We start from the raw sequence: 144179 nt of genomic DNA, 5'->3' as shown, positions 1-144179 counted from the left end.
ACTTAATATTATGAAAATGTTGACTTCTTTTTATGTTGATCAAAATTTAGATATTATTGCTATCTCATGCTAGTTCTCAGAATGAACAAAATGAGTAAATTACTGACTTCAGGGGATATATTTTATCTGACAACAACGTATGCTGGCACAATGTAATAACCCTTCACTTTAGGTTTGCATTGTACAACTTGATTACTAAAATGGTCATTTTTTTTCCCCACAAATATTAAAGGAAGGGCTCATCAATTTTCCAAAGACCTCCCCCAAATTCTAAAAAATTCACATCATCCTTTTTGAGGCATCTCTCATGGTATTATCCTTAGTGATTCTTTTTTCTGTGAATCTCTTTCCTGTGATTTAGGCGGTTTTTGAACATCACTTTCAAGGACTCCGTGGGATCTTCCAACTTTTTGAAGATTTGCATTTTCACCCTGCTGTCAGTTCGGTTTGCGATGTCTCCTGTTCACCACACTGGAGAGACTGGCCAATGGCTGGCATAGGTTACGTGACGGAAGGTGAATGAGCCCTGATTTCCCAAGTCTGTGTCGTGTTATTCTGATTTTCTGTGGGGCCCCTGATCATGACAGCTTGGATGAAAAGGCTCCTTTCCAGAGCTTCCCCCCCATCAGGGCTTTCTCTGTCTGCCCCCTCACAAAGTGATCACAAACCCCAAACCCTGTGTTGACAAGCCTCCAACACAAACGGAGGGAGTTCATCAGAAGCTCTGTTTCGTCAGCCCTCAGAGAAGATAAGGGGGAACTTCCATACTTGCTCAGTTCATTCTGAAGTTTCATAATTGTCACGATTGGGAAAAAATAAATTGCTTCTCATGAAAATGATAGAGAACTTCTTGTGAAATTCACCATTCTGGGGGGGATCAAAGAATTCATTGAAACTTGTGTGTGCATCTACGTGTGTGTTGCTACTTTCTTAAAGCCAAAAGGATGAGTAATGCTAGTGAGGAAGAAAAGCATCTTTTCCCACCAGGCCCATTTTAACCACCTAGGCCTTGGAAAAAAGATAGTTTCTAGGATTAACTGCCTCAGCAGGAACACTGCAAAGATGTCAAGTGCTGTGCTTACTAAATTTTATTATTCCACTTATTTGCACTAATGCACACCCCCCCCATTTCCCCACACAGTTGTGACAGGAATACACTCTAAGCAAAAGCTAGGCAACACACTCAAATAATCTAAGTCCACTTTTGTAATTATTACAAAGAACATTAACCCAGAAAACAGAAGCATGTTTTAAATTTGATTTTCTAACATTGAACTCTAAATTTAATTTTCAAACATTTATAGAACTGGACAAAAACACTGAGGTGCACTTTATGATCAAGAAATGGAAAACTTTATTTTCTCGAATTAAACAGAAGTTACTGTAAGAAACAATTGTCATTGTGTTGCAGATGGACCAATTATTTTTCTTCTGATGATTACTGTTTTGTGAAAATTAATTACTGAAGGATTATACACACAGTATAAATAATACTGACCTCCTTTCATAGCCTATTAGGACTCAGTCCTTATTCCTAACTTCTTTCTCATGACACAATGCACTCTTCTTTTCCCCTTAATTTCCTAATAGGAAGGTTTAAAAAATTAAGTCATTTTTCAACACTTATATTATAATATGTAAATATTGCTCATTGTAGTGTACCACCATGACATTTCCCTTCCTGTACATCCTTGTTTCCTATAGTCAGTAATTATCTTTTCTGTTTTCATTTGCTTACGTTTCTGTGTGCTCACCACCACCGATCACCCTGCTCTCCAAGAGAGCTAGTTGTTAACCTCCTCCCACACCTCAGACTCCTTTTTGGCAGTACTGCTTCTAGACCCCTGTTCTCCTGCCGTAAGCCACACACAGATGCTTGACTAGCCTGTTGCGGGGTGGTAGTTGTGGGGTTTCTTTTTACCGCCATTTTGGAGATTCTCTGTCTTTCCTGCTTCCTGGATCCTGTCTTCCCTGTTCTCTTACTTTCGTGAAGTACTATCTTCTAGAAACCACCTGTGAAAGGATGCACAGGTGCACATTTTTTGAGACTGTGTTTCATGAAATGTCTTTCTACCACCTCCTCACCTGACAAAGTTGGAAATAATAATCTCCTGGGAAAGTTTCAGGCACTCCTCCCTTGTCTTGTAGTTTCCAACATCACTTTTAAGAAGTCTTAAGTTATTTTCTGTCTTCATCTTTTCATCTCCCCACCCCCACCCAGTCACACTGGAGGCTTTTATCTCCAGTTCTAAATTTCACTATGCTGTGTTTGGGTATGGAACGTTCAGAAATGTCAGCTTTTCACTGAAGAAGAATATACTTGCAGAAGACAGCACGAATCATAATTATCAACTTGATGAATTTTTTTACAAAATTCACACATGCTGCAGAACTAGTACCTAGAGGAAGAAACAGAGGACTCCCAAGAGCCTGCTTCCAGTCCCTGCCTGCCCCTAGTGGTAACCACTATTCTAATTTCTAACGCCATAGATCCAGAGTTTGCCTGTTTCGGAATTTTTGTAGAAATGAAGTCATACAATATGTATTCTTTTACTACGGGTCTCTTCCACTCACCACGAAGTCTGTGAGATTCAGCTGTGTCACCTGTATGTAGTGGTCATTCATTCGTTCTTGTTCCTTAGACGAACACACTGCAATGAATTTCACCCAACACTCATGCTGATGGGCTTTTCATTGTTTTCAGTTTCTGGCTAGGAGAGACGGTGGTGCCATAAACATTTCTGTACCGGCCTTTGCTGAAGAGATGTATGCATTTCTGTAGGCTGGCGTGACGCTTTCCTCCATTTTCTTGGCTGGGGACTCAGCCTTTTTAGTCTGAATACTTACTTTTTTCATTTTAGAGAAAATTTCTGGAACAGCTTCTTTGGTAAAATCTTCCTTTTCTTCCATATTTCTTTTCTAGCTCTTCTTTCTTTTTTTCATCTCCAAGAGATTTAAAATTCTTTTTCTGATTTTTAAATAGCATCCTGATCTTGTTTCATTGTTTCAACGTCTTCTCTTTTCTAAGAAATTAAAAAAATATTTTGTTCTTACACTCTCTGTAATATCTTGCTTTCAGCTCCTGTTTTTGGTTTATTTGTCTGTGACTGGGCCAGCTTTCCTCAAATGTGTGGTGATCCTTGGCTGCCTCAACATGTTTAAAGAGTGAGGACTTTAAAAATGGGCTTGGAGCTCTAAGGTGTGTGTGTGTGTGTGTTGCGGGGATGGGGGGTGCCTGCCACGCCATGGGGGATATAGACCTTTCCTCTCTGGCAGGTTAATTTCCTCAGGCAGGAATCCTCCAACTGGGGCCCCAACCAGTAGAAAGGGTTGAGAGATCTTACTAGTTAGTCACCATGAAGGATTTTACTTAATTTCCATTACTCAGCCCTCCGTGTTCTCAGCAGAGCCTGGTTGTCCCTGGATCTAGAGCGGCACGGCCCTGCACGGTAACTGCCAGCCACGTGCTGCCATTTGAATTTAAATTAATTAAAATTAAATTAAAAATTTAGTTCTTTAGTCACACTAGCCGTACTGACTGTTGAGCCACATGATGATGGGCAATGCTGGTATAAAACATTTCCTTCATCCCAGAACTTTCTGTTAGTGCTTGAGACTGAACCTCACATTTTATGCTTTGGGAGAAGTGGTTTCTTTAACTGTATTGCTGGATAAAGGGATCTGAAAGTTTGATGTCTTTTTTTTTTAAGATTTTATTTATATGAGAGATCGAGAGCGAGAGCAAGAGAAAGAGAGAGCACGAGCGCGGGGAGGGGCAGGGGAGAGGGAGAAACAGATTCTCAGCTGAGCAGGAAGCTCAACGATGCGGGGCTCGACCCCAGGACGCTGAGATCACGACCTGAGCTGAAGGCAGACGCTTAATTGACTGAGCCACTCAGGCATCCCTTGATGACTTTGTATACATATATATATTTTTAAAGATTTTATTTATTTGACAGACAGAGGTCACAAGTAGGCAGAGAGGCAGGCAGAGAGAGAGGAAGGGAAGCAGGCCGCTGCCAAGCAAAGAGCCAGATGTGGGGCTCGATCCCAGGACACTGAGATCATGACCTGTGCCGAAAGCAGAGGCTTTAACCCACTGAGCCACCCAGGCGCCCTGACTTTGTATATAATTTTTTAACATTAATTCTTTAGCTTTCAATCTTGCCCCAAACCTAACCTCACAGGTACTGAAAGGCCTCCATTTTTGAAATTGGACTTAACCTCTCCCCACTCGAATGAACACTCTTGAAGGCAGGTTTTGGCTTTCTGCTGTTCGTTACCACTTGTCCATCTGTCTTCCACCTTTTCAAAATGTGTTCATGCCTATTTTACTCATTTACTATCCTTTTACTGGGTTTTACGCAAGGAGCAGAGATACACATGTTCACTTGGCCACCTTAGACCTGAGATCCTCCAGAGAATATTTTGAACGTAACTAACAGCAAAGTGAATGGTACAAAGTGATTTGCTGCTTTGCTTTGTTGAGCAGAATTTCCCCAGGCTTTGCTCTTAAGTGTTGTAGTTGTCAGAAAAGTTTTTCACTTTTGAGTTTTTTAATACTCTATTCCTTTATCTTTTTTCAAATATTATTTATTTATTATAGAGTAAGGCATTGCTCTGGTTATAAGTTTTCTTACTTTATCCTTTCATTTCATAAAATACTGTTGCTAAACACTGTCAGTGAAAGTTTCATAATAATGTATGGCGATAAAACCTAATTATCATCATATAGGGGAAGGTTATTTTAGTGTCCTTTCCCACAGCCTGAAGGAGAGCAACTCAACTGAGCCCATCCTATATAAACTACCCTTGATCAGACCCCTGAGTATGAGAATAAATACATGTTGATGTAAACCACTGTGTTTGGGGTAACTTGCATTATTGTTGCAACAGCTGTCTAATAACTTGGGATAAGGGTCTTTACCAACAGGCCTTTAGCATTAAAAAAATAAAATAAAGGTCTGCGTTAGTCACCTATGTTTAGGAGAAAATAAAAATAAATGAAAATTCTCACTTTATAATGGAAAACCCTTTCTCATCTTTTTTTTTTTTTTTTTTGCATTTTCTCTAATGGTGTTTTCTTATGAGAACTTGCAATAAGAACACCACTGTACTTCAGGTTTTTAAACAGGGACATAAGCATTTGTTATGGGAAACTCTGAAATCACTAATATTTTTTTCCTTTTAACTAAGAAGGATATTTCATTAATAAGCAGTGACTAGTATACAAATTACATCAAGATCTGTGTGCTTCTTTCTCAAAAAATATATTATATGCATGTAACAAAATTAGAGAGTTAGAGAATACGTATTGTTTGCAAAAATTTTATGAGAGAAGTTCTTCTTTGCTCAGAATTATGCTTGCTTGCTTCTCAGTGTTTCCACTGAGTGATGATGTCACTCAGGACCTACAGTTGTTGCCCTAGGGGACATATAAAAGAGTCAGAACATGTCTCCTGTGGAAGCAGTTGCCCACAAAGCAGTGCTGTGAGTTGTGAACTAACTCCCCAGGGTCTGTCCCTAAGATCAATTGGGTATGCTGGCCTTGGACAGCATTGTGCAGAGAGCTGGAAACAGTCACTATTAACAGTGTCCCTGATGGTAAATAAAGGGACAGTGTGAGCTCCTTTGGCTGCTTTCTCACTTGGTGTCCTGAAATTTTATTTATTTTTTTGATATGAAAAGAATCAGAGAAAGGTCTGGCCCCACATCTGAAAGGTCTGGGGTAGCAGCCCTGTATTTGGCAGGTTCTAAAACAACACTTTAAGTAATAAATACTAATTTTTAAAGCACACGAGCTTAGATTTTTTTACAAGTTAATATTCACATTTACTAGAAGGACTCTGAATGGAATGTGTATGTGTGTGTACTGCTAAAAAAACCCTCATGTTTTCTTTAAAACACTAAATTGAAACCCATAACAAAGCAAAGGGTTAAACCTGTTTTGACTCCTGGGACCTTTGATCCTTTTAGAAAGTCATGTATGTGTCTTTGTCCATATGTTGATTCATACATGTAAAAACTCTGGGGCACTGACCTTGTGCTAGGCACCCTGTTAAATGCGAGAGACACAAAGGTGGATGGCTTCCACAGCACTTATGTAAAGTCAAAGGAGGAAAGCAGGCAATTATCAACTATTGTAACAAGCGTGAGAAGTCTGTGGCTGGGCAGGATGGGAGCACGTGGTCTCCTGAATGAGGGATGTCACGGGCAGAAAATCTAAATTGAGGCCTGACATCTTCAGTGTTTCCCTGACTTTGGGAGTCTCTCTCTGTAACAATCTACGATTTTTTTTTTTTTTTTGTAGGCAGAGAGGCAGGTAGAGAGAGAAAGAGGAGGAAGCAGGCTCCCTGCTGAGCAGACAGCCCGATGCGGGACTCGATCCCAGGACCCTGAGATCATGACCTGAGCTGAAGGCAGCAGCTTAACCCACTGAGCCACCCAGGCGCCCAACAATCTACGATTTACTTGCCTTCTGTGTTCGGCTCACCACCCACCAAAGGAATTGCTCCTATCCCTAGGGGTCATCTGATGACAACCCCACCTCTTTTGCCAGGGTATCTGCAATGTCTAGAAGAGTTTGGCTTCAGCACCGTATCTGTTCTGTCACTGCTACTCAAGCATAGGAATCACGACCAGTTGGGAATTATTCCATTTGAACACTGATGTTATATGAAATAGAAAGTTTCCTACTTTGCAAATTCTGTAAATGCACACATCACATACCAAGTTTACTAAGATATGGAAATATCTGTGCTTTCTAAACTGAGACAATCAACTAACTGATCGAAGACAAAGTTAATTCTAGACACATCTGATAGATTTAAAAAGTGCAGGTGCTTTAAGTGGCCCTATCCTGGCATGTGTTCATTGTAGACTGCATGTAAACCAGTCCAACAGGTGTCTGGAGACAGATGTTCACCAAATGCTTAACCCTCGGGGAGAAAACATTAACAAAATATAGAGCATATTTCCCCTGAGTATCAGCAACTGAAGGAAGCACGTTACTATCCAGTATCATGATTTATAAAAAGAATTAAAAAAATATATTGAATGCCTATGATATGCCAAGCAATACCAGATATGGAGATGAAAGAGAAGTAAACCTTTGATGTATAAACCAATCTCCTTAATTTATCAGTCATGGCTAGAGAAGCTTGACAATTTTATCCCTCCACATGTCTTCCTTTTCCTTTGGGTTTCAAAGAAGAGTCATCAACAGAACTGAACCAATTCAGCCTTCTTCTTCACCAAGTCAACTTGAAGGTCAAGTCCTGTTGATTCTTCCGCCGTATCTAGTTGCATATCTAGTTGTCTTCTCCACTTGATCTTTGGCACCATTTCCCTCTAGGCCTACAGAATTCGTCCCCGGAACTACTGTGATGTCCTATGAACCAACCCTTCTGCCACGATTCCGCCTCTTTCTAATTCGGTCTTGATAAACTCCTGCTGATGTGACCAACCTAAAACACAAAAGATGTGTGGAATCCTTAAATGTCACCTGAGGCCTTCAGGATGCAGCGCTGACACACATGCACACTCACCGCCTTCTCTCGCTTCACTTTTGCCACGCTCCCACCATCAGCTGTCTCTGGTCTGGTCATACTCAACCACTCGCCATTTCTGAAAAGCCCCAAGCTTCCTCCTGCTTTGGTGCCTGTCACCGTCCCATCCTAGACCGCTCCTCCTCACTTTTCTCCTCTCCTTTCTCACCTTTCTCCCCTGCCCATGTCCCCCAATTAATTTTTTCCTCTAGTTTTTTTTATCTTGGAAAATTTCCCGAGTTGTAAGATCAGTGCATAGACACTCATTAGCCTGTCACCTATATATATCAATTGTGAACCTTTTGCCACACTTGTGTTCATTTGCTCTCCCCTCACTGCCACACATGTATTTGCTTTTGCTGAATCATTTGAGTAAGATGCAGACATTATGACACTCTACTCTTAAATTCTTCAGCATGTATCTCCTAAAAATAGGACTTTCTCTTACATAACCACAACACAATGATCTCACTTGGGAAATGTAATATTAAAATGTTAAAATTTAATTGGAACATACAATCAACAGGTAAATTCCTCCCCAATTCCCCAACTGGCTACTACTATGTGCTTTAAGACCAAGCTTAAGGAAAATGACATGACATTCTACACACACACACACACACACACACACGCACACTATGTTAGGTGTCTGTCTCCTGTATTTTTATTCTTTTGTATTCTTCTCCTGAAGCACTTACCATGCTCTACCATATTGTCTCTTTCCTTTTTTGTTAGTATCTAAACTCAGCTAGACTCACTTCAATTTCTCTTACACTTCACATACTGAAGCTGATGCAGCTGATGACTGGACGGACGAAGGAATGGTGACATCTGAGACTCCCATTTCACATTCTCTTCTAACCGGTCAATATGTCTAGGGGCCTTCTGGGCATCACTCTTGTCTTCTCCCCTTCACCTCTCATTTCAAAAGCTGTCACTGGTGCCCAGTCCCGCATAGGCCTCGATCAGGCTTGTGTAGATGCAGCCTGACAGCACCTGGCTTTGAGCCTGCACTGGCAACTCTTGTTTCTGGACCCAGGGCTACGCTGGTGCATGGCAAAAAATTTCCATGGAACCAGCAGGCCCTCAGGCATGCAAAACCTGGAAACCAGGCAGTTAGGGACTCTAGGGCCACCCTTAACCACTGAGTGACAGAAGCTCATGAAAAATGCCTCCCCACTTTTGTGTCCCCAGAGTGGCCAATTCTGAGACACGTTTTGCAGGTTCCTCAGAAGCTGCTGCAGGATCAAGTAGTGGATGTTCATAATGGTTGCCAACTTAGAAATGATCCTTGAATTGGCTTTCCCCCTTCCTGGGGTCATCCCTCTGTTTCTCATAGCCTATTCTCTGTGGTCACATTCCCTAACTAGCTACCTGAAGGAAAGCCCAGACTAACACAGTGTAGTAGAGTGAACAGAACACAGGCTTGGGCATCAGGCAGACTTGAATTTGAATCTAAGTTCAGTTGTTCACCACCTGTGATCTTGGGCTGCTAATTTAACCTCTCAGCCTCACTCTCCCCAGCTCATAAGAAGATAAAACTTTGCAGTGTTGTGATAATTAGAATTAGAAATTTTCTACACACACACACACACACACACACACACACACTCCTAGAATAATACTTGACTATAATAAAACACACTGGATGTCTGCCCAGCTAAGGGTGATGTTCCCTCTCCTTATTTCTCTTAGAACTTACTAGGAAGTGGGCTCATGTATCCACATTTTTCCTAGGGGACTTTGTCATCCTCCCCCTTCATTAAACTATGAGTAGACTCTTTATCTGGGCAAACTGAATTTGAGATCAAGAAAGAGGCACCTCTCATATGGCTTTAGCTATAAAATTAAATCCAGGATCATGGAGAGGGCCGGTCAGACTGCATGAGAATGAAGCAGCACAAACATCTGATTTATAGAAAGAAGCAAAGATGAAGCCTCATACTTCATTATGATACTTCATGAGGAAGCAGAGACAACAGACAGGATGTGAGAAAGGACTTCTTGGAGTTCTGATAGCTTCTAGTTCCAGGGGCCCAGCTGTATTCTTGTACCTTCATCCCTTTTTTGCACTGGCTAATTTTAGTCAGCCACTTTTATTAGCAACCAAAGTTCTAATGAATGCATTGAATACACTAATACCCTAACAAACAATGTCCAGAATTATTTATTTATTTGAGAGAGAGAGAGAGAGAGACAGTGGGAGAGAACATGAGCGAGGAGAAGGTCAGAGAGAGAAGCGGACTCCCCGTGGAGCTGGGAGCCTGATGTGGGACTCGATCCCGGGACTCCAGGATCATGACCTGAGCTGAAGGCAGTCGTCCAACCAACTGAGCCACCCAGGCGTCCCCAGAATTATTTTTTTAAATAATCATCCTAGGGGTACCGGGGTGGCTCAGTTGGTAAGTGTCTGACTCTTGATTTCGGCTCAGGTCATGATCTCAGGGTCATGAGACGGAGCCCTGCATTAGGCCCCGTGCTGAGCGTGGAGCCCAGCTGGGATTCTCTCTCTCTCCATCTATCTCTGCCCCTCTTCACACCACCCTCCCCATCACTGGCTCGCATGCAATCTCTCTTAAAAAAAAAAAAAAAAACCTAAATTTAGGAAAAGACAAACCATATTTCACAATACAGTGTGATATAATAAATCTACATTTCAGGAAGAAAGTCTCAATCTTTAAGTGAGAAACTTAAGAAAACTGGTATGACCTCAATATCTAATAGGAACATGTTGTCTTATTTCCATCCACGGTTTTTGAAGCTTTGGAACCTCAAAAGTCGTCTTAATTCAAAACCTTCTACCCATTACCATCATCTCTGGTCAAACTAGGATGCATAAGGATTACTGTGCTTAAATTAAAAAATTAACCTGTATGGATCTCACAAAATACTTTAGGTTGTTTATACACTTAGTAGGAAATGGGAATTACTCAAAAGAAAGAATCTACTTTCTCAATGGGAGAAGTGTCAGAAAGTCACAAAGACCTCAGAAAAAAGCAGCTGTTGGAAGCTGCTGGCATAGCTGCCAATAAGCAGGACACACCAGCAAGTATTTAGAAAGAATTCATTAAAACAATTTATTAGATTCTTAAGACAGCAAAATTAATTTACTTACACAACAAATTAAAAACAGGTTATTTCTTATTCTCATGTTTTTTTTTTTAACATTATAGCTTTTTATGATTTTAGGTAAATATTTCAGATGTGTATGGGGGGAAGAATAATACTGTATAATATGTTTTTATAGGCTAATAAAATTTGCACTGAATTTCACATTTTTTTACAGTTACCTTTCTCCCTGTTTCTACCTTTACTTTTATACAAGCAGGGTTCTAATGGAAATAAATCCCCCAATTCTAGTAAAAAAAAAAAAATTCCTTGGTTGCTACACATCAGTCTAAATAATGTAGCCTCTAAGAATTGAAGTCCAAACATCCTCGTAGTGATCCTTAACACCAGTTCAAGGGTGAAAAACTAATGTATTATTTGGCACTGTTGCTCATTTCTTGTGTGTGTATATACGTGTACACCTCTTGAAGGTAAAGACTATGCTTTATGTCTCTTATGTATGCCCAGTGCTGGCACAATGCTCTGTCCACGGCTGTGCTCCAGTGAATGCTTAGCAAAGAATCCACTAGAGTTAGTGATTCATCTTGGAGTTAAAAGGCCTTCGGAGGTCATCTAACCTAATTTTCCAGCTACCACTCTATGCCATGAACAGCCAGTCTCTGCAAAAACACATCCAGGGAAAAGAATGCCTCTGTGCCCAACTGGATTAATTACAACAGAACTAGTTGTCACATAATCATCAAATGGAGTCAAATCTTGCCTCTTTTTAGTCGTTTGTCCATTCGTTCTAGATCTCACCTTGGGGATCATATTGAATACAGTTGTGGACAGAGCAGGGAACCTCAGGGAGAGAGGCAGGAAGGAGCGTTACTCCTCCATATTCAGAGATGGACTTGAACCACAGGTCCATCAATTGAAGTGGCTTTTGAGTTTGGAATATTGTTATACCAGTGCCCCAGAGGTTCCTGCGCTTGGCTCCCTCCCCTTTTCACATGTCTGGCATATCTTGTCTGTGCGGGGAAGGATCCATGCTAAAACTGTAATGACATATATACCGAAATTAGCATCACACAACTTCCAAAAATCGAGTCTATGCAAAAGCTATTAAAAAAAGGATAATGAAGGGAACAAGAATTTGAGTTGCTGCTTCTTGCCTTTCCCTTGGAGCAGATATGGAACGGGGAGCTTTTCCTGTCAATTCTGACTTGTGGCAATCTGGCAACTTAACCCTTGCTAGCTTGAGATTTGCTACTGTGATTGCCTGACTACATTCTTCAATGAAAAGGTAAAAATGATAAAATAAAATATTCTAGATACTGTGTTCTCTGTAATTTGATGCAATTCAGTTTATGTTCACTTGGCAAAACTGAGCACTGCTGAATTTTAAGAACCAGTGTCTATATCTTGCATTGCATTGTTAGCCAAAATTGTGGAGTTTAAAACCATTTGCTCACCAAGACCTCAGGAGAAATATATAAAAAGATAATTGAAATGAACATGTAACTCACATAAAAAAGAGATAAACATTTTAAGATGAAAAAATGTTCAACCTTGCTGGCTATGGACAACTATAAATTAAAACAGCTGGGCTTTTAGCAAGAATACTAGTTTTCAGTGAAACACCAAGTCTATCTTTAGCAGCCATGGGCTATGAAATCTCATTTCTTCCAAAAGACATTCTGACAGATACAATCAAATCTTTCAAGTGTCCACAACTACTGCAAATGTTAATCCTCAAAATCTGTTTTAGCTCAGCTGCCATAACGAATTGCCATAGACTGGGTGGCTTAAACAACAAACATTTATTTCTCACCGTCGTGGAGGGTGGATGCCAGCCTGATAAATTCCTGGCAAAAGCCCTCTTCCTGGTTTCCAGGTGGCCATCTTCTTACATATCCTCACCAGGCAAATAGCATAGACAGAGGAAAGAGGCTCTCTCCCAACTCTTCTTCTAAGGCATTAACTGTACCATCATGACCTACAAGTTAATCACCTCCCAAAGGCCTTCGCCTATAACTATTACACTGGGGGTTAAGATTCCAGCCTATGAATTTGAGGGCAGGAGGAGGACACAGACACGCAGTTCATAACAAAACCACAGGTGTTTGCACAACTTAGTGCAATGGTTCTCAAAGTGTTATTCTGGACCGGCTTCATTGGCACTCCTTGGGAACTTGTTAGAAAAAAATGCAAATCTTGGGTCCCCCCCCAGACCAACCTGGGAATCAGAAACTGGTGGTGAGGGGCAGCGATGGATTTTAACAAGCCTCTCGGAGATTCTGATACACTTTAAAGTTTAAAAACTACCACTGCAGACTGGATTATGCCCTCGAAGGCAGGGACCAAAGCTTGCTGAGTTGAAACCCTGGCACGTGGCTCCCAGTTGAATGACTGGCCTCCATATTTTCCCCAGAAAACTCTGAATCTACGTTCTTTAAAATTAAAAATACCTTTTGAGAATATTACATTTCTACATTATTACATTACTACATTATTACATTTAATCCTTCGAGTAAGATTTTTCAACCTTGATATACATATTTTTTCCTCCGCCTTGGTATTTTGGACCAGATCAATTCTTTGTTGTGGGAGTGTGTCTCCTGTCTGGTGTGTTTAGCAACATTCTTGGCCTCTACCCCTACACCAAGATGCCAATAGCGGTCAGGAGAATCAAAAATGTCCCCAGGCACTCCCAAATGTACCCAGTGGTGGGGAGCAAAATCCTCCCTGTTGGGAACCATTGCTTTAGATCATTCCTTACCAGCAGAGTTTAGACACCTGCCTCTCTCCAAGACTAGCTACTTTCTTTGCTTTCTCGGAACAGATAGCCAGGGATAGCGAAGCCCACCAGGGGAAAACTGCCTTCTAGCCACAACAATGATCATTTACAAAACAATGGACTATCTTACATGTTAACCCCCCAATCTCAGTCAGGATGCCAGAGTCTTAATGCTGATTTTCAGTGCTTCCTTGAGCCACAAATTCAAGTAATTTGTCAAAATTATGAAATAATGGACATCAGACTCAAACCAACTGTGTACTCTGTCCAAACCTATTCAACAATATGGCACACTAAAAAGGAGTGTTCTAGATGTGAGTGTAGTAGGCTGCCCACTCTCATGCATGAGATCTAAATTTAGAAAGCTACATGTGGAAAATCCACTTTTTAAGACAGAGGATGGAGTTCCCATTTCAAATAGATGGGCACCTAGAATGCTGTGGAGTTGTTGCTGCTCAGGCATGGCATAAGCGAGTTGAAGAGAATTTACAAAAATGTATTTAAGCTCAAGTCTCTACATAACTACTAATAGGCTGAGGAGACTGTACATAAAAAGGCTAAAAATATCTCCATTTGGAAACAGCAGATTGTGAGAGAGTATGTGACTGACAGTTATTAAATAATTAAGGGTATGACTAAGATGAATATGCATTCATTCACCAAAATCTCATATTGAAAAAGTAAGAAAAGTAGTACAGTATGATGGGTGGTGTCTATAATGCTTCAACTTTCAGGTGTACTAAGACTAGATCAGGCCCTGATTTGCATTTTTCACATGCTCTCACAGCACTTACAAAAATTCATAATGATTTCTAGTTATCTGTCTGATTATTCAATTGTCCCTCACTCCTTGTATCCTATAAACACCATGAAGGTAGGATTATTTCCTACTTGTCATTGGAGCTCCAAGGGCTAGTTCAATAAATATCTGCTAAAGCAATAAATGAATAAAGAGGAGCCCCAAAGAGGCTGCAAAGGAAAAAGCAAGAAAGATGGGAGAAGTACCAGAGAAAAGCAGGATCATGTAAATCAAAGGAGAAACAACTTCCAAGGAGGGGTGGTCAGCAGTGTCTAATATTATAAAGGCACAATGTAAGGTAAAGCTAAAAAGCTGCCCATCAGTTTTGGCAAACATGAAGCTTATTGGCAAGTTAGCAAGAACCATTTCATCAGCGTTTTGGGAACAGAACCTAATGGCAGTGGGCTGGGGAATCAAACAGGCATAAGGAAATGGGGATAACCAATTATAGGCCATTCTTGTAAGAAACTCGATTCTGAAACTCTGATTCAGTCGCTAGAAGGAAATATGGAGTCAAGGGACTTTTCTTTTCCAAGGAGTATTAGAATATAATATTGGACCAAACTACTTGAGACAAAAGCTGATATGAACAGAGAAGTTAGAACATATTCTTGAAAAGTTGGGAAGGGACTGGATTAGGTTTCAAGAAGTAGGGGGCGTCTGGGTGGCTCAGTGGGTTAAAACCTCTGCCTTCAGCTCAGGTCATGATCCCAGGGTCCTAGGATCGAGCCCTGTATTGGGCTCTCTACTCAGCAAGGAGCCTGCTTCCTCCTCTCGCTCTCTGCCTACTTGTGATCTCTATCAAATAAATAAATAAAATCTTAAAAAAAAAAAAAAAGTAGAGGCACATTTTTTCTCCTGTGACCAAAAGTAAGGAAGAATGGGTAGATTCCCATGGAGGTAAATTTCTAAGTATCAAGGAGGAGGAGGAAGATGAACAAATTCTGGTATGATGGCTGGAGAATTCTGAAAATCACTGAATTTATCATTTATACTGAATTCATATCAGTGAAATGTTCTAAGTAGGAAAGTGACTGATTTAAGAAGACTGAAGAATATTTGCCACCCTCTCCCCCCATTGGAAGCAAACCAGGGCAAACTGAATAATCAGACAAATATTCTGGAATCAGGAAAGCCCACAGGAAGACAGTATTTCACAAAGGTGGGGATGTCAATGACTTCCTTGTCTGGAGCTCCCAACAAGGAGGCAACTCTATCTGACGGTATTAAAGTCATAGCTGAGATTGCCCATCCTGGGTCTGCTGAAGGATAAGAAAAAAGGAACGGAGATGCTCCCGAGAAACACACACATTAAATATGTCAGTTGTGGGAATATGGGAGAGGCTCACAAAGGACACTGAGCAACTGTCAACAGGGAGCAACTGTGGACTCAGGGAAGCCGAGGGGAGATGTTTCCAAAAACTAGGATGAATGAATAGCAGTGAGACTGCTGTCAAATATCAACCCACTGGTCACGAGGAAATCTCTGGAGACCCTGCAGAGAGCTAAGTCAGTGAAGTGGTGGGAGAGCAGGCAGATGACACTGGATTGAGGAGTGGGGAGAAAGTGAGAAGTGTGTGAGTGGAAACACAGCACAGACCACTCTCCTAAGGCATTTAAGAAGTGCAGTTATGCAAGAAAGAGGAGTAGCAGACAGGAACATGTGGCTGAGAAAGATGATTATTTTTTTTAGTAAGATAGAAGAGACTTAAGCATGTTTAAATGTTGGTGGGAAGAATTCATAGATCCTGCAGATAGACCTCATTCTTGGAGACACTGGGGTCAGGACTGGCCAACACATCTGAAGACGGAGGCCGTGCCCCCAGGTTGGCTGGAGGAGGTACTACTACCCAATGGCAGGGGCTTGGCCTCTACCATAGGGAACGAATCAAGAGGAAAGATTTGGTTTTAAACTAGAGGATTCCAAAAACGTAATGGTTAAGATGGTTTATAGAAGGCTAAGATCAGCAAACCGTAAGATTTGCTCAAGAAGAGAAAAGGGAGTAGATTAAGTATCAATGACTATATCAATGACATGTTCAAGGTGGAACTGGGATGATGTTCTACACAACTCGGGCTATATATAAGGTGACAGCCTCCAGGGCACAGTACTTAAGATCCCACGAAGCAGTCATAGCATGAAGCCTGCTGGCCTTGCATTCTAAGGGCAATTCTTAGGCAAATTTTACTAAGAAAGATTTGTTTCAATGTCGAAATAGATTCCTGCATTGACAGAAGCATCTAGAAGTTTTCTTGTTAAAGAATAGGGGGAAAATCCCCACAAATTTAATTTCTAACATGGTGTCCCCCTACCACTACCTGGCCAATATTAGTAATATTGCCTGGGTATTAATAACAAAATATTTCCTTTCATTTAGTACATTATAGCCATGTGCTTCAAAGTCTAGTAGAGTTATTTTTCTGCAAATCTACATTGAGATTCTAGCCAAAAGGAATGTAGGGCCTTCATGTTAGAGGTGTCTCTGACACAAATGTTGCATGGGAGAAATGTATTAATCAACTGAGAATAAAGATACCTCTCTGCTAATGAGACATGGTTTGAGGATTTTATGTATCCAGTTCATTTATAAAAACCTTCTTTAAGCTTTATTAGCTGGTTTTCTAGTCTACAAATGCGTTCCTCTTTAATTTACAAGGCAATAAAGATTAAAATAGTAACTGGAAAACCTACCTTGCTTTTCAATAAAGAGTTTATTTTAATAACTTCAGGGGCACTGTGCCCAAAACATTGTAGCTATGGAAATAAATTTGATTCACATTTTTAAAGGACTGATTTTATTGAGGTGATAGATTCTCAAAGGAAATAGAGACAAGTGATCAGGACAGTACACACCTAACATAAGAACCACTGTCCTATGCTTGCAAAGATCTGTTCTTTAGTTCTAAAGATCACTGGAAATAAATTTTCATAGGTTTATGATAACAAAGAGTAATCATCTCTGTCCTGCAGAAAGGTTCTGCTGAGATTTTTCTATTGTAGTCAGTAGTGGCAATATTCCAGAAGTCATATTTAAAGAATACACTTAGTACACTCAGCAGTTTTTCAAACAGGTACTTTTAGCCCTCTAATATTCATGATTGCAATTTATCAAATTGACCTGATGGTAAAAACAGCTGTACTCTCTGTGCTTCGTGGTGACAGAAACTGGAGGCAAAAGTAGAAACTGTCTAAGTATCTGTAATCCCAAAACTCAGCATGAGTTACTCGGCATTAGGAGTTGTAACAATTCTACCATAAAATGAGTCAGCAAGCACTAACACTTTGGTTAAATAAATCATAAAGTACCATTGTCTCCTAATGCTGCAAATTAAAACAAATAATGATCGCCATAATTGCTGGCTGGTGGTATCTTCTTCACAGAGATTCCCTCTCATATTATTAACCCCATTTTACAGCTGAGAAAATTTTGGCTCAAGAAGGTTATATACATTATAGAAAAATCACAAAATAGGCGGCAGATCCGGAACTTTAATCCAGCTTTGACTGGGGTCATATTAAACTTGTATTTCTTAATTTCTAATAGGTCGGTCATTCACCTTTGGCCCTTACAAATAAGCCCTCCCACCCACTTTCACTGTCGGAACTCCTGGTGGTGCACTGCTGTGGGAAATGCTACAATTCTGGAGCTTTCAGATCTAAGGGTTTAAGAAAGAAAAATACCAAAAAGCATGCCTAGTTTAGGTAAGGACATTCCCAGATAGAGCTGGCATTTTTATGTCACCTCCCAGGGCCAAAAATGCATGCCCCCAAATTGTCTATTTGCTTTCACTTCACAGTATCGCCTGAAATCCTGCCGAATTATAACTTTATTTGGATCCCATCTCAATTTTTAATGCACATACACTAATCACCTGGAGAGCTTGTTAAAATGTGAATCTGATTCAGTAGGTCTGGAGATGGGCCTGTGGGGTGGCCTTTCTACCACACTCCCAGGTGAGGCCCAATGATGCCTGGTCTGTGCTTACAGTAGCAAAGGTGTAGAAGGCATCAGATTTATATCCTCTAGCTGCCTAGCATGGCCTCCCATTTGGGGGAAATTTTCTCTTTTTGCATCATCCTGGGAGGGACAGGTTGAAAATTAGCGAATTGAACGAGTACCCGACTCTCCCATATCCTGACAATGAGGTCTGGGGACGTGGTCTAGGTCTGGCCAACCAGAAACCTCCTTTCCAGGGCCACACTCCTTAAGCTACATAGTGGAGATCCAAGGACAATTTAGAAATCATTCCCAGTGCCAGTGGCATTCAGAGTTCAATGTCAATGGTTCCAGAGGCAGTGATCTGTTCAGATCATTTCTTAGCTTGCCTGCCTATCAATATTTGACCAGTTTTTGAACACTGTGAAATGTCTGCCCAGCTTACAAGTGCCTGTACACTCTTCTTTCAGCCCGCAGGAGGGAAGCTTGGCAGCCCTGTGATACAATGACCTGAAGTCAAGCTATGAAGTGAGGAACAAACTCAAGTTCTTAATATTCTGAAGTTCAAAAATCAGCATTTTGATAGACACAGCACTACAGCAGATATTGACAGAAGGCAAGATTCCTTCTGTAAAAGGTCAGAGTCAATGTTTTGGGCTTTCTGGGCCACATATGGTCTCTACTGCAACAACTCAGGTAGCCATAGACAATATAGAAATAAATGAGCTATGTTCCAACAGAACTTTATCTGTGGACCCTGGAATTTCTGAATTTCAGACTTTCCATGTGTCATGAAATCTTCTGATCTTTGTCCAACTGTTTAAAAAGGTAACAACCATTTTTAGCCTGCAAGCTACACAAAATCAGGCAGTGAGCTGGGTTTGGCCCACAGGCCATCTACTTTGCCAACACTTGTTCTGAAGTAATACCTTGATCTGATTTATAACAACCAACACATTTTCTCCTTGAAACCATGCATTTTTTTTTCTTCTAACCAAGTCAACAGGAAGTTATTGTGAAAAATGAAGAGTCTGTACTTACTCAATCCAGTGTTTAGATCATGTCATTTACTTTCTCAATATTTTAATCTTTGTGGAAATCAATCGTAGCAACTTAAAAGGTGAGCAGCAATGGAATATACTAAATTATTGGCTGGTTAAACATGTCCTAAACAGGCACTGCAGTAGGAACCACAGATGCAGAAAGGAACAAGGTACTAACTAACTTTGAAGATGCCTTGGTCAAGAGATCTGACAAATGAGTTTTGATTTTAAACATTTGTGCAAGGCTCACTCTTTTTATGGGCAGTTTGCTTTACATACTGGTAGGAAATTTTATAAGAGAGTTACAACTCTCTGTAGTCTGGGTTATCTTGAACTACTGCTCCAAACCATTTTAGGTAGAGGTACAAGGACTCAAAGTATTCAAATTCTAAGTCTCAGGCAAAGGGTCCTCATATGGGCCTCAAAGTGTCTCTCATATGGGCACTGCCAAAAGTCATACTACTGTGGTGAAAAAAATTTGGTGATTTCCTATCTTTCCTTATCCAGCACTGGGAACCAATTCCAGTGCTCCATTCAGAGCAAAACCCCAAATGTCAAAAATACTCATCTCCACTCACTCTGTTGCTAACCAAATTTCCAAATATGCATGCCTGAGGCAAGGTAAGTTCCTGTTGAAAAGGGGAGATTGAGGTCAAGTGACTAAGGGGCTAACAAGTAAAGAAAGCTGTATCAATAGCTTTGATAATCAATCAGCTGGTGTTTCTTAGAACATTCCATCATGGCTTTCAAGCCCAAACCACATGCAAGTGTTTCTAGCTCCATGCTTATTCTTTTCCCAAATATGGTTAATAGAGTCCAGAAACTACAGCACTGACATACTTGAAAAAGAAAACTGGAAACTGGACAAATCCCTTCATCTTCAATGATCCCACAATTGAAGATGAAGACCAGCCCATTGGGCATTTAATTGTAACTAGAAAATTGACCTTTAGGGGTTCCATGACAATGCTGACGATGAAGCTCCAGTATGTCCACTGGGTGGAATCTCAGGAAGTACAGTTTTCCTTTACCAGTTCATTCTATTTTGCACTTGAGATTCTGGTTCTTTTCCTTACATAGTGGTCTCTCATACAGTGGTTGAATGGTGGCCTTCCCAAAAAATATGTCCACATCCTAACACTGGAACTCGTGACTTTATTTGGAAAAACGGTCTTTGCAGATATAATTAAATTGAGGATTTTGAATGAGATCATCCTGGATTTAGAGTGGGCACTAAATTCAAAGGGAGGACTGAAATGGCCCCCAAGGGGAAGGCCGTGTGAAAAGAGAAACAGATTGGAGGAATACAGCTATCAGCCAAGGAATGGCGGCAAAGCCAAGGAATAGCAGCAACATTACAGGCTGTTGTCTAGGAGCTAGGAGAGATGCATGAGACAGTCTCTCCCTCAGAGTCTCTGGAAGGATCCAACCCTGCTGACACCTCGATTGTGGACTTCTGGACTCTAGAACTCTGAAGAATAAATTTGTGTTGTAGGCCACCAAGTTAGTGGGCAATTTGTTATGGCAGCATTAGAAAACGAATTCACAGTATAAAAAAGTAAAAATGGTTCATTCTAGGATCTAGCCAGGTTCTAAGCAGCAAAAAGGGGTTAATCAAGGGCTCCAGTTTTGTATGAGCAAAATAGGCATGAGCGTACAACTACAGGGTTTCTGGGATAAGTTCTTTTAAAACAAAGCCTTTTCCACCAATTGTGTGGGATTCCTAATTTCATATTTGGAGATTATATCATTATACCCTGTTCAAAAGGTGCATTTTTTTGGAGGCAACATATTACAAGTTAAATGTATGAGTCTTCCTATAAACAAGTCTAGTTATGTTTTCATGTTTAGTTATTTAGGCTGCATTTCTATAACTCTTGGCAGTGTACGGAGCACTTGAAGTGCACTACCTTGTTTAATCTCTACAGGATTCTGTGAAGTAGGCATTCTACCTATTTTAAGGATGAGAATACTGAGAAAGTAATGTCATTAAATGCCTCACTTGTTTGATAGGATATACTTACTACGCGGCAGAACCAGGCCATAAGCTACTCTGATCTGATTCCCAAAGCCTCCATTCTTTTTTATCTTTCAAAAAAAGATTATTTATTTTGAGAGACAGAAAGAGGGTGTGAGACAGAGAGAGAGAGAGAGAGAGCATGAGAAGGGTAGGGGTAGAGAGAGAAGCAGACTCCCCACTGAGCAGGAAGCCTGATGAAGGACAAATCCCAGGGCCCAGGATCACAACTTGAGCTGAAGGCCTAACTGACTGAGCCACCCAGGTGCCCTGAAAAACCTCCATTCCTAATGAACATAATGCCTTTTCTATACTGCCTTCAGAGAGTGGGCTTTGATGGAGGAAGAATATAAGCATGAGTCATGAGATGGGGGCCAGGGGAGGAAAAGAAAATTAAAAAATGAAAAAGGCATGAAGACAACAAAACCAAATGTATATACAACTTGAATCAGTTCTTGTGCTAATGAGGCCAAGGGCCATGCATTTCATCTCTGTATGTTGTTCATCCTTACTTAAGTCTGGAGAAAACTAAGATGGGTCTAGGCAGAGCCCAGCCATCCACAGTTCTCTAACCTGCCAAGAAGTTTATAAATGCATGGGCTTAATTAGAAGGAAGTGTGGGTAAATAAAGCAGAACATATGATTGCAAATTCAGTACATTCCCTGATCCTGATGATGAGTGTTTGTGTGTTCCCCCACTCCCCAACCCAATTCATAGGTTGAAGCCCAGTTCTCCAATGTGATGATTTCTGGAGGTGGGACCTTTGGGAGCTAATTATATCATGAGGGTGGAGCCCTCCTGAATGGGATTAGTGCCCTTCTAAGAAAAGACAGGAGACAGATGACACAGATACAGAGATGTGAGGATAGAGAACTGAGAAGACAACAGCCTGTAAGCCAGGAAGAGAGCTTTCACCAGAACTGGATCATGCTGCCACTCATCTCAAACTTCCAGCCTTCAGAACTGTGAGAAATAAATGTGTGTTATTTAAGCCACCCCTATGGTAATTTGTTACAGCCAACTGGGCTGACTAAGACAATGGGTCAACAGCATTTTCTTTGTATGCGAAGGACAGGACATTGGTCTTGATGACTCACAAGCAGAGAGTGGGAGTGAAAAAGAAGTCTGAGGCATTGTACAGAAGCAACTCTTCTGCTTAAACAAGTACACTAATAAAGTATCAAATGATTCAAATTCTCATTCTTCAAAAAACTCACTCGCACATTTCTAGATGTCAGTGAAAACTTTTACATGTTGCAAAATTGCCTTAGTGCCTTTCTGGGTTCTCATTTTACTCTTTAGGTTAAGTTATAACTTTTTCACTCTGAACTTCGGTATTTTATTTTATGATCACTTAGCTTTCAGAAAGTAATTTCAGTAAGTGCCTAACTCAATCAGTTTGTGTGCATACACTGATGCATGGGACTCTACTTAAACATCCTTCATGTGACTGGGCCCCCATAAATCTTGATCTTTCCATATGGTATACTTCTGAATTTGTGTGCAGCCTTCTTGTTCAAGCACTGTATTAAATGCTCTGCTTCCTACACTTTTAAGGACAATGGAATAAAAGTAGTTTCTTTATATCAAAAGAAGTTCATCTCCTGATTACTATAAGTTTTTATTAAATTATGTCCATTTTTTCCTGTTACTGTGCTATGTACTCTATCAAGATGCATCAAATAGTGAAGGCCCATGCTCCATAGAGATGATTATATATTCCATATTTTCTGGGGGAGTTCTGATTTCATGTTTTTCTCTCTTCCTAAATAAAGGCAATTTTCATTTTCATATCCTTGCATGATTTTTAATATCAATTAATTCTCAAAATTTAGTATCATAGGCATTTTACAAATGGCTGTGTTCAAAAGTCATTCTCACGGCACAAAGCGTGTATGTGCTATAAATTATATTTTCATAAATTTAACCTTAAAGGAGTAAGAATAGTAGGAAGGTGGTAGAAAAATCATATTGTGACTAGAAATGCACAACCATAAAGAAATTTTTGACATAGACAGACACTTTATTCTGTATTGTTTTATTTTTGATTGGCAGGCAAAAAATGATGTAGGAAGTCTGACAACTTATAGAAGTAGTAGAAGTGTAGAAAAGCATCCCTCTAGGATTAGCAAAAAATGAGTATGTTCTGTTTTGGACAATTAAGCTCAAGAATAAAACCCCACTTATAATAGATGGCATAGTATTTTGTGGTTTTGAAGCCACAGACAGGGTAATGAAAAGCATTTAAATCTATTCAAGTCTAGAGAAAACTAGAATTGTCTAAACAGAAAGAAAACAGTTTAAGATTAGTAAGAAATATTAATACATTCAAGTATATTCTGCAGTTATAAATATTTTATATTGTTTTAAATATGATAATGATACTAGCTAATATTTATATTCGAACACTTCTTGTGAGTTATATGTATATTTTTAAATAATTTAATGGAAAACTGCTTATACTTGCTCTCAGTATATTTAACGTGCCATCGTCTAGCTACAGGGACCGTGAGACTACACCTGTGTCTGTATTGATATGAACTGAATAGCAGGTGTCACTTGGGAGGAAATAAAGTAGCTTCAGGCAAAGTTTTGCAAGCTTATGACTTGGGAGTCAGCATGACTTCAAAGAGCTGACTCTGAGTTAAAACTTAAAAGGACGAAAGTGATGTCACCGTGTATGGAACAATTCCTGCACTACTCATAAGTACTGGGGGTGAGTGGGGCAGATAAATACTCCAACGAGAAGGTAACTTTCTCTTCTCTCTCTCTCTTTTTAAAAGATTTTATTTATTTATTTAACACAGAGAGAGAGCACGTATGAATGCACAAGCAGGGGGACTGGTTGAGGGAGAAGTGCTGAGCAGGGAGCCCCACATGGGGCTCAATCCCAGGACCCTGGGATCATGACCTAAGCCAAAGGCAGACACTTAACTGACTGAGCCACCCAGGTGTCCAGTAACTTTCTTTTCTCATATGCATTAGCAACAGACGCAAAGACACACTAAAGATAAAGTGTTCATCTTGGCCTTTAGACACTGTTCAGTTACATTTTGTAAAGGCATACGAATTTATTTAATTTTGAAGGCCACTCTAAATGCAAACTCTCCATTTTATTGATAGAAACTGGGATGTGCATTTATTATAAAATTTCTTAAAATTAAGTAAAGTATATTCACATTTACACTAGCAAAAGCAAAATTAGAATTCAAGACTTCACAATCATGGTGAGATGATTTTAATGCATCTCTGTTCGTTAACTGAAATTTCCTCTAACTCACATCTGCCTTTGATTTCTTTAAAACATTTTCCTAGTATTTCACCAGAACAAGGCATCTGCTGGGTAAAATATCATACTGATGAAATTTGGTAATTCTTCATAACTCTGGCATAAGGTTTAAGGAGAAAGTGAATGAAATTCTCATATACTTCTGCTTTCTCTAACTCCTAAAACTACTGTAGAGAATAAGTATTTAAAAATTTGGAGTAAGAGACCATGATTATGTTTCATGGATTTTAACAGAACTTAAATGGTTTCATTAGAAAAGCACAGAGACCTCCCACTCTGTTGGTTTAATCTCACAATTACCTAGATTATCTATCAACAGAACTCTTAAGTAGTTTGTTAACTCTGGATGCCAAGGGCTGACAGTTTCACTTTCAGCTTTCAGAATATCTATTGTTTCAGTGGTGTAAGAACGTCATCAGAGCCTCTACAAAGTAATTTGTTATAATTGTAACTTGTATTAGATTTAGTGCCAGAGAAATGTGGAAGACACAATTCATTAATTATGGGAATTTCACTAACAATTCTTCTGGGGGGGGAGGGTGTCTGAATTTTAAATGGAGGCATCTTTGCCAGTCAGACTCAACTCCTCATTACTCTGTGATACAGGCTCCTCCAAATGGCAGCAGAAATGTACTACTCTCTAGAAATTCTACAGTAGTGCTAAAATTTTATGGTTTCGGAGATAGGCACAAATTTTAAAAAATATATATTCTTAGAAGAATAGCATTATATAAAATAAAAACACTTCTGTGACTGTAAACCAGGATAGCTTTTCTATAATAGTAAGCTCTTTACAATTTTCTGTACATTTTTTTTTTAGATAAAACTATTTTTTTTCAACGTGGAAAAAAGAGTAAATTGTTTGAAAATATGACTTTTTGTGTATGATTTAATAAAATTTAAAATGTGTAATTATACATGATACCCTCACATATTTTTGCTAAGCTTCTGATTATACACAAAGTATGTCTATTGTAAAAAACCATCAATTAGTCAAAACTTCATGTAACCATAGTGACCAAATTAATACTGGAGGGGAAAAACACAGAGTCCAATGACTTTAGCATTTCCCCAAAGGAAGACTCCAGGCCAGGGGTGTATCAGTAACCACATTCAAGACGATCAGACAAGTAGATCTAAGACAGATGGGTGGAAGGGAAAAATAATGAAGATACCAAACGACACAGTGGATCTGAGACACCCAAGATCAAAAGTCACTTTCCCTGTGAAATCTTGTCAAATACTTCTACCTCCAGCTGGAATTAACTTCTCTTCTGAGCTTACACAGGACTTTCTTGGTATTTTGATGATCACATAACTGTATTTTGTTTATAGATATTTCTTATTGTTGCATTGCTAGTTTATAGTTGTTTTCGTATTTCTCCTGTAGCACCAATCATCTTTATCATATCTGCCCACGAGTGGTTTTTTCCCCCCTCTTTCAACTACTCTTCCCCAATCCCAGTGCTTGAAGGCCAGTCATACTCATTTTTGTATTCCTAGTGCCAACACAGTCAGCATCCACACATAGATGATGTCCAATAAACGGTTGCTAAATAAATCTTCTTATGATAAGAGCAGTATGTTGATATATAATCCCCAGCCAAAATTTCTTAATGTTTTATTTAATAAACAGAACATATTCATTTAATAAACATTTACTAAAAACCTACTAATTTCCACATACTGCTCTAGGATGGGAATATTAAGATAATTATGGTAAGCTCCTCTTTCTATTCAAAGGCTCAATGGTGCAGCATTATGGGTCAAACTTCCCATCAAATGCCTCCAGATTTCATAGTTGGAATACTACATATTACCAGTTAGGCGAAGATTCTGCTATGCTCTGAAGCTATGCTTTACCTATTTCATAATTTTGTCAAGGGCCCTCCCTGATGCAGAAACTTATACTATACCACACATGAACATTCTTTTGATGATGTTAACTATGTGCTATCTAAGTTCTTCCATATGAATAGCTTATGCATACCGAATTTGCTTTATTTTCCATATAATGTATTCCTTGTAATAGGCATGCACCACATAAAAATCCTGTTAATGGCCTAGTACCAAAGTTGTGTCTGTTATGAGCTGGTTATTACTCTAGATAATTCTACCTCCATCAATATATTAAAATCTACCAAAAATATAAGTACAGAGCAAGAGTATCTTTATGGTATACATATACTAATTATTTTAAGTGTTTTCTTATACATATGAAACTATAGTTATAAAATGGAAAAAAATATTGCTATTAAGTCAAATTCATATTAGTAAGTCAAATTCATGTTTGCTTACTTGGTAACAAACAAGAAAGCAAATCATACACAAGGCAAGTTGGTCACTAAACCTGCTTTCATTTTTGTTTTTTAAAATTTGGGAGTGATAAATATAAACCAGAGTAAGCTCACATATTTCCCATCATCAGTACCAAAGAGTACATCCTAGCACTCTTGACTACACTGATTCCATTAAAATATTTGTGAATCTAAAGGTTCACATGACATTGTTCCTACGCTACAGGTTCTACTGGTTTTACAGAGAGATGCTATTCAATTCATTAATACAACCTGAAGTGCTTAACTCAGTGCTTTAGTTACAGTAGATACTCAAAAATACTTCACTAACTGAATTATAAGACAAACTATTAATGGACAGAAGTCTTCACTGAGAGGGGTCTATATGGCTGAAGGCAACTTTGAAATCCTATAGAGAAGAGAACTCTTCCATAAGTAACGAAGTCTGTCAGTTTCAAGGCCCTACGAAAATACTGACTTAAAATTAATTTTCAAATAACACAATATCACTCTGTATCTAATATGGGATTAGTAATAGGAAAAAACATAAGGAGTCACATTTGAAAACACGTGCCCCCCAAAACCAAATACAACACTACAACAAAAGAAAGTGGGTGCCCAGAGCATTTGAGGTGCCCCCGGCAATGTGCCATTTTCACTCACAATGTAGCCGGGACAGTCCGTCCCCAAGCCCTCTTCCACCACAAGTCAATTCTCTTATCACTATCCAAGGCCAACATCATCAATCTCTCCTCTTAAATGAAGTTTTCTACATTTTATATACTACTTCTTCCCCTCCCCAAATGCATATATAATAGCAATGCTGTGATGCTTCTTTCTCCACTTTATTCAGTGGCTTTTTTTTTTTTTTTAACAACTTAGACCTAATTTTCAAACCCCACAGTGATGAATTCCACTTCATATATTGTGAAAAACACTGGACTGACGTCAGAGGCTTGGGAGCGAAATTCTAGTTCTGCCTATGCCACCAAAGAGACAAATCACTACGCTTTGCCAGGCTTCAGCTTCCTTGTTTGTAGAGTGAGAAGATTATAAAATCTTCTCTCTGGTCCTATTAGGCAATGAAATGCTATGATTCTACAACTGTTTCCTTTTCTCACCTGAGAATACAAATCTGACACACAAGAGGCTACAGAACCCGAGTGTCAGAGTCTCTATTGTTTAAAATTCTCTCTTGCTTTGGATTCAGCCATGAAGGGTTCGTATTCCTTAAGTCTCTCTTTGCTGTTCTCTTGTGTACCTGGCACATCTTCTTCCCTCCTTGGCAACACCCCCTCCTTTTTACCCTACATATTTTCTCTACATGATGTGCCCACCTGTGGCCTCCCCTGCCATTCGTATGCCAGTGCCTCCCCTCACATGAGCACTGCCAGCTAGCTCCTGGACACTTCCAGGCCCTCCTGATTTCCTATAATCACAACTGAACTATCTTCCCCAACCGCCCCTACCTGCTCTGATTTGCTCCTTTTTCTGTGTCCACCCCCCACTTTTTTCTTTTTTAAAGTTTTATTTATTTGAGAGACAGAGACAGAGAGACAACAGGCTCGATCTCACAACCCAGAGATCATGACCTGAAGCTGAAATTAAGAACCAGCTGCTTAACCTACTAAGCCACCAAGGCGCCCCTTTCTGTGTCCTTTGTGAGACATCTGAGTCATCCTAAACTCTTCCTTCTCTCTCACTTTCCACATCAAACCAATCACCAGCTTGTGCTGATTTTATCTTCTAAATGGTTTCTGGAATGCAGCTGTTATGGACTGGATGTTTGTGTCCCCGTCCCTCATTCATATTGGAGCCCTGACTCCCCATGTGACTATATTTGGAGATGCAAAGCCTCTAAGGAAGCAATTAAGGTGAAATGAGGTCCTAAGGGTGGGGCCCTGATTTGACAGGATTAGTGTCCTAAGGAGAGACACTGGAGAGCCTGTCCCAAGCACACACGGATGAAAGGCTATGTGAGGGCACAGCAAAAAGGCGACCTGTCTACAAGCCAGAAAAAGAGCCCTGCCAGAACCCATTCCAAGACAGCACCCTCATCTTGAACTTCTAGTCCCCAGAGCTGTGAGGAAATAAACCTCCGTTGTGAGGCCACCCAGTGGATGGTAATTTGTGATGGCAGCTCAGGCCGACTTCTCTCCTTCAGCTACCGCCTCTCTGGGGCAGCCCTCCTCATCTCTCCCCCGTAGTCTGGTCACACTGTCTTCTCACTTCTCTAGTGACTGCATACCACTCTGGGTTAGTTGGATCACTGGCGACCGAGTCCCTGCTCCGCCACTGACTCTGTACTCTGGGCCAGCTACTGAATCTGGGGGCCAGTGACCTCCCTGAAAAATGAGGCTGTGGATAGGAGGGCCGTTTCAACAAGGTGGCTCAGTAAATGCTGAGAATACTGCTTGGTACATTACAAGCATCCAGGGAAAGTCAGCTGTCATCACCATCTATGTTACCAGAACAAGCCATCTGAACCACAGAGCTGCCCATGCCATTCTCAGGTTTTAAAATTCTTCACTGGGCTCCCTGCCACCAACAGCATGAAGTCCAGGCTGGTTAGCATGACTCCGGGCTCTACAGGAAACTGCAAGTTCCACAGCAGGAACTCCTATTCCCCTTCTTCTCCTCCTCTGGCCTCATTTGTACCACTCTTCACCCACACTCTGCTCCAGCAATACTAACTCCACGGAGGACCCAGCTGTTACATAATGCTCACGCTGCTTCCCTGCGCCCTCTGCCTGCTACGCTCTTTGTTCTTTGTTTCACCTGGCCAATTCCTACTCATCATTCTAGATTCCACTTGGATGTTTCCTTCTGAGGAAACCTCAGTGGCCCTCTCTCAGTCTCGGTTATGAACCCCTCACCTTTCCTCTTTTCATACTTTATGCAAGCCTTTATTATAACACTTAACCGTTATAATAATGAAGTGATCTATTTTCCTGCCTTCAATTCTCTCCAGACAGAAAACTTCTCTAGATCAGAGACCATTTCTTTTTTCTTTTCTTTAATTTTTTTATATCACAGCATTTAACAACCTGACATATAGTCAGGACTCAGTAAGTATTTGACAAACTGGAACTGAGCTCTGGGATCTGGACAGTCCTTTCCATGCCCACCACTGCTGTTTCAGTTCAAGTCTTTACTTCTCATGGGAGGCCACACAAAGGGTCTCCTGCCTCTAACCTTTCTCTTCTCCATACTATCCTTTAAGCAGCTGTCAGAACTGTTTTTCTAAAGGCACAAATATCTTATCTTACATAGCCTGGATTGAAAACCTCTCTGGGTTTCTCCCTGCATAAGAAGAATCTAAACTCTTTAATAAGGCACACAGGTCCTTCAACATACCCCTGTCTCACTCCTCTTTGTGCTGCTTCTTGCTACACTAAATTTCTTACTGTTGCTGGAACATGTCCAGCCTTTCAAACCTCCCTGCCTATGTATACACAGGTCCTTTTGACCCGAATGCCCTGCTCTCTTACACATGGAAAATCCTCATTCATTCTACATGACCTATTTTGATTAAGTCGCCTCCCTCATCAAGCCTTTCTTGAATTTCGGCTGGGAAAGTTAGTTGCTTGCTCCTCTGTTCCCATAACACATAGTTCATATTGATATTATAATACAGGGGACCTTTGAACAACACAGGTTTGAATTGTGCAGGTCCCCTTGTACATGGATTTTTTTTTTTTATAAACACTGTACAGTGCTCTAAATGTATTTTCTCTTTCTTATGATTTTCTTAGTATTTTCTTTTCTCTAGCTTACTTGATTGTAAGAATACAGTATATAATATATGTAACATACAAAATAGGTGTTAACCCCTGTTTATGTTATTGGTAAGGCATCCAGTCAACAGAAGAATACTAGTAATTGAGTTATATGTCAGAATTATATGAAAAATCAGAGGTTATACAAAGATTTTCTTTCTTTCTTCCTTCCTTCCTTTCTTTTTTTTTTTAAAGATTTTATTTTTTATTTGAGAAAGAGAAAGAGAAAGAAAGAACCAGCAGGGAGAAGAGGGAGAAGCAGGCTCCCCGCTGAACAGGGAGCCCAAAGCAGGGCTCGATTCCAGGATCCCGGGATCCCAGGATCCCAGGATCATGACCTGAGCTGAAGGCAGACTCTTAACCAAATGAGCCATCCAGGTGCCCTTATATGAAGATTTTCAATTGCACATGGGGTTACTGCCACTAGCCTCCGCCCTGTTCAAGAGCCATCTGGAATTACTAAAAGTCATTGTAATTGTTGTGTGTCTTATCCATTTGAGTTCAAGGCAAGGACTGAATCATAAGCACCTTTGTAGATCCTGGGACCTAGAACTGCATCTGACATGTAGTAAGTGCTCAAATATGTATAAACATATTTTGAGATCAATTTATGAACAGAATAGCTAAAAAAAGAAAAGAGGAAACTCAGGCTTATTATCCTACTGTTATACTAGGAATACATCCTCAGTAGATGCACATTAAATCACTACTTTTCAAACCCTAGGTCCTAATCCATTATAAAAAATAATTGGAATAATAGAAAAACTTGGCATCACATACAGCAAAGTTGGGCATTAGTTTGCACAATTTTTGTTTCAGCTCCGTGTGTGTATGTGCACTGGGTTGAAATGTAAAATTCTTTTCCTACAACAGGGTGTGATTTTTTAAAAAGGCTTGGGAAACATGGCCTATGGTCATTTCTTAGTTTATTAGTTTTTCTAATGACCTGAACTATAATATAATGTCCACCATGTTGAGTTTTGGGAACACTCAATGAGATGTGAAAACTGGTGGGAAAGACTGCATCCACTGCATAGCTCATTAAGACAGCTTCTGAAACTTACTTCTTTCTTTCACCTTACCCATAGTTTTCAGTTTCCTCATCAAAATCACCCAGAGAGTGCTGCCTGGGTGGCTCAGTTGGTTGAGCATCTGCCTTGGGCTCAGGTAATGATCCCATGGTCCTGAGGTCAAACCCTGTATCAGGTTCCCTGCTCAGTGGACAGCCTGCTTCTCCCTCTGCCTGCTGCTCCCCATCCTTATGCACTCTCTCTCACTCTCATTCCATCTCAAATAAATAAATAAAATCTTAAAAAAAAAAAAAAGAAAGAAAGAAAGAAAATCACCCAAGGACAATAAGAGATAATGGAGTGAAGATAATGGGATACTGTATGTAAATGTATGTAAAGGCCCCAAGTACCAAGCATCACGCTTTTTATTCAGTAAATCTTAGCAATGGTGATGATGATGATGATGATGGCATAGTGGTACCTAAGACATTTAAAAAAATGTTAGTTCCTTCCTTTAATCAAATAAACTTAAATTGACTGTGGGTACTAAATTAGGCAGGAGGTCATTGCTGGCATCTAGGAAAGGTAGATTAAAATTAAAAATGACTACTCTAGGGGTGCCTGGGTGCTTCAGTTGCTTAAGTGTCTGACTCTTGATTTTGGTTCAGGTCATGATCTCAGGTGAGACTGAGCTCCTCATTAGGCTCCGAGCTGGGCATGGAACTTGCTTGAGATTCTTCTCTCTCTCTCTCTCTCTTCCACTACTTCTCCTTCCCCCGCCCTTAAAAAAAAAATGACTACTGTATAAAAGTAGTGAATACTTATTAACAAAGCCGGTGCACCTGGAACGATAGTGGAGTGACTCAATTAGAAGGAAGAGAAAAATAATGCAAGTGAATACATAACCTTACATATGACAAAAAGAAAGAAAACATCAGACTATCAGTCTCCTAAACCAAGCTTTAGCTCCAACACAAAGAGACAGCAAGAAAAGAAGGTTTCTCTCAAATAAATGACTTTATCTCTCCTGGATTCAGTTTTTCATTAGTAAGAACACAGAACTACAATTACACAGAATTTTTCATTAAAAACAAACAAAAAAGTCCTAGTACAACACCAGAAACCAGAACTTAGTAGGTGCTCAAAAAGAACTATTAGCTCTGCCTTATTAGTTAGCAGATACCCACCTGGTTCTAACTCCCAAATTAGCTCTTACTTCTTTTCCTAAACAAGTCCACTGTATTTATTTAATTCAATCACTTCCCTTTACGTATTTCAGTGCAGTATAAGAGATATTTCAGTAATCTTGTTAAAATAGACATCTCAGGCTATTTGGAATCACCCTGGGTTCATGGCTGGACATTAGCTGTGGCTTGTTTTACTTATCAATTCATCCACTGATTCATGTTAATTGAATCCATTAGAGAGTAATTTACAAATAATACCAATCTACTGATTTATAATAGGAGATATTAATTCAGCCACAAATATTTTTTGAGCATCTCCTACATACCAAGGAATGAGCTCTATATGCTGGAAAGCAGATGCTAATAGGTATTTCTTCCTAATAAAAAAATATTCTCAGGAGACATTGCCGAACATTATGCCTTGCACGTAACAGACATTTAACAACTATTAGTTGAATAAAATTAGAGACTAAAATGACACCCAATAGTCAAGAAAGAGTCAAGCTGGCTTGTTGAGAATTTCTATCATGTTTTGCTCTGGATATTGTCTACCTAGAGACAACCAAAGTTTGCCTTTATCTATTCTCCATGGTTTTCCATGTAGCTAATCACCACTGGTTATTATAATTAAGACACTCTCTCCCTAGGAACTACTGGCTCAATAAGGACATTTGTCCTCTTCAGCATTTCTGTCATAGATGATGCAGACCTACAGCTGTACGTCTACCTGCCTAACACCAAAAGGAAAAAAAAATTTAATGAACAAAAGAAATAATCAAATCCCAGAACTGAATCTTAGAATTTGGATGACTTATAGGAGTGGATCTATGATGGCACCTTCTAATCTTATTCCATAAACAGCACAGCCCAAGTTTTGATGACAGCTGAAGAGTGTACCAGTTTGTCTAACAAAGGCATAGAAAGAAGGGTTCAGCAAACAGTGGTTTGTGGGCCAAATCCTGCCTGCTGCTTGTTTTTTTAAATAAAGTTTTGGTAGACCACAGCTATGCCCACTCATTTCTGTATTGTCAGTGGCTGTTTCCAAGCTTTAACAGCAGAACTGGGTAGTTGTACCAGAGGCCATATTTATCACGTTTAAGCCTGTATTAGACAGCTTGGGCTGCTGTAACAAAATACCATAAACTGGGTGGCTTATAAACAACAGAAATTTATTTCTCATAGTTTTGGAGTCTGTAAGTCTAAGACTGAGATGCCAGCAGGAGTCAGGTTCTGGTGAGAGCCCTCTTCCAGGTAGCAGACTGCCAGCTCCTTTCTGTCTCCTCAGGTAGAGTAGACAGAGGAAGCAAGCTTTTGACTAAGTAATTAGGATTAAGCAGGTGTTAAGACACTAATCCCATTCATGAGGGCTCCGCCCTCAAAACCTCATCTAATTCTCATTATTTTCCAAAGGCTCTGCCTCCTAATACCATCACATTGCAAGGCAGGGCTTCAACACATGAATTTGGGGACACACAAACATTCAGTCCGTAACAGACCCTTTACAGAACGTCTGCTGACCCTTGGAGAGGACAAGTATTCCTTGTTCCTGATTAAGAACCAAACTACATGTATCAGAGGCCGGACAAGCAGGTGGTAAGGCTAATACTCTATAACGGAAACTAAGGTTCCTAATCAGGGCCTCTTGCTTTGATAGAAGTTTATCTTAATGAGGAGGGAGATACATACAGGCAAAGTCAGAATTTTCTGCCCAAAGAAGCTCTGAGTCCATTTTAATATGTGAACAAGTGCTCAGCTGTATTTAATCTGTTGACTGTGCTTCTATGGATGGTTCACCTTAGCAGAGATTGCTTTCTTAGTAGGCTCCAAGACTTCCTGGGATGTGGGGCACCTGGGTGGCTCAGTGATTAAGCATCTGCTTTTGGCTCAGGTCATGATCCCAGGGTCCTGAGATTGAGCCCCACACTGGGCTCCCTGCTGAGGGAGAGGCCTGCTTTTCCCTCTCCCACTCCCCCTGCTTGTGTTCCCTCTCTTGCTGTGTTTCTCTCTTTGTCAAATAAATTAATAAAATCTTAAAAAAAAAAAAAAAACCTCCTGGGATATGGGGAAGATGGGTTAAAAAGTGTCTCAGGACTTAACTAAAGGGAGTGTTTCATGATTTTCAACAAAATCACCATCTCATGCCAGAATAAATGGGCACCAAAACTGGAGCCAACAGCAAGGAGAGAAAGCAAAACAAGACAGGAGGAGTAAGAGAGATGGCGTGGTTTAGAACTATCTGTGGAAGCTTTTATGTGGCGGTGTATTTCAGTGTGCTAGGAACTGGACACTTGAACAAGAAGACATACATCGGAATGTTGATAAAACAATGGCCTCTATTAGAATTGGCACAATTTCTCTTTGTTTCTTTGTTTTTGCAATCAAAACCTTTAAAAATTGTTTGAAATAACATTTTTTTTCAAGTAGGAAGAAAACTAATATTATGCAGTCATTTAGGTGGTTTAAAAAAAAAAAACAAAAAAACCCACCAAAACACCAAAATGGGAAAAAGCATGAGGAATTACTATCCAAGAAGGAAGGGATACAGCTGCTCAAATCAATTTGTATATTCGTTATCTAACATGACAACACATCAGGACAGGTACTTAAGTCTCTGTTGAGCATGACAATTCTCTTTCCCTTGTGGTTCCCCATCCAGTCCACCTGTGCATACTAAATTTAACCATTCTCTGCCATCTCCAGGCTTACAGCTCAGGAGGAACTCATAATCTCACTGGACTGGCATAGATGCCACATAGTGAGTCTGTTCCACAGGGCACTCAGACTGATCTTTCCAAGCATAAATCTAAATTTGTCCCTTCCCTGATTAAAATCTTTTCAGGTCATTGGTTCAGTGTCCCACTCTTGATTTCAGCTTAAGTCATGATCTTAGGGTCATGAGACTGAGCCCATGCTAAGCTCAGTTGTGAAACTTATGAAATCTGCCTAAGATTTTTTCTCTCCTCCCTCTACTCTTCTCCCCAGCCCGTATGTGTGCAAGTGCTCTCTTTCTCTCCAAAAAAACAAACAAAGAAAAACACATTTCAATGGGTTCCTATTAAGGAAAAAACCCAAATCCAAGTTCCTTGTCCTAAACAACAAAACTCAAATAATCCCAATGAACTCTCTGAAGATCTACCATTCTATCCTTAGATGATTCCATATCCCAGGCACATCAGCCTTCTCATCTCCGTTACCAGCCCAATACAATCCTGCTTCAAGACATTTGTACTTGAACCTCCTTCACCCATTATTCAATCTTAACTCAAAGGTCACCTCCGAGAGGCTTTTCTTGACTACTTAGCAAAAGTTGTCATCCCAGTCACTCATTACCACATTATTCCATTTTATTTTATTCATAGTTTATAGCACTTGCTAATATTAAGTACTGAGTAGTTTTAGATTAAGTATCAAGTACTTTGTATTATACTAAGTAGTATGTGCTTTTTGTCTTCCTTCCACCTCCTAAACTAAGCATTTCTGGGAAGCAGAGACCTTTTCACTCCTGTATTAACAGCAGCTAAAACAGTGCCTGGAATATAGCAGTGACTGATATGAATTTATTTTTTGACTAACTATGAAACATTCTACTTAATTTCATTTTCTCAGCAAAACATATGCATTGAAAGGTAATTAATTAAATATTGGTATTTTTGCAGGTATGTTCCAATTATTTAAATAAAATATTACTATTTTGGTCAACTAGACACATTACATAGTAAAGTCTTTTAGCAGATGGATAGCTTCTAAAAATGCTTACATTAACACAAGTTTTTCTAGAAACATGTATTCGTGACTGGACAAAATACATTGGATTTTTTGGGTAAGTTTAAACAGAACACAATGAACTTTTTTTCATTTATAAAAAGCAATGCAGGGGTGCCTGGGTGGCTCAGTGGTTTAAAGCCTCTGCCTTCGGTTCAGGTCATGATCCCAGGGTCCTAGGATTGAGCCCTGCATCGGGCTATCTGCTCAGCAGGAGCCTGCTTCCTCCTCTCTCTCTCTCTGTCTACTTGTGATTTTTATGTCAAATAAATAAATAAAATCTTAAAAAAAAAAGCAATGCAGTAAGTCCAGTGTGTGTGTGCATGTATGTTTTATATATATATATATATGCCTATATATATGCCTATATATATATATGCCTATATATATAGGCATATATATAGGCATATATATATATATATATAACATACATGCACACACACACTGGACTTACTGCATTGCTTTTTTTTGTGTACATATTATATATATATATACATGTATATGTATACATATATATGTACATATATATATAAAATATGTACACAGTTGATTCTGCAAGGACCTTTTTTGTTTTAAATTTTAAATTCTTATTTATTTTTAAGTAATCTCTACACCCAACATGGGGCTCGAACTCACAACCCCAAGATCAAGAGCTTGCACTCTCCACTGACTAAACCAGTCAGGTGCCCCATTCTGCAGGGACTTTTAAAGTATAAATACTTCTTTTAATACCAACCACAAAGCTACAGTATCTATAGATTTAAAACTGACTGCTAGCTCATTCCCATCAAAATACTATCCTGTGACTTCTTACCTCTGTCTACTCATTTCTTTTTCACAGCGAAACTTAGGATAATTGTTTCCTCCTAATCTACTCACTTTCCTTTAGCCCACTTCAATATGGCATCAGTTCTTAGTACTCCTACACTAAAGTTGCTTTTATGAAGGCCACCAACAATAATGTCTATGTTGCCAAATCCAGTGGACATTTCCTGTCCTCATTTTACCCAATCTCACAGAAGCATTTGACATAGCTGATAATTCCCTCCTTAGAACACTCTCTTCCTGACTTCTAAAAATATCCAACTCTACCTTTTCCCCCACCACGCCCTACTCTTCTATTGACTTTTCTTTCTCTGACCTCTAAATATTAAGAACAACTCAAGGACTAGACCTATTTCCTTTTCCCTCTGTGTGTTTCTCCTGGATGATCTCATTCATTCCATGCCTTAAATACTACCTATAGGCTGAAAAAATACAGTTACATCCTGATTTTTTCCCCTAGGCTCTCTTAAAATAATTGATCTACCTGACATACCCACTTGGACTTTTTTTTTTTTTTTTTTTTTTTAGATTTATTTATTTTAGAGGTGGGGGTGTAGGCAGAGGGAGAGAGAATATAAAGCAGACTCCATGCTGAGCCCAGAGCCCGATGCGGGGCTTGATCTAATGACCCTGAGATCACGACCCAAGCCAAAACAGAAAGTCGGACATGTCACTCAGCTGTGCCCCCCAGATGCCCCCCTCTTGGATATTTAATAGGCCACTGAAACTTAATGTGTTCAACAAACAAACTTGACTTTCTCTCCTAAATCTATCCCTACTTCCTTTAATAAATAACATTACCATTCCATATTCATATACTGAACAAGTGCTTGTTCCGTAAGTATATGTTGTTGTAAATTTACTAAAAATTCTTTTCTCTGAGGGTACCTAGGTGGCTCAGTCAGCTAAGCATCTGCTTTCGGTTCAGGTCATGATCACAGGGTCCTGGGATCGACCCCTACATTGGGCTCCCTGCTCAGCAGGAAGCCTGCTGCTTTCCCCTCTCCCACTCCCCCTGCTTGTGCTCTCTCTGTCAAATAAATAAAAATTTTTTAAAAAGATTAAAAAATTCTTTTCTCTGTAGTTGTTGTGATTAATAAATATATTATTTTATATAAATATATAAATAAATATTATTATTTTATCTAAAAACTTTACATATAGGATGATGATGACGATAATGATGATTTTGGAAGGCGCCACATCCAGTGTGGAACCCAACTCAGGGCTTGAACTCATAACTCTGAGATCAAGTCCTAAACTGAGATCATGAGTCAGACACTTAACTGACTGAGTCGCATGGGCACCCCCTAGGATTATTTTTTTATTTTTTACTTTTATTGTTTTTTTTAAGATTTTATTTATTTATTTGACAGAGAGTGGGCACAAGTAGGGGGAGCAGCAGGCAGAGGGAGAAGGAGAAGCAGGCTCTCCACTGAGCGGGAAGCCTCACGTGGGGCTTAATCCTGAACCAGAGGCAGACATTTAATGACTGAGCCACCGAGGTGTCCCTAGGATTATTTTTTTGAACAGAGATCAACATTAAGTAATATAACTTCTCTACTTCATTAAAACTCGGTTTTCTCTTTGTGTTTCACTTAGTATTTCTTTGCAAAAACAATGAACCAAACCAACAGTGGTGTCAAAAAACTCACAATCTTACAAGCATCGTGTGTAGCAAGGGATTTTGCCAACTTATATTACAATAACATTTTTTCTTAAACACCGGAAATCAAAATATGGACTGCTGAGGATAAGACTGCATTTTCCAGCTTCCCTTGCAGCTAAGGGTACTGCTGTGTGAACAAGTTCTAGCAAATGACATGTAAAGAGAAATGTCAGATGATATCTTCAGGATGCCTACCCAAAGGAGAGAGAGCACATGCATGATTTTTTCTTTATTTTCATAACTTTACTCTGATACCTAGAATGCAAATGCCAACATCTTCAACTATGAGTTTGAGGCCAAATACAGCATGGCAACAAGCCATAAGTTTAGTTCCTTGATATCTTAGGATGTTATACCAATCTTAGATCTCCTATGCAATCTTACATGGTCAAAGAAATAAACTTCCAACTTGCTAAGCCATTGAAATTTAGGGTTTTCTGCCATTCTGAACTGAATCTATTTCTAAATAATTAGCCACAGTATCTACGTTCATAGATACATTGTGTAAGTCTAACAACCACCTAAGAGCAGTTATCCTTTTCCCCATTTTACAAATAAAGGAAACTAATGCTCGGACTGAGGAACTTGCCCAAAGTCAGCCAGCTCTTCATGAGAGAAGAGTTACTAGAAATTAGTCTTAGACCAAAGCCCATGCCCTTTATCCATACGGCATCAGACACAATTCTTGTTACTTCCTACTTCAAAATGATCATATAGGTAATACTAAATGAATACAGTTAATGCCAAATTTCCGTATTTCTATTATATATGCTATATTGTTTTATACGACACACAATGTAAGTAAAAACTAGGAGATAGGACTGAGCATGGCATATTAATGGGACAGTAAAAAAGATCTGCCTTTGTAGTAAAAAAAGAATAATAGGAAGTTAGATGGTTAAAAGATTTGACAGTTAAGGCAGAGTGAGGATACTAAAGGTCTTGATGTTGACGCAAAAGGTACAATGATAACACAGGAAATAGGTTAAAAAAATAAGACAAGGTGGGGCACTTGGGGGGGTGCTCAGTCAATTAAGTGTCCAACTCTTAGTTTTAGCTCAGGTCGTGGTCTCAGCGTCCTGAGATTGAGCCCCACTCTGCTCAGAGCAGAGTCTGCTTGTCCCTCTCTCCCTCTGCTCCTCTCCCCACCCCTGTTCCTCCCCCTCCTTTCTCTCTCTCAAATAAAATCTTTTTAAAAAAAATAGAGAGAAAAGGGAGTAACAAAGATTTGTAAATGTGGCATAAAGGATGGATTAAAACAGGGAGGGCCTGGAGTTGGGGAAGTTAGCTAGAAGGTTACATAGTTAGGAGGGCTTGGACAAGAAGGTAGCAGTAGACATTCAAGAGGAAATGTTGGATACATGGTTGGTGATATCAGCTGTGAAGTACATGTTTGGTAGAAGTACATTCTGAAATCTTCACAGTGCAAATGGGTACCTGTCTAGGCCCAAAAGTTCTTCATTAGAGAGTCTATCTATAAAACCCAAAGAACTGAGGAGGCTGGAAATGTAATTGTTTAGAAACAATTAATTTAATAAAAGTTCATTATGTAAAAATAAATGAGAAAGCAGGAAAAAAAATAGGTCATCTACTTAAAATTATGTGCTTTCCCCTCCTATGCTGCGTTTTTCTTTTAAAAAACGGCACTTACTGTTCTTTTCTAATTATATATATTTATGACCTCTGTCTTAGTTTGTGTGCTATGACAGAATACCACAGACTGGCTGGGGGACCTTATAAACAAGAGAAATTCATTTCTCAGAGTTCTAGAGGCTGGAAGTTCAGCATCAAGATGCATGGTTGGGTTCTGGTGAGAGCCCTCTTTCAGTTGGACTGCTATTTTCTTGTTGTATCCTCCCATGGTGGAAAGAGCTCTCTGAGGTCTCTTTTATTAGGAAGCTAATTCCATTCCTGAGGGCTACACCCTCCTGACCTAATTACTTTCCAAAGGCCCCACCTCCTAATAAGACCACATTGGGTGTTAGGATTTCAACAAGGGAATTTTGGAATTTTGGAGGGACACAAACACTCAGTCCATAACAACCTTCAATCATAAAGTTGAAGTTTACCATTTCTATTTATACATGAGTAAACTAAGGCTGGACAAGATTAAAGCTAAGATCACAAAGGTAGTTAAGGGGAGGGCCCAGGATTTAAAATGAGATCTGTTTGATTCCTAAGACTATGCTGTTTCCGCTACATTTAGTGTGAAACACATGGACTCAAGAAATGTTTAAAAGGTGGAATTTGAAAAGTGTCCGGTCTAGAAGGGAAGACATACATGATATAAACTTAAATTTTAAACAGTAAAGTGCCTTAATAATGCAGGCAAAATGTTAAAATAAAGGAGAAATCTAATCCAGACATTGGGAATGAACAGGACTGGCTAGAAATGTTTCTTGCATTAATGATACACAATATAAATCTTGAAGGAAAAGTAGGTTTTAAATGGACAAGGAAAAAAAATAAACAGACAAGGAAGAAGAGAAAGCTGTAGTGGGCAGAATATGGAACAAAAGACTCTAAGGACACTGGCCAGTAGGACTTTCTGTGGCGATGGAAATATCTGCTATCTGTACTGTCCAGTAAGGTTGCTACTAGTCACATGTGGCTTTGAGTTTCTCATACATGGCTCGTGCAACAGGAACTGGGGTTTTAACTTAATTTTGGTGCATCTAAACTTAAATTTAAATAGCTGCATGCAGGTAGTGGCTATCAGAGTGGACAGTGCAACTCTAAACTGGAAGTTAGATGCGAGCACGGAAATGACAAGCTGTTTCATGTTGCTAGGAGATGAAGTTCAAGGTGGGCTGAGGCAGAAGAGGAGGCTAGAGAGGGAGGCAGAAGCCATGTTACAAAGAAACCCATTTTAAGATTGAATCACATAAAATTTCCAATATTCAACCAGCTTTCATTTTAAAAAGGATCACCTGGCAATCTTATAACACACTATCTGTGCTTAGCAATTTAAAACACTTTGCATTCTGCTCTCTAAGCTCTGTGCAACACAGCAGAGATTTTTAAATTTAAGGTAACCCAGTCAGTTCTTAATCAATATTAACAATATAAATAAGAAATAACTTCTATGTAATCTACATTCCATATAATCAGATTGAGAGCTTACCTTATGCTTCACAATACAGTCCTACTGTGGGAAGCCCAATAACTAAGGTATTGAAAAATCAATTATTTATAAACTACAGTTAACTGCATTTAAACTACATGGGTTAAAAATATCTGTGCCCCTTTCCTCTCAACGTTAATAAAAGGAAGACTGTCAAAATTAGCTTATTTGAGAGTCTTTCCAGAGAATTATTTTGACTAAAATATATATTTATCAATCAAATATTTCTCTTTGTCAGTATTTACCAACATAGGGTATATACAGCCACTTAAAAAAAAATCTTTTCCAATCTTATATTAGATTTACAAATTCCTGAATTCTTGAACTCCTTTCTGTTCTCTAGGTGCCTGTTAAAATCATATTTCTGACAGTATAAAACCACAGATCCTCTGCTTCAGCCTGGTATTTAGTTACTGTATTAACAAAATATAACATAGAATCTTAAATAAATCACATTTTCTTTATTCTTATATTGAGAAATCCATGAAAACATCACTCTTTCCAGGTAATTGCCTAAGACACTGTCACACGAAGAGTTAAAAACAAAGCGGTAACTATGATCACAGCATCAGAAGATAAAAAACGGTTTTATCTTCAGACTTAAAAAAAAAACATTTTTCACCTCAAAATAACGTTGAACCATTCACCTGTGATACTGTTGAAATGATGCATAAATAAATAGAAATACAATTAAAAATTTAGTGCTATTATTTTTTACAAGTGAATTCCTGGATATTCATATATACAAACAACTGACAATTCAGGAATTCGAGCATTAAAAGAAATAATCTATCTTATCCTGCTGTCTTTTAAGGGGACTGCCTGCACTAAACTACTCAATGTGACTTAGTCATTTTCAAAGCACTGGAATAGGTTAAAAATGCCATGCAGCAGCAAGCTTGGGTTTTTCTTGAAATGGATGTGACCGTTGTAAGAGCAACAGGGATTCCTCCTGGGCAGAAAGGAGCACCCAGCACAGTTAAAGGCTATCCCCAGGAGCAGGCTCCTGTCCTCTCTGGCATACTAGCCTCTCTGGTGGTCTTTTAACATACAGTGTGGCATAGGAAATCTGTGTCACATTCTTCTTTGTATCCCCACAATCCACTCCAGTCACTGAGAGATGGTAGGAACTTCGCAGGTCCATTGAAAATACAGCTACAGCTCAAAGAAAATCCTTTGTTTCCATAGAAAGATATCATGGGCTTTTGGGGGTAGCTAAGTTCATCATGAAGCTAAGTAAAACTACTTAAGGTCATCCCAATGGCAAGACATTTCTTGACTTTTAAAAATCCAGTTTTGGGGCCAATAAATACTGCTTATAGTAACATGAAAGACTGAAAATGCTCTTATTCTAAACATTTTCTAAGAAGTTGATTCTACAACAGGTTTGGGGTTTCCATTTCAATTTCCAAAAATTCTTTCAAACTAAGCGTGACCTAAATTTTTCTTTAAATTGATCCCTGGAATGGAATACTGTTTTCTCATTTTAGAATATTTAAGAAGATACTGAATCCTTCCAAATAAGCCCCAAATGAGGAACACTCAACCAAAAAAGTGTGTGTGGTGGGAACAAGTGTTCTTCCAAAATGCCAGTGCCATAAAAGATGAAGCCTATGGAAAGATTACAGTTTAAAGGAGACCAAAGATACACTAAATGCATAACCCCATACTTGGTCCTGTACTGGGAAGGGGGAAAATGGCAAAAAGGACATTAATGGATCAACTGATAATTGGATTACAAACAGTAAAGTATCACTGTTCAATTTAATCCAAGTTTGTTAACTGTAATTCTTAGGAACTAAACACTAAGAATTTAGGGACATAGGGCTATGATATATGTGAGCTACTCTGAAATGATTTAGAAAAAATATTGTGTATGTAGATATATATACATACATATACACACACACATACCTATATATGTACATACACATACACATCTACAAACACATCATTGAGAGCAAGAGGACACAGGAACATAAATGATAAAGCTAATGAGGCAAGATCTTAATAGGTGAACCTAGGTAGAAGGTATACAGGTGTTCTTCATGTTTTTTTCAACTTATCCATATTTGAACTGAAAAAAGGACCTTCTTTTTCTCAGGAAATGTTTTAAGCAGGACCAACTTTAACAGCTCTTCCTGGTTCTGAGTTTTTTCCCTCTGTTTGTTTAGATAATTGTTAAAATATTAAGTCCCATATAAATAACTATTTTGGTTTCACTTGCATCTTTTAAATGCTCCAACTTCTTTTTAAGGAAACCTATTTAAAATACCACATTTACTTCCAAATAAAATAGTAAAGATTATTTACATCTTTCTAGCAAAAGCCATTGGTACAACCCAGTGTTCTAGCCTTTATATAAGTCAATCACATTTAATTAAATACTTTCAGAGCCCTCTAATAACCTCAGTTAGGGCATACAAAAGTGAGTTAAGACATGAACTCTGCCCTTCAGTAGATAAAGATATAAACAGTGATCTGAATATAGGAGAAAAATTAAGGTAGTATTGTTACCTATTTTTGCATAACTTATTTGCCCCAAACTTAGTAGCTTACAACAACAAACTTTTATTATTAATGTTTCTGCAGCCAAGGATCCAGTAGGGCTTAGCTCTAAATATGGCTCAGTAGCATACAAGATGTGGCTGGGCTGCGGTCCTTTGAGTGTTTGACAAGGGCTGCACGAGCCACTTCCCAGGTGGCTCCTTCATATGCCAGGCAAAGATAGTGCTGCTGGTTAGGAGGAGGGCTTAGTTCCTCATCACTTGGACCTCTCCACAGGGCTGCTTGTGTCCTTATGACATGGCAGCTGAATTCCATACAGTGAGTGAATTCTTGAACTGGAAGCTAAAATATCTTTTATGACCTAGCCTCAGAAGTTACACACTGTTATTTCTACAGTATCCCACTAGTATAAGTAAGTCCTATTTGGTACGGGAGGGGACCTCTCAAGGAAAGGAATAACCAGGGGCCATCTTGGAGGGTGACTCCCAAAAAAGGTTGTAGGAGAGGTAAGTAATACCAAGAGAGCAAAGGAGGTGCAATCAAACTCTGTTCCTTGGGATGCCAATGTTAAGACATACTAGGTTATCTCTGGGCTATAACCTTTTATTTTTTTTTAAGGATTTATATATTTATTTTAGAGACAGAGTCGGGGGGGGGGGATGCATATACACACACACACACACACACAGAGTGGGTAGGAGCAGAGGGAAGAACCTTCAAACAGACTCTCCACTGAGCACAGAGCACCATGAGGGGCTTGATCTCACAACGCATGAGATCACGACCTGAGCTGAAACTAAGAGTCAGACACTTAATGGACTGAGACACCCAGGCAACCGTGGGGTATAACCTTCAAAGTTAGTTCTTCACTCAGGAATCTGGCCCATAATTGTAACGGAAAATACGACAGTCCAGCAATATTCCTCCCACTTGTAATCTAGCATACACTAGAATGTATCCAAAGAGAACTTCACGAAGTTTTTATAATCAAATACTGGGGCCCCACAATTAATGCTCATACATACTACTCCAGATTGGCTAGATAAGTCTTAATCTATATAGAGATTTACCATGTACTCTTTAGTACAAAATTAACTGTATTTTCCCTAACTAACTGATACCCCAAATGCAAGAGAGTCTTATCACATTCACAGAATTAGAATCTTGGAATCCTAGACATACAAGGCACTTTTGAAGATCCCAACCCTTCTTTTAAAGAAACGGGAATTAAGGCTTAATGTAATTTGTCACAGGCAAAAGATGAGTCTTGAATCTCAGAACCTGTAGCAGAGTTGTGACTAGAACCTCTGAATGAACCACCTGGCCATAAATGCTATTGAAACAGGCAAAGCACAGCTCTAAACCAATGCACACTCTCTACAAGTTTTCAACAACTACTACTATACTGTATGTCTATGCTTATTCTCTAGTAACAAAAGACCTTCAGTAAGTTCTTTCTGAACTAAATATACAAAGATTTAAAAAAAATTTTAATTCCAGTATAGTTAACATACAGTTTTACTTCAGTTTCAGGTATACAATGTATAACTTCAGTAATTCCATACATTACTCAGCCCTCACCATAGTAAGAAAATTCTTAATCCCCTCCACTTATCTCAGCCATCCCCTCATCTACCCTCCTCTCTGGCAACCATCTGTTTGCTCTCTATAGTTAAGAGTCTGTTTTCTGGTTTGCCTCTTTTTTCCTTGCTCATTTGTTTTCTTTCTTAAATTCCACATGAATGCAATCATATGGCATTTGTCTTTCTTTGACTGTCTTATTTCACTAAGCATTATACAAAGTTGGTTTTAACCTAAAATTAGTACATGATGTGTTTATTTCTGTAATGGAAATGATGGATTAATTCTAATCCATCTATAATTTATTATTCTTCTGTGACTATTGGAAGGCACATCAAAGATGACTGGAATAATGCAACTAGTACAAGCAAGTACTATACTCAATTTGAACTTCATTATCAATTATGTATTATGGTTTAAAGCATGTAGGTGAACAAGTAGTGGACCAGTCAGAGGATCTACATTTTAATACTAGTTCTGCTCCTAGATAGCTATAGGATCTGAATGACTTCTTTGCACTTTCTCGGTTTTGGTGTTCTTATCTGCACAACAAAGGGCTTACAAAATGTTGTGGGTTGATTTGTGTTCTCCAAAAAAGATACTGAGGTCCTAAGCCCCAGTACCTGTGAATGTGACCCTATATGGAAATGGGGTTTCAGCAGATCATAAAGTTAAGATGAGATCACTAAGGTGGGCCCTATGCCAATATGATTGTATCAATGCAAAAGCAGGGAAATTTGGACACAGAGACAGAAATAGAAGGAGAATACCATGTGAACATGAAGACAGAGATCAGGGTGATATGTCTACAAGCCAAGGAACACCAAAGTCTGCTAGCAAGCCACCAGAAGCTAGGAAGAGACGTAGAACCTCATGGCCCTCACAATGATCCATCCATACTGACACACTGATTTTGGACATGAGCCTCCAGAACCGTGGGATGATGTATTTCTTTATTTTTGTTTAAGATTTTTATTTATTTATTTCACAGAAAGAGACAGAGCGAGAGAGGAAATACAAGCACGGGGAATGGGAGAGGGAGAAGCAGGCTTCCTACTGAACAGGGAGTCAATGTGGGGCTCGATACCAGGACCATGGGATCATGACCTGAACTGAATGCAGATGCTTAATAACTGGCCACCAAGGCACTCTATATTTATGTTCTTTAAGCCACTCAGTTTTGTGGAACTTTGTTACAGCAGTCCTGTAAATTAATACATGAAAGGTGATTTCTTAACTTTCTATAGGGTCTAAAATTGAATAATTCTATGAAATACTGCAAGTGTTCAGAAAAAAATTCTCATATTCAACTCTTTACAGTATACCACCAGTCTTTCAACAGAAAACACAAAACAGAACCTCTATAATGAAATGCAAGGGATGACAAGCTTTCTGCAGAGACAGATAGTAAATATTTTTGGCTTTGTGGGCCATATAAAGTCTTCATCATATTCTTATTTTTAAAAGACTCATTCATTGTTAGGCCAAGGGACATAAAAAACAGGCCTCAGTCCAAACTGAACCCAAAGGTCATAGTTTGCTGAACCCTGATATGTATAGGGCTACTAAGCTTCTTTACCCTTAGGCTCCTTTTCTTCAGAATCCCAAGCCCAAGGAAACCATTTCAAATTTTTTTAACAACTAGGTGGAAGACATTTTACACAAAACCAAGCATGCTTCCAATGTCCTTAGAGCTAACTGCCCCTTCTTGACTATTATAACTATTATAGCATTTTTCCTCCTGTTACTCTCCATTAAGAAAGGGGCATGCACATGAAAATTACTTATGACTGTCAGCAACATACTCTCAGAAGCACTAGGACCCCCATGCTATTTACAGGGCCATTCCCTAAAGGTACCACAAGGATATGCAGCTTTCATATCTCACAAAAGGATTTACATTTAGAGATTTCAATAGTTAAGGTACTTTTCAGAACCATCAGTTATTGTGGATCTGATAATGGCAGAGCTAAGTATATAGAAACTAGGGCAATGGACAGAGACTCAAAGTTCCAAAGTGATGTCACAAGTCTATTACTGTTGCTTTTCCTTCTCCTTTTCTAAACTGGGCCATTGCTGTTCTCTCACCGAAGTGGATGGTTTATGTAAAGTGAGTAACACTGTACCTAGCATAAAGCAGGTGCTCCATAAATGTTAAGTCTCTCTCCTTCTTTAACTGGGCTACTCCAGTGTTTATTCTAGAGAGTAAAGGCAGGGAAACAACATGAATAATTTTCTTGTTATTTAGAAAATAACCAAAGCTTGTTAAGAGAATATATCTGGAAATATAAGGACTGAAGGCAAAAGAGTCAGCTACCTGGTATGCAAGTGTGTTGGATAGGATGGTGTAGGGTAGGGTGAAAGGGTAAAGAAATAGAAGGAAAAAGTTATAGCCATGGTGGTAGGATAAAGGGTAAGAAGACCCTTCTAATCTGTTCTATTTCAAATGCTTGATCATAATTTGGCTACTTTGTAAGAAAAGGTTCCTATAATCCATTCCTGGTTTCTGTTCCTATAACAAGAAGTTTTGGTTTTGAAAGAATTCCAACTTTTAAATACCATGTGTAAGGGTGGAAAATAGCCTGGCCCCTGTATTAATTTGCATGGGCTGCTGTTACAAAATAGCACAGACTGAGTGGCTTTTATAACTGAAATTTATTATTTTTAAAGATTTTAAGTACTCTACACCCAACATGGGGCTCAAACTCATGACCCCAAGATGAATTGCATTCCCCACTAAGCCAGCCAGTCAACCCCAGAAATTTATTTCTGAAGGGTAAAGTCCAAAGATCAAGGTGTCAGCAGGTTTGGTTTCTTCTGAGGTCTTTCTCCTTGGTTTGTAGATGGGCACTTTCTTACAGTATTCTCATGAGGCCTTCCCTCTGCATGTGTGCAGGTCTGTGTCCTAATTCGTTTCCTCATAAAAACACCAGTCATAATGGATTAGGGCTCAACCTAAAGATTTAATTTTAACTTAATCACCCTTTTAAAAACCTTATCTCTAAATATAGTCACATTCTGAGGTATGGGGAATTAAAGCTTCAATGTATGAAATTTGGAAGAGGACACAATTCACCCCATAACAGGCCCAAACCTTAATCTGTCAGCACTGTAGTTGGCATTTATAGTGTAGTGATTGCATCTGTATTTACCTAAATGTCACATTGGCAAGTGAAGTAATATTGCATGGCAATCTGAATTCATTTAAAGGAATCTCTCCCTTTTCTCTATACAAACCCAAATCTATGAATTGCATATGTGACTGACTTGATCAATTGCCAGAGCTGGCCCATGGAGGTAGGCAGACCACAAAGAGCATCACTGAGAGATCTCTCTTTCCTCCTCTTAAGTCTCCTCACTGGCTTGTCAGAAAACCTAAAATTGTTTTATTCTATTCATTCATTGGGATTGTAGTACTTCTGAAAATATAAATAATGTCTGGAAGAGTGATATATTAAGTGATCATCAGCCATTAACACCAGGGTAGAACAGCTAAGACTGCAGTCTTAAAACTAATTCCATCAGAGGGAATTTATTATTGACCTACTATTAGAATGTTAATGATGGTCTCCTTTAATAATAACAATTCTAGTCTGGTCATTGAAATTTTTTTTAAAGATAACAAATAAGATATATAAAAACATTTCCTAATAAGGAAATCTGAAAAGAGTATGAGAAAGGTGGTGAAATTAACATTTTTGAGTATCTGCTCTGAATCATGCACTCTACTAAGTGCTTATTTTCATTGTTTTTTAAATTGAGGTATAATTGGCAATACAACACTTATTAGTTTCAGGTGTACAAAATAATGATTTGGTATTTGCATACACTGGGAAATGATGACCACAGTAAGTTTAGTTACCATCTGTTACCATACAACGTAAGAAAATATTTTTCTTGTGAAACTTTTGAGATTTCTTTTAGCAATTTTCAAACATGCAATACATTATTATTGATAATAGTCACCATGCTGTACATTACCTCCCATGAACAACCTTACTTGCAACTGAAGTTTACACTTCTTTTAACTGGAAATGACCCGCCTTCATACCCATTTTGCCCATTTCCCAAAACCCATCCTCTCTGGCAACCTACAATCTGTTCTCTGTATCTATGGTTTTTGTTTTATGATGTTTTAGATCCCACATTTAAGTGAAGTCATATAATATTTGTCTTTCTCTGATTTTGCTAAATTTCCTCAAGGTCCATCCATATTGTCACAAATGGCAAGATGTCCTTCTTTTTATGACCAAGCAGTATTCCATTATGTGTGCGTGTCTGACACTTGTTTCTGTATCTTGGCTACTGTAAAAAATGCTGCAATAAGCATAGGGATGCATCTATCTTTTCAAATTACTGTTTTCATTTTCTTCAGATAAATACCCAGAAGTGTAATTTCTGGATCATATGGTAGTTCTATTTATAATTTTTTGAGGAACCTCCATACTGTTTTCCATAGTGGCTGCACCAATTTACATGCCCACCAGCAGCGCACATGGGTTCCTATTTCTCCACATCCTCAACAACACTCGTTATTTCATCTTTTTGATAACAGTCATTAGTCACAGGTGTGACATGATATCGCACTGTGGTTCTTATTTGCATTTCTGTAATGACTGTGATGTTGAGCACCTTTTCAGGTGCCTGTTGGTCACCTGTATGTCTTCTTTGGAAAAATCTCTCTTCAGATTCTCTGCCCACTTTTTAATTGGATTGCTTATTTTCTGCTATTGAATCGGATGAGTTCTTTATGTATTTTGGCTATTAACCCCTTATTGGATATGTGATTTGCAAATATCTTTTTCCCATTCAGTAGGTTGCCTTTTCATTTTATTGATGGTTTCCTTTGCTGTGCAGAAGCTTTTTAGTTTGATGTCCCATTATCTATTTTTGCTTTTGTTGCCTTTGCCTTTGGGAATCAAATCCAAAATAAAATCATTGTCAAGACTGATGTCAAGGAGCTTACCACCTAATGTTTTCTTCTAGGAGTTTTATAGTCTTAACACCTAAGTCTTATATTTCACATCTTACATTTAAGTCTGTCATCCATTTTGAGTTAATTATTATTTATGGTGTAAGACAGCACACTACTTTCATTCTTTTGCACATGATTGTTCAGTTTTCCCAGCATCATTTATTGAAGTGACTCTCCCTTCCCCACTGTATATCCTTGGCTCCTTTGTCATAAACTAATTGATCATATAATCTTTATTACTTTGAGGTATGTCACCTCTATGCCCAGTTTGTTGGGAGTTTTTATCCTAAATGGGTGTTAAATTTTATCAAGTGCTTTTCTGCATCTATCGAGGTGATGAGATGATTTTTACTCTTCATTTTGTTAATGTGGTGTAGCATGTTGACTGATTTGCAGATGTTCAACCATCCTTGGATCACTGGAATAAATTCCACTTGATTATGCTATATGCTAGATGATCCTTTCAGTGCATGTTGAGTTTGGTTTGCCAATATCTGGTTGAGGATTTTTGCATTTATGTTCATCAGGATTACTGGCCTTTTTTTTTTTTTTTTTTTGGTGTCTTTTCTGGTTTCGGTATTAAGGTAATGCTAACCCTGTAAAATGAGTTTTTAAGTGTCCCCTCTTTTTCAATTTTTTAAAAAGCATTTGAGGGGGATAGATATTAAATCTTCTTTGAATGTTTGGTTGAATTCACCAGTGACGCTGTCTGTCCTGGACTTTGGCTTGTTGGGAGGTTTTTGATTACTGTTTCAATCTTCTTGCTAGTAACTGGTCTATTCAGATTTCCCGTTTCTTCGTTATTCAGTCTTGGAAGATTTTATGCCTCTAGGAATTTGTCCATTTCTTCTAGGTCATCCAATGTGTTGGCATATAATCATTCATAGTAGTCCCTTATGGTCCTTTTCATTTCTTTGGTATTAGCTGTTAACTTTTCCCTTTTCACTTCTGATTTTATTTGAGCCCTCTCTCTTTTTTCTTAGTCTGAAAGTCTGTCAGTGTTATTTTTTGAAAATATATCAAAAGATAGCTTTTCTTTGTCTAAAAGAAATATAACTAGCCCAGCTTTCTTCTGATTTCCATTTTCATCAAACATCTTTTCCATCCTTTTCTTTTTAGTCTATGTGTGCAACCTTACACCTCAAGTCTCTTGTAGTAGCATGTAGGTGGGTCTTTTTCTTATCCATTCGGCTACTCTGTGTCTTTTGACTGGAGAATTTAGTCCATTTACATATAATTATTGATAGATATGTATTTATTGCCATTTTGTTAATTCTTTTCTGGCTGTTTTTTAGCTCCTCTCTGTTGCTTTATTCTTCTCTTGCTATCTTCCCTTATGGTTTGGTGAATTTGTAGCCTTATATGCAGACTCTTTTCTCATTATCTTTTGTGTAACTTACATGTTTCTGTTCTATGGTTACCATGAGGCTTACCTTTAACATATACATATTATATCTAACAGTCTGAGCGGATAGCAAGTTAAGTCTGAACACACCCTAAAACTACATTTTTATTCCCCTGCCCATGTTTTATTTGATACATTTTGTATCTTCTAATTTTGTGTATTCCTAAACTATTATAGTTTTAGTTACTTTTACTACTTTTTTCTTTTAACCTTCATACTAGGTTTTAAGTAATTAATCCACTACTTTTACCGTATGTTTTTACCTTTACCAGGGAGATTTTTGCTTTTGTAAGATTTTCTTAGTGTCCTTTCTTTTCGGCTTAAATAAGTTCCTTTAACATTTCTTTGTTTTTTAAATTTCATCCATTTTATTATACTGTTTTCAGGTGGTACAGGAAAATTTTAAATTACACATGTGGTTCAAATCATATTTCTCCAGGGTAGGGTCCACTGAAGGTCTAAGGTAGTCACGAGGTGGAGGGAGGGGAATGGTCAGAGCTTCTCTGAATTCCAGGAGTCCCTCTTGTCTGTAGTGGGTAGGTCAGACTGAGCACAGAATTAAGTGGGGGTCACTTTCTCCAGAACCCTCTCCAAACCACCCCGGCAGGCAGGAAGACTGGATTAGGGGCTACAAGAAGAATCTCCATGCAGGCATGAGGCTTGGTCCTTTTGGGCGATGACAGTCCTAGGAAACTGCCCTTTGGTTCACCTCACTCCACTGTCAACACAGAAGAATGTGCTAGGTGTTGCCAGGGAGCCATCCTGGCTGGGCAGGCAGCCAAAGGGTCAGCTTCTCCCAAACTCAGGGATGATGGTCCTTCCTTTCTCCCTCCTTCTTTCCTTCCTTTCTTTTTGTTCTTCTTCCTTTCTTTTCTTCTTTCCTTCCTTTCTCTTAGTGATGTTGCTTCCCATCTCATCGAAGGACTCATCTCGTCATCCAGGGGCTTGAGGTCCCAATCCAGCCATGAACAAAATGATCGTCCCAGCTTTGTGCATAGAAGCATCTTCACGAGGGCCCGGGCACATCCTCGTCGTCTGTGTTTGTCAAGGAGGAAGAAAAGGAGGTGTAAGAGGGCAACCTCAGGCTAGTGGCCATGTGAGATCTCTTCCAATTGTGACTTGCTACATTGGAGCTGGGGTTTTTAGTGAGACCACACCTCTGCCTCTTCCACCAGTCTTTTTACAGGTACTGTTGCAGAGGAACTGTTCAGTTAATTTTCAGGTCTTTTCCAAAGGCAACTGTTCCATATGTAGCTGTAGATTTGGTGTGTCTGTGGGAGGAAAAGACTTTTGGATTTTCCTATGGTACCATCTTGAACAGCTTCTGCTAGGCACTTCAGAAAAAAAATCATTCAATCCTGAAAATAACTCTGTATAGTAGTATTACTTTCATTTTACAGATGAGGAGTCAGGCTCAGATAAATCAACATCAAATAGTTTGCTGATTGGTAAGGAGAGACTGAAACAATGTTTGGTTCTATGGCTTGCCCATTTGGTGCCTGTGGTCAAACTACTAGTGCTGAGCTTTAGTTTCCTCACTTTAAAAATGAGGATAGTAACAGTACCTACTTTTTGTAGCACTGTTGTGAGGTTTAAATAACAATCTGCTTATATAATCATGGTAGGATGCAACAGAGCTGATCTTATGCAACTTCTGAGACTAGGTATTTTGAAGCCTTGTAGGCTTCTGGTTTTGCCCTTTTGGAATATTTCTGGTGCCATCTTACAAAACCCAAGGGCAGTTATTGAATGAGGAGACCCTGCTTGCAGACAGAGAGAGATGCCCAGCTGATAGGGAGCATTTTGGCCCCAGAGATGTCAGTGCAGCCATTCCTAGACCATTGAGTCCCAGGCCAACCTGCCAACTGACTGCATCTACATGAGTGGACCCAGGTGAGACCTGCAGAAGAACTTTATAGTGACCTACAGAATTATGAGAAATAATCATTTTTTAAAGCCACCAGATTTTGGAGTAGTTTGCTGTATAACAGATGGCTATCATTTAGACTAAAACATGCTTGTTTTCTATCCCAAGTTAAAAGTATAAGAATGAGATGAAGAGAACACTTCACTATCCACACTTTAAAGATTTTCCACCCCCAAATTTCCACGTTTGAAAAACTGATTTTTCTAAGGCATAAAAAGTAAGAGTCTTGGTACCTATGACTAGTCATAACCAGCAGGCTCTGTTTGTCTGATGTAATCAACACTTTGATGAACACTGAGGAAGAACAATTATTCAGTTTAAACCAGACTGAAGTAAAGGAAAAAGTTCTAAAATATGACCAACTGACCCTATCTCATTTGTTTCCCTTGTCATAGAGAAGTATCAGCAATCTCTTACTTTTTCTTCCCTACATTTTCCCCTGTGGCATATGATTAAGGAATTTCCGTAGGCTACCAGACTACATTTCAGCCTATCCCTCCAATTATGACATGTAAACATTCTCTCATTTCTGCCTATTTAATGATTATTCCCAAATCTGTATCTCCAGCCTAGATGTATCTCTTGAGATCAAGATTCATATCTCTTAACTACATGATGGAATAATCTCATGGAAGGACCCTGGAGTCAGTTCTAAACAGAACTAATCATTTGCTCCCCTCTTTCTCTTCTCCCTCTACTATTAAACACATTTCTCTCTTTCTATATTACCAGACTACATCCTATTTAGGCATCATTTTTCTGAAAGATCTTTTAAGAATCTCTGAGCTAGGTTAGGTGCTAAGACTTTCTTTAAATTTCAGCACGTATCTTAGCACATCATTACAATCGTACCTATTATTAAAACTCTAGACTTTGTATATGTTATTACACTTCTACTTCTACTTTTACTAATCATTTAATAAATATAAAAACTGATAAATGTTGCAGTAAAGAAAAATAAAGTAGGGTAAGTGGCTCCATCTACCTAGTAAAAGGGGTGTCCTTTCCAATTTGCATAAAGAGAAAAAGCTTTGAACAATAGGAATAGCCGGCTTTTCAACGGGTGTGTGTGTGTTTAGGGAAGGAATCTCATTGTGCCTAATGAGAGTGGAAGTCAATGGAATGTTTTGAGCAAAGGAATGACACGATCTTACTGATACGTGTATATGAGACACTGGTTGCTAGATGGGGAATAAACTGTGGGGAGGCAAGGAAGTAGAGAGAACAGGAAGTTATTGCTATCATCCAATGGTCCTCAACTGGAGGCAATGTGGCCCCCGAGGGGACATTTAGTGATGTCTGTTGACATTTTGGTTATCAAAACTATGGGAGAAGCAGTTGCTATTTGCATCCAGTGGGTAACTGCTAGGTACACTGCTAAGCATCCCACAATGCACCAGATAGCCTATCCCCTCAAGGAACTCCTGGCCCCAAATGCCAAAAGTGCTGGAGTTGAGAAACTCGGCTAGAAATGTGTTGTAGAATGGTGGCTTGGATTAAGATGATAGTGGTGAGTTGAAGAAGTATTTAGTTCTAGATATTTTTAAAAGCAGAGCTGAGTGTTACATGCTACAGGATTAAATATATAGTGTGAGGGGAAAAAAAGGAGGTCAGAGACAACACTAAGCTTTCTCACCTGACCAGTTAGGAGAATGAAGTGCCTAGTACTGAGATGAGGAAAGAATGTGGAGTGGTAGGTAGGGAACAGGTGCTCTGTTTTGTTTTGGAGTGAGCAGACGTGACTGATGAGACTCGGCCATGGTTCTAGACATATTAAATTTGAATTTGTCTATTTTAGTTGGCATCAAGTGGATATATTTGATAGGCAGACTGATATGTGAGCCTGAAGTTCTGGGAAGAAGTTGGGGTTGGAGAGATATAAACTCAGAAGTCTTGGCATCTATATAGTACTAGCAGCTACAGGACAAGATAAGATTAGTTAGGGGAGTGAATGAAAAACTGAGAAGAGAGATTTGAGTTCTGAGCCATTCCAACACTTAAAGAGGAGGGGAACCAGCACAAAATACTAAAAAGGCAAAGGAGAAGACCTGAAGAGTACCAAGAGTAAGAGAGAATCAACAACTGTGTCAAATGAAAATGAGGACTGAGAAATGACTACGAGATCTGGCAACATGGACGTCAATGCTGATGTGGAAATGAACAGCGCTGGGTGGGGAGGCAGGGACGAAACCTTGACTGGCCTGGATGCCAAAGAGGTAAACAGAACAGGTAGAGACAATAGTCTACAAAATGATACACTCCCTTGAGGGCCTTTGTAAAGCTGAGTAAGAAAACAGAATTAATATCCAGAGGAAGATTTTTTTTCTCCCAACTTCTATAATACATGTTCAAATGTCCAGAAAACCAAACTATGGCAACACCCTGCCCAGTATATCTACCAGAGATTCAACATTTAACACTACACACATTAACACATGTTGTTTATCCTATTTGTACATAAGTATACACACACACACCCCCTCTGAATACTTATACTCTTCAGATACAGCTCCTTATTAAAAAAAAAAAAGAGGAGGAAGAAGAAGGGCAATTCTCCTACACAACCATAACAACCATTAACACAAGTACAAAAGTAAAAAACACACTCACCAACATATTCTATAGCTAGGCATATTAAAATTCCCTCCATACATAGTTTGCAGCAGTTTTTCTCAAACCAGCATTTAATAAAAATCTATGCACTACATTTGGTTATCATGGTTCTTTGGTGTCTCTTAATGAGTTTTTGAAAAGACCCGTCTTACAGAATGGATCTTGGTGAAGCCACTTAACTTGTTCTTCTGTCTTGGAAGAGACTTTCTGAAAGTAGTAAATATATTCATTATTCCTGTTACAATATCCTAAATTAACACCTTCCCAACTCTCCTGTATCTCTCTGCCCTTTCATTTTCAGAAAATTGTCAATTTATTCTAGGTTCTTTTTTTTTTTTTTTTTTCTCATTTAACTGCCACTTCTAAGCTCTGAGGACTTAACTGAACAACATTCAGGGTTTATATATTCCATAGACAGAGAAAATATACTACCACTTCTCATTTACTGTAAGAATCATGGGAGATCTCATCCTAAAGCTAATCAGTACCCAAACCAAACATTTTATTGATTAAGCACCACAAACTACATTTGGAAAATAAAATGAATTCTCTGAAATTTCTTTCCTGCCAAGCAAAATAATAACTGAGGGTGAAAGCTGCTGTCAAATATGCATACATGACTGGAAATTACAAGAGCCAAATGAGTGCACTGGGTCTTGTGCTAGTATGCTCCATACACGCCTCTATGTAGTAAACAGCTTAAATATAGATGAAAGATTTGATTATACTTGTACTTGGGCTTCTATAACTGGTCGTTCACACATAAATTCTTTAAACAACTTAATGGATGTTCTTTAAGGAACTTAAAATGCAAACTTAGCCAACAATGTTTATGACTAGAATTCTAAAGAACATTTAGGCATTGTCAATTTATCTTAAAACATTTTCTGCCACAATCTTCAAATTATATTTTCCACAATGTTGGGAAACCTTAAAAACAGAATGTTTTTTTACATAAATGATTTTGTACAAATGAATTTTATACTGTTTAATTCAATAAATAATTCAAATTTCTCAACTTAAATTGTTTTGTTTTGCTATCTTACAAAACCTGCATTTAGCATATTATTTTACAAATTATGATAAAAGTTCATTTATGAGTTCATGATAAAAAAACGGTTCACCTCACATGGTGAAATAAATGACTAAAATAAAATGGTTGATCACTTTTTTCCCAAAGATTTTACTTTTAAGTAATCTCAACACCCAAAGTGGGGTTCAAACTCATAACCCCAAGATTAAGAATCCCACACTTTACTGACTGAGCCAGCCAGGAGTCCCAAAATGATGAATGATTTTAAACCATTTCATTTCACTAACTTGGACTTGTTTAGTGCTTTGGCATTAGAATTTTAATCAAACCAATGAGTGGTGTTTTTTAACTCCTTAGGGCCTATCACGCCACCTTCTTGCTAACTCCTCCCTAGAGCAGGAGGGAGTAACTGGTCTGGTAAGTTTGAAAGAAAAAATTCTGAGGCTCAGCCACTTTCTCTTCCTTTTCCATTTGGGATTTGTCTAACTGAAGACAGCCACTTGTTCTGGACTGTTCTCTACTGCACAGTAAACATAGTGGAACAAGCTCCATTCTTGTAGACAGAGAAACTTGAGGTTTAAATCAGCCTAATTCTGGAATGCAACACTAGGAAGTTCACTGTTGACGCAAACCTCAACCGCATTTCCCAAACAACTTTTTCGGTAATTAAACTTGTGATTCTTCATCTACGTGATTTCTGCATCTTATTTCTTAACCGGATCTATACTTCAGCAAGGAAAAATCGTAGGACATTACTATCAACATCTAAACTAAGTACATAGCACTATTATGGGTATTTTGTGCCCATATGAGGTGTAGAATATATTTGGTGTGTAAAATAAGACAACCTAAAGGTTAAATAGTAATATAATAATTACTTAGCAAATATAAACTATAAGAAGCATATAATTATTAACAAATAAATGAGAAATTATGATCACTGGTAAGCATCAGAAAATCTGAAGGAAAAAGGCAAAAAAAACAGAGACGCCCAGATCCCAAGCCAAACCCACAGAATCAGGAATAGGACCCAAGCAATGGCATTTTTTAAAAAAGATTATTTATTTATTTATTTGACAGAGAGAGAGAGAGATCATAAGTAGGCAGAGAGGCAGAAAGAGAGAGAAGTGGGGCAGAAGCAGGCTCCCCGCTGAGCAGAGAGCCCCATGCAGGACTTGATCCCAGGACCCCGAGATCATGACCTGAGCTGAAGGCAGAGGCTTAACCCACTGAGCCACCCAGGTGCCCCAAGCAATTGCATTTTTAATAAGTTCCCAATATAATGCTGATCCATACAAATTTAAGAACCAAGATATACATAGTGAGTGCAATGACTTTGGGAAAAAAAAAAAGAGACTGCTGTGAACTATCAAAGGAAAGATTATAGCAAACAGAACTTGAAGCAAATTTTCAAAGACATGCAGGGTTTGGATGAGATTGAAGATAATGGAAGGAAACCTACATTTGCTGAAGGCATATTACCTGTCAGGCACTGTTCTACCTATCACCTCATTTAAAATAATTTCATTTCATACATGGGAAAACTGAGGATCAGACAGATTAAGTAATTTACCTCAGGTCACAAAACTAGTTAAATGACACAGTGGGATTAGTGGATATTTTCATCATGGATAAAATTGAGCCGCAGGGAAGTTAAGTATTTTGTTGGAAGAAACAAAACAAAGTAGCAGAACTGTGATTAGTAAGTGGACAAGCTGAAATCAGGTCTGTGAATCTAAAGACTTTCTTTTTTTTTCCTTTTTAAGGAAAAGGGGAGGAGTCTATTGCTCAGGAAAACACACAAGAATAGGAAAGCAACAGTAAAGTAAAGTAGAAATCAAATTAGACCATCAAAAAAATAGTCTACATTTTAATTCATGGTGTGGTCAAAGAATCACACATTAAAGACCACAGTGGCTTAAAAATCACTTAAAAAAAAAAAGAGTTAAAAAAGATCATTCAGGGGTGCCTGGGGGGCTCAGTAGGTTAAAGCCTCTGCCTTTGCTCAGGTCATGATCCAGGGTCCTGGGAGCAAGCCCTGCATCTCATCGGGCTCTCTGCTCCACAGGGAGCCTGCTTCTCCCTCTCTCTCTGCCTGCCTCTCTGCCTACTTGTGATCTCTGTCAAATTAAAAAAAAAAAAAAAATCACTCAACAGTTTTGTCTGAATTGATCAGTTTATTAAACAATTACTAACTGCAATTAGCAATCAGAATCTAATTATTAGATTGAACTGATGACTTAGCACCTTGCTGGAAACCACCAACCTAGTCAAAATAGTCAAATTAATTTTAAAGTTAGTCTCAATTAGAACTATAATGCTTAAGGTGAGAGTAATTTTATTTATTACTGAAATTTTTAAAGATTGCCTTATGACAATGTTTTGTAAGAGTTCTTTGTGATAAACATTACTATTTTAAAGACTTTCTTAAAAGGGAAGCTGAATATTTATTCATCCCTATTCACCTCAACTATTTCTCTATCTTTAAGACCAAGTCAAAAATTCAACTCTGTAAGGCTCTTCCTGTAATTAAAATTAAGCAGTTTTCTTCATTGTTGCTACTGAGTATTTCTTGCACATCTCTATTTAGTATTTATTTCATTTTGCCTTTGTATAAAACTATTTGTTTACAAATGTTTCTACTTTTCTTTAGGGATAAGGATTATGCATTATTCACCTTTGTATTCAGCCAGCATTTATTTTTTTTTTATTATTATTTTTTTAAAAGATTTTATTTATCAGAGGGAGAGAGGGGGAGAGAGCGAGCACAGGCAGACAGAATGGCAGGCAGAGGCAGAGGGAGAAGCAGGCTCCCTGCTGAGCAAGGAGCCCGATGTGGGACTCGATCCCAGGATGCTGGGATCATGACCTGAGCCAAAGGCAGCTGCTTAACCAACTGAGCCACCCAGGCGTCCCTCAGCCAGCATTTAGTACAGTGCTTTGCATATTCAATAAAAGCTTGGTGACAATATTTTTCTCAGTAATATGAGCATATAAATTACATATACATCTTCCCCCAAAAACCCTGAACAAATATAAAAACACAGGGAAATATACTGTTGAAAACATTCCATCTTAAGAGTAGGTTTTGTCAGCCATATATGAATTGGGAACCATGAAGACTGTTTATTGATCAACAAATTTGTACTATGTATTAGGTAATGTATATGTAACAGGGAACAACACAGATGTAGTCCTTGCCCTCAGAGAGCTCACAACTTATTAAAACAGACAACACACACACACACACACACACAATGAAGAAAACAAACAGAAGGTGGTAATTAAGGAATTAAGAGTAGGGATGACAGATAGAGAGCTGCTCAGATAGGGTGGACAGCTTGACATGAGAAACTGAGGCTGACACTTGAAGTGTGAGTCAATTACGCAAGGAAAAAGGGAACAGCCCCAGAATTAAGGTCATAAAGTAAGGGAAGTGGTTATATGCTACAAGGCCAGCTTCAGGGGAATACAGTTTTGACAGTATATTCTCCATTCTTCTATTTATCCTTTTGCAGTTGTTTCTATCATTTCTCCTTTTCTGACTGCTCAGATTTTCTGGCTAAATTTAAAAATGGCATGAACTCTAGGGAATGTCGGACTGTTTCTAAATAATCCCAATTTCCTCCCAGTCCTTATGACTGATAAATTGATCTCCAAATGACACTGTGTTCCAATTAGGAAAGAAGAGTGTTTCTCCAGATCAGCTTTAATTTTTTGATTTGGAGTCTTCCTGATTGCTAATCAACATGTTGTGTAATTACTTCAATAATTGCTTATAGATGTTCTTTTGTCTTCAGAAAAACACCCTGCTGCTTTCTGAACTCTAGGCTGCTCTAGAGCCTAGGCAGAGAAGATGGACTGAAAGCAGTATTTAACCACTGGGTGTTCTCAGATCTACTGCTATGGCTACAGCGAAATTATGAGAGAATGTGCTATACTGGAAAAAGCCCTGCATTAGAAATTAGAAGACATTGGTTCTAGTCCCAGATCTGCCACTTTGTTACGCAAATTCGGGTCAATTGTTTACTTTTAGGTTTAGTTTTCTTAGTGGTAAAGTCGGAATACATAAAAGTTGCATCTCATATAAAGTAACTGTGTGTGCCTGGCAAGGAAGTTTAACAGAAAAATATCAATTTACACAGAAGTCAATGCATATATGCCCAGAAGCAAGAATGAGCTGAAAACCTAAGTACGTTGTTACGTCAATTAGTCTCCATTCCTATAAGCCTCGTGTTGAAAATCATGCTCTCCTGCAGGATTTTAGTGTTTAAACATTACATACTTATTTATATAAACTTACATATACACTTATTTGTTCATTTAGGACAAGATCTCTACACATAATCCACTTGCTTCATCTATGGCTCAAAGAAAGAAACAGCCCTTAAGATGAGTGATTTATTTTGTATGCTAACTTTAGAATCAAATAGGGTATTGAGTCCACTATACCGCTATACTATTCTGGCATAGACAGCACATAAGTCAAAGTTGATGGAAACCTGGGAATATAGTATTGAGACCCTGAGCCATCAATTTTTTGTTATTGTTAACTAAATAACATAAAAATATAAATGACATGGCTTTATCAATTATGTCACTAACCCAATAGAGCTATGCCACTGTTTACAGAAAAGACATTCACATACATGGAAAACGAGGAATGTACCAAGTTATTCATTGTATAATGCTTTTTTAATAAAGACCAGAAAAAAATCTAAATGTCCAAAAGGAGAGGACTAATGAAGTGATAGATCATATGATGGAATATTATGCTGCCATAAAAATGAATAAAGAACCACCTTATATGACACAGAACTTCCAAGATAAATGAAAAAAAAAAAAAAGGTACATAAACAGCATAGTACCAACTATGTGAAAAAAGGCAAAAAATAAAATATGTGTAGTATTTGCTTATATACATGTGAAAGTTTTTTTGAGAAATATACAAGGAAACTGTTAGCATTGGTTGCTTCCTAGGCAAGCTGGCTAAGGGGCAGGAAAAGAAGTAAAACTTTTCACTGCATATTCTTTTTTACCTTTTGAATTTTGAAGCATATGAATGTATTACCTAATCCAAAAGGAAAACATAAAATTTAGATGGGCAATAAAAAGGCTTGAGATTAAATAGGATCATGTTCTTAATAGAAAACACTTCAAAAAGTAGGCATAGTTCTGAGGATAAATATTTGCAGGTAGAATACTGGAACTGTGACTATCTATTCCAAACTTCTCACTTTATAGATCTATAAGCCAAGGCCTTGAAAATTATGTGACTCATGTAAGATCACACAGCAAAAGAGGACTAGAAATCAGACATTCCAATATCTACTCTATGCATACAATTTTCTCATTTTGTGGGAGGAAAACACAAACAAATTTAGGCACATAATGGGTTGTCGTGTTCAGTCTAAAGCTTTAGAGTCTAAAGCACGAAGTAACCTCATATCCTGAGGCCACTAATTTCTTGTGTGGCCTTGATGTGGCCACACTTACAAATATGTGACTGCACATATTACAATATGATAAATGTATTTTTTCTAACCTATTTCAACTGAATTCACTGAGGGCAAGAACTAAAGTGTCTTATTTTAATTTTCTAAATATGCAAATGCCTAGCACAAGTGTACTGCCAAAAATATTTATATAGGTTCACATTCCTTAACCAAAACCCAGAGTCTGGATGTGTTTTAAAAATAGTAATTTCTTGTGATGTGTGGGTGGCTCATTTGGTTAATCCTCTGCCTTCAGCTCAGGTCCTGATCCCAGAACCCTGGGGTGGAGTCCCTGCATCAGGCTCCTTGCTCACTGGAGAGCCTGCTTTTCCCCCTGTCTGCCACTCCCCCAGCTTGTAAGCTTTTGTGCTCTAACAAATAAATAAGTCTTAAGAAAAAAGAAAAGTAATAATTTCTTGAAATTTAAAAATGTTACAAGGTACACAAACCATTATGTAACACCTCCCATACCAGTGGCCAACGGCAGTACCCCATAATCAAACATAATATTTCTTCAGCAAAATATATGGGATAAAAATTATATACAATTTCTCATTTGCTCAGGTCATATTTTGTTATCAAATAAATGCATTTTATCTCCAAGCTTAAAAAGTTTTTGGTTTGCAAAGCCTCCTGAATGTTGGAATTAAACAAGAGATTATACAGACTGTACTCTCAAAGGTGCTGTTAAAAATACGGGTAGTCACTTTAGCTCTCATCTTTTTGATGAGATCAGAACAACCAATCACAGCAGGCAGCTTTTACATCCCAGGTTTGGGCTGAAGACTTGGCTTGTGATTACAGAATCCAGCCCAGCAGACAGGACAAAACCTGACACTGTAAGAAGAAAGAAGGGAAAGAAAGGAGAGAGGAAAGAAAGAAAGGGAGGAAAGGGAGGTAAGGATGGTAAGGAAGGAAAGAAGACGGGCAGACAGAAAATCCTAATTGTACATTATATTCCTATTGTAGCTGTTCTAATAAAAGCTCCCTTTGATTAGATTGTTAGTTTTTAATTCAAAACAGGTAAATAAAACTTCTGTCCCACACTGCTGACAAGACTGCTTTAATTCTCCTGTGAGGTAATTGCCCTATTTCTGGGACCAGTGTAAATAAAAAAAAAAAGGCATTCCAAATATATTGCTAAAGAAAAAACATAAATGCATTGAATTTTTTCAACTTGGGACTGTTACTTTAATATAAACGAAAGGAAACTTTCTAGTCAACCTCTTCTAATCGACTCTCCTATATAATCATCATTCTTTTTATCTTATAAAGTCTTGCAGAACTTTTTCTACTTTTTACAAGGAAGAATAGCGGGGAGTCAAAACACAGTATATACTAAAATCCTCTTTCCTTTCCACAACCCAAGTCCCACATCCATTTTGTTTGTTACTATTAAGATATTTCTTCCTGGCAAAAAAAATCAAATTTGCGCTAAAAGACTGTAAATCAACTTTACAAACAACGTTTCATTGATACAGTTCAGTTTGGCGATACTGATTTTTCAATCTTAAAATTTTAACTGAATCAATTATTTTGTTCCATTTATGCAGTTAACAATGCAGCAAACATTTATTACAAAAAAAAAAAATCTAGTGTATTCCATCCTAAAAAATGGAAATAGCAATGATGAACAAGAAAAACTCTGAGTTTGGCTATTATTTCAAGGTGGAAATACTAGGTTCTCGCATTTTCATAATTCATTTAAAAAGAAAAAACTTAACTAGTTAGATCTTACAACAAATAAACCAGTATATTAATAATCGAGTACAACAAAAAACGGCAAACAAACATTAACCAGCCTGGTTTTCAGTCTGGAGAAGAACAAAATAAACTCCCTATTGGAATTTCTCGGCCATACGTATCCTTTAAGTAAAACTAAAATCTTTTACTGAGGAATTTTTTTGGTATATGGGGACTTGTTTCCTCTATACCGCCCTATCAAAATCACCAGCACTATTCCAGAATATAGTTATAGACTTTGAGACGACTAAAAATACCCCACAGCCCAAATGCCAACGGTGGTTACTCTGCAAAAAGAAATGGTCCGAAACATACATATTATTACTCTAGGACATAGAACCAATCGACCAAAAGGACTTCGAGACTATGCTGCCCGCAAGATTCAGAATGCAACTCAGAAATAGCGCACGCGGTCACGGTGTCCCTTAAACCACAAGACCTCCTAAGCAAGCAGAGCCTTAAACTTATCAACTAAATGAGAACTCCCCCTTTTCTCTGAAGTTAAAGCAAGGCAGGGCAGCTGAAACGAGCGCAGCAGGGACAGATCGGCTGCTGACTGCTTAGAACGGCTCGTGGATAGCAAAGTCCCTGCGCTTTGGCTACTCCCCTTACCGTGAGAAGATCTGGGAGGGAGGGAAGGAAGGAGGAGAAACACCCCCCGAATCCCGGGCAGAAAAAGCCCCTGGCCTCGAAGATGGGGTTTAGGGAGACAGGGAGGGGGCAGCTCCGCGTGTGGTGACCCTTTGTGAACACACACTCTGTGACTGCTCGGCTCTCACCGAGGCTTTAAAAGAGCGGACTACGGGGCCTTGCGCGACCCACAATCGTCGTGGAAGCCGCAGCGCTGCAGAGACGCTTCGTCCGACAGGCTCCATTGCATCCTCCGCCTGTGCAGGCCACTGAGCCCTTCCCTCACCCACCCGCCCAGGTCACTCTCCGCCGCGTCGACTTCCGACCCGGGATCCCGCGGGCCAGGGCGCAGCGCTGCGCAAGCCAGTCTCTTCCCTCAGCCTAATCCCTCCGCTGCCGGACGCGCACTAGTTTTAATCACGCCCCACCCCCTGCCCGTCGGCGTCACCTCCGCCACTCGAGCGCTTTCCAGCAGCTTCCAGAAACGTCGCCTCCCCAAACCCAGCCACTCACAGATGCCGGGCTCGGCAGCCACCGGCCCCGCCCCTAGCCGTCGCCGCTGCTGAAACTGCGGCTGCGACTCCGGGCGGACAGCCACGCCTCTGCAGAGGCCGTCCGGAAGTGCTCTGGTTCTCGCCTTCCCCACCACGTTGACGTACTTTCAGGCTCCGCGCGGAGCAGGAAGGGGAACTCTTTTGCTGCGGACCCAAACCGGAAGCTGCTTTTCCAGCGGAGAGGCCGGTGGGGGAGGAGCAGGTCGAGGGGAACGTGGGTTGAACGTTGCGCGGTGGTGTGTGGACCCAATCTGGAACAGGAGTTCGGACCGACCCGGTGCGAGCAAAGGGGAGTTGCACGCGGCAGGTAAGGGGGAAGAGAGTGTCGTTTTCTCTGGCTCCTGAAATCGGGAAGGCGGACTGCGCTGGGGGAAAAGACACTGCTGTTGGGATAGTCGGTGCGCAGAAAGGTGGACTGTGCTGGGAGAGGAAAGGGGGCTGGGACTGGGCTCGGGTGGGAGGCTTGGTGATTGAGGCGTGGAGATAGGGTTACTGATCGTTTTGGTTCAGAGAGGTAAATACTGAAGAGAAACCAGAGTCGTTTGTTTTTCGCTCTTCTAAAGAGGTCGGAGGTGGAGAGGGTTAACGGAATCCTGCAGCACCTCGGGTTTTCAACCTGAGATGTCTTGGTCCTGTGCGTCTGTGATTCTGGAGGGCTGGGTTTGGAACCAGGCAGAGCTGGGCACCCAAAGCCGCCCCATTCCTCGGCTTTAAGTTCGCTCTGGTCGTACCTTTGATAATTCATGTGCTGAGCCCCCTTGGTCTTGGAGGGCAAACTCAAAATGGGTTTAAGGCTCTTCTCGGAGCTGCTGGTTCTGTGGGTTTCCCCACCGTGCATGCGGGACTGTGAAACAAGCCTAACTGCGTATTTTTCGTCATTCCCAGGGCAACCTTTACACATTCATTGTGCTGTAACTGCGTTCGTGTGGGGCTAAGTAAATCACATTCGGGGTCCGGGAGTATCAGTGACTCCCAGAAGTACTGAAAAGAGGGCGTCAGAAGAAAGGTGCTGAGGGTGAAGTGGAGTAGAGGAGGGTACGATTGGAAAGCCAGGTTGGTCTCAAGTATAGTGAGCTTTAGGTCATACACTACTTTCAGGTCCGTACTGAGGTGTTTGGACTTTCCTGTAATCCGGTTAGAGTAAACAGGTGATTTTAAGGCTGACCTGTCTCAGCTTAAAGTTCATTTTGTACAAACGTCACTTCGGCAGTGTTACAGAATTGAGATGGGATGGAGAGGTGGGGATTTGAGGCTTCCAAAGAACTGTCCACAGAATTTGGTGACTTTTACTGCATGAAGAAGTGGGAAGTGAAAATTTCGAGGACCACTCAAATTTTCTTGGGTGTGTGTTTGGAAAGATGAAGATGAAGACACCAAAATATAGGTCAGATACAATAAAAAGGAGCAGGTTATGTGGGTAGGGAGAACAATGAAGATGAGCGTTGAAGGCAAATTGTAAGAATCACCCCAGGGTTTGTATAGAAAACAAAGTTAATTGTTTTTTGAAAGACCTGGATAGCTCACCTCTGGTATTTTTTTTTTAATGAATTTTCTTTTGTGGGGTTTTGCATATTTGAATTTCCATCACCAACCTATTTGCTTTTCCCATTGAAATGTTGGCTGCTGGGATCAGGATTAGGGGCAGATTTGAAGGTTTATGTTTTACTTACATAATATAAATAGAAAAAAAAAAAAAACAGGCCAAGAAAGTTTTTTAGATCCCCCCCCCCCCCCCCCCCCCCCCCCCCGCGCGCGGATGGAAATTGTCATCAAAAACATCTTACTCAGGTTATATAGGGCACCAGTTTTTCTTTTGAGAATCCTGCAGAGTAATACAAGATGTGCGCGTATTGTGTACATAGAGTGAAGTATAAAATAGCACTGAATGAGTAGTAGTTAAAATTTAATGTCTGTTCAGGTTGCTAAAGCATTTTACGTGTATTGTTGTATTTAATTCTTAGTACAAAGCAGTGTTAAAAATTTCTGAACCCACATGTGCAGTTGTAAAGCCCATGGCTTTAGCTATTCTGAGAACCATAAGCAGTTTGACTCTTTCCTGTGTAGTTCTCTTTTGTAAGTATATTATAAATAGAGCCAGCCCAAAATAAGAAATTCGGTGTTGTCTTTGAGGAGCTGAAGAAGGAAAACTTATCATCAGGCTTATTTTTGTCAAAAAAAAAAGGCAAAAAGCAGTGGTTCTCAGTGAGGCTGTTTTGCTTCCCCTGGTCACTTGGCAATGTCTGGAAACTTTTGGTTCTCACGGCTGGGTTGTGCCCTTGGCACTCACTCACTGTCTAGTAGGTAGAAGTCAGCGATGCTGCTAAACATCCTACAGTGTGCAAGACAATCCTCAAAACGAATTGTCCGGTCAAAAATGTCTGTAGTGCTGTAGTTCAGAAATCCTGCCTTAGCAATATTTCTTCAGGACTTTGAGATTCACTTACACTTTTCTTAGAAGCATTTTTATTTTTGAAATTATTTCATGGGTTAAAAGATGTGTAAAGTTTATACATCTAGAATGGAATAGCATAACTGGTTTTTAAAGTGAACCTGTAAGCCACAGTTTCCCAGGAGGTGGTTGTCCTAGAGATTCATAGATTTGGGAAAGACTTTTGCTTGAATTTATTTTACAGCATCCCTACTAAGTGGTGATTTACTCTGCTTTAAGGTCTTTTGTATCTGGTTTCCCTGTATTTTAAATCCATATCTAAACTACTCTTAATAATTCATTTTTCCTTGTACTGAGCTCCAGAGTTATAATTTTGACTTTACTGAATATGATTCTGTTCTATGGACTTAAACTCAAAACAAGCTTGTTACATGTGTAATTTGTACTATGATAGTGTTTATATTTTTGTGTGATATAGAGTATTATAAAATAGCAGCATATTGTTGGGAATTTTAAAAAAATAGCATAATTCTCTTGATGGCCTTGGTGGTCAAGCAGTAAAAAATGTATTGGGTTCTTTTGTCACTGTCAAGCGATGGCATAATAGATCTGGCGTCTGTAAAATGTATTCTTAGAATGATGCTGACATGCTTGTTTCAGATTATGCATAGACCCTAAAAACCTAGGTTTTTAAACTCTGGTCAATAAAATTTGTTATTTAAATAATAGCTTATTTCTATTACAAGTTTTAATTAATTTGCTTATGAATGAGTCAAACTTGGTCCTGTTGCCAATTTGCCCTCTTCCAACAAATTTACTAGGATTATAAGTAAATATAGGTAATTTGTTTTTGCTTCAAGCTTAAAATTTTAGAATATGTTTATTTTGGGACATACAGTTTCAAAACATACTTAATATATATGCATCTTATAGCATAGCTCTTTTGCGAAGTAAATAGGACTTTTATTTAATTGTCTATTGACTTTTTTTTTTCCAGGGTTCATTGAAAAATCCTTAGTGATATTGACATGTTTCAAGTGACATAAATTAGCCAATGACTCGGAATGATGGATTCCCCGAAGATTGGAAATGGTTTGCCAGTGATTGGACCAGGGACTGATATAGGGATATCTTCATTCCACATGGTGGGGTATTTGGGAAAGTTAGTGAACTTATTTTTTGCCTCAGTGCAAAGTTGGTTTTTTTCCTCCTTTTTTGAGACTGAAATTTGGTTTTAATTTTACCAATTAACTTTTAAAAAACTATATCTTCCACGGAAATCTTACAGCAATGGCGAAAGATTATTTTAATGTATTTACCTCTCTGTGTTTTATTGATACGTGAAAGTAGAAATAAAACATAGACCTTGTGGTTTATTCTCTGAAAATATGAAACATATATTTTCCCTGGCAGCTGACATTACTTTTTTCCTTGCAAATAAAACTGATGCTACTTTTTAAACGTAAAAGTTAATATTTAAAACTGTAATATATTCTTTTTGGAATAATAGTTGTATTTAAAGCATATATGCATTTCTTTTATTTGCCATGTTTAAAATATCTAGCCAGGACACTTGCAGGTGAAAATTGTATTTTTTTTCTGGGTTACTTTTCCATATAACTTTTTGTAATTTGATACAATCTAGGAATGTCTATATTTTAATTTACTTTATTTCTTTTTTAGAATTATGATTCAGCTAAAGTCCCGTCAGATGGGTATTGCCCTGCTTGTAGAGAGAAGGGAAAGTTAAAAGCCTTAAAGACTTACCGAATTAGTTTCCAAGAATCTATCTTTTTGTGTGAGGATCTGCAGGTAAAGTATTCATCTTAGATAGTATTAAGGTTTTAGCTTTTTTGCTTTTTTCTTCAGTGTTTAAATTTGTACTCACTGTATTTTTTAGTCTGTACATTTTCAATACATAGATAACCAGAGTGTCTAGATCTGTCTAGTATACAGTTTTAAGTATTTTGTTATTTTCCCTGAATTACTGCATGAAGATACTTGTTTTTATTAGACTTGTGAGAAGAGAAAATACATTTCAAGATGGATTTTTTTTAACCTTGTTGGGGTCCTTGTTAGTTGTTGGTATTTAGTGGTTATCCTTTCATCACTTTGATTTATAAACTTTGGAACTTACTGGAAAAGTTATTAATCTCCAAATATTATATACTTAAGAATGTAAATATCCAGTGTATCCAGTGCTACAAATTATAAAAAAAATTTTGAGAGTGAGAGAGAGTATGCATGTGCAAGAGAGAGCACAAGTTGGGGGGGGGGAGTGGACTCCCTGCTGATCAGGGAGTCCCTACTCGGTGCTCAGATCCCAGGAACCCAGCATTATGACCTAACCTGAAGTCACTTAACTGATGGAGCCACCCAGGCATCCACAGTGGCACAACTTTTATATAGGAGCTCATTAAACTTCATAGTACTCCCCATTTTATTTTATTTGACAGTTTATGAAACTTTTATATGTATGTTTAGTTCTCAAAACTTTGCGAAGTAGATATTTCCATTATGAATAAGAAATCAGAGTTGAGGATCGTAAGATCTTCCTAAATTTTGCAGAACTGTAATTGGAATATAGTCTTGTAATTTCAGGTATGTTTCATTCCAAGTAAACTCGCAGTTCATCAGAATCATGTGGAGTACTTTTAAAAAATTTTTGGGTATCACCCCCAGATGCCAGTTCAGTAGACTTAACCCAGAATTATATAGTCTTGTAACTCTTAGGGATGAGTCTGATGATTGGCCCGGTTTGCAAAATACTAAACTAAATGAACACTGATAGTGATAAATACTTATCCTGAGTGTAACTTGAAGAAAATCCCAGGCTTCCTGCAAATAGAAATAAGTTTCTTTTTGAATTTGTTCAATAATTTTTTTTTTTTTTGAGTGTCACCATGTTGGCAATGTTCCAAAGGCTAGGATGTATAAAGCAAAAAATACCTTATCCCCAAGAAGGTGGTTATGGGAACACCTGGGTGGCTCAGTTAGTTAAGTATGTGCCTTAGGCTTAGGCATGGTCCTGAGATGGAGTTCCAGGTCCACCTTTCTGCTCAGCAGGGAGCCTGCTTCTCCCTTTCCCTCTGCCTGCCCCTCCCTCCTGCTTGTATGTGTGCTTTCTCTCTCTCTGCCAAATAAATAAATAAAATCTTTTTTTTTTTTAAAGATGGGTATGTTCTAGAGGGAGGAAAAATCAGTAAGTAAGTTACATTTTTTTGTGTATGAGGTAATGAAAAATAAAGCCCAGGGACTGGAGTGTTAGGAAGTGGGTAGTTAGCAATTTTAAATGGAGTGGTGAAGGGGATCTCTTCATTGAGAAAGTGGCATTTGAACAGAAACCTGAAAGGGATGAAAAACAAGCCATTTGAATTTCAGATAGACAAGCATTCCAGGCAGGGAGAGTAGCAGGTACAAGGCCCTGAGCCAGTAAAGGTTGCCTGTGTGTGTTTGTTCTACTGCAAGGAAACTAGCAGAGCTGGATCTGAGTTAAGTAAAGCAGAGTAATAGAAGATGGGTTAGAAAAATAATGGGGGAGGGGTCTGGACCAAGTAGAGTTTAAGAGGCTATTGTAAAGTCATTGGCTTTTACTGTGGCTGAAATGAAGAGCCATAACAGGGAGAGTCATAATCTGATTTAAATGTTAAAAGGTTCACTGTGGCTTCTCTCTTGAAAGTATTTATGATGGGCAGGACCTGAAGTAGGCTGACTAGTTGAAAGACACTTAGAATATTCCTTGGGGAGCAAATAGTGGCTAAGGTGATAAGATGTGGTTGAATTATCTATGTAATTTGGAAGTAGAGCCAAAGAGGATTTACTGAAAGATTGGGATGCAAAGTAGGAGAGCAGGGAATCAAGAATGATTTCCAGATTTTTGGCTTGCATAATTGGAAGAGTGGAGTTGCCTGTTACTAAGATGAGAAAGACTTTGGGAAGAGGAAGATTTGGGGGGAAGATAGGCCAGGACCAGTCAAGCTCGAGACAGCCGTCTGGTACTTGAGGGTATATGGAATAAGTGGTTGGATCTATGTGTCTGGTATTAGGTAGAGAGTGAGGTTAGAGAGAGGTAATTTGGGAGTCATCAGCATGTAGATAATTGAACCATGAAAGGGGATAAGTTTATCTAAAAGTATTGGTGGCAATCCAAGGACTAAGCCTGTTACACTCCTTCATTAAGAGATTGGGGAGATGAAGTGGAACCAGGAAAGGAGTAAGAGAAGAATTGGACAGTGAGGTAGGAATAAACCCAGAAAGGGAAGAGTATTTTGTTCTGTAAGTCAAATTATTTACTTTCAGCTCAAGGAGAATGACGACTCAATTCACCCCTGGGAAGAGTGTTGTGAGTGTCGTTGAGAACCTTGATGAGAATATTTTGGCTAAGGTGTTAGTGATAAAGGAAAGCTTGGTTGGAGTGAGTTACAGAAAATTAGAGAGGAAGAACTGACAAATACAGATGTGAGGTGGTACCTGGAGGAGGAAATTTTTACTTTGGAAAAAATAACAGCATGTTTGTATGCTGATTATATCCAGTGGAGAGGGAGAAAGTGTCACAGAATTGTTGAAGAGTTACCCTTGAAGCAGGCAGTGGGCTCTCTCCAACAGCGAGAGGGCTTGATGGTTAGGATGTTTAACAGCTTATCCTAACAGCGGACTGTATAGGGTGTTTACTCATTAGGTCAGAACAAAGTTGTAGAATGGTAACCATAGGAAAGAGAAATCTTTCTAGAAAAAAAAAAAAAGCCATTATATTTTCCCCTCTTCCAAGCAATGTATAGTATTTCAGTAGAGTTCTTTCACCATGGACTGCCATAATAAAGAAGTCTCTGTCCATAGGACATTAGCTTTTAGCAATTAAAGTTAGAGGTAAGGTGCCTCCTTAGCGCAGTAGGCAGCGCGCCAGTCTCATAATCTAAAGTTAGAGGTATTATTTGCATTTTTAGTTTTGGAAGCATTTTTTTTAAAGTGATGAGGAAAAAAATAAATAACCAAGAATTTTAAGTATATACTTGCAGATTAAAAAAAAGTACTGTAATTTTTTATCTAATTTTTAGGAAGTGTTCTATTCAGTAAGAGCCCCATGTATTTTATGAATTAGATTGGTTTACACCAGGAGTCAGCAAACTCTGACACTCACAGCCTGAGAACAATAGTTTACGTTTTTATTTGATTATTTATTTTTAAAGATTTTATTTATTTGACAGAGACAGCAAGAGAGGGAGCACAAGCTGGGGGAAGTGGGAGAGGAAGAAGCAGGCCTCCTGCTGAGCAGAGAGCCTGATGTGTGGCTGGATTTCAGCACCCTGGGATTATGACCTGAGCTGAAGACAGAAGCTTGATGACTGAGCCAGGCACCCTGTTAGTTAAAATTTTAAATTACTAGGCAAAAATGAAAAGAATGCTATTTTGTAATATATTAAAATTACATGAATTTCAAATTTCAGTGTCCAAAAAAAGTGTTATTGGAATGTAGCCATACACAATCATTTTTGCATTGTGAATGACTGCTTTTGTATTATAGTGGCCGACTTAAGTAGTTAGGACAGAGACCTGGACTAGCCCACTTATCTGGCCTTTTACAGGTAAAGTTTGCTGATCCCTGGTCTTTAAGACCTTTGAATCAGTTTGTTAATTTGTTAATATTTTTATTATAAAATTTTAAGTCTACTGAACATTCTGCTTTCATTTGCCAAATTGCAAAGAATCACATGGGAAAACCCTCTTAATCAGAAGTTTCTTGATTTGAAAAAAGCACTAAGATTCAAACTCTGCTTCCAAATTAATAAATTGAAATTCAAGTTTTTTCAAACTGTAGGGAGTTTTATCTCTCTCTCCTTCTTTTTTTTTTTCTTGAGTATTCCATTGACTTTTATTGGAACATTTACTTAGGTTTTTTTTTTTTTTTAAGCATGAAATTTATAAGGCTCTTAAGTCTTTAGTTAAGTCGTCAGAGAAAACATTCATTTTCCTCGTTTTCTTCATTTATAAAATGAATGTCAACTATTTATTTTTTGTAAGTATTTTTATAGTTTGTTTTTGGCATACCTTATAGATAATTTTCCAAATACAAGGTAATGTGCAGTGTTTTCCTTTTTCTGCTTTTTTAGGAAAACAGGAATGTATTTAAGCTGCTCAGAAAAATCAGTGAAAGAGGGAGCATTAAATTTTTTCAGCCTAAGATTTTAAATGCTCTTGCATGGTTGGGCTAGATGGAAAAATTAATACTCTATGTAGTATCATTTATGATTTTCCTTTTTTTAAAGATAAGCTAAACTTCTAGTAACAGAAATGGCATGTTCATTATGAATATATACTAGAAACTAAAGTGGAGGAATAAAGAGATAAAAATCTGAAAGCACTGAGTTATAAGAGGGATAAAATGGGACAAGGTCAAATTGTACTTTAAACTGGCCCTATGACTGGAGCACAAATTATAGATAGAAAGGTTAGTTCAGACATTTGCAAATAATGTAGGAGAAAACCATCTAGACCACTAAATTTTGCAGCTTCAGAGCCCATTATTGTTTATTGATTTTAATTAAGTAGGGGTGCTGGTAGGATATGCGCATCATGATCTTGACTCTGAGATCAGTAAAGCTTTTTTATGTTTCTGTTTTTTGAAAAGTTTCTAATTGTAAAAAAAAAAAAGGGGGGGGCATGACATTTACCATATTAATCATTTGTAAGTGTACAGTTCGGTGTGTTAGGTGTATTCACATTATTATGCAACAGACCTCTTGGACTTTTCATCGTGAAAAACTCCCAATTTTGTACCCACTGAATAACAGCTGTTTTCCCCCTTCGCCCATGCTTTGGAACCACCATTCTACTTTCAGTCTCTATGAATTTGACTACTCTAGATACCTCATATAAGTAGAGTCATACCATATTTCCTTTTTGTGACTAACCTACTTTATTTAGTATAATGTCCTCAATATTTATACGTGTTGTAGCCAGTGAACAGATTTCCTACTTTTTAAAGCTGAATAATATTTCATTGTATGTATATACCATATTTTCTTTATCCATTCGTCCATTCATGGATATTCAGGTTGCTTTCACCTCTAGGATGTTGTGAATTATGTTGCAGTGGATACGGGTGTGCAAATATCTCTTTGAGGTCATGCTTTCATATTTTTGGAGTATATACCTGTCTATGACTATGAATACAAAATTATTGCTGTTTTAAAGTGTCCTCTATTTTCTGACATTGGTAGGATTTAGGAAATAATCTCAGGGTATAAAGTTGAGGGTCAAGTTGTTAATTGGTGAGTGCATTCCTAGTTGGTAACAGTGAGAAGAATCCAGAACTTACCTATTAAACTAAAGAATATAATAAGTACAATATTACGAGCATAGTGTTCATTTGTAAGAAGAAGCTGTACTTGTAAAGAGGACTTAGTGCATTTCAGTATCTGTTGCTTACAACTTAGTGACTAAAAAAGCTTAATGGCTTGACTTAGTATTCCTCATGATTCTGTGGGTTGATTCTGTGGGTTGTGCAGGTAGTTCTTATACATTACCTGCTGTCTGCCAGGAAGCCTAAAATGTCCGCATAGCTGGCAGTTGGTGCTAGCTACAAACTGGGAACTCTGCTCAGGCAGTCGGCCAGGATCTCAGTTCTTTTCCATGAGGGTCTCTCCGTGAGGCTGATTGGGCTCCTCACAGTATAATGGATGGGACCTTCAAGGAGTGTTCCAGAAGGAAGGCTCCAAAAGACTAGCCTAATGCTCCTGTGCTTATCAGGATTCCACATGCATTGTGCTTGTGAGCATCCCATCATAGCTGGTCCCGTGGCTAAGCCAAGAGTGGTGCAGCACAGGACTGACACTACCAGGACATGAGTAGCAGGAGGGGTAGTACTTTAGTTCATAAGAGGCCATCAAAGTAGCAGTTACCATGTTTGTGTAGAAGTAGGCATTTATTTTAAATGAGGACACATAGTATATTAGATTTGTTTTTTAAAATATTTTCCTATGTTTCAGACTTGGGGAAAATTGATTATTTTGGTCATTTGTGTACACTTGTGATATTTGGCTGAAGTTGTTTTAATACATAATAAGATTTGATGAAGTTGTTAAAATTCAGCCAGTTTGACTCTTAGATCCAGTAAGGATGTAAAATTGGTAACACTTACGTGCTCTCAGGTTAATACTCTCAGTTTTAAAATTAAACACAGAAATTACTAATGCATATTTTTTTTTATTTGAAAATGCTTCACCCCGAAAATAAAAATACTTTTCTGGTTTTTAATGTTTTACATACCTGTCCCAAAACGAATAACACTTATAATAGAATGTTTCTTTAAATTGTTGAAATTTGTTAACTCACTCAACATTAGGTTTTTATTAAAACAGAAGAATGTATGTTTTCCTTGTCAGCTACCTCTAGTGTGGATCTGATTAAACCCTCGTTTGTTCAAATTAACTGGGGAAAATTATACTTTGGGGGGCCAAAATTTTGATTTAATAGTGGTTTATTTCTAGTTCCTTATATTTAGATTGGTACAGTTGTACTGATGCTAAAATTTTTTATGTATTTTTCATGACATAGAAATTGTAATATAAAGCTTGAGCTTTATTTGAATATTTTGTAGTTTTTATCATTTTCTTTTTTCTTCCTAGTGCATCTATCCTTTGGGCTCTAAATCACTTAGTAACTTAATTTCTCCTGATTTGGAAGATTGTCATACTACAAATAAGCCTCAAAAAAGGAAGTTCTTGGAAACCAACTGTCAAAATTCACCTCCTTTAGCAAATACCAAAAAGACTAAAAATCATGTCGTTGGTGAACAAGTTTTGAACAGCAAACATGATGGAGAAGCATACGATGAAACTCCGTCTCACTTACCTGATTTACCACACAGTGGTCTGCCGAACCCAGTTAGGACAGCTGATTCCTTGGAACAGAATGAGATTTTGGAGGCTGGTATTGACATGGCTGCTGAAGAATATCCTGCTACAGTTGATGTTTCTGAAACTGGAGGGATTTCTCCTCAGAATGAAGGATGCGCAGCTGAACTGGAAATGGCATTGGAGAGCAAATGTACATCACTTTGCCAGTCTTTATGTGTCCAGTGGAAAAATGCTAATGCTCTCTGTTGGTTAGATTGTATTCTGTCAGCATTGGTGCACTTGGAAGGGTTAAAAAATACTGTGACTGGCCTGTGCTCTAATGCGAACTCTGTGTTCTGGCAGTTGTTTATGAAGTATGATCAAGCCAATAAACTTCTGCACACCAATCAGTTGGGTGGAATTAAAGGTTGGTAATAATTTATTTCTCTTACTTATAAAGAAGTTAATGTTTAGGCATGCTGGGGTGGCTCAGTCGGTTAAGTGTCTGCTGGCTCAGTTCTTGATCCGTGGGTCCTGGAATTGAGGCCCGCATCATGCTCCTTGCTCAGCAGTGAGTCTGCTTCTCCCTTTGCCTGCCACTCCCCGTGCCTGTGTGTGCGTGCTCTCTCTGACAAGTAAGTAAAATCTTAAAAAAAGTTAAATGGAACAGTTTTGTCTCATAACATGTGGAAAATATACAGACACAAATCACTCATTATACTACAACTTCCCAAAAATCTTGATTCACAATGAGGGATATATATAATTTTTTTCTTAGAAAATGGGATACCTATGAATCCACCTCCCAACCCAAAATAATTAAAATATTTCCAATAACTTAATCTGCTTATGTGTTCCTCCCCATCCCATCTCCCATCTCTCCTGCCAAAGGTAATTATTAACCTGAAATGTGTTTTATCATTTCTTCTTTTTTGAAATTATTTGTTTTGCATATGTATTACTAAACAATATAATCCTACTTTAGTTTGTTTTGAACTTAGTAAAAAGGATATTGTACAGAATGTCTTCTGGGACCTTTTCTTCTTTCCTTTTTTTTTTTTTTTAAAGATTTATTTATTTATTAGAGAGACTGTAAGCAGGGGGAATAGCAGAGGGAAAGGGAGAAGCAAACTCCCTGAGCCTGACGTAGGGCTTAAGGACCCCGTGATCATGAACCTGAGCTGAAGGTCGTTGCTTAACTGACTGAGCCACCCAGGTGCCCCGTTCTATTTTCTTTTTATAAAGATTGATCTATGAAGCTGCTTGTATTGATGGTTCATTATTTTTCATTGCTAAAGATGTCCATTTTGTAAATGTATCAGTATTTTTATTTACCTATCATTGAGTTGGTTTTTGCCATTATAAATACTGTAGTGTGACTATTCCTGGGCTCAAATTAAGAGTTTCTCTTGGGTATACCATAGAAATGGAATCAAATCATAGATTCTGGGGCATCTGGGTGGCTCAGTCAGTTAAGCGTTGAACTTGATTTTGGCGCAGGTTGTCGTCTCACGTTCATAGAATGAAGCTTTGTGTCAGGGTCCACATTCAGCACAGAGTCTGCTTGAGATTTTTCTCTCCCACCCTCCCCCCCACTTACGTGCGTGTGCGCTCGCTCGCCCTCTCTCAGATAAATATATCATAAATCATAGGCTCTAAGTTCAGATTTACAAGGTACCATCACTACTCCAATTAACAATATGTGAGAGATCTTCCTGATATATTCTCCCTTGGTTATTTTCACACTTGGACAATTTTGCTTTTTGAATGGTGTAAAATGGTTTATGGTCTTGATTTGCCTTTCCCAAATTTTACTTTATTTTATTTTACTTTATTTTGTTTTTATATTAATTCAGTTAACACAGTGTTAACAATAGGTTCAGGTGTATACAGTATAGTGATTCAGCAGTTCATACAGCACCTGCTACTCCTCACAAGTGTACTCCCTAGTCTCCTCACCTATTTAACCTGTCCCCCACCCACCTCTCTGCCTTTCTCAAATTTTAAAGAGGTTGGACAGCTCTTCAAACATGAATTGATCATGTTTTCTCTTTTGTGAAATGTCTTTTGGTGTCTTACCTTATTTGAGTTTCTTTATCTTTGTTGCTATCTTTATGTCACGTGTGTTGCTGAATTGTATCTTGTGTATTTACTTTTTTAAAGATAACTTTTGATGTACAGAAATTGCTAATCTTTCCTTTTGTAGCTAGTAATACTTCTGACATTTAAAAGTAATCTTTCCTTTTCCAAGATCAGAATTCATATTTTCACTGAAAACTCAAAGAGATTTGTTGCTGATACGAATTTTAATTCAGCTCAAGTTAATTTTTGTGTGTGATAATCATCCCCCTTTTCCCCCATTACCTAGCCAGTTTTTCCTAGCTCCTAACTCCACATTTTCTTCAACTGATCTGTCAGGCCACCTTTGTTACATAGTCTTCCATATATGTGTGCAGCTGTTCTTTAACTCTGAGTTTTGTTTTTTTGGTCACTTTATCTGTCTCTGTGTCAGCACCACACTATTTTAATTACCAGGGTTATTGCTGTCTGGTAGTATAAGAATCCTCACCTTTATTCCACTTGTCTTTGGTCATGCTGTGTTTTATATAATTCTTACACATTTTTCCCCATTGTTGACCATTCAGGCTGCTTATTATTTTTACATTTATGAATAAACACCATGACAGATAGTCCATATATCCTTTGAATCCATCCATTGCCAATTATATCTTAGAAGGGATATTAAAATTTGAATATAATGAGTCTTTGTAAGTGGCTTTCCTGAAGAGTTAGATCATCATTTTCATATGTAGAAGAAAACATCCCAGAGCACTCAGATCATCTTTTGAGTATAAACATTTTAAAAGTTATAATTTTGTTAGATAAGAAATACTGTTTTAACTTGAATTTCTTTGAGATTGAATTTTTTGCAAATTTTAAATTCTTTTTTTTTTTAAGCATTTTTTTTTTGCCTTTTCTTCACTGTATTCTTGTACTCTGTAATTATAGGAACCCAATACTGAGTTAGGTGACAGTTCAGTTGATGATTACAGAAGAATATATTTCATGTTCAAATTTTGACTTGAATGTTGCATTAATTTTAATTATATTTTTTATAAAGCATAGCCATTTTATTTTATTTTTTAATAGAACCATAATTGAAATTGAAATGTTTCAGCAGTTCATATGTTACTCAGTAAGTGTACTCTTAATTCTCTTTATTTCACCCATATTACATATTCTATCATACTAATTTTTAAATAATTATATTTTTTATAATGTGGTTGTAATTGCATTTAGTAAGTTGACTTTTAATTTTAAGTTTTTTTTTTTTTTTTTTTTCTTGGCGTGGTTAAAGAAAAATTCTGGTTATTGCTTCATATTACAGGAGAATCCAGATATTTTCATAGTAAAACATATCAGCAGTATGATCAGGCTATATGAATTATTTGTAAGAGATTTTGGTGAAATCTTTTGTAGTTTAAGAATAACTAGAGTCATGGGGCGCCTGGGTGGCTCAGTGGGTTAAGCCGTTGCCTTTGGCTCAGGTCATGGTCTCGAGGTCCTGGTATGGAGCCCGGCAGTGGGCTCTGCTCAGCAGGGAGACTGCTTCCTCCTCTCTCTCTGCCTGTCTCTCTGCCTATTTGTGATCTCTATCAAACAAATAAGTAAAATCTTTAAAAAAAAAAAAAAAAAAGAATTACTAGAGTCAGATACATATGGGGGCTGGTTTTCTGACATCATAATTCTATTTTGAGGACTTTAATCCTAAAGAAATGAAGAAAAACATGGATGGGTATGTGTCCAAAAGATACTTGTCATGATAGTATTTATAAGAGTGAAAAAAGAAACAACTTAATTATCCAGCACTAGGAGAATTGTTAGTAAAACTCTGATTCAGGTGGAGTGTAATAACTAGCCTGCCAAGTTTTTAATGAAGCAAATTCATGTGAAGTAATAGAAGTAATAGAAATAAATGAGTAGATGTTGTCTCTAGTAAATCACATGTAAAGACATAGCTTCAGCTGTTTCAGAGAATGTCTGAAAGCATTGCTCTCTTGCTAGGCCTGTGATTATTTGGATGAGAAAGGCTTTTACTGAGCTTTAGTCAAGCACAGTGATACTGGCTCCTGCAGTTGGGACTGATGATACTGGGCTGAGGGACTATTAGGGCAATGTATGGTATAGCACAGAGAGAGGAGTAAGAATTAAGGAAATTTTGTGGTTTTCATTTTGTCTCTGCTAAATTTTTTGACTGATTAACTTTCATTCTTGGTAATGTCTTAATTTTCTGTGGAAAAGATTGATAAGAAATTGATAATCTATTTCATTTTTAGATGGAGATTGTAAAAAACTTACTTCAGAAATACTTGCAAAGATAGAGTCCTGTCTGAATGAAGTCAGAGATGAAATTTTCATTAGGCTTCAGCCTCAGCTTAGATGCACATTAGGTAAGTAATTTGTATAATTTAACTGTATTACTCATCTGCCATAAAGAAATACATACATCATAAGAAAATACAGTACTGTTTTATTAGTTTGGGTGATTAGATTCTTGGGAGAGAGAATCTGTGTAGTTTCATTTAGGAGCTTACCAATGGTTAAATCATTGGTGGACAGGGTTGTCGTTTCTATATAAACAGACAGTCTCATTTATATCCTTGAAAGTGGATGCATTTCTTGGAAGCAGGTGGATACGTGGGTGGACACCATGGGTTGTGTTTCCAGTGCTTTCCCCCTGTAGACTAATCAGTGTTGTCAACCTTGACTGGGCATTACAAAGCACCTAGGGAGTTGAAAAGTGCATGGGGTCCATTAAATAAGAATCTCAGGGATGGAGTTAGGTATTAGCAATTTTTAGAAGCCCTTGTGTGATTCTTAAGGATGGACAGGGTTGAGAATCTCTGATCAAGGCCAACCATAGTAATTAGACTTCCCTTGCTGGTGATTGGTTTAGGTATAGGCATACGGCACAATATTCATAGGTAAAAAACAAGGAGAAATATACTGATGACCTTTTGGGAAAGCTTGCTTACTTTTAAAAAGGGCAGAAGAATGAAACCTGTTTTTTCTCTGTGATTTGGCTTTTGGCCTCAGCAGAGTAGAGCTAGGGCACTAGAGTCCTGAGGCTTTTGAAATTTTTTCAGTGTTGCAAAAAGAGTCACTGATGTTTTTTTTTTTTTTTTTTAAATGAGTAGTGTGTTTCTGTTTTATTTCTCTTTACTGTTGTATTGACTCTTCTGTTGTTTTGTTTTTTTTTTTTTTTAAGATTTTATTTATTTATTTATTTATTTGACACAGAGAGCGCGATCACAAGTAGGCAGAGAGGCAGGCAGAGGGAGTGGGGGAAGCAGGCTTCCAGCGGAGTAGAGACCCCGATGTGGGGCTCAATCCCAGGACCCTGAGATCATGACCTGAGCTGAAGGCAGAGGCTTAACCCACTTAGCCACCCAGGTGCCCCTTGACGCTACTGTTAATACCGTGTCATAGTAGGGGCGCCTGGGTGACTCAGTGGGTTGAGCCTCTACCTTTGGCTCAGGTCATGTTCTCAGGGTCCTGGGATAGAGCCCTGCATGGGGCTTTCTGCTCAGCAGGGGGCCTGCTCCCCACCCCCCCACCCCGTCTGCCTCTCTGCCTACTTGTGATCTCTGTCTGTCAAATAAATAAATAAAATCTTAAAAAAAAAAAAAAAACGTGTCGTAGTAAAGAATATATAATACCTCTATTAAATATATTACCCATATTGAATTACATAAAATATCAGTGCCTTCTAATTTTTCTCTTAGAAGATTTATTTCATCAGACTCAGATGTGTATCTGGAAGCAGCGTCTTTTTTGTGTGGTAGTATCTTTGTCCCACCATGCTGTTCCCTGCTTTTATTTGTTTTCCATGAACTCCTACATACATGTTTATTCTGTTCTTAAAATAATAAACGAATTTTCCATATGCCAGATCTTTGGTATTATCTCCTTTAGGTCTAAAGGACTGTTCTCATTTATTATCATCAGGTAGGATCTCAGATGGGATGAATATTCTTTTTTTTCCTTTTTAACAAAGTGTAATTTCTGTAATAGTAAAACCCTTTTTAAGTGTATGCAGTATATAACCATAACTGCAGTCAAGATAGAGAACAGTTCTGTCACCCTGAAAGTTTTCTTCAGGCTCCTTCAGCCCCTATTCTTAATCCAGACCTCTGATCTGTTGGGTGGATACTCATTTCAGAGGAGCCTTTTCTGTAAGATAACCAGGGTATAGATTGAGGGGCTCCCATGGTGCATTTTGCAGGTGTCCTTTCCCTCCTAGAATGGCCTGAGATATTTTATTCAAGGTCCCTGCTCCAGTTTCCATTTGAATTAAAGAGTGGTTTCTCCCCAGTCTGAATCAGTACTCCTCTTAGCCCTGATAATTATTTTGAAACAAGGTTGTATCTTGTTCCACTGCTGTCTTAGGCCATGTTTTCTATGTAACAGACAAGGAATTTTTAAATTACTTTTTTGTGCAGTCATAGCAGTTGGGCAAGCATACAGCTCTTCTAATACAATGGAATTCCTCTCTCATTTGTATTTATACTACTCATTCAACAGTAATAGGTGCTGTGTTGGAGCTTAATATCTTACTAGTGAAATCTGATCTTTGCTTTGGAAAGCATTTTAAAATCCTACAACATACATGTCTTTATTCTGAATGTTAATGTGTACTTTCAGGTACTAAAGAAAGAAATAGAATCTGTACTGACCCTGAGTGTTGGTTAAATTTTTAAGATCAGTCATTGTATCATTTTGATTATTGTTTTTTAAAAAATTCATTATAAACTCTCCTTTCTGTTCACTCTCCCTGCAGTTTAAGAAATAGAATATTACAAATAAACGTGAAGCCCCCCTTTGTACTCTAATTCAGTTTTTCCTTACCTCCCCGCAAATGTAACTGCTCTCTTCAATTTAATTTTTTTCTTTTTCTCTAATTTTTTAAAAGAAAAATCTCATATTGTGGTATGTACTAATTTATGTAATTTTAAAGAGTGATTTAGTTTTTGAGATATGTGTATACAGACCAGTAGAACAGAATAGAGTCCAGATGAAAACCCTCACCTTTTGATTACGTCATACTGTGTGACAAGGGTGGTGATGCAGATAAGGGGGGGATAAGAAAGGCTGTCGAGTAAATGATGCTGGGACAGTTGTTTCCTGAGACAGGAGAAATTGGATCCCTATTTGACACTGTAATCAGAAGTAAGTAACTTCAGCCTATTTAAAGACCTAAACATGGAAAAGCAGAATTAAAGAACTTAGGGAAACAATATGGGTGAATATTTTAATACTCAGTGGGGAAGAATTTCTTAAATAAGGTCTATAAAATAGTGGTGGATACAATGACATTGAAGTTTGAAACTTCCGGGCAAAGGAAGAACAAAGAAATAATATCCTGGATATCTTGTAAAGAATTCTGTACATCAGTTTAGAAAAAGGACAGTCTCATAGAGAAGTGGCCAGAAAACATTAACGAACAATTATCAGAAGAGAAAACTTGACTAGACAGCAAAGAGCTGCTGAAGGATTTGTATTATGGCAAATTATGTCATTTTAGGGAAATATGCAAACTAGATAGTTGGATAGGTGTTGGGGTGAAGATAACTGGAGACAAAGAAATCAATTTCTATTGGTATTATATGTTCTCTAGTGGAAGGTTTATGCTTAATACCCATAAAATTTGTAAACAAAGGAAAAATGATTAAAATCAATTAGGAGCTATATAAATTCCCTAAAATGATCTGTATGCATATAACTTAACAGTGTACTCTTCTTTGATATTTTTTCTTTCATTCACTGAGAACTTTTTGTATTTTTAGACCTGAAGATTCTGTGTTGTCATTATGAAGTATAAATTACCTACTTTTCGATTAATATTCAGTCACAATAGAGTACGATTTAAGTGCTAGTAACTGTTACAAACTCCTGCTGTACTATGCGCTGTTTATGTGTGTGGTGATGCTATGTGTGTTCCTGTTTAGAAGACTGATTTGTTTTTATTTCTATTTATAAAATACGGATTATTTTGATTTTTATTTTTGTACAAAGGTAGTGGTGGGACTGTACCACAAAGGTGACTGTTAAAATAGCCTTTGTAACTACTGGTATTTATAGAGCATGCTTAGACAGAAACGCCTCCTGCTCTGCTGTTGGGTCTTGCCAGGGTGGCTCCTGCTGGCCTCGTTCCAGGCTGCTGTCGCTCCAGGCTAGGGGAGAACTGGACCATGGAAGTGAGACTCTCCCAGGTTAGGTAGGGGAGGGAAGGACTCTGATTCTTTCTAGGGCTGAATCTTAGCATCTCAGCTCCCCTAAGAACGGGAAGGTGAGAAACCAATTCAAGAATAAGTGTAAGAGGGGAATGTAAATCCTCCTGTTTAATTTGCCTGTTGATCTAAAAACTGGAAGACTGGATTCACTATTCCGTTTTTATTTTAACGACACTGGAATCAGATCTTCTCTAATCTTAAAGTCATGTGAAATTTAATTTTAATTGTTGTTTTGTTTTGTTTTAGAGATTGATTTATTTGTTGGGGGAGGAGGGAGAGCACGAGGATCTCAGGTAGACTCCCCGCTGAGCTCAGAGCCCAGTGAGGGGCTGTCTTACACCCTGAGATCACGACCTGAACCGAAATCAAGAGTGAAGGCCACCCAGGCATCCCTAATTTAATTGTTAAAAGATGAGACTGAAGATTTTACAAAGAGTGGTAGATGAGGAGTAGGGAGATTTGAGGCTGGCCCTTTAAACCCTGTGTGTCATGTCATCTCCACACATAGAACAAGAGAGTTGGACCAGAAACAGCTTTTCTTTTTTTTTTTTTTTTAAAGAGAGATCACAAGCAGGCAGAGAGAGAGAGGAGGAAGCAGGCTCCCCGCCGAGCAGAGAGCCTGATGTGGGGCTCGATCCCAGGACCCTGAGATCAAGAACCGAGCAGAAGGCAGCGGCTCAACCCAGTGAGCCACCCAGACGCTTTTTAATGGTTTTGGTTTTGTCCACCTCTGACATTATTCTACAGTGTTAAACTGGATATATTATTATTAGTATTTGTGGTGAACTATATATATATATTCTTACTTTGTTTTATAGTACTTTATTATAATTTTTATTAACCATATTATAATTTTGTTTTATATCCTAGGGCTATTATAGTTCTGAGGATTTTTTTTTTTTTTTTTCCTAGAGAAAAGCTAAAAAAGATCTGAGGAGATAGTATGGGTCTTTTGTCCTTAAAACATTTTCATAAGTGTCCACCAAGAAAAATGAGAGACAGGGACTGAAGTGATAATTAAATCTTTATGGTGGACATTTTTAGAAAAATGCTTTAAAAACTTCCCTAGCCTGGGTGGCTCAGTTCGTTAAGTGTGTGACTCTTGATTTCAGCTCAGGTCATGATCTCAGGGTTGTGAGATCAAGCCCAGCATCAGTCTCTGTGCTGAGCCCAGGAGTTGGCTTGCAGTCCTCTCTTTCTCCCTCTCCCTGTGCCCCTTGCCTCTGTGCTCAGGCACTCTCCCTCTCTCGAAAAAAAAAAAATTCTTAAAAACTTCCCCTTGTCCAACTGTAAATAACTTATTCTTCATATACTCATATTTTCACATATATTTGTACTGTGAACATAGGTGAGAAAAGAGAACAGTAATTTTGGTTCACTTTTTTCAGTTAATGATGAGTAATAATTTTCCTTTTTCTTTTTGAAGGTGATATGGAAAGCCCCGTGTTTGCACTTCCCCTGCTCTTAAAAATGGAACCCGTCATTGAAAAGCTCTTCATGTATTCTTTCTCTTGGAACTTTGAATGTTCACAGTGTGGACACAAGTATCAAAATAGGTTAGTTTTTCTCTTTTTTAAAAATGGACATACTTTATTGAAAATGGTTCCAAATAATAAAATTTGAATAAAACTTGGCTTCCATTTATAACACTGCTCTCTCCCCTAGAAGAATAAAAATCCATGGTTTGCTGGATTATTAATGAGTAGGAGTTTTCTTAAGAAGTTCTTCAGTGGAAGGGGGAGACAAATGGGAAGAGTAATCTATTCCCCTCACAGCTCCCCCTCTGGACTCCCTGCTGCATAAGAATACTTCTTAGAATTCCTTGAAATGATAGTGTTTCGTTTGTTCCTCTGTTAGCAACTAGGGTTTTTGTTAGTTACGTTTTTAAACATCATGGAAACTAATTTGAGGCTCTCGGAGCCTCACAGCAGTTTTGAGAAGTAACCTAGGCTCTCCCATTCGTCCATGAAACACCAGCCACCGCCAGAATCCTCTTGCATACGAGCTCTCTCAGCCTGCTTTCTTATTTCCTGATGCCCTTGGGTGAGGATTACAGGGATCATGAGTGATACACTCTTATCATTTTATGCCCTGAGATTGGGACTTGGGAACAACTACGGAGAAGAAACCAGCAGCGGATTTCTTTTGCTTCCTTATTCTGACCACATAACAGAGAGCGTAGATTTTAGAAGAGGAGTCAGGGAAAGTTTCCAACACTCAGAGAAAGTTGCTGGCTGGCAGTTAAAAAGATTACCAAACTGGTTCTGCTGGTCATTTATTCAAATTACTATAATAGAAATCAGTCCTTTCCTCTTTTCTTACCTACTAGCAAATTAGAAAATTTAAATAAAAATGTGAGAGAAAACTATTGCTTAGATATTCATTATTTAAATTGAGATTATTTTTGGTAGGTAGTGGTAAATCAAGGAGAGTCAAGTCTGAGAGGATGTTTCAGGGAATACACACGACAGAACCCAGAATTTTTTTTTTTTTTTTTTTTAACATCAGTTAACTCAAAAGTATTATAGCAGAGTAAGGATAACCATTTCAGTCTCATCGAGGACTTAAAAATAATTTTCTGTGAGTATAAGGATGAGTATTTCCTGGCCTTCTATCACTGATTTATATAAATTAATCTGATTTTTCCTCATTTGACACATGTGGAAAGTGAACCTTGAAAGGTGTTAAATAGGTAGGCAGGGCCCTAGGTGACACAATACTAAGTGACAAAATTCAGGCTTAGGTTTCCCGTCCTCAGACTTTCCTACTCACTGTGGTATACTCCTTAATCACCACCTGGATTTTAAATAATATAAACGAGCTTGATGATTAAAATCGGCTTAATTAAAGCTTTTCCAAAATCCACATCTGAGTTGTTGGGCTTTTCATTGAGTATATTTTATGTGCCAGGAACTCAATAGAAATCCTGGCCAAATTCAGACTAGTTAGTTAGGGAGATAACATATAAACACATAATTGAGGGCCAGTGACTTAGTAATTATTTTTGATCTGTTGGATGCATTAAGTTACTTTGAATGCAGAATGTTAAGTGCATTTTGGAGGAGTATATAAAAAACTGACGATTCATGGGAAAGAAGCCCTGGCATTTGGGGTTGCTTTTTTTTTTTTTTTTTTAATTGCTTTGTTCTAAAAATAAATAGAGGAAAAGCTAAAATGAAGTGACATTTCATTAAATATATCTTAGTATATATATCATAGTTGAAAACATTTACACTAAATCTGATGGGGGAATATCCAGCAAACTCATGGTTTTGTGCTGCTGTTTTTAGGGCCAGTTTAAGATCTTTTACTTGATTTACAGCGTACATTTTGGAGGCAGTTTAAAAATGTGGTATTTGGAGTCAGACTCCCAGTCTCAGGTCTGTCATTTATCATCTGATACGCTCTCTGTATTTCACTTTCCTCATCTGTAAAATGGGGAGAGGAATGGTACCTGCCACTTAAGGTTGTTTGGGAGACGAGTGCTTAGCACAGTGCCCCACTTTTGCACATGGTAAGTGCTCAGAAGTGTTCATTGTCAATGTGGAGCCTTAACGTTTATTTGCTGAGACAGACTCCTTTCTGTAGACTAAAATACAGGAGCCTTTACTCAGCAGTCATCTGTGAGAATCAAGAATTTAGTAGAGGGGCACCTGGGTGGCTCAGTAGGTTAAAGCCTCTGCCTTCTGCTGGGGTCATGATCCCAGGGTCCTGGGATCGAGCCCCGCATTGGGCTCTGAGCTCAGCGGGGAGCCTGCTTCCCTTCCTCTCTCTCTGCCTGCCTCTCTCCCTACTTGTGATCTCTATCTGTCAAATCAATCAATCAATAAATAAAATCTTTAAAAAAAAAATTTAGTAGAAATAAGTCATTCAATTTTAGTGATAACTTTATGTCATTTTGCTTTTAGAATGTTAGCTTCCCTGAGAATTGGTATATTTGTAACAGCCTATGCTTATTTCACTTATGATTGAACAGTATTTGTTATTGTTTATTAAAAAAGCCAGTGCCTTTTAGGTAATTAATTGCTCTCTTAAAGGTATTTTTATCGAGGTGAATCCAGTTGAGATACAGTGTACCACTTTAAATACCATCTTTTTAGGTGCCTGTTGCTGTCAGGTATTTTGGCTAAAGAGCAAATTTATAACTTTTGTAACCTGTAAAAACAAAATTATTTCACCACTGGTATTCTGATTTTTTAAGATCAAGAGAATTGAGGTGTATGGATTCCTGATTGTATATTTGGAAATGCCTTTTTTTTGGTTTTGGTTGTCAATATGGATAGCTGGATTGTGAATTTTGTAAGTAAGGGTGAACTCTTAATAAATTTGGAAACAGTGGTTCTCAGCTGGGGTAATTTTGCACCTCCTGGGACATTTAGCAGTGTTTGGAGCTAATGGTTGCTATACTTGGAGCATCTAGTGGGTAGAGGTCAGGGATGATGCTGGACATCTCAGAACACAGGAGAAATGCCTCACGGCCAAGAATTACCCAGTGCAAAATGTCAGTGGCATTGCTCTTGAGAAACCCTGCTTTGAACATTCTCTTCATCTCAGAACTGAAAGAATAGTATGTAATTATGGTGGAGAGTCCTCACAGAGAGCTTTACTGTGGTTTGGAAAGAACATTAGCATATTAATTTATTACATGGTGGGGATAGGAAAATATGAATAAACAAAGCAAGGTTTAGGCATTTGTTTAAAGTGAAGTAAATGAATTTAAATGAATTTAAGTTACGTCTTCTTTTTTTGCAGACATATGAAGAATCTGGTCACTTTTACAAATGTCATCCCTGAGTGGCACCCACTTAATGCTGCCCATTTTGGTCCATGTAACATTTGCAGCAATAAGTCACAGATCAGAAAAATGGTATTGGAAAAGTGAGTTAAAATTGCCTTACTCTTTTTAGAACAAAATGAAGGTGAATTTAATGTGTAGAATTGCAAGTGATGACTACACCTACTTTTCAGAAGTGTGAGTTAAATAACATAGTTACAGATTACAAAAATGCCTCGCTATCAAGAACTCTGGCCAGTAAGCAAACTGTCCCAGACAAAATACCCCTGAAGAGCTCTCTTACGGTGATTGTCTGACCCCACTCTCCTGGTGCCTTTCCTTCGTTTGCTTTTTTTCTCCCTTTAAGGATCCTCATCTTCAGTCTTGCTCTCCTCTGCCAACTGCCTGGAGTCTCTAGAATTCTTAGATTACCTTAAATCTAATTTCAAAAACTAAGATGACTCAACAGTGAACCACAGGCTCATCTGTCTGAATTCCCATCTTCTCCCAGAACTCGAGCTGCTAATTCTTTATTCTCTTGTAAGCTTTCTCTGCCTTTGAGCAGATGTGTTTTTACTATATTTTGCCAGCTCTTCTGTTTGTTTTCAATGGGACCACTGGTTGGAATTACCTTGTTCTAAAATTGCTACCAGAAGCCCCATACTTCAAACGCAGAGGTCGGTTCCTCCTACCTCCTCTCCGTTAATCTTCTACTTCACACCGTTAAGGGACGATGTACTTTGACATTTCAGAAAAGTGCTTATTCTACCTTTATATAGTCTTCTCCTTTTATAGTAATTGAGGACTAGGGTTCTGACACCAACACCTGGGCCCCGTTTCTGTGTAACCTCTCCCTGTCCTCCTTCCTTAGGATTACATTTTTTGTTAAATCAGTACTCACTGTTTATTTTTATGAACATACATATATTCCCTCTATAGCTAAGCAGTATATATGGTTATGTTTCATTTCTTCTATAACTTCATTTTTCATGGAATTACTAATTTCCTTTTGTTTTCATTTGCCTTGTTTATGTATTTTTTTTTCAAGATTTTATTTATTTATTTGACAGAGATCACAAGTAGGCAGAGGCAGGCAGAGAGGGATAAGGGGAAGCAGGGTCCCCACCGAGCAGAGAGCCTGACGAGGGGCTCCATCCCAGGACCCCGGGATCATGACCTGAGCCGAAGGCAGAGGCCTTAACTCACTCAGCCACCCAGGCGCCCCGTTTATGTATTTTTTTAAAATTTTTATTTATTTATTTGACAGAGAGCACAAGCAGGCAGAGTAGCAGGGAGAGGGAGAAGCAGGCTCCCTGCTGAGTAAGGAGCCTAACATGGGGCTCTATCCCGGGACCCTAGGATCATGACCTGAGCCAATGGCAGTTGCTTGACCTACTGAGCCACCCAGGTGCCCCTTTGTCTATTTTTTCCAAGTTCTTCAGACACTCATCAATAAATTTTTCAAGCACTTAAATGTTTCCCAATTTTTTAATCTTCGTCTTCCCCCCCATCACCCTTTTTTTTCTAGAAACCTTTCTTCTGCCACCTTCCATCCTTCTGCTCTAGTGTTCCAATTTATACTGGTTCCTCTCTGCATCTGGTGCATGGGGGTGCTCTTTATACACTCTTTCTGTTCCTATCCAGTTTTTAGCTCAGGGCCTTACCCCCACATTCTTCAACATCGGTCACCTATCAGTATTGCATCTTCTGGAGGTTCTGTGGGGTGGGTAAGTTGTTCTCATCAGTGTACCCACTCCATAGCTCTCATGTCATCACTTTCCCTAGTCTGCTAAGCTACCACTTTACCATTTCCTTTTTGCCTTCAAAATATTTGTTGCCATCCTGTACTAGACAGTTGGGCTGCTTGAGGCTTCCTGGTTTATGTAATTTAATCTAACAGTTACACCTGCTTTTTCTCAAGGGCCAGCATTCAGGATAAACTTAGACTGCTCTTTTGTTTGATGTGTTATTTGGTTGCATTGCAAAGTACAAGTTTTAATTACACAAATATGTTGTTTTACTTATATGAAACACTCGTGCTCTGATCTGGCAGTGTATCCATTAGATGTAAGTGTTTCACTGTGAAATGTGTTTAGAGTTCTAATGGGTCAGTTTGGAAACAGAATTGATAGTTTGGATATTTACTATATTGAAAAGAGGTTCTGTGGGGGGTTTGCATAGTATGTAAAATTTCCCTTACATTTTAAATGACAAGGTCTTTTTAAAGTTCTCTGTAGTTTTTTACTTTGAAATTCATAGTCTTGATTTGTTGATGTCTAATGGAATTTAGAAACAAATTTAATATAGTCTTTAAGGTTAACTTAAAAGTAATTAGGTCCATCATGATATCATGCATAATTCAACTTTCAGCATTCTAAAAACTAATAGTATTTATAAGTTCCCTGAACACCTTGTCTCAGGCAGTACTCATCTCTAATACGTTTCCATTAGAAAAAGTCCATTGGTAAATGAAGGAGATCTATCAGATTCGGGTCTGCAACTTTAAATTATTTAGGAATTATACTCAGAGCATGGTAACATGAGGCACCAACTTAGAATCTGATTTAATTTTACTTCACAGACTCTTAAGATGAACCTCATTACTGCCATGATCACCTCTAGGAGTCTGGTCACACACTATCCTGGATTGTCATTTGAGAAGTTTATTTATATAAACTTCTTTTTTTTTTTAAAAAAAAAAACCATTGTTAATAGTAATTTTTTTTTTTAAACAACTGTAAAGGTTAGGAGAGGGTAGGAGGAAAAATTAGATGTTTCTGATCTGTACTTACAGGCCTCTTAAAGTGTCATCATTAAGTATTAATGATTTTGACACTTTCTTCCAAGCAGATGAACTAAATCATCTCCTACAAAAGTTTGGATGGAATATTGATACATAAAATAGTTAAAATTGTATTTGTTAATTAAATCTTTATTGTGTGGCAGAAAATGATTTATTATTTTATGAGATCCTTGAACTTACCTCCAAAGAATACAGTTACAAATCTTTGTTGAACAGTTGAATTTTTCTGAAGTATTTTGTTTTTAATTAATATGAACAGTTCTAATTATTTTAATTACATCTGATTTTACTCATATATTTCATCTTTTGTCATAGAATCTGAAATAGGAAATCGTTCAGTGATGTAATTAGATCTAAAATATAATGAGGTTTAAAAATTATATTTGCAGATTCTTTTGCCTAAAGCCTACATTATTACAGTTCAGAAATACATATATGCACATTGTTAAATTTGCATTTTCTAAAATATGAGTTACTACTTTACATTAGTTGGGATAAAAATAAAACACACATCCTCCAGGCCATTTGCACAAGACTTGGGCTCCTTTTTGTGGGACAGGGATTTGGTGTTTCCCTGCTGTCTGTGGGTAGCAGGGCAGTTGGCACAGTTCCCCTGCTGCTTTCTCTAGTTCTGTTTTCTCTCTTTTCCTAAGGGTAGATCCATATCCATATAATAGGAGGGAGTTTAACCTAAAGTTGGGGAGGTAAATGCAAATGGAGCTTGGCTTGAAATCTCCTGTGACTCTCACTCCAGTTCTGTTAACTCATCCTACCCAGTTTTTTTATGGTTGAGTCAGTACCTAACTTGATCCTCTCATCTCTGAGCATCATCTTTGACATGCCAGGCATTGTATGTAGGAAGAAACCTGAAACAAAATCTATTACCAAACTAGGAATAAAGTTCTACCCTCAACTAAAGTGCTTCGGTATGAGCTAAGCTGGATTTTTGGTAGGAGAGACCTGTGACTTTTAGGGAACACTAGAGTCTAGGGGACCCAGAGAAGAAAATTAACTAGAAAAGGATGAGGGGCATATGCTTTTATTTGTTGAATCCAAAATACCATGATTTATAAGTTGCACCAGGTTTTAAATAAGCCATTAAGAAAGAAATGCTGCATATTTAACACTTCTGTGTTTAACTCACACAAAGAAGGCAGGAAGTTCATGAATTTGCATAGTCTAGTGATAAAAAAGAGAATGTTTTAGTAACTAGACTCAGAAGATATCTTGGGGGCACCTGGGTGGCTCAGTCAGTTGGGCATCTGCTTTTGGCTCAGGTCATGATCCCAAACTCTTGGGATCGAGTCCCGTGTCCGGCTCACTGCTCAGCAGGAAGTCTGCTTCTCTTTCTCCTCTCTTTCTGTGCGTGCTATCTAGCTCTCACTCTTTCTCAAATAAAATGAAGATATCTTGAAAAGGTATCTATCACATGAGACCAGGAGAATTAAATACTAGTACTTACAGAGTCATGCGGTTGCCTAAGCCCTGCATATCCAGCTGTGAGAACAGATCTCTAGTTTCATTGTAGATTATTGATTCAGAGACACACTCTTCACATATTAACATTTGAAATGGGAGTACATCTAAGAATTGATGGCATAGTAGAGTTTAGTTGGCAGTTTTTTTTCCTAGTGGTATATACTATAATCAGTGGTATCTTAGATCAGTTAAGTAGATATGATAAAAATAAAAAGGGGGGGTAGCATTATAGACAGTTTTGCAGGACTTTATTTATAGGTACTTAAATTTTGAAAAGTTGATTATTCCTCTAACATGATTGGCAAGAGATAACTTACTAATTATTCCTTATCAGTCGGAGTAGTCTGCATTTTGGACATTTACTCAGGTTCATCTCAGCTGAATAAATTTTGATAAGCTAAATAAGTTTGACAGCTATTTAAATATGGGGAAAAGAGATACTTGACATTTTTCTTAAATCCTGAGACCTTTGTTAAATTTGGTTATTTGAGGCCCATCATTAGATTCTGTGTTCTGGTTTGATATGTTACTGTAATGGTAAAGTGTATTTTTGAAATTGTGAATTCTTAAAGTTTTAGTAAATCAGCCACTATGTTGTATTTTCTTTATTTTAGGTACAAATTAAACTTTCTAAGTAAAAGTTTTACTTTGATGGACCCCTCTGCTTCTGGAGATAACAGTGAAATAGGCCAAATGATTAGCATATTGAGGTTTTTTAAAGTTTATTTCAATGTCTTGTGTTTGTTACTTTGTTTCCAATATTACTTATCTAACAGAAGTAATTCATTTAGGCACTAGATGCCCAAGGAAATTCTAAAAGGTCTGGATTTTTCCCTGTGATTTTTACAGAGTAGTTGTTATCAAGAGATCTTTAAGCCAAAACAGCATTGTGGCTTACAGAGCAATTTTTGTTTAATGGTTTTGTGTTAGAGCCTTATTGCATGATGGCTCCAACTGTCACTGATACCATTTTGAGAAGAGTTTACTGTTACATACTTAACAGAGTGCGTTCTCCATTTCTAATTAAGGCATACATCTGGAGGTTCTCAAGAAAAATTAGTGCAGTTAGCCTTGAAAGTGTTATATAGGACTTCCTTACTTCAGACCATCTTTTTTATAACCAGGCACAGGGCATTACATTTGCTTGACTTCACTTGCCTTTCTCTCCCACAGAGTGTCTCCCGTATTCATGTTGCACTTTGTGGAAGGCTTGCCACATAATGACTTGCAGCACTATTCATTTCATTTTGAAGGCTGTCTTTATCAAATAACTTCAGTAATTCAGTACCAGGCAAATAATCATTTTATAACATGGACCTTAGATGCGGATGGTAAGTATTTAAACCGTTTTCTTTTGTGATAATAGGCATGGGGGCCAAACCCCAGATAATTTTTTTTTTTTTTAAAGGCAAACTTTCCTTTGACTCTTTTTCTCCTCTGACTTATTGCCCTTGTCTTTAATTCTTTCTCCCCCTCCTCTCCTCTGTCACTGTGGTTTAGAATCACTCCTGTCTTTCCTTTGTATATGTATGGGTGTACATATGCATAGTTCTTTTCTAGACAGAAAAAGTGATCATACAATGCTGTTGGTTTACAGTTTGCTTTTTCCCACTTAGTACGTTTGCTTTTACTCCATGAGTAATACATGTTCAGTATAGAAGAATGAATGGTGGTGATTTTGATTTTTTTTTTAGGTAAATGACCATGTGATTCTAAAAAGAAAGTGCAACATACTGAAAGTTTTTAATTGAGAAAGAACAAAAACAAATTTGCTTAGTTTGCAGTTGTTAGTAATATAAATAAAAGTAAACATTCACTGGGTGCCTGGCTGGCTCACTCATTAGAGCATGTGACTGTTGATCTCAGGGTCATGAGTTCAAGTCCCACATTGGGCATGGAGCTTCCTTAAAAAGAAAAAAATACTGAAAAAAAGAAAACATCTGTTTCTAGGACTATGAAATAGAATATCTGAAATCCATAATTTATCCAAGATAAAGCCTTTATTTATAAACGTTTCAGTAGAAGGCTAAATAGTACAACTCATAATTTTTGCTAAGTTTTTCCTTCCACTTAGCTAATATGATTTAATACTGAGTTTGTTTTTCTTAAAATGTTCACTTTGTCTTAAACAAGATCACTCAGTCCCATAAAGAGTTATATCAGGCTGTTGATAAGAGGTCTCTTTGATATTTTTCTTTTTCTTTTTTCTGTTTTTTGGACACTTTTCATACTTGATATTTTCATCTTGGGGATAGTTGGGGTGGATGACAAAATAATGTGTTATAAAAGCACCTTGCAAACTGAAACTCCCGTTACAAATACTATCTCCTTAAAGTTTTACCCTACTTCAGAATTTGGGGGGAAGTGGTTCTCAATAACATAAGCAAAAACTAAAAAGGTAACTTAATTTAATTTTTTACTGCATTCCAGGGAATCTCAAATCCTTTTCAGGTAGGTTAAATGGTTATATGGTTCCCCTCCCTGACAACATATAAAAATCATGGTTACTTTATAAAAAATGTCTTGGCTCTCTCCTGTCATTGAATCAGTGTCTGGGGATTAGGCCCAGCTGTGACTCAAATAATTCTAATGTGCATGTGTGGTGGTGAACCACTAAAGTAAGCAAACAAAAGACTCAAAGTTTTAATGGGTTTAGAAGAGGAAATAGTAGGTTTGTGTGGTTTGTAAAGGTGTATCCATATAAACTTAGTGAATGGTTTTTTGAGGGGGGTTTTTGTGTGTAGGAGGTTAACCTCTTCCTTTATAATCCATCACTTCATATTCAATTGACAAATGAGAAAACAGAAGCTCAGAAATAAACACCTAAAAACCTCTAAGTTTTCTTTTAACCAAAAAAAAAAAAAAAAAGAATAATTGAATTAAAATAAGAATTGAAACATATGTGGGTACTTGAGGGTAACAAGCTTCATTTATCTTGAAATGCCTATATATGGAAAAATTTAATCCATTTTCTAATGTTGGATAAATTGGGTGATATACTGTATTCTAAGTAACAAAAGCTAAATAGACTTCTGTCCTGATTTTCGTGGTTATTTTAGGAAAAAGTAAAAACTATCTGTTTTTCAAATTTATGGATGTTAGTCTATAACTTTTATTAGCCACATAAGGACTTTAACCTTGGCAGAGAAAAATGGTGACATAAACATAAGGCCTTGTTCTCGAGTGTTCTCCTTTGGTGGATATTCAGGGATATAGCAGATAAAATGGCTAGAAGAAAGCGAACCTCGGCTGGTGGGTTTTGAAAGTCTAACCTCATTTACTGAACTTTCCTTATCCCCAGGAAGTTGGCTGGAGTGCAATGACCTAAAAGGCCTACGTTCTGAAAGGCGAGAGAAATTTGAAGTTAGTGCTTCAGAGGTACATATTGTTATTTGGGAAAGAAAAACATCCCCAGTGACAGATAAGGCGTCTGCCTGCCCTCCACTTAAAAAGACTAATGATGAGCCTCCTTGTGGTGATGAGAAGCCAGCCTCTTCAACTCGGTGTTCTGTGGGCGATGCTGCCTCTGCTGAACCATTCTCAAGGACTCTCCCCACTGGTGTGGCAGTTGGACCTAGCACACACTCACAGGGTGAAGCTGTAGCTCTAGCTCATGGGCATCATTTACTTTCAGGTCCAGAAAGTTTGGTTGACAGTAGTATTTTATCTTTGACGCTTGAAGAAATAAAGGTTAACTCTGATGAACATTTCCTCTCAGAAAATAAACCTGTGGCCGAAAATGCAGGAGTTGGCAAAACCGATATTTTGCAATCACAAGAGTTACTAATGGCTTCTTTAGTATCAGCTCCATGTGTTGAAAAGCTTACTCAAGACCGATTCGTGGATTTAAGCTTGCCATCTCCAGTTGTAGGTGCAAACATGTGGTTGGCACAGCCGAATACGGAAGACACTGTAATTATTAAGTCTGTGAATACTGTTCATGCTACTGACTCTATAGGTGGAGTAAAGCCGGTAGAAGTTGAGGGTACAGTTGCCCTAAAGAAGGATACTCCATTAAAACACTTTGTTTCACCCAAAACTGAGAAGTTAAAACCAGAACAAGCTGTTACAGCTCAGGTATCTGATTGGAAAAAAAAATGAAACTGTGGCATCTTCTCAAACCATAACAGCGAAATCAGGACAAAATCCATCACTGAAAGAAACTCAGAAGAAACCATTTGTAGGAAGTTGGGTTAAAGGCTTATTAAGTAGGGGTGCTTCTTTTATGCCACCTTGTGTTTCAGCTCATAATAGAAACACTGTAACTGATTTGCAGCCTTCAGTTAAGGGGGCAAGTAATTTTGGTGGCTTTAAAACGAAAGGCATAAACCAAAAGGCTAACCGGCCATCCAAGAAAGCCAATAGGTGTGCAGATAAGCCACCTACAGTTAGTAACCCTCCACCAGGCCATCCATTGTCTGGTAGCACGACTTCTCATGTATGTACTGATGTTATTGCTGATACAGATGCTTTGAACAAATGTGAAAATACCTCCTATGGAACTCACCGTAGTCATGATTCTTGTGTGAAAGAAAATGGTGTTTCTTCTGCAAAACATGGAGACTCAGTTGAGGGTCAGATTCATAAACTTCGTCTAAAACTTCTTAAAAAACTTAAAGCCAAAAAGAAGAAATTAGCTGCTCTTATGTCTTCCCCTCAAAAAGGAACACCTCCAAGTGAAAATTTAGAACATGTGTCCCACTGTGGGTCTCCAAACGATTGTGAATCAATAGAAGACTTGCTAAAAGAACTACAGTATCAAATTGATACTGCTGATAATAAATCTGGGTGCACAGTTCCATACAGTAGTCAAAATCATGAAGAAATTTTAGCAGAATTACTGTCTCCTACAACTGTTGTCTCAACAGAGCACTCGGTAAATGGGGAGGCTGACTTTAGGTATTTAGAAATGGGAGTTGACCACATCCCAGCACCAGTGTCTGCTGAATTAAATGAAAATCCCCAAAACACACATCTGAGACAGGACCATAATTACTGTAGCCCCACCAAGAAAAATCTGTGTGAAGTTCAGCCAGATTCACTGACAAATAATGTCTGCATTAGGACTTTGAATTTGGAAAGTTCCATGAAGACTGATATTTTTGATGAGTTTTTTTCCACTTCAACATTAAATTCCTTAGCAAATGACACATTAGACTTACCTCATTTTGATGAATATCTCTTTGAGAATTGTTGAGTGCATGTTCTTTTTAGTTTAGTATTTATTACTGTTCTTGGAAAAACTATGTTAGTATAGTGTTTACACACTGGCCTTGTCATGAATAAAATGTAAGCTACTGAAGGTTTTACCTTTGCTTCTACTCACAAAGCATGTAATCTGTTATACAAATTAAAATGATCAAGAATTGGTTTTCCTTTTTTACTTCATTATGTATTGTAGGAGAAGGAGGATTTCAGAATGTTAAACATGAAAACTAGTGTTTAGTTTCTGGCATTTTTTATAGCTGGGTACATTAAATTTCTACATTTTAATTTAGGTTACACTGGTTCAAGAAAAATAATCGTTTGTACAAACTTAAGTCATTGTATGTGGGATATAGAATGGGTGACTGTTTGGTAATGGTTGTGTGATCATTTTAGACTCTAAGCCTGTTTGCTACACCAGTTGAATGCTGTGGAATGTAAACCGCCCCCTGTAGAGAATACAACTTCTCTATTTAGAAAAGATGGTAGGAAACCTTGTTACTAGAACTCCAAGTAATGTTACATGATTAATAAGTGATCTCTAACAGGAAAATAATCCATGTTTGTGTTGATAAGCAAAGAGTTCACATTATCATAAATACCCTCTTTCTCCCAGCACATGTATTTCTGTAAGCAAAGTGGGACACTATCCAGAAGTTCTGTATTGGAAGAAAATAATAACCAGGTGCTTAACTAGGCTTGCTATATGTTGGGTTGTGTTTTGTATGAAACACTAATTCAAACCCCAACATGTCTATGAGTGAGACCCTTTTTATCACATTTAACAGATAAAGAGCACAGAGCTTAGTAAATTGTACAGCTGGGATTGAGGAGTGTGGTTACCACAGTGCTTAGAAGCATGTGTTCCACCTGTCAGTTTTCATTAAAAGTTTGGATGCTTAAACAGCACTTCTGCTGTAGCGATTTGAGTTAGTGGTAATGGTTGCTAAGGTTTAAAGGGTGGTAGTCAGGATAGCATACTTTGCCAGGGACTCAGCACTTCATGATTGATTTGTCCAATTTACTCCCAACACACCACCCCCCTGTTAACCCCTTGTTTTCTGATTCCCAAGTACTTCATGTTTCTTGTCAGGAGAAACTGGGCAAATACAGGAAAATAGGAAGATTTTGGATCATCCCTCTTAACATTTTAGTGGTAATAACTACTGTAGACCTTTTCATTTTTTTAATACATGTAGACTTCTAAAAAATTCTGTTGTACCTATTTGTACGATCTTTTTTAATGTTTCATGAGCATTTTTCCATCTTACAGTTTTGACAGCTTTTGGATAGCTATGTTATATTACGTTGTATGAATTATCATTGTTTCACCAGTCTTTAGATTTTGAGATGGTTTGTACCATTTTATTAATTGTGCCACAGCAATGATTAAGTTTTTGCACAGACCCAGGTCTTATTTTGGGGGAGTGGAATTGCTGTGTCCCAAGATAAGCATTTTAAAGTCTTTTAATGATTGCACGATTGGCTTTTATAAACCCTCACCACCAAATAGTAGCATCGGGGGTGGAAAAAAACCTTGGCTGTTTTTATTTACATTTTCATGATTACTAGTGATTTTGAATATAACTTTGATAATCAAAGTTATATGTTTGTATAACTATCTATATAACTTTATTGGCCAGTTGTGTTTCTCTGAAGACTTGCTTGTTCATCCTTGGTATTAATTAATCATTTAAGTATTTGTATGTTTCTGGTAAATACCAAGCAGTGTTGTAAACCTCAGAGATCAAGCAGTAAAAAAATATCTTTGCCGTTGGAGGAACTTGTCTTCTAAACCAGGAAATACAGGGGCACCTGGATGGCTCAGTGGGTTAAAGCCTCTGCCTTTGGCTCTGGTCATGATCCCAGTGTCCTGGGATCAAGCCCCACATCAGCCTCTCTGCTCAGCAGGGACACTGCTTCCTCCTCCCTCTCTCTGCCTGCCTCTGCCTACTTGTGATCTCTGTCAAATAAATAAAATCTTAAAAAAAAAAAAAACACAGGAAATACATGATGTTAAGTGGTCCTAGATACTGTTGATTCTTACTTGTGGCAGTTCTGTAGTTTCCAAGAGCATTCCATGAACATGAAATACTGAACCATTGCTCCTAGGGGAAATAGAAGGTTAGGTTCCTGGTAGAGCCTCTGTTCATAACACTGTTGTCAGCTGATCAACACATAACCTTGTTTGTGAGTTTCTGTTTAAAGATACCTTATGTAATACATACTGTTGGTTCATTCCCATTAGATATTAAGGCCAACAGCACTAGAACTCATGCCCAAATGAAACTTATCTAACACACGAGTTTTTTTCTGTAAGGCACGTGACAACTTTCTTGTGCTAAGAAACACCAGACGGCACGTAACACTATACTTGGGGCACTTTAAACCATGAAATCAACAAAAAGCACAAAAAAGCAAAAAAATGTGGCACTAGATATGCCGTAAAAAAAACACATTTACAGTATGAGAGCTGAATTATAGAGGTGTACTCTACAAGTTGGGTGACTGGGGGTGTCCATAATGACCACAAAAAGCAGTGTGTTAATTTTTTTTAAAAGATACTTTGAAGGAGGGTTGAGAAGCAGAGTCTCAAGGAGACTTCATGCTGAGGGTGGAGCCTGACATGGGGTTGATCACAATGTGGGGACCGGGACCTGAGCCAAGACCAAGAGTCTGAAGTCCAACTGTGCCACCCAGGTGCCCCCGTAAGTGTTGATTTTTAAGGTTCCAAATCTTAGCAAGTAGGCAAAATCACAGATACGGAATCTGAATAATGAGGATTGACTAGATGACGTCAGCACTAAATACTATGGAGGAAAACAGCAGAGGAGAGAACTTTTAGACTGAAGGCCCTTCAGAAATTTCTAGGAGGTGGGTGTCATGTGAGTAGGGGCTTAAGTGAAGATGGGGAGTTGGCCATGTGACTGGAGGAAGGGCATTCCAGGAAGAACAGAAGATCCTGAAGAGGGAGGATCCTTAGCAAGATTGAGGACAGGGAAAAGGCTTGTATGGTTGTACAGAATGAGAAAGGGAAAGAGAACATGAGATTAAGGAGGTTGGCAGAAGCTGGGCTTTGTATAGTTTTGTGGGCCAAAGTGAAGACCTTGTCTATGCTTGAGAGTAATGGAAGCTACTGAAAGTTTTCAGGTAAGGACATGACAAGATCTATTCTGAATTTCGAAAGGATCCCTGAAGTTTGGAGAATGACTATGACCAGTGGGAATGAAGCAATAGTCATCTTACAGCCTCCCAGAGTTGAGGGTGATACCTGTGGAGGTGTTAAAGTAGCTGGATTACTGTTGCATTTCAAAAGTAGAGCCGGCAGGATATGTTGGGTTGGATAGGAGGCAGAAAGGGGAATCTCGGGTTTTGTTGCTTGAGTAGATGGGTCATGCCATTTGCTGAGACGGGACAGACTTGGGAGGGAAAAAATGTAAAGGAAAGCATTCTATTCATTCAATTTTGGACATGTAAGATACCTATCCTATTAGACTTCCAAGAGGAGACAATTTAATAGGAAGATGGACCTGCAACTCTGGGGCTGAGGAGAGGTGCACACTAGAGGTTCTCATTTAGGAATTGTGAAGGCATGAATGGTATTTAATGTCACAGTAAAGGATGGGGTCATTTAGGGAGTTAAAATAGTTCTGGGGAACAAGAGGGACCATGGGAGGAAGACCAGATGAGTGTGGTGTCCTGGAAATCAAGGGAGAAAGCCTTTTTTAAGGAGGGAATGATCAGTTTGTCAGATGCTGCTGAGAATGGCGGGACTGAGAATTGACCATTGGCTTTGGTAATTGGAAAGTGCTTGGTAACTTGGTAAGGACAGTTCAGTGGAGCTGAGACAATAAGAGAGAAGGGATGGTGAGAAAGTGCAGACAGAGACCTACCCCTTTGAAACATTTACCTGGTTCCTGGTGAGGGAGTGTGGGAACAAGGTTTTTGTTATTGTGTTTAAGATGGGAAATGTCATAATACGTGTATGTGTGGACCTGAATCTCCTATGAATGTTGTAGATGAGAGGAAGGACAGTTGCAGGAGTAAATTTCTCCAAGGCTGAGTGCCAGTATGTAAGAGGAGGTGTGACCATAGGAGCTAGAAGAGTTAATAGATGTTAATACTGGGGAAGACAGTATATGGATACAGATATTAGGAGATGTGATTAGAAAGTGAGAAAGGTCACATTTTAATTTTCTCAGAGACATAAGATTACCAGCTGAGAAGTAGGGGAGGAGTTGAAAATTTGAGGAGAGGTTAGAATTTTCAGTCTTGAGAGCTAATTGACAGGGACATTGCATAGCTTGCTAGCCTGTGCTGAGAATCCACCAGAGGTCCGTGGCCATAAATTTAACTGAGATGAGTTAAAAAATTTTTTTTTCTCCGATCATATTTGCTGCTCAGGACAGAAAGAGTAGATGAGAAGTTGGATTCATCCAAGGTTAGAGGTATTGCCAAGCAAATGGGACAGAAGAGAAAAGGAATTAAGGTGGTATGAAAGGAAAATGATGATAGTGATGTATGAGGAAGGATGTAGGGACATAAGACAGGAGATGAGCTTTTAAAAAGTGGTGGCAGATCTCAGTGGATTATAAATGGATTCAAAGAATGCCAGAGTGGGATTAGTAGAGCAAGTAAGCTGGTTTGAAAGTAGGGAACAGTGATGACAAGGTCTAAAGTATAACAAGGGAAGTACATGGCCAAGGTTGCGTGAGAATTTCATGAAAAGAAATCAAGAGCCCAGGGGTGCCTGGGTGGCTCAGTCAGTTAAGTGTCTGCCTTCAGCTCCGTCCTGGAATTGGGTCCCATATCCAGGCTTTCTGCTAAGCAAAGAGCCTGCTTCTCCCTCTCCATCTTGCTCTCTGTCAAAGAAATACAAATAAAATCTTAAAAAACAAAAAACAAAACAAAACAAACGAAAAAACCACAAGAAATCAAGATGCCAGAAGGATGTATGGATTGTCTTTGTGGAAGGCAAAATCATTTAAATGGCAGCAGGAGTCCTGCTGGAAAGAAATCAACAGTAAGCCAGGAGCTAAAATCCTTATGGCAGAATACCATGAGAATGGGCGATGGCAGCGAAATGAGCCAAGTGGGTAGTTCAAATGGTTTGTGTTTCTAAGGCACTGGAGGGTTAGAACGAAGATGGGGAACAGTGGTTGAAAAGCAACTAGGACCCGGGAACACAGGACAGCCACCACTTGAGCTGTGGAGGGAGCTGTTTCTTCAGTTCAGTAGCACAGGGCAGGAAGGAGAGTGTTCAGAAGTTGAGGACAAGGGAAGGCCTGTTGGTAACAGACTGTGCATCCCAGAGGACTCGGGAGCCCAGAGAGTGGGGCGAGCAGTGGAGGGAGGAGGTGGGCTAAGGTGCTGGATAGGAGTAGAAGGTTGGGAGAAGTGAGATCTAGAGTTGAATGTCCCAGGAAGCCTGGAGTCACAGGGTGACCCAGACAGACTGCAGCTTCTGATAAGTTCTCTCTGGGAGAGGAGACTGGGAGGACCATGGGTTCTAACTGCAGCGTTCCTCTTGAGAGGGGGGCTTTTTTGAAGAGGGAGACTGTGAGGAAGGCGTATGAAGGAGCATGAGGAGCACTGTGGGCCTCCCTCCCTTCGTGTGGTGGTGGAATTGGAGTCTTAATCATATACGTCTGCTCTTTAAGCATAAAGGGATTAAACTTTACTCTGCTGTGTGGCAATTTTGGTTTCTAGTTGACCATCATTTTTAATGATTTAACAGAGAATTTACATTATTTTATAGTCCTTTTGGTATTATAATTTAGCAGGGTCATTTCCACCCCCCAAAATATGCTGATATGTGTGTATATCTTCTGATGAAACCATGTTTCTTTTCTTCTTCTTTTTTTTTGGTCATGAATCTTCAGTTCCTTTGGAATGTATTTTGATGTGTTGCACTGTTTCTTTTTCTCCACCGACAGATAAATCAGATAAATCCGTTTGAACACCATTCACTGAATCACCTTACTGTTCTTTAACCATCCACAACACACCGTTTACCTTTCCCATTAAATTTAACAAACGTTCGACTCCTGTAGTAAATGGAGCTTATGTGGGAAAACATTTTGGTGCTCAGTTACAGAATGCCAATTAAACAGTGTAAATCCCAGTTTTCCAGAAGAAAATAGGCTGGGAGGAAAGTATATTACATTTGAGCTTTTTGTTTGTTTTTTTTCTTCCAGTTAACGTTATCGCGATAATGCAGTGTGCAAATCAGGAACACTGTGAGAAGTGGGAGACATGATTTATTAGAGTTTGCTTCTGTTTTTGTTTGCTTCCATTTGTGTTGTGACATGCATCCCTGCCTGAGCTTAAGTGTGAGCATCGTGGTGGGACTTACATATACCATGAAATGATTGCCGCAACAGGTCCAGTTAACTTAGAGCTTTGTTGGCACCACCAATGCCAATAATACAAAATGGACTGGCTTCTCCAAACGCAGCACCCAGGGGCCAAAAAACCCATCAGTATGTATTATGACGGAGGAGGAGGAAGAGGAAGGGCAGGATGCACCTGGCGGATGAGAGAATGCATCCCAAAGAAGTCACGTTGGATTAGTGACTTCATTCTTAAAAGTTTTCCACTTTTCTTAAAGTGACAGCTCCTGTAGGTGCCCATAAAGAGCCACTCGTCATTGGCTGGCTCTGACACGGGTCTGTTCAGCAAGCTTCTCTGAGAATACCTTTCTGACTCTTTTGGCTTTTGAGCACCAGCAGCTCCACAGCCTTCTCCCCAACCAGTGTTCTCCCAGGAAGCCACTGAAGAGGCAAGGGGGGCTGAAGGGCACACCAGAATGCTGCTAATTGAAACAGATCTGTGAGAAGGGGCTTATTAACGTCCACAACACAGCAGAAGTGCTAACGTGACCGAAAGTCTGGTACTGGAGAAGTTTTAAATACAGTAATCAGGAGTTTCAATGCACCCACAGCAGGAAGAGGTCATCAAGAGAAAAGGAACTCCTACAAAATACTTCAGATCTCAGATTGAAACATCATTTTCTGTTTGGTTATTGCAGACACTTAATAGCGCGGGAAAGCACCCTCCTTACCAGTCTTCTATGACAGCTTTCCCACCAGGGCTAGAGGCAGAGTTGATCTAAATGTACAGAGGAGGTTCAAGTGTCTCTACAACACACCAGATATTTGATTCCCATCCCCCACCCCACCAGCCCTAAGGCAATGTAAACCAGGCCAATTCAGCAGGATGGCAGTTGTAAACTGCTGTCTCCACTGGCTATGTGAAGAATCTCCGTGCTTGGTAATTAGTGAAGAGATTCTGTATTTCAAACTTCAGTTCCATGTTGAGTCCTGTCCCTTGTAGATTTTCATCTCTGTTATATTTATTCGACTGAACTCCAGTGATCAGACTAGCCTATACTCTAGTACAAGTGAATATGCTCTACAATTAAGTATAAATAAATACCACTATGCTCACGCATACATATGATAATCTATAATAATCTACTCAGTTTAGTACTAAGGTAGTCGAGGATCTCCTTAAAGTGTATATTTGATTTACTTTGTCACTTTATCTTTGCTTGGGAATAACCAGTTTGAGTCCTCTTTGACAGACCATAATTTCTGTTGTTTTGTTTTTACTAAAAAAAAAAAAAAAAAAGGCAATGAAAAATGGCTCAATTCCTGGGGGGATAATAAAATATGACAGTTTGCTGGGTGTTATTAAAATGAGTCGCAAGGAAAGAAGCACAAATTAGAATCTGCTGTTGCTGCTGTAAATCCCTATAGATGCGACCCCAAACGGATCAATATAGTAAAGCCCTTCACACCCGGTCATTCCAGATTAATAAGGTATTAAGTGTTAAAACTCCAAAGCAGCTTTTGTTGTCTCAAGTCGTTTATTATTAATTTTGCTTATCTACGTAATTGCTCAGTAAAAAAAAAAAATTGGTTTCTTTGTGGCTTGTCCGTAGTGTTAGACTATTCTAGTTCTTCGTATTACCTTAAAATCTTCAGTTTAGTAATTTTCCATACTTAAACACTCTGGATTTGACACACTTTATAACTTTTACCCGGAATTAGAATACACATAGAATAAGTACAATACAAAGCCAGGCCTTCCAAATCGGGCCAGGGGGCAGGGGGCACAGCAGAAATCTGTTCCAGACTCTGTGACTCCCTCGGATACTGTAAATAAACTTTTTTCTGTAAATGTGTACATTGTGGGGAGAGGGTACTTAGCTTCCCATTCAGGTTTTTACAGGGCTTCATGGACCCCTAAAGTATTCTCTTGGGAACTTAACCTTAAATAAATGAAATTTAACTTAAAGTGAAATTAAACTTAAAAAAATGATGACTGATTCTGGGACTAGATTTTAGATGAATTCCATGGTGGAGAACCAGCCACAAGTAAGTAGGTAAGTTAAAAATATGGGGAATTTCTTATTTCTCTAATTTTAAGATTTCTTTAAGACCCAGTATCGAACAAAATCACTATCACCATTTCCTGGGGCATCGAGGCTCTAAATGTAAACATTACCCTCCCCACTTTCCTCCTGTTTCAGTCCCTAAGTCTCATCCAGTCTTTGCTGGAATTATATCCTTGTTTTCTAGACCCACCTCATTGCCTCTCCTCTGCAATGTAACTGCCTCGTAACTGTTCTCTGATCTCTTATTTCCCCTATTCTGCTGCCAGACCAGCCATCTAAAATAAATTTCTTATGTCCTGAAACAGAAACGTTTAACAGTTACTCCCTTGCTTTATAGGGTGAAGTCTAGCTTCCTGCCTTGTTCTTCAGGGCCCTTCCACAAGCTAAGAACATTTTCAATGCACTCTAAGTACATTTGTTCTATATTCTGGTTATGCTTATCTCCTACCCACCCCCTCTTGCCTCCAAATTTTGCCACCTTTAAATAGCCCTCCCTTGCCTTCTGGCCTGTCCAGATCTTCCAGGGTTGTTTCGGATCCTCCGTGAAGACACAATACAGCCTATGTTGACTTCCTCCTTTACTACCCAGGAACATTCTTCTGTGGCCCTCATGCTGACATTTCATCATATGCATTTTTATCTAAGTGTCCATCTCTGTTAATAACACTCAGAGAAGGCAGGGGATGCTTCGGTCCTGAGAATGTGCTGTGTGACAGACCTGAGCTAGATGAACGAACAACATAAATGAAGACCTAGTCCCCATAACTTAAGTACTAGGGAATTTCATGCGTTCCTCATCTTGAAATGTTAGACTAGATTTGTACGGTATATAAATGATCATATGACTTAATTTCCTCGTTTCCGTTGTAGGCTATCCTTTTTTTTTTTTTTTTAAAGATTTTATTTATTTATTTGACAGACAAGAGATCACAAGCAGGCAGAGAGGCAGGCAGAGAGAGGAGGAAGCAGGCTCCTCGCTGAGCAGAGAGGCCGATGTGGGGCTTGATCCTAGGCCCTGGGCTGAAGGCAGAGGCTTTAACCCACTGAGCCACCCAGAGGCCCCATGCTGTAGGCTATTTTGAGCATCAGAGAGACCCCTACCCAAAAACATTTTGGGGGCGCTATTCCTTACTTTATCTGAAATTCTACAAGTGCAACACTATGTCTCTCTTTTTAGGGCTCCTAATTAGACAACAGGATTTTTTTTTTTAAGATTTTATTTATTTATTTGACACAGAGAGAGATTGCAGGTAGCAGAGCAAGAAGGGGAAGCAGGCTCCCTACTGAGCAGAGAGCCCTATGCAGGGCTCAATCCCAGGACCCTAAGACCATGACTGGAGCCGAAGGCAGAGGCCTAACCCACTGAGCCACCCAGGCGTCCCCAACAACAGGATTTTTTTTTTTTTTTTAAGATTTTATTTATTTGAGAGAGAGAGAGAGAGAGCGAGCATGAAAGGGGCAAGGGGCAGAGGGAGAAGCCGGCTCCCCGATGAGCAGAAGGCCTGATGTGGAACTCGATCCTGGGACTCCAGGATCATGACCTGAGCCGAAGGCAGTTGCTTAACCAACTGAGCCACCCAGGTGCCCAACAGGATATTTTTATTATCAACAATTATTTGATAAATAATTATCAGCCAGCTCTTGCCAAGCCATTCCCTAACGGACACCTGAGTGAGGCAGTTTAACTATTTCTTCTTCCAAGTCACTGAATCTATCCATGAATTTACATCCCAGAGACAAAGCACCTGCCCCATAACCTCAATCTTGGCAGAAATGAATTATATCATCACGTTACCATGTTATTGCATGGTTCTCTATCTTTATTAAAAGTCTCATATGAACCATCTGCTTGAAACATATCTGTGTCTTCTGTGGGATCAGAGTTGAAAATACATCATTCAAGGGGTGCCTGGGTGGCTCAGTGGGTTAAGCTGCTGCCTTCGGCTCAGGTCATGATCTCAGGGTCCTCGGATTGAGTCCCGCATCGGGCTCTCTGCTCAGCAGGGAGCCTGCTTCCTCCTCTCTCTCTCTCTGCCTGCCTCTCTGCTTACTTGTGATCTCTCTCTATCAAATAAATAAATAAAATCTTTAAAAAAAAAAAGAAAATACATCATTCAAAACCTTTTAAACAGGAACCGATAAAAACAATTTCTGCCCGGGTTTAATTTCAGGGAAACTCCTGTGGGCGATCTAAAAGTAAACGTGAACACCTTCATCTAGGTTCAAGTCTACTGTCCAAAGCTGTAGCAGAGCTTCATTTAGCAGTTACATAGGGTGATTATGTCTCCACACACTCTTAGGTGACTCCCCTTGCACATTTTCATCGAACAGCTCCTCAGATCCGTTTGCCAGTAGAAAAAGCAATATCGAATAAGGACATTTCCCTTTTGGTGGTATCAGGTTTTCTGAGAAAACACCAGTGGCATTTATTCACTCACTTGTCAAGGGGCACTTTTCCCCCTCCCCTCCATTACAATGAGGGCTGTTGAAGCAAATCTTTGGGCCGGTTTCCCGAAGAATGTGTGCAAATTTCCCGTGGACATAACAGTGGAATTGAATTGCCAAGCCCCGGGCTGCCAGTGCAGAGGCAGAGTCAATCTTACGTCCCGCCCCGCTGGGCGACAAATACTGAGAGAACGTGGTCTTTTTCCGTCCCAGAGGTACAGGAGCGTCGTACTCCTGCTGGATTAAAAATCTCCCGGTTGCAGTTTTAAAATGAATCCGTCTCAGGAAAACGAGCGCCTTCGTCCCTGGGTGGGCTCGAACCACCAACCTTTCGGTTAACAGCCGAACGCGCTAACCGATTGCGCCACAGAGACCGGGCTACGAAACCCTCCGCGCGATGTGTACAGATTTCCGCGGCCGCGGAGGCTCTCGCCGCCCAGGGCGTCGCCACGCCAGCCGGGCCGAGGAGCGCGCGGAGGCGGCCGCGGGAGGGGCCGAGGCTGCTGGCGGCCCCGGCACGGGCGCGGGAGGGGAGCGGCCGAGCCTGCGGCCGCGCGGAGAGAGACGGAGGGAGAGAGAGAGGGAGGGAGGACGGGCGGAGCGGCCGGCGCCCGTGAGGGGAGGAAGCGCGCCGCCGCGGCCGGCCGCGGCTCGGGAGCCCGCCCCGGCTGGGGTGCGAGCCCACCGCCTTCCAGCGCCGGCCCGTGGGGCGCGGAAGGCCGCACGGTGCGTGTGTGCACTGGCCGCGCGGGGGCACCGCCGGGTGAGCGCGACCCCGTGGAGGCCGCCCGGGTTCCGCCGGGAAGAGATGGGGAAAGGGGTCACGGTCAAGCCTGGGCGAGAAGAGCCAAGTGTTGTGCGGCCTTGAAACGGGGGGGCTCGGAGCGCGTGTTAGGCCCCACACTTTCGGGCTGTTCTCAACCTTTGTGTGTCCCCCCGCCCACCCCCGACCGTGGCTCCCCGCCCTCCTCAGTACCCCTCCCCCCACTGTTAAATTTTAATTCCAGAGAGACACCGTGTATCCGACTTTGCCGAGCGTTTATCTGTGCTTGCTCCTTTAAAAAAAAAAAAAAAAAAGTAATTTTTTTTCCCCCCTCCTCCTAAGAACCAACTTCTGCCCGCTTTGAGGGAATATGGCCTCCGTTGATAACGCACGGTTTAGGGAACATCAAAAGGGGCTTCGTGGAGGGTGTGGCGATTAAGACAAGCCTTTAAGTTCGAAGTGGCCACCGGAGGCGTCCCTCTTTCCCGACTTCTGGACTGAGCCCACGGAAATCGAGGATGCCGCAGTGTGTCGGAGGGGGACGGCCGCAGCAACAGCCTGGCCAGACCCGACCTGGGCGAAGAAGGCACTTCCCGGCTTCAGTTTTCCTTCTGGACGCCCAGTGGCGGGAGCTCCGCGGGCCCCTTCCAGCCTCCTCGCCCTGCAAAATGGGGGCACTCACTCCAGCACTCCACGGGGTAAATCCAGTCCTGTATGTTCCGTGTTTCCATCCGATTGGACCCCAAACCCAATCCTTCTCCTAGGTCTTTTTCTTACCCCCTTTTAAAAAGCGCACAGTTCGGGGTCTTTAAGGACATCCGTATTGCTGTGCAGTCGTCTCCGCTCTCCATCTGCAGAACCATGTCTGTCCTCTTCCTCAAGGAGGCTCTGTACCCATTAAACACTGAGTCCTCATTCCCCTCTTCCCCCAGACCCTGTCAACTACCCTTCTACTTGGTGGCTCTGCCAATTCAACTAAGCTGGGTAACTCGTGTGAGCGGAATCAGTCCTTTTGCGCTCGGCTTATTTCACTTAGCACGATGTTTTCAGAGCTCATCCATGTTGTAGCAGGTGTCGGAATTTTATTCCTTCCTAAGGCTGAATCATATTCCATTGTATGGCTACGCCACATTTTCTTTATCCAGCCACGTGTCAGTGGACGCTTGGGTGGCTTTCACCTTTTGGTTATTGTGAATAATGCCGCAGTAATCATGGATGTACAAATATCACTTTGAGACCTTGCCCTTAATTCTTTTGGGTGTATCCCCAGGTGTATAATTGAGGAATCGTAGGGTAGTTCTATTTTTTAATTTTTTGAGGAGCCATTGTAGCACTGTGCCACAACAGCCACAAGAGCTGCTCAATTTTACATTCTCACCAACAAGGGCTTCTGTTTCTCTACATCCTCACCAACCTTCTGTTTCTCTACATCCTCTATATCCTCACCAACCTTCCTCCCTTCCTTTTTTTTTTTTTTTTTCCAGGAGTCATCCTAATGGGTACAATGGTTTTGATTTACAGTTCCCTAACAATTACTGATGTTGAACGTCTTTTCTGAACCCTTCCTTTGAATCTGGGTTCTATGACCAGTCTTCTCTTGATTTCTTCTAGCAAGAGCCAGTTCTGCCTCATGGAGGAGGAAACTGAGGGCAGCTTCTGTTAAGGAGGGTAACTTGTGATAAAGAGCAGAGAGAAGGGGCAAAGTGGAGCCCACAGCTGAACCTGAGTGGTGCCAGGAGAGGAGATGAAGGGGAAATCTTCTGGAATCCAGAGATTCTGTTGTCAGGAGGTTCTTAACCGTCTGGGCTGGGCAATTTTTGCAGTCAGTTACATTTATCCTGGCTCTGCAGGGACAGATATTTGTGTATGTGTCTCCTGTGAGTGGCCACAGGTGAAGGACTTGTTGGGCTCCCCCCTGTGCATACTGGAACGCATGTTTTTGGAACTGCGTTTGTAAAAGTTAAGTTAAAATGACGCTCACTTAACAGAATTTTCCATTTGCATTTTCAGTTTCTTCTCAAGAACTATGGGGATGCTTATTTAAGTGTTTAAATAATTATCTCTTTTGTATGTGTGTGATTGCTCTTAAAAACACGAGATCTTTTAGATGTATAAGAAACAGAACTTTCTATAATTCCATTCAGTTTTTATTTTGATTCCTGTTCTGCTGCTGCCAAAACCATAATCTCGGTTAATTTAGGATTTTCTCTGTCTGCTTCCCTGGAGTTGTTTCTGAGGGCTGACATTTTGGAGGGTGGTCGTTTATCTGGTCCTTGAGTCAGATGTGCCCACAGATTGCTGGGAGGCCATTTTGCTCCTGTCGTAGGATCCACAGCTGTCCTGTGCATCCACTGAGGGGTGGGAATCTCTACAAAATTGATGTTGGTGCCTCAGCCATTCCATAAAGTCATTCCTGGCACAGTGCCCTCTGCTTATGGGACCTCTTCTTGTCCTCCCACAAATTCACATATTAAAATCTAATCTCCAGTGTGATGGTTTTTGGAGGGGAGGACTTTGAATGTAACCATATGAATAGGATTAGTGCCCTTTTAAGAAGAGGCCAGAGAGCTAGCTCAATCTTTTCTCACCATGGGAGGAGACAATAAGAGGGCTGCGGTCTGCAACTCAGAAGAAGGCTCTCGCCCACACCTGACCATGCTAGCACCCGGATCTGAGACTTCCAGCCCCCGGAATTGTGAGAAGTAAGTTGTTGCTGTTTACAAGCTACCCAGTCTGTGGTACTTTGTTATGAGTTGGCTCAGTCCGAGCCAACTCAGATAGGACCCTAAACTTCTCCATTTTCTTCATCCCCCCCCAACTCCTGTTTCTCCAGATATGAGATGTACAAGTGAGGTACCTGTGTGAAAGGAAAAGAAAGCAAAAAAGAGTACACTAGGTGTACTCCTGATGCACCAAGTCCCATCTGAAAGTCTGTGGCTGCCCTTTCAGTCATACTTCTTTGAAAATATTATCTAATTTTCTCTATTACACTAAGCCCTGGGGTCTCTCTTCCTCTGTATTCATGTGACTGCAGTGATTTTCTGAAGGGAAGATGCCATTAATAGGCCAATTGTGTCTAAGAAATAGGTACTTAACAAAACTCTAAATCAGACATTCCAGGAATTAGATGGTTCTGTTGATTGCAATTACACTCTCAACTAGAAGCCCCCACTAACAGGTAAGGTCTCCGAGGACAGAGATTTTAGTTGACTTTGCTCCCTCTTTAATCCCCAGCAACTACAACAGTGCCTGGCACATAACAGCCTCTCTCAATAACTATGTGCTGACTCCATGAGGAAATGAAAGCCATAAGCCAAAAAGTAAACTGGAAAAGATAAAATGGGACAGAAAAATTAAATTCCTAATATATAAAGAGCACTTATCAATAGCTATGAAAAAAACACTCTTTGCAGCTCAACCCCCAAAAAAACCCCTGAAAAAAATGCCAAAAAATTGGGACATGAATGGAATGTTCCTGAAAGAAGAAATGCCAATATAATCATGAAAGTTGGGCTACACTAGTTACCAAAATCAAAATTAAATCAAATAAAAATTTCCTTTTTCCCAAATAGCAAAAAAAGAAAAAAAAAAGAGGTAATACTAGAACACTGTCACCGGCGAAGAGGCCACTTTCACACAGGACTGATGGGAGCAAACCTGGAATGTTTTCTCTGGATAGCAGTTTGGTAATATAAACATTAAACGATATTTATACCCTATTGTTCTAGAAATTCTATGTTAGAAATCTATCCTAAGAAAGCAAGCAGATTGTGTGACTCAAGTTTTACGTATATTGTCACAGTATTATATATCCTAGTGATAAACAGGAAAAACCTGAATGTCCCGAAACAGGAGAAAGTGATAAATTATGGTATATTTAGAAGATAGAGTTAGTTATGCAGACATCAGAAATAATTTTTTAAAAGATTAAAAACATAGAGGCGTGGTAAAGCATTAAATAAAAAGTAGGATAGAGAAACATATCATCGTAAAAAACAATATTTTCAAAGAAGATTTGATGACAGGGTCCTGATAAAATGTGAAGTTCAAAGACAAGATGGGGAACTGTATAATTCAGAGCCGCATCATTCTTTCTCCGCATCTCACTGATGGGAACACCGCAATGACTATCACCTCACCTGAGCCCACGGCAACCTTATGAGGCTGATACTATGATTCTCATTTTACAGGTGAGGGAATGTGTGCGGGGAGCAATGTGTTCAGGTAACAGAGCCATTGAGCTGTAGGGCCAGGTTTCAGACCTGGAGTCAGGCTCCAGCGGCCACGCTTGTTTAACCTTGACCCACAGCCTCTCACTGCACAGGCAACATGAGCCCGCAGCGAGGCAGGCATGTGTCCACGTGTGCGCCGTAGCGGGCAAATTCTCCACAACAGTATTAGTGGCCATCCCTGGGGGGTTATTTTTCTTTTCTTCTTTACCCCTTTTCACCATTTCTCAAGCACGTGCAGCAAGCAATAGTTCCTTTAAGGAGCCAGTGAGGAAGGGCGGCAGCGGCAGTTTCCCTAAATTACAGATAGAGGGTGGTAGGTGGTCATTCTCCACCCGACTTCTGGGGCTGGGGCCAGAAGAGTGCCCCTTCGAGGTAACGGTAGCGACTAGGACAGTCCAGCCTGTGTACTCCAAGGTCTCTGCCAAGTGCAGTGTAACCATTAACGCCTGCCTCTCTTCTCCAAGTCTTTAACTTCCTGAGAAAAGGGTGTCCAAGGGCATTGTAAACAGTTTCTGTGGGGGGTTTTGCAATGTGTGACTCTTTTAGTAATGAATATGCTTTCACTTAAAAAGAACTGGAGTGCCCGAGATTTTTAGGTGACTTTTATATTTCTTCTGAATGCTTAAAGACACCTCTTTGCATTGATTTTATTTTCTCTTTTACAACGAGTTGTTTTCCTTTAGGAAGTATAACCCAACCTACAGGAGAATATTAAGACTTTTTGTAACATTGGTAAATATGCTATGAGATATTTATACATTTTGAGCTAAATGGCGGTCTGCAGATATTTATTGAATCCTGTCAGGAGCTCGGCTAGATGCCTCAGGGACCTCCCTTCTGCCCAAGACACATCATTCCCGCCCACAGATCACTTTAATCTACTTCGGGAACCAGGAGATATCTAAAAACATTTCAGGCAGGAAGTGCTAACAGCCTGGCACAGACGGTAAGTGTTTCAGGAATCTGAGCTGGGAATCATCCCTGAGCTATCAGTAAAGAACCTATGGAGGAAGTGGGTCTTGGGCTGTGTCCTTGGCAGGATCCTTTGGTTGGGAAGGAGAAGGAATAGAGGTGGAGAAGAGAGGATCAGCCCAGAGGAGGCAGAGGATCTCCATGGGATGTGGCGGAACATGAAGAAAGCTAATGGGGGATGGAGCATGGAGGGTTTTAAATACCCGGCTAGAAAATTCACATTACAAATGATACTGTTCTTAAGAGAGGACAAATTTTAATGACCTAAATACTCACCAAAGGGGCAATGCCTGCGTTTTTATTTATATTTATGGCATATTTATACACTTGCACTGAACATTTTGAGAAGAGAGACTTGATGATGGGCAGGTTTTGAGGAGGCTTCGTCTAGCACGTGAGGATGGGGGAGCATGTGGAAGTAGGATGACTAGGTGACTGTTTCACTAAACCAGATGTGAAGAGGGGAAGCCTCATTCGGACGGGGCCCCGGGGAATGGAGGGGCGATGAGAGACAAAGGCTTCAGGAGAGAAGCAATAGGATGTTATTGATAAACACATGTGTTGGAGCTACTGGTGCTACCCATGGCAATGACACTGGCTTTGAGAATTTTCTTGTGCCATGACATCTAATGATTGCTCATACGTTGTGTTTTTTGTCTTGTTTTGTTTTTTTAAAGAAAGAAGTTCCACAACTCTCCTTACAGCTCTGCCATATAATCGAGGCTTAATACAGTTTTTGACTACATGGGCTCTCTCAGGGGCCCTGTCCTCTTGCTGTAGCCCTTACTAACCAGATGGCCTTTCTGATTTCTGATCTAAATATTGCTATATATTAAAACCCCATTTCTCAAGTGTATCTTTTGTGAAGAAGGGGAATTAGCTGTTCCTGCCGGTTGTCAACTTTCATATCTGTAATGGGAGGCAGCCTTCAGTTTGGTTTCATACTGATAAACAGCAGCCAGCCCTGTAACTTTTGTCTTTAAGTCCAGTTTTGCAATATAGATTTGCCTGTACAAGCAAGGTGCTTGCACGAAATAGAAACTGGATTTGTGTAGGGTCCTTCCTGGAGACCAACAATCTGGAAAGAATTTATTTGTGTGTTAACTGAGGCATTATTTTGTGCTCCGAGGAAGACAGAATGATGACCTCTGGGTGAGAGGGGATTTCATAAACACAACATAATAAGTACAAACGGAAAAGAAAGGGCTGATGCATTTGATTAAATTCAAAATGTAGTAAAACTTATGTTAAATGAATAAAAAGTAAACACGTTTAAAAAACAAATTGGAGAAGAATTTTCACCGCATGTACCCAACAAAACCTTAGTATACAAAATTCTTAAGGAATGCCTACCAGTTAGTGGAAGATAAACAACAAAGCAGAAAAACATCAATGGAGGGAAATTCCATATTGCCAATAAACTCGTGAGAAGACACTCAACTCTTCTAACAGTCTGGGAACCAGAATCATAATGAGATGTCATTTCACACCCATTAGGTCGGCAGACTTCGAGAAACTTGACGAATCCAGTTGATGGGGATGTGGAGCACCAGCACTTTCATCTGTTATGGATGAGAACAGGTGCACCTGCTATGGAGAATGACTTGTCAGTTTCCTGGTGACATTAAAGAGACTCATTCCCTCCCGCACAGAGTTTCCTTCCTAGAGACGTGTGTACAAGGATATATGCAAGCCTATTTGATCCGATATTGTTCCTGATACTGAAACATTTTAAATGACTCATCTGTTCATCTGAAGGACTGTGGATAAATAAACATGGTTTATTTAGATACCGCAATACTGTATAGCAGTTTCAATAATGGATTGGACCTTTGTTTACCAATGTGTATAAATCTAAAAACATAATGTTGCAGAAAGCTTAGGTATAGGTATGGGTCCATGTGCCCATGCAGATCAAATAATACAGAGCAGGTTACAGTGGAAAATCATGGTGTTCCATAGTTCCTCCCTTCCGTGAATCCACAGCTCAGAAGATGTTTTCATTCTCTTTCTTTTCCTTCCTTCCTTCTTTCCTTCCTCCCTCTCCTCTCCTCTTTTCTTCTCTTTTCCTTTCTTTTTTTCTTTCTACTTTCTTTCCCCTCCCTCCCTCCCTTCCTTCCTTCCACAGAAACAGTTTTTCTACTAAGTTCCTCTTGTGGCTCCTGTCATAACTCTAGATTATATGTTGTTATCTCTATTAGTTAGCCTCTACTTATTTAGAAGACTTGAACATTCCCTTTGAACTCTCCAATATGAAGATATTACTTCACACTCTCCCAGTCTCCCATCCTCTTCCCAGTATTAATATTTATATAGGTAGTAGGCAGAATTTTTTAAATGTATGAGCCCTCCTTTGTGGTTCTCTGGATGTTCCATTTTCATAGCAACCTATTCTTGTTGCATGGGTACAACAGGGCTGGGCAGGGGGCGTGTGATTGAGCCTGCAGGACTTTCACTCAATGCTCGAGTCTGGGTGTGGCGCCATCAGCAATTACAGCCGATCCTGCAGGGGAGCCCCTCATTTGTCTGGTAAGCCCAGCAGTCTGCTCACCTATAAAGCAGGAAGACCATGTAGCCAACGTGGGCTTCCACAGCCGTTGTCTATTTTCAGGCAAGGTATCTTTACCGAGTAGACTTTGGATTCAGAGCTCTGGGTAAGGTGGTAAGAAGTGAGCTGTCAGGCTGCAGGGGTCTCCAAATAAAGGCCTCAAGAGGGCTGAAATGTTTTGTTCAGTATCTTTGGGTTTGGCTTGGTTTTGTATGGGGGTAAATGCTGACAGCTGGCTCTCTGGGCAGTGATGGGTTAAGATGGTGTCAAGGGCAGTTGTTCATATAACACGTCCTCATGTTCTCTCGCTTGTCATCCCACTTCTTTCCTCTGCCTTCTAACACAGGTGCTGACTCTGAGCCCAGAAACATGTCAGGGTCCTATGAGGTGGATCAGCTTCCAGCTTCTCTGCAACAACCACAGAAAATTCTAGATTATGGTTTCTCTTTGAGTATCATCAGGCAACTTTCTTCGTTCTGTCTTGCAGCTTCCAAACACTTAGAGATGTTTCTCTTTTGTTGGAGCGGCAGAAGCTGCTAGCTGAACACCCAATATTCGTATTATCTTGGTTACGAGACAAAACCTCTCTATTGTTGGAAGTGATGGCTAAATAACATACCCCAGCTTTCCTTGCAGAGTGGCCAATGAAATGTAAGTGGAAGTCATTAAAAGAGACTATCAACAAACACAAACAAACAAAAACCACAACTCCTAAAAGAGATAGACTTGGGGTGCCTGGTAGGCTCAGTCAGTAGAACATGAGACTTTTGATATGGGGGTTGTGAGTTCAGGCCCCACTTAAAAATCTTAAAAGAGATCACTTAAAAATCTTAAAAAAAAAAAAAAAAAGAGAAATTCAACCAGTACTTCTTCCTGTTTGTCTTCCCCCTTCTCTTTTCCTTCTTGTGTGGAACAAGGCTGTGTTTCCTGGAGCTGCAGCTGCCATCTTGGCACAATGTAGAAAAGGCCAAGAACTCTCCCAGGCCTCAGGCCTGGCATTTTTGCATATTTTCAAATATTTGCTCCTCCAAAGGAGGTTTAGGTATTGTTGCCTGGGGCCTTGGGAGTGTGGCAGGAATATATTTCCCTGCCTCATTGTCAGGTTTGGCCACGTTACTTGCTTTGGCTAATAAAATGTTAGTGGGAGAAACCAGAAGAGCATTGCACGTTTCCACCAGCCTTTTTGCTCTCTTCCCTCTGCCTTTACAAAGGCACAACCAGGAGAGACGCTGTTCCTTTAGCCTGGATTCTGTTATGAGAAGACTGCTATCATATACAACAAGTACGAAATAAACGTTGGCTGGGGCCCCTGGCCCACTCAGTAGAGCATGCGACTCTTGATCTTGGGGTTGTGAGTTCAGGCCCTATGTTGGGTGTGCAGATTACATAAAGTCTTAAAAAATAAATTAATCTCTGTTGTTGTAAGCCACAGAGATTTCAGGTTTTGTTACTACAATGTTATCTACTGGCAAGTTCACTTATACAATCTGTAATAGGATATCAGGTGCTGGGGTTTCAGAGCTGAGGGGAAAGGGTGAAAAGTGCTTGCACATGCTGAAGAGAGATGCCAGCTCAACCTGCAGCCAGGTACCATGACTGAGGGAAAATGCTTCCAAAATTCTGAAATAGTGACAGTTTGGATCCTCTTGGGAGCTGACCCTAAGCTGAAGTTAAGAGGGCAGGGGTTTAACAGATGATGGAGGAAACAGGGTTGGACAGAGAGACCCCAGACTTGACAGGAATCTGGGAAAGTATTGGCTAACCCCGTGGGGACCTCTGGACCAGCAGCCGTCCACTAGAGGTGTGTCATATAGAGCCAAAATAGCCAGGCCCTACTGTTCCTGTTTGAGGTTCCACAGTGACCCCTGTGCTGGGGAGTCTGTAACTCACTAGCCCTTCAAGTGGGAGGTCCTTCTCCAGCTGACCTTCAACCACTTGCCTCGGTCCCTGTCTCCAGAAGCAGGACAGCACTGGACTCTGTCTTCTTAGGTTTCTCAATGGCGGGCAGTTCTGTGGGTAGGGATCCTTTTGGGATCACAACAGGTACCTTCCACAGTACCCATTTGGGCCGTGGAAAACCCTGTACATTCCTCTTCTTCTTGTGAAATTGTGGTCAAACCATATTATAAACTTTGACATCTTAACCATCTTTAAATGTCCAGATCAGTGGGGTTAACTAGATTCCCATTGTTGGGCAATGGGAGACTCGTGCATTTTTCATGGACAAATTCTGGAAGTACAGGCTGCTCCCACTGTAGCCCTCATCCCACGCCCCTGGCACCAGGCTCTATGCCTCCCAGACTCAAGAGACACAAATCAAGCTCTTGCAAGAACCATCCCACAGCCTCCTGCTCCGGGCACATGTCCTTCTGCATGTGAGAAGGGCTCCCGCTTCTTCCAGCGGCTTCCTTAAACCTCCTTTCACTTGTCGTTTGATCTGGGGAGGAAAGTACCCAGTTCCTGTCTCCAGGAGGGAGAAGAGGGGGCAATGTGTTAGAACCCGGACGCTAATGCTGCTGCTCAAAGAAATCTCCGTTCCTGGATCCCTCAAAGCAGGTTACAGCAATATAGGTGCCCTGGATTCTGTCTACAGGAAAGAACTTGCTGCCAGAGGGGAGGGGTGAGGGAGAGGAGCCAAGTAGGGGAAGGGGATTAGAGGGACACACTTCCACTTAGAGAATCAATAAGCCCCAGGGATGAAAAGAATTACACAGTAATATTATGTTGTAATATTACGTTAGAACGTTGTAGGGTGACAGGCAGTGAATACGCTGGTGGTGGTGAGCACTGCATCATGTATAGAATGGCCCATTCACTACACCAAACATCGGAAACTGATAAAACATTGTATGTCAGCTAAACTCTGATGAAAAGAAAAGAAGGAAAGAACTTGCTGTCCCGCTGTGAAGAGTGCAGTAAGCCTCCAGTCTCCAGCCTCCAGCCGTGGCACCTCCAGCATCTGCCATAGTATTTGAGCCAAGGTCATGTGCTTCTGGGAAGTTCCCCATGGAGGGATCACATGGCCCCTCCCAAAGCTGACGGAGATGAGAAGAAGGCAGCGTTTGGATGACGTGTGGTGCCATGACGGCGGGCACTGGACAGGGGAGAGAACTTAGCCAACAGTACCAGCCCAGTAAGAAAACCAACGCAAGCACTCCCTTTCCACTCCCGTTTCCCCACCCCCTCCCTTTCCCTCAGATCCTGGGAGCAAGCAGGGGAGGAACCCATGTGGAGGATGGAGTCCACATACCCACTGCTGGCCTCAGCCTCTGAGCCTCTGCTCTTGTGTTTTGTTCCCTGTGCTCACTCCCAGCGGGGAGAGGATGCCTGTTCCGCCGCACAAGGAGTGCTGCCCTTTGGTGATGTCTCAGGGGAACAACTGGCTTTACCCCAGAGGACCTTGGGAAGTCTCTTACAGGAGGAACATAAACAGAGCAGGACTCAGCTGACACTGGAGAAGATACTGGGAGGACAGATGGTTAAAGTCTGGCTCAGGGAGAAATCTACTTTGGAGCAGAACGAGGATGGGCTTTTGATAATGTGGTTGAGGACAGACACAGGGACAGAAGGAAATCTGCAGCCAGAGGCAATGGCCAGGAAGGAGACAAGAGAGAGAGAGAGAGAGAGACTGAGACAGAGAGAGAGAGAGAGAGAGAGGCAGCAAGGAAAGGAAAATTTAGAGTGGAGATATGTCAGGATGCCCAAATCCCTGGTCTAACACTTGCATTCCTAATTAAAAGGCAAGGGAATCTTTGTACTTCCTGTGACACATTGCCAGCTGGTGTTCAAGAGTCTTGACCTGAATGACAGGCCTGCCTCCATTGCTGTGTAAGCACACTCTTTTGCATAATCACTCCTGCATACCATTTTTTCATTTTTATTGATTTGTCTTAATTTAATACACATGTAAGAATATCTTCCATTTAAGAAAATTTGCATCTCTTTAATTGCTTTGGAGGCTGTGCACTTTATCCTTTGGTGATTTACTCTGCCAATAAATCTGTAATCCTACCGTGAGCATGTTTCATTTGTGTAATAAGCCAAGATAAAAAAATACACGAGAGGCACTGACTATGAATTAGATGCATTGATGGGAATCAGGATGACCGAGGTGAGCAAGGTGCCGTCCGTGTTCGGAGTAACCTGTAGTGTGGTTGGGGAGACAGGGTTTGCACATCAAAAGGACTGAAGTAGTAAAAGGCAGAGTTTATTGGAGGCTGGGCTTGTGCTACAGAACACGGATGCTGAAGGAGTTTCCTGTAGGGAGAGTTCAAGACTATCCTAAGCAGTAAGAATGGATACATTTATGACATTCGTTTCAAAACTCACCCCTCTCATAGCAGGATGTGTCTTTTGGGGTGGGGATAGAAGGTCTGCCGGTCGTGCTTCTCAGGGAGACTGAAGGGGGTGGGAACACAAAGGACAAAGGACCAAATGGAGGAGGGTGGTGCCAACCTCACGCCTAGGTCGCCTCCTTAGCAGCCTGCTCTCCTTTAGGAGCCCTCCCAATCAGCGTGTTCTGTCAGGGTTCTTTTAGAAGCTACTTCCGGAGAAGGAAGGCAAGAGGAAGTTTCCAGCAAAAAAAATCTAAAGGGAAATCTATCCTACAGGCACAGGATTTTGTCCCATTTTTCCACATGGAGCGTACCTAGAAAAGCCCGTTTCTCTGACAAGGTTCTAAGAGGAGGGAACATCCTTTGCAACAAGATCATTCATTCTCTCCCCTTTATCCGAGGCACTGATGGAGTACCCGTGTCACATCCTGTTCTTGCTGCTTCCTGGAGGGTCCTTGGCTTTTGTCTTGCAACAAGCATGCTTAACTAACCCTTCCTTGGAGCCTTAACCATGATTTAAAAAAAAAAAAAAAAAGAAAAGAAAAGAGACAGTTTCCTCAATCTGGCTCAGCTAGCCTTTCAGAGATTCTAAATTCCCTTTTGCAAGTCAGGCTGGGGTTAATGGTTCTTTCTTGCAGCCGCTGAGAAATCAGAGGGCTCTCACGCAAGTGCTGAGCGGTTTGAAAGCCCTGCTTCCTGTCTCTGTGTGTGCAGCAGGGGGGAAAGGGGCTGGGGAGCCCACCGAAAGCTCTGGGCAGAAGGAAGGAAGGGGAGCTGAGAAGAGCCGGCCCCAAAGTTACAGCAGCATGGACTGCTTCCCCCAGAGAAGCCCAGGCAGGGAAGCGAAAAGCCACAGTTTTGAGAAAGAATGCATAAAGGAGAGGAGTTATGAAAAAGAGCCTGAGCAGGGTGCGGTGGGGAAGGGGAGAAAGAGCTCTTGTCCCAGTGCACAATGAATGATAGGACAATGATAGGTGGGGAAGGATAGCAGGAAGGAAGCAGAACTCGGCTGTCACATCAGGGCTGGCAAGGGCCAGCGCTCTCATTTTACAGATGAGGAAACTGAGGCCCAGAGAGGGGAAGTGGTTTGCTCAAGAGCAGATTCTAGAAAGGTTCATCTGCTTTCCCCCTCGCTCTCCACTTCCTCACCTCCCCTGTGGTCCTGAGTCAGAACTGATGGACGGTAGGCCAGAAGCCCTATGTGGAGGGGCCTGGGGGGAGGGGGTGTGGGCATGAAGCTCGCAGAGGTCCTGGGTATGCCTTCGATTCTTCATTCCAGGTCTGGGAGGGGAAGATCTTTACCATCATCTCTGCTCCCTTGGAGCTCCACATCTCTAGACAGAATCCCGAGGAGTGCAGAGCTGGCGGTGTGAACTGGGAATGGGAGCCAAGAACATGGTTGTGAACATGGTTGTGTTCAGAGCTCCGGCTCTGGCCGTTAAGCAAATGAGTACTGAAACTCTCAGCCCTTTCTCCTTACCCCTGTGAAGACAACTCTATAGAGCATCCTCACAGGAGACTTTAGAGATAAGAAAGGCAGGGCGCTGCCCTTCTGCTCAGTTTCCGCCTCCTCCAGGAAGCACTCCTGGTCTGCAGAATGAATCTGGGCTCCTCCTAGGGTCTGCTCATCCATCCTATTAACTCTACTCTTATGCCTTAGCCCACTCAGCCTGGATTTCAGTTCTATGGGCCTCTGTCTGCTTCCTTCTCTAGACTGGAAGTTGTCTGAGGCCAGGAGGACCCAGTCTTGTTCGTATCTGCACCATGCCTAACTATGTCCTCAGTACTCAGTTCTATGGGCTTCTGTCTGCTTCCTTCTCTAGACTGGAAGTTGTCTGAGGCCACTCCACATCTTCAGCAAGAGGTCTGAAGGGTGGAAAGAAGAGGGATTCTTCTCTCTTCTTGGTGTGGAAACGGAAGGTTATTCTAAGAATGGGTGCGGAAGGAAAGACAAATGTAGCTCTTGCAGTGGAGGGCGTGTGGGAGGAAAGGAAGTGGAAGTCAGAAGGAAGGGCGGAGAGGAAGAGAAGCATCACAAGAGCAGGAGGGGAAGGGAAGGGAGAGGCAGACCCCGCCCACAGGGCTCGGCAGCAGGCTCCCCGCTCTCCCCGCCCCCGCCATCCCCCCGTCAGAGGTCCGAGGGTGTGCTTGACTGCTACCGACAGACAGACCTTCCTGGTCTTTTGTCTGGCATTCTAAAGCTGGGTCATTTCAAAAGATCTTTTCTTACCACCAGTACTCTGATTTCAGACATTTTGGGGGAAAAAAAGGCCATGGTCCCTTGCATGCCATTCCACTGAGATTAAAATAAGTACCTCCATTGAAACCATTTTTTTCCCTCAATAGTTATTTGTGGAATTAAAAGTTTCCATGATCATCGAGGCTCTAAATATCCTTTTTGGCTCTTTCAGGATAAAGTATGCATCTGATGCGAAGTAACTGTGAGGAGTCTGTGTCTGTGGGCGTGGGTGATGGGATTCTCTTCATCACTATGTCCTCTGCCCTGTGCTTCTGCCCTTACCCCTTTTACCTGTGCTGCTGTTTGTCAAACATAGCGTGGGTCTAAGGGGTTTGTTGTTGTTAGGAATGAACCCCTGGTTGGCTCCCGGCTCTGTGACAGGGTCCTGGGCTAGCTTATCAGGAAAATGTTGCAAGTCCTGGGCCAGAGGTGTCTGTGGCATAAGCTGCTTGAGTCCCATTCAGAATCTGAACATTCCCTTTGACGTTTACAGTCTCCAATACTCATTATTAGTCCAAATGTGTTCCAAGGCAGTTTTTTGTTTTTGTTTTTGTTTTTGTTTTTTTGAAAGTGAAACAAAGTCCATAACCTCTTCTCAGGGACCCACAAAAAACATGTGGCAACCCTCAGCCAGCACAAGCCACTGCCCGCCCCTCCCCCCATGCCCAGCAGGTGGGCTCCTGGGTCCAGTGCAGGTGGCTAGACCCCAGGGCCCATGCAGTATTCTGTGCCCCTTGGAGGCTGCCGGGAAACCTCACAGTCCCCCACCCTCACGCCCCAGCTCTGGCTGGCTAATCGTGTCCTCCAGCACCTAGTTTCAGATGATGGCTCCTTCTCCCCGGGGACAGTCAGGGATTTCTGCCCATCTGGAGAGCCCCCGTCTCAGAAAGATCCAGCTCATCACGGAGACCCCATCTGGGTCCCACTTCCTTATACTAATGAGGACATCGCTTCCCTGTGCAAAGGCTTCCTGCCAATCTATGAGTCACCAAGCTCTTCCAGCTCCTCCTTCAAGCCGTTATCACGAACACCTGTTGGGTCAGATGATCTGTGGGGTTCGGGGACAATTCCCTGCCTTGGGCCCTGCATGTGACATTGACTGGGGGATGCGGCTGGTGATGAGGAAGAGTCTTTCCTCTCCCAACCCTCGGCCATTCTGGAGAGTAGCGGAACACTTACTCTTGGGATGATGTTGACTTTTTCATTAAAATGAGGGAACCAAATTCCCCCAAATAAATATTTGTAATCAATTATGAGCAGAGAGCCAGTTAAAGAAGAGACATGGAGAAACATCGGCTTGAATGCGCGGTTCAAATCCGGCATAGCTGTCCTTCAGTGGGCACGGAGGCTCTGCTGAATCACAGTGCAGTATATTCTGTGAGTCAACATACAGAGGGAAACGAGCCACATTGTCAAAAATCAGCTTTCTCTTCTCATTCACTCGGTGACTCCGGAGGTCCTCTTGTTTGTGTGTCTTGGTAAGGAAAGCACAAGGCTCTCATTACTTGCAGAGAGGAGGGTGTTGTGGGGAAGGTTCTGTGGGCAGAAGGGTGAAGTACTCAGAAAGCTTTGGGGGTCGTTTTTAAAAATTATTTATTTATTTTAGAGAGAGTGCGTGAGATGGAAGGGGGGTAGGGGAAGGGGAGAGGGAGAAAGCACTCAGCACCGAGCCTGTTGCAGGGCTCAGTCCCAACCTGAGATCACCACCTGAGCCGAAACCAAGAAAGAGTCCGAGACTTAACCAACTGAGCCACCCAGGTCCAAAGAGGTGGGGGGGGGGGTGGTAATTTTTATAGGCTTCTCAAACTAGTGAACATTGATCTTACCTTTTTATGGGAGATAGGACATAGTCACTGAACAATTGGGATGTCAGTAGCATGACCATGAAAGGAAAGGGTGACCACAGAGCCTGACACAGACGGTCTGTCTGTATACACCACCCTGCCTGTCCTCTCCTCCCTCCGCACGCCTTAGCCCCGTCTAAGCCAGGGCTTCTCTGCTGGTTCTACCCCCCAGCTCACCCTCCCTGTAAAAGTAGGAGTCAGTGGAGACATTTGGTTTACAAACACATTTCATGTTATTGTCCCTTTGTTCCAATATTCTGTACAACGAAGAACCTCTGTATAGTGTAGTGATTTAAAGTGTGGGCTCTAGAGGCAGATGGCCTAGGTTTCTGTTTCAGCTCAACCACTTATTATCTGTGTGTCCTTGGCCAAGCTCCCTCACTGAGGCTTGTTATCCCCTTTCTGAAATGGTAAAAGTAATACTTACCATATTAGGTTGTTGTAGGGATCCATATAATATATATACAGTGTTTAGAACAGTGTCTGGCACATAATAAGTGCTCAGAAAATATTAACTCTTATTATTCATAATAAACTGACATATATTTCTTGAGTGGGTTGGGGGTACATGGTGTTCATTTTATTAAGCTTTAAACTGTGCATATGTCTTATAAATCCCTTTTATGCATATGATATATTTTGCATGCATTCAAATAAATGCATTAAAAATAAATGAGCCTTTATGAGGTTTGTTTTAGCAATCGTATGTCCCAGGGTTCCAAGAAAACAATGAGGTAAAGTATTCCGTCCATTATTGGGTCCAAACAATGGGACGGCCCAGGTATTCTTATTCATGATTCAGAAAAATATAGTAACTATACAAAGAGTACTGTTTTTCTAGGAATTACTATGTGAGTGTGTTTTTATTTTTTCCCTTCCTAGGTGATCAGCAGGTTCTGGATCCATAGAGTCACTAAGAGTGGATCGCCAGTATGCCTGTTCTCTCCAGGCTGGCGGCCTTGGTTCAGAGAGGGGAGGGACAGTGCTGGACAGCCGGACGTGAGGACTGATCTATTTTCCAGAGAAGCCGTGCTGCCCAGAATTCTCACCTGGACACTTCAAACTTCAGTGTTGTCATTGAGACTGGCAATCCCGTTCCTGTTTCCTTCCTTGGCTCTCAATTCTCCGCAGGGAAAGAGGGCAGGGTTGGTAGGGTGGTTTTGCTCTAGGTGTCCAGATCTTTCTGGACAAAGAAAGACACGGCTTTTTATCTCTGATGTAGTTTGTGGAGGATATTCTTGATCTCAGAAGCTTCTAGAAGCTCTGCCCTGCACCGTACAGAATTTCTGTTGGGATCTGCTGCTTCATTCTACTCCCTTTCCTCATGCCAACAGTTGTGTTACAGTCTTTTGTGTACCCGTTTGTCTCCTCCACTGGATTTCAAAGGTCTTAGAAGGAGAAACTTTATTTTGTTTATCTCCAAATACCCACGGTGACATTGTCAATTAGTGTTTTTTAAGTATATGAATGGATGAGTAGGTAGGCGAATTGAATAGGAACTACCATAAAAAAGTTGAGAATAAAGTGGAAAGATGGAGTCACAAAATCTAGGTAAAATATTTTCCAAATCCTAGGAATATTCTGATATGTTGAATTGACGGAGTAGAGAATTTTAAATGTGGCTGCATTTTTCCAGTCATTTATGAGAATATGCAAATGTTTCACTAGGCTGTAATGCTATGCCAGCAAGGACCACCCTTATTCCCAGCCGCTAGCACACAGCAAGCACCTAGTACCATCCTAAATGAAATATTTTCTTCTCTTTGAGGATTTAGCCCAACCAGTAACCCTCACAGGAAGGAAGACACATTCAATTCAATAACTCGCACACAGCATCTTCTGAAAGTTCTTTGCCAAGGACTGGGTGAACATGAGAATAAGTCACAGGCTCTCTCTTTCAGGAGTTTTTGGAGGTAGATACATTCATACCCAACTATAGTACAAGGCAGACTGTGGTAAGTACTATAGTAGAAGTAGAAATGCCAAGTGGACCAGGAGAGGAGGAATTTATCAAAACTTATGGGATCTGGCAGGACCGCATGGCAGTGAGTTCTGGTGGAATAGGTAGAATTTTGTCAGGTGAAAGTGGGCGGAGTCTCATTTGTGTGACTACAATGCAAGGTGCACAGGGTTGGGGGGGGCAAGGTGGGAAACTGCCTCCAGGATGGCACCCAGGGTTCCTCACCTCCTGGGACTCCTGCTCTTTTGGAGTCCTCCCAGTGTTGTATGTGGGTTGGTCTGTGACCCATGGAAGGTGGCAGAAGTGATGGTGTGTGGCTTCTAAGATTGCATCACAGAAGATATGGCCACTTCCCTTCTGCTTTCTGGATTGCTTGCTCTGGGGAAGCCAGCTGCCTCCACTAGAGCCCACATGGCAGCCTAGGAAGAGACCTGCACGGGGGGAAGGAGCAGAAGTCTCCTGCCAAGAACCAGCACCAACCTGCCCTCGGTGTGAACGAGCCATCTTAGAAGTTGATCTCCTGGCCACACGCTGGGGCTTCAGGTGACGGCAGTCCCAGAAGACATGGTGACTGAAACTTACCCAAGACCTTGACCCAGAGCCACTCAGCTAAGACAGTCCTGAATTTCTGACCCACAGTAACTGCGAGATAAGAAGTGTTTTATCAATGCTATAGGCTTCTAGTTTTGGGGGCAATTTGTTAGGCAGCAATAGACACACCAGACAGAAATGAAGGCTTGAGGAAGAGTTTGGGATTTGATTTTCAAGGAGCTGTATTTGGCGTGGAGCGGAGGGGCACTGTGTCTTTTTTAAAACTTAAAGGATGATTATTCTGATTCTGTATATATAAGTTGGCAAAGGAGCGTGGGGTAAGAAGGTCACCGCAGTATTCCAGACAGGAGGAGATGAGGGAGCCTAAGCGGTGGCGCCGCGGGGTGGGGGTGGGGTGGGGCTGAGAAAGCAGGTGCATCAGTATCAATGTGGGGAGTGAGGGCGAAGAAGCTGCGGAGGTGACTCCTTGGCTTTGAGTGCAGGAACACAGGGGAGCTGCGATCTCATGTACCCGAAGAGGAAACAGACGTGAGCACCAGTTTGGGGGCCGGGATGGGTGGGAAGAAGCAGCGGCGTCCGTCTCCCAGCGAGGAGCGCTCCGTGGAGGGCTGACCACCAGGCTCCGTCACAGATCGGGCTGGTGGAGAAATATCTCCCTAAAGGACAAGCCTGTTCCATTTCACAGCACATCTTCCTCACTGCCAAGTGTTCCCTGGTGACAGCCTCTGCCATCGATATTTTTAGCATGTGGCCTTTCCAAGCCTGAAGAGCAATATCCACTTCCTGGAGCTCCTTCGCCAGCTGACAGCCAGTGACCCGCGGAGGAGCGAGCTTCAGCTGGCCATGACAAGCAGGAGTCTGTCGCCGCACCAATCTGCTGGGGGAGAGGCAGGCAGACCCCATGTTTGAGAGAAAGCCTCCATTTCATTCCTTTCTGTTCTGCGGCAGAGGCTGACCAACTTCAGGGCCCATTAGAAGCTGGAAAACAGGGGTGCCTGGCTGGCTCAGTGGGTTAAGCCTCTGCCTTCGGCTCAGGTCATGATCTCAGGGTCCTGGAATTGAGCCCTGCATTGGGCTCCCTGGGAGCCTGCTTCCCCCTCTCTCTCTGCCTGACTCTCTGCCTACTTGTGATCTCTGTCTGTCAAGCAAACAAATAAAATCTTAAAAGAAAAAAAAATATTAAAAAAAGAAAAAAGAAGAAGAAGATGGAAAACAAAACAAAGCAAAAAAGCCTGTCCATGAATCCCAAATGGAAGGAAGCTTCTCAGGCAATTTCCTTATAGGACAGTTCTATCGAGCCTGAAGGTAATACCTGGCCAGGTAATGTCAGAAAACCACCAGGACCTATGTATTGCTTTTATAGATCCTAGAACAGGCCTGAGCTAAAATCTGCTGGTATTCATAACATGTTCCATTGCCTCAAATGGAGCCAGATTTGGGGCAAAGCAAGAAAGCACCAAGGGAAGCTTGAAAAGGACTGAGGGGTTTCTCAGATGGGGTCTGTAGTCCCTGGCCGAGGCCAGGGGTATGAGAATACAACTGGTGGTGCTCTAAACTTATAAGAGTTTTCTGCAAGAATTTTAAAATTGTATGTTTCTTGCTTATGGTAATCTAAACAAATTGGGACGAGCATCTCTGGTGCTGTCTGACTGCCCACCCCCGTCCTCATGTAGGAATACTGTCTTGCCACCTCGGGACCCACAGCTGCAAATGCGTTTGTGATCATTTTGATGCCAAGTGGCATTTTTGTTTTTTTAAAATATTTTATTTATTTATTTGAGAGAGAGAGGGAGAGAGTGAGCACAAGTGGGGGAGGGGCAGAGGGAGAGAGAGGAGCAGGCTCTTGGCTGAGCAGGAAACCCGATGCGGAACTCCATCCAGGACCCTGGGATCATGACCCGAGCTGAAGGCAGACGGTTAACCGACTGAACCACCCAAGCGCCCTGCAGATGACATTTTTAAAGGTGGTTGCAGACTAATGGAAAAGACGAAAGATGGCTTTAATACAGAACAAAGCATTTGTGTCCCATGAAGAGCGCAGGACATCTTTGTGCCCTGTCCGAACAAAGGTGTAGCAGCAGCTCAAGGCAAGATTTCTGGGGACAGGCAGGGCCACTTTCTTGATGTGAGGATTAGGGTTCAGCAAAGCAAGGACCATTTGGCATTCCGAACTCAAGTGATCCCTGGAATTTGGGGGTGTTGGAGAGAAAAAGCCCCTCTTGGGGGGCATTTAATCACCGCAGCAATCACCATCATCGCCACCACCGTCATCAAAGCATTTACCCAGTGTGTGTGCCTTCAGGGCAGCAGTGGGGCTGGTAAGAGGACGTGGTTGTTGTTGTTTCTTTATGAGGACTGCACTGGTGGGAAGGGGATGTGGGGATCAGGAGACGACGGTCTCTTGCTAATGAAGTGAAGGCCCTGCGTGAGTCTACCTTGAGGGGCGTGGATGAACATAGGTCTACACTGGATAGATGACTGCAGGATTTTCTTCCGGAGCCGCAGGAGGGCTGGGCTGGCTGGGATAGAAGAGGATCTGGGGAGAATGCCTGCCCTGGAGCCAGAGGTTGAGACTGCACGTGTTGGGTGAGGTAATAACTGGGCAAGGCAAGAGATTGTCCACCGGAGGGTCTAGTACTGCGGTGAAAACCGCCCAGAGTGAAATGTCCACCGCGAATGTGGACATGTTGCAGGCGCGGCGGGGACAGAACCACCGGGGAGCTCAGAAGGAGTCAGAGCACCAGGGAGAACCCCCACCTTCTTCCTTGGCAAACCCAACTCTTCCTTTATTTGAGGCCTCTTGGAACTTCAGTGCTTTGGGTACATTGACTCACACACCAGGTTTGCTGACTGGAAGTATCTAAAGCTGGTCTCTGGATTCCTGGAACATCTAGCTTGCCTTCCCTAAGGCCTCAGTCTCCCCTCAGGAATAGCTGCATGTGTCCTATTTCCATGCAACTTGACTCGTGCACAAAGCTCGCCCACCAATGGCAGCAAACCCTTTAAGCCACATGATTAGTGCACTTAAAGTTATGTGCTTTCAGGGATTGAAGGACTTGTGCATGGAGCTAATGCTGTGTTCCGTACTTCCTGTTGTTGAGTCTTCATTTTCCCGTTACTATCTTTAAATTTTTCTTCTAGTTTTTCTTTCCTGAATCAGATGGATTGCTTTTGGCCCCATTAACAGAAACCTGACTGCAGGGGCTTAACCAAATAAGGTACTTTTTTTGTTGTTTTTTGAGATATGGTTTGTAAAATGTAAATCCACACATTTTAAGTTTACGGTTCGATGAGTTTTGACAAAGGTACTGTAGCTCCCCAAACCATCCCATCAATATACAAGACATTTTTATCACCCTAGAAAATGAGCTCATATTCCTTTCTTGTGAATCCTGACCCCATCCCCTAGGCAACCACTGTTCTGATTTCTCGTACCATAGCTTCTTTTTGCCTATTTCTAGAACTTCATATAAATAGAACAATACAGAGTGTATTCTTTTGTGTCTGGCTGCTGATGAATCATGGGATTCATTGGCTTTGTTGAAAGTTTCAGCAGTCCTTTCCTTTTTATTGCTGAGTAGTATTCTATTGAATAAATATACCACAATTTGTGTATCCATTCATGGCTTGATAAATATTCTGACCATTTTCAGGTTTGGCCTATTGTGAATAAAACAGTTAAAAACATGATTGTATAAGCCTTTTGTTTATAAGTTTTCATTTTCCTGGGGTAAACAACCAGAAGTAAAAGAGTTGAGAAATAAATAGGTGCATATTTAATATTTTAAGAAACCACCCATCAATTTTTCAAAATGCCTATGCTAATTTATACTTTCAAAGTGGCGATGAACCAGAGTCATGCTCACTGACAATTAGTCTTTCTGGTTTTGAATATTCCAGCCATTCCGGTGGGTGTAAATTGTTGTGTGGTTGTGATCACATTCCTCTGATAACTGATGACATTGAATATCTTCTTGTGAGCTTTTTGGCCATTTCTACTGCTTCCTCTGTGACATGCTCATTGAACTATTTAGTTCATTTTTGAAAAACATTGGGTTGTATTTTTCTTAGTTTTCTTTTTAATACAGGGCCGTCTATATGTTCTGGATACAAGCTCTTTGTCGGATCAATGTATTGTGAATATTTCCTCTCAGTTTGTGGTTTGCCTGTTCATATTCTTAATGTCTTTGATGAGTGGAAACTTTAAATTTTGATGAAGTTCAGTAGATCAGGTTTTAATTTTATGGCCAGTGTGGATCTATTTCGGGTCTCTCTGTTTTGTTCTATTGATCTACTTGACTACTCTTCCTTATGCCAATTTCTACCTTCGTGATTCATATAGGGTTATCATTTGGTTTCCAGAGATGGATGGGCTGGGGCTGGGGAAGCTGCCCCAGAGAGTTGTCTGCTCAGAGCCGGGTTCCTTGCAGCTCTTCTCTCCACCATTTTCAGCCAGCGGTTTTTGTCTTCCAGACAGCAAGATGGCCGCTTCCTCATTGACATCACATTCTAGCTTCTGGGTAGAAGAAGAGGACAAACAGGTTAACAGCCCTGCTGAGTCTGACCCTTTTTATCAGAAGAAAAAAATAAATCCCCAAATCCAAAAAGCCAAACCATCGTAAAAAGCTTCCTGAACCTCCATCTAGAATTCCGTTTATATCTCAGAGCTGGTCAGGTGGCCACCCCCCAGTGGCTGTGGAGACTGGGGAGAGGAATATTTGCATGCTATGTACTGCCTGCTTTAGTGACTTAGGCAAAAGGGGAGGGATGGCACCTATTAGTCTGGGTAAGTCAGAACCCATTGGAGCTGGAGGTGGTAAGTCTCACAAACCACGAAGATGCTACAGAATGTTTTGGGATGACAGTGAAGAGCGAGGACAAAGAGAAACATCCAGGAAAAAGAAAAAATATATAGATATAGATACAGATGTAAATTGAGTGTTACTTCTTTGGTTAATTCTATATCAGTGCTTCTCTACCTGGTAAGGGACTACACAAGAAGGCATAAGATTTGTGAATGGAGTTTTTCAAAAGACATACTCTTCCTTCCACAGGGCTAACCCTATTTGCAGTATAAGCAGCAATGTCTCCTTCAGATCATTAATTAAATTTGCAAGTTTTGAATCTTTAAAAGATAACTGCCTGGTTGCTATTGTAAATGAATACAATTAGAAACCCAAAGCCAGAGAAAGTGCTATGGTAAATGTTTGGATCTCAGAGGTGTCCACAAGCATAGGCACTCCTGTTCAGAGCCTACCCTTTGTTCATGTAGTGACAGAGTTAACACCATGGCCCACACAAGTGCTGCTCAAGGTCCCAGGGTGGATAGTGCGCTGTTTCTTGCCTACGGCTCCTATAAGTCCGTTTATACTGCCCACTGTTCAGTCATCTGTTTCACTTTTAATATTACTCTATCCTTGTTCCTGGAAGAAATTGAGTTGAGTGACAGGAACCAGGTAAGAGCCTAGCAGGCCTCAAGCCAGACAGTCTTCCCTTTGGTGGGATGACTTGAGACATAAGCATCTTCATCACAGTGATGGTTAGTGATTCTTAAGATCCCTTTTGAGGTGTAACAACCCGTATTTCCTGCTGTATTTGTTCCCTAACAACACAGCATGAACTGGGAGGCCTTACACAAGAGAAATGTATTCTCTCGCAGTTCTGGAGGCTAGAAGTCCAAAATCAAGGTGTCAGCAGGGCCTTGCTCTCTCTGAAGCCCCCAGGAGAGAATCTGTTCTATGCTTTTGTCTAAGCTTCTGGTGTTGCCAGCAATCCTTGGCTGGTAGATCCATCACTCCACTCTCTGCCTCTGTTGTCACACAGTGTTCCCTCCCCCCAGGTGTCTTTCCCTGTGTGTCTTGCCTTCTTCTTATACACAATGACAGCCCACCCTACTCCAGTATGGGTTCATTTTAACTTCAATAATTATATCTGCCATGACCCTATTTGCAAATCAGATCATATTCTGAGGTTCCAACCATGAGGACTTGAGCATATCTTTGACTTGAGCATTTGGGAGGATGCAACTCAACTGGTAACAGCTGCTAAGACATAACACGAAGCTTGTAAGGTAAGCCAGGACCAAGGTATCAGGATTATTACTCTGCAAGGTCCAGGAACGAAGCTGGGCTTCTAGTGACATGCTTTCCTCTTGTAGGGCCAGAGGGGGTTGTTACTCCAGCTGACAACAGAGGTAGTCTGCTGGAGGTCTCGCTGCTGGGGAGCCGAAATGGGAAAGACACACCCAATACCTCCTTCGCTCTTGCATTAGAGCGGGGCTGCAGCTAGAGAGGAAGAAGCTGGCCTGCAAAGACACAGAGCTATAGGTAGGGAGGATTCTAAGGATTTTGGGGGTCCTGGTCCTGGACATGACTAAGGATGACTCCCTTGCCTGGCCATGCCTGGGTATATGAGCCCACAGATCTTTTCTGCCTTTCATTTTCTCCAATCCTAAATTGGCAAAAGTTGAGCAGAGGAGAGGCTCTGTGTGCATTTGAGCAAAGCCCGAGGTGCTGGGTGTTCCAAGACACAAGACAGGACATCTTGTGGGAATGAGGGGTGCAGGTGTTGAAGGTAGAGGGGCCAGAGGTGGTGGAGAGGAGGATTAACTTCCTAAAAAGGGGAAGGGGTGTGGATACCAGGCTGCAGGGATGCAGTAAGAGGCAGATTAAGTGGAGTGACACAGAGGTTAGGAAAGAGGAAGTGTCCACCCGGAACACTTGTCCTTCTGCAGACCTGAATTGACTAGCCTTCCTCTCTGCATGGTACAAGGAAATGAGTAAGTGAGATAACGTTGCAACTTCGGGTCCTCTCCTTGCACTCACCCCACAGTGAGCAAACCGTGCTTCCCCCATTCTGGTCTGGAGTGTGTTTGGTCTGGGGAAGGCTAGTGAGTCAAGAGGCCCCCAGCAAAGGAAGAGAAGTCACTTCCCATCACACGGGACTCTGGAAGTAAAGGTGGCAGAGATGGGGCAGAAGGGACTCTAGCTAGGGGTAACTCTGCAGTTCCTGATTTCCCCACCCCCACTTCTGGCCCTCTCTCCCCTCTGCTCCCAGACCCTTGTGCAAAGGTATGTCCTGACATACTTGGATGATCATGCAAGAACTCCATGGAGTCAGTTTCCCTGCAAACAGTCATTGTACTGTGGGAAGTCAGGCAAAAATGCTAGCATTTAACAGCAGCTCCCATGATATACACAGGGAAATCTGATAACCTCTGAATTTCAGAAATCTTTTGGCACCTTGGGGAGCCTTGAGGACATACCAACTGTCAGCTTTCTCTGAGGGGCTAGTTGTATATATGTGTGTGTGTGTTGGGGGCACCTTCGGCAGGCCCCCTATAAAACCACCTAGACCCTGGGGCCCCACGCAGCGCTTGCAAGAGCTGACGTTCCCAGAAGGGTGAAGGGCAGCTGAGCGGGGGAGGGGGGTGGTCCTGGGCTCTGTGGCCAACTCCACCTACCTCCCTAGCGAGTTTCTTCTCAAGCCTTGTTCCATAAATCTGAATCATGGGGTCACGGTCCTAGTCAACAGCTAAGGGATTCTTACCTGCCTTGCATTAAAGAATTGTGTGTCCCTGAAAGGTGCCTTGTGGAGGTAACTCCCAGCCCTGGCTCTTTCTAAATGGATGCTGAATAAGCATCCCGTAAATGATGGATGAACTAACCTTAAAAGAAAAGACCGTAGCTGAGTGTTGAGAGATTCATCAAGAGCTGAGAACACCTCTCTGTTCCTCTGGAGGGAGATGCCAGGGGGTCCCTTTTGCTCTCTCCTGAGCAGGACACCTGGGCAGGGAAGAACTCTCCTTCTCTCCTCACAGAAAGGCCTTTGCTCGTGCAGGGGTGAGGGGGAGGGGGCAGAGCGAAGGAGACATCCACAGGTGCGGAAACCAGTGGGGTGAGCACATCGTCATTGATGCTGGATGTGATGTTTTTTGTTGGTTTGTACGCCTTCTAGAGCACTCTCCCTGCCTCCCACGGCAGCGGCTGGCAGGGGGCTTGGCAGGATGACTCTTGCCAGTCTTGCCAGGCTGCTGCTGCCCGTGAGCCCAGGGAGGCTCTGGGGAGCCAGCACATGGTTTGCAGGCTGCTGACGGGCTCTCGTGCACGCTCCAGCAGGGAGGACCCGAGATGTGGGAAACACTGGCAGGTGCTGCTGGTGGGCACTTTCTGTGGCCTCTTAGAAGACTGCTTGCCAATGGGCCCTGGGCACTTGGCAGAACGTCTCCACTTAGCTTACGGTCTCCGATTCCTGTTAGGAAATGCAGGGCTTGCCAAAGTGTTCATTTTCCTAAATGAACAACCCGGGCTTGGCATCAGTCTTACTCACTGCAGTACGGGGCCGAGCTCCCCCTTCTGAGCGTGCGTCAAGCTTGTGAGAGAGCATCCCTTGGGGGACCGGGCCAGCTCCGAGGTGGGGTCATTTCTCAACTGGTTAGGGCATATCACAAGATGCAGGAGGGCTCTCCTCCTCCTGAGGTCTGCCACCTTGCTCCTTCTCCTGGGCCTCTGTGAGATGGCTAGACCTCACTGGTTTTAGAGACTCACAAGTCTGGCTCTGAGCACGACGTTCCACCTTGCTGTGTGATCCTGGACAAGTGACTGGGGGCTCTCTGAGCTGCACTTTCCTCATCTGTAAAAGGGACACTCAGAATAGGGTTTTGCCCGTATTCAATGAGACATGGGGTACGAAGCATTTGGTACAGTGTCTGGGTCATTTACTATAATTAGTATATATTATTTTTTGTTATTAGGAAGATTCTGCGATGCTGTGAGGACAGCCGGGGCATCCTTCTCTGGCCACGGGGAAGGGGGTGAGAACCTTCCTTCTCAGGCAGTGGGTACTGAGAAACTGTCCCTGCCACTCCTGGCTTGCTCCTGAGCCGGAATGCCTCCCCATCAGTCCTGTGCAGGGGAAAAGGCCACAGTGAACTCCAAGGCCTGTTAGTCATTGTCATTACTGTTCTTACGATTCTCTACAGCCAAACCCACCTCAGCCGGGACTTCACATTTACCACATACTCACTGTGCTACCCATTAGTCTCAGTGTTCTCATCTGCAAAATGGGACAATAATACCTCTTTGTAGGGTTATTATAAGGATTCAGTGAAGTAACAGGCGTAGGGTTGTTTGCATTTATCGGCATTTGGTAAATGTTCCCATATCCTCACTCATATTTCCCCTCATTCTTTTTCTGTGGGTATAGACTTCAGGCCACCTAGCTCGTTATAATCCTATATAATATGACCAGGCTTCTTACAGCATTTCAGAGAATCCGATACGACCTAGTTAATATTCTCTGTGAAATTTGTGCGGTTGCTCAAGGTTGTCTTTGGTGTGTCGTACGTCACGGCGTGTCCTACATAAGCGGGATTCATGGACAAGTTCCAGGTGAGTGAGGAGGGACGGTTTGAGCTCTTCTGCGAGAAGATTGCGGCCGTGCATGTGATCCAAAGACAGCCTGAGAAAGCTCTGCTTCAAATACTTTGTTTTCCTCCTTTTCAAGGATCCTCTTCCAATGTGTGCTTGCATTTGGAAAATTTGATTGGCATTTGTTTTGAATTTTATAGTATTACACGTTATCAGAAGCCATAGGTTACTTAAACTTTAAACTCTCTGGCCAACTAAAAAGAATATCTCTAAGTGGTTCTCAGCAACCTGCATATATGATGCAAATTGTAATATCTCTCAGGGTATGTGAAAACATCTGTTTTTCTTCTAAAGCAGTAATCCTATAAGGGTCTCTTGGGATGTATTTTAAATAGCCTTAATACAACATTCAGGAATGATAAGCAAAATATAATCATAGTCTTAAGGGAATGTGAACATTTCATATTAATAACATTGGAAACTTATGTTTAATGCAGTGTTAAAAGTTGACAATTAAGCATGTAAGAGTCAGGAAATTCAATTAAAATTATCACAGTAATATAAATTTAGCCACATCCTGTATTGGTTATGAAATCCATTTAACACCACAAACAATAATGTTTTCAGCTGGTTTATTCAAAAGGAAAACAGGAACAAAAACACTCTAACGCTATATATATTCTGTTACTGTGGTCAGGCTAATTTTGCTGGGGAAGAAGTTTCTGACTAACTTCTGAATCTTTAAATGCCCAGTCATTTAAACTGAGTATTCTATTTCCTCACTTGTTGCATAATTTCTTTCAATAAAATCAGACAGAACAACTACCAGAGGAGCTTTCCTCTCTTTTCCCTGCTTCTTGCGAGTGGACGAGGCTGTCTGTGGGCTGAGGGCATCCTTCTGGGAGCGTGGCCACCTTCCTAATTTCTCCCGACCCTTTTCTGTGGGCTCTGTGATTGTAGGGATTGTGATTCTGTGTGCATGCTGCACCCTACTCTAGAGCTGGGAACCCCTGGGACCATGCACTTGGGGGGAAATGGAGCTCGTAATTCCATTCTCCATCAGGGCACAGGGTTCATGGACCCTTCGCTGAATCCATTCCTCATGCCTCCCTTCTTCTAGCTGCACACACCTCCCACTACTCCTTTCCTATCCGAGATGACGGAAGATGAGCATTCATTTTTAATACAAACACATCTGCAGCAAGTCTAACTTTGCCACGTCCCAGGAGTTTCACCAAGCGATTGTTTGGAAGTTCTGGTGCTTAGCAAGCATTCACTCAACAGCAGTCAAAGTTAACCAGGCACTGGGAACTTCAGTTATAGACTCACACCACCCCAGTTAAATGCTGTAAGGATAATGACAGTGAGAGCCTTGAGAGGAACTTCTCAGGGAATTACACCAACATTCATCTGGAAGGTTGACAAGAATCTGAGAATCAATCTTTTTAATTTACTTTTTAGTTTTTGAGCGAAAGAGAGAGAGAGAACATGAGTGGGTGGGGGAAGGGGCAGAAGGAGAGGGAGAGAGAGGATCTCATGGCAGGGGAGGGGGGCTCAATCCCAGGACCCTGAGGTCATGACCTGAACCAAAATCAAGAGTAAGATGCTTAACTGACTGAGCTGCCCAGGTGCTCCAACTCATTCTTGACTCCTCTTCCTAAATCTTGTAGTTACTCTTCAATGAACAACCTTCAAATCCACCACCTCTGCCCAAGGCCATTGCCACTATGCCAGTCTAATTCACCACCTTTACTCCATAGACTTCTGGAACGCTCTCCCAACTGCTTTCCTTGTCTCCATGCTGTCCCCTCTAACCTGTTCTCCACCCTCATCAGGTGATCTCGAACGCAAGTCTTGTTTTGAAACAAGTCCTCTTAAAGTCCTTGAGTGGCTTCTCTTTGTTCTTGGGATCATTTCAGAACTTTTGACAGCACTGGCAAGGCCCTTTGTGATGTGTTCCCCAGATCCCTCTCATACCATCTTCTCAATCTACCTTCCAGGAAATGCAAATTGTTTGATTTCTTCATCTGCATTGCGATCTTTCTCTTGCGTGCGATCTTTGAGCACATCATTTGCTCTTTCCTCAAGTATCCGCTAAGCTCATTTCTACTCATCCTTCAGGTTTTATCTCTGTTACCACCTCCTCTGGGAAGATGTTCCCAAGGTCCTCTGTAAAGAGGGCTGAAATAGTTTCCTACCTCATACCCATTCCCCATTCATCCAAATCTCTTTGGGGCAGTAATGCACCCAGCTTCAAGACTATAGGCAAACCATATTTAATTGCACTTTGCAGATATTGTGTTTTTTACCAGCTGAAGCTTTGTGGCAACCCTGCATTGAGCAAGTCTATTGGTGCCATTTTTCCTTTTCTTTTTTCTTTAAAGATTTTATGTATTTATTTGTGAGAGACAGACAGAGTGAGCAGGGAGACAGGCAGAGGGGGAGGGACAAACAGACTCCCCACTGATAAGGGAACCTGACAACAGAGGGGTTGATCCCAAGACTCTGAGATCATGACCTGAGCTGAAGGCAGATGTTTAACTGACTGAGATACCCAGGTGCCCCTGGGGAGCCAGAAACCACAGCACTATAAGATGGTGAAATTAATCAATAAATGTTGTGTGTGTTCTGACTGTGCCACCAACCAGCCCTTCCCCCATCTCTCTCCCTCTCCTCAGGTCTCCCTTTTGCCTGAGAAACAACAATATTAAAATCAGGTCAGAGTTGCACATCTCTCACTTTAAATCAAACACTTAAAATGGTTAAGCTTAGTGAGGAAGGCATGTTGAAAGCTTAGATAGGCTGAAAGTTAGGCCTCTTACACCAAACATTAGCTAAGTTGTGAATGGAAGAAAAAGTTATTGAAGAAACTTGAAAGTGTTACTCCAATAAATAAACAGATAAGAAAGTCAAACAGCCTTTCTGCTGATACAGAGAAAGTTCGAGTGGTCTGGAGAGATCAAACCAGCCCCAGCATTCTGTTAAGCCAAGGCCTGAACCCGAGCATGGCCCTAGGTCTCTGTGATTCTGGGAGGGCTGAGAGAGGTGAGGAAGCTGCAGAGAGAAGTCTGAAGCTGCAGAGGCTGGTCCATGAGGTTGAAGGAAAGAACCAGCTCCATAACAGAAGGTACACGGTGAAGCAGCAAGGGCTGGGGGAGAAGCTGCAGCGAGTTCTCCAGAAGGTCCAGCTATGATAGTGATGAAGGCAGTTACACTTCAGTGTAGACAAGACAGTCTTCTAATGGAAGAAGATGCCATCAAGGACTTTCAGAGCTAGAGAGGAGAAGTCAATACCTGGCTTCAAAGCTTCAAAAGGACAGGCTGACTCTCACGTTAGGGGGATAACACAGCTGGTGACTTGAAGTTGAATTCAATGCACATTGGCCATCCCCCAAATCCTAGGATCTTTAAGAATTATGCTAAACCTACCCTGTCCGTACTCTAGAAAAGGAACAACGAAGCCTGGATGACAGCACGTCTGTTTACAACATGGTTTATGGAATATAGGAAGCCCCCTGTTAAGATCTGTTTAGAAAAAAAGATTCCTTCCAAAAATTCTGTTCAATGACAACTCAGCTGGTCACCAAGAGCTCTGATGGAGATTACAAGGAAATTAAAAATTTTCGAGAATACTGCTGTTTTCATGTGTGCTAATACAATATCTGTTCTGCAGCTCCTGGATCAAGTAGTAATCCTGATTTACAAATCTCAAGATATACATTATGTAAGCCTACAGGTGCCAGAGGGAATGATTCCTCTGATGGATCTGGGCAATGTCAGTTGAACACCTGGAAAGGATTCACCATTCTAGATGCCATTAAGAACATTTGTGATTCATGGGAAGGTCAAAATATCCATATTCACAGGAGTTTGGAAGAAGTTGGTTTCCATCATCCTGGAGGACTTGGAGGGGTCCAGGGCATCCGTGGAGATAGTCACTGCAGAGGTGGTGGAAACAGCAAGAGAACTGGAGTTAGAAGTGGGACGAGAAGATGGGCCCGCACGGCTGCCGTCTCATGATCAGACTTGGATGGATGAGGAACGGCTCCTTGTGGATGAGCCAGGAAAATGGTTTCTTGAGAGGGAATCTGCTCCTGGTGGAGATGCCGTGAAGACTGTTGCAATGACAACAAAGGATTTAGAA

General features: G+C 40.5%; 2 protein-coding genes, 1 long non-coding RNA gene and 1 other non-coding gene across 16 annotated transcripts in view; 3 read left to right on the top strand and 1 right to left on the bottom strand.

The window, feature by feature from the left end:
* The window catches only part of LOC116574608, an 11305-nt gene extending 10469 nt beyond the window's left edge, over positions 1-836 (top strand). Inside the window, exon 2 of the long non-coding RNA XR_004279390.1 lies at positions 362-836. This is a non-coding gene — a long non-coding RNA (uncharacterized LOC116574608). The remainder of the gene's footprint in view (positions 1-361) is intronic.
* A 65681-nt stretch (positions 837-66517) lies between these two features.
* USPL1 (ubiquitin specific peptidase like 1) lies at positions 66518-100669 on the top strand. Its single transcript, XM_032315427.1, is given in 10 exon segments — positions 66518-66906; positions 69986-70133; positions 70672-70800; positions 77613-78249; positions 82160-82273; positions 87543-87672; positions 90869-90994; positions 96346-96503; positions 98474-99270; positions 99272-100669. Coding segments are annotated over 9 exon segments (3270 nt in total). The 5' UTR covers positions 66518-66906; positions 69986-70052; the 3' UTR covers positions 100370-100669.
* Positions 100670-110909: 10240 nt separating this feature from the next.
* Positions 110910-118988, top strand: LOC116574287 (circumsporozoite protein-like). 13 transcript variants are annotated; one of them, XR_004279195.1, is made up of 6 exons: positions 111626-112684; positions 113471-113485; positions 113598-114688; positions 115559-115672; positions 116012-116176; positions 118688-118988. XR_004279195.1 is itself a non-coding variant. In XM_032314997.1 (2 exons), exon 1 carries the CDS (start codon positions 111621-111623, stop codon positions 112089-112091), a length of 471 nt encoding a protein of 156 aa, XP_032170888.1. In that variant the 5' UTR covers positions 110910-111620; the 3' UTR covers positions 112092-112684; positions 118688-118988. The 13 variants fall into 13 exon arrangements, 2 of the variants coding, with proteins under 2 accessions (XP_032170888.1, XP_032170887.1); XR_004279192.1 differs by having other exon boundaries at positions 111631-111949; positions 112329-112698; positions 113471-114688; XR_004279190.1 differs by having other exon boundaries at positions 111631-111986; positions 112329-112698; positions 113471-114688.
* Positions 111524-111597, bottom strand: TRNAN-GUU. The gene has a single exon. It is a non-coding gene; the product is annotated as a tRNA-Asn (tRNA).
* Positions 118989-144179: the final 25191 nt, after the last annotated feature.

The sequence above is a fragment of the Mustela erminea genome, chromosome 15 (assembly GCF_009829155.1).
Source record: "Mustela erminea isolate mMusErm1 chromosome 15, mMusErm1.Pri, whole genome shotgun sequence".
Taxonomy (NCBI): Eukaryota; Metazoa; Chordata; class Mammalia; order Carnivora; family Mustelidae; genus Mustela; species Mustela erminea.
This window is presented reverse-complemented; position numbering and strand designations above follow the sequence as displayed.

What these genes read in the sequence shown, in the direction of transcription:
- LOC116574287 (XM_032314997.1), top strand. Translation starts at nt 111,621, where the DNA reads ATGTGTACAGATTTCCGCGGCCGCGGAGGCTCTCGCCGCCCAGGGCGT.